The sequence below is a fragment of the Dendrobates tinctorius genome, unplaced genomic scaffold (genome assembly GCF_039654945.1).
Source record: "Dendrobates tinctorius isolate UK_male_01 unplaced genomic scaffold, ASM3965494v1 ptg000196l, whole genome shotgun sequence".
Taxonomy (NCBI): Eukaryota; Metazoa; Chordata; class Amphibia; order Anura; family Dendrobatidae; genus Dendrobates; species Dendrobates tinctorius.
This window is the reverse complement of record NW_027361863.1, coordinates 2240587-2372500: the sequence shown is the minus strand read 5'-3', so window position 1 is coordinate 2372500 and position 131914 is coordinate 2240587. Positions and strand designations below refer to the sequence as shown.

Below are 131914 nucleotides of genomic sequence, written 5' to 3'. Positions count from 1 at the left end.
ACAGGGACACGTGGTGTGCAGGACGGTACAGGGTGTACTCGGGAACACAGGGCGTTTACACGAGAGTGCACTAGATACAGGATAGTGCAAGATGGGTACACGAGAGCACATATGGCGTGCAGCGACTAGTACGTCCGGGTGTGAGTAAAGCAGGACGCGTGCAAAGGAGCACGTCAGAGTACTGAGTTAGGCAGCAGGTGTGCCAGGAGGTGTAACAGAGTACAGGAACAGAGTGTGTGCCAGGAGGCACAACTGAGCATAAGACAGAGTACAGGATCAGAGCGTGTGCAAGGAGGCACAACTGAGTATAAGACAGAGCACAGGATCAGAGTGTGTGCCAGGAGGCACAACTGAGTATAAGACAGAGCACAGGTTCAAAGCGTGTGCCAAGAGGCACAGCAGAGTACAAGGCAGAGGACCTGAATACAGCGCACAGCCAGGCAGGGACACGGCAGACCAAGCCAGGAAGTACAATAATCAGGCACCTCCCATAGGAAGAGGTAGCCTGATATAGCACATGATCACTAGGGCTTCCGGGTCAAGTCCTCCAATGCCATAGAGAGGACGGACCTGGAGACAGCTGAGAAGAGCGCGCGTGCGCACACAGAACATGGAGAAAACATGAATCTAAGTACGAGAGGTGCGCATGTGCACCCGGCGGGACCCCCCGTAGCGGCTGCAGCTCCGGAAGAGATGATGTCGGGACCGAGGCCTGCCCCCAGGAGAGCGCGGCGTGATAGACGGCGTGACAACAGGACAATCCTGGAGGAGAACCTGTTACAGGCTGAAAAAGATGAGACTGAGGCATAGGTTCAACACTTCCAGCAGGACAACGACCTTAAACATAGAACCAGAGCTACAATGGATGGATAAGATCAAAGCATAGTCCTTTGTGTGAACAGTCCAGTTACAGTCCAGACCAAAATCCCATTGAGAATCTGTGGCAAGACTTAAATGCCGCTGCTCACAGACGTCTCCATCCAATCTCACTGAGCGAGAGTGAGTGTGCAAAGAAAGGGCAAAAATGTCACCTGTAAATGTACAAAGCTGTTAAAGACAGACCCCAAAATACAGCGAAAGGTGGTCCTACAGTATTTACTCAGGGGGCGGAATACAAACTCATGTCACAATTTTCAGATTTATATTTGTAAAATATTAAGAAAACCTTGTATCATTTCCTTTGCACTTTACACATACTTGCTAATTTGTGTCGCTATATCGCATAAAATCCCAATAAAATATGTTTACGTTTGTGGGTGTAAAAAATAAGGAAAATTTCACGGGGTATGAATACATTTTCAAGGCACTGTCTGAACAGGAATGTGGTTTTAGAATAGCAATACATAGCAAGAGTCTTTCAAGCATGTTTTAAGTTTTTTGTTCAGGCTTTTTTGAGTAATATGCTCACACGGCGTCTTTTTTAGGAAGGTCCGCTCAGAAATTCGTCTGAAAATTTGCTTATACAATGGTAAAAATAATGAATATTTGCACTCTAGAGAGACTTTGGGGCATTATTTGTTTAAAGGAGCCACTTAGTGGGAATTATTACTGGGTTAGGGAGTGCGATGATTACCTTGCCCCAAGCGCTATCAGTCCACACTATACCACTGGCCTTTTGATGTGTTATTTTTTGTTTTACATAGGACTGCACTTCTTTATCATTACCATAATTTACAAAAAAAATTGTTCAATAGTAATTTTTTTTTTTTTTTAGCTTTGCAACCAATCTAGTATACATAAAGGGTACAGTTCTCTCCACTCAACCTTCACCACTGAAAGGCCAGGTCTCCTGGAGGTTGAACATGGCAAACATTTGCTTTAGATAAGAAATGGGAACAGTCAATGGAGGATTATGTAACACTCAAAAACAATTAAATTTAAACTCTGAGCCACAACCTGGTGATCATTAGAATTGATGATTGATACTGCCTTAATGAATTGTACATGCAAAAATCTACACATATATATATATACTGTGTATATATATATAGATATATATATATATATATATATATTAGCTGTGGTTTGGAAATAACCCATGCAGGTTCTGGTACACTGAGATCTAAGCTCTGTCCACAGATATAAATGATACCATTATGACTGCCTGCAGTCACCACTAGGGGGAGCTTACTGCATACCGTGTTATCATTGAGAACTTGTCTGTACACAGTATGCAGTAAGCCCATTAGCTCACCCTAGTGGTGACTTCAGGAAGGCAGAATTGCATTATTTATGGAATATGGACACTGCAGGGATTCACTCGTTCAGGTAGGCATTAGGTAGCGTTCACACAGACAATGCAGTTTGGTCCAAACAAGTGCAGATTTATTGCTTTCATAAAACTCCAAGGATTTCAAAACTTAACACAGCCTCTTCTGGGCACTGCAAATAAACAGTTCATTTAGAAGGGCTCATCTGGAGAGATTACCGACCTTTCTCTCAGAGCAAACTTCATGCACAGAAGAGACCTGATCCCGCCAGTCTCGATATCCCCTTCAGCCTAAGCTCCAGTAAAGGGGGTTTTACACATAGCGATATCGCTAGCAATATCGCTAAAACGTCACTGATTTTGTGACGTTATAGCGATATTGCTAGCGATATCGCTATGTGTGATACTTACCTCCGACCGGCTCCCCCCGCTGTCTGTCGCTCATCGCGCGAGATCGGGCGGCTCCATTTCTCGCTGTCTGCTTCCTGCTGGGCTTCCTGTTGTGAGTTCATTTTCCCCTTCACCATTGAGGTCTGATGAACTCCCTCTTCTGGTGAAGGAAGGTAGTGAGGCTGATTACCAAGCACCTGAGCAGGATGATGATGACTGGGTGACTGGAATTGCTGACTGGATATAAGGCAGCCGACGCCCTTCTGCCTTGCTGGTGATTTCTCAGAGGGATTCTAGGAGACCAGTCTGATTCCTGCTCCTCAAAAGCTAAGTTTTCTGCTCTGCTTTTTGCATTTGTGTTTTGGTTTTGTTTTGCCTTGTTTTTCTGGATTTCTGCCATCCCCTGCTGGGGTGAGCTGAATTCCTTTTTGCTCTGTCTTCAGAAAAAATACCAGAGTATTGATATAGTCTTTTTGAAGCCTAGCGTCTTCAGGGCATTTTTCCCTATCAGTCTGTTGGCTCTTGTTTTGATAGGGTTTTGGCGGATTGCAGACAGCAGCTTTTCTATCCTGTCCTATTTAGTTAGCTTGGGCCCCATCCTTTGCTCAGCCTATCTTTCTATCTGTGTGAGTGTTTTTTCATCTTGCTTCACCGTCATTATATGTTGGGGGCTGCCTATTGCTTTGGGGTCTGCTCTGGGGCAGTTTAGATTTCCCTTTCTGTCTTTAGGCTATTTAGTTCTCTGGCTGTGATCGAGGGGTCTAGGGCACCGTAGGAACCCCCCACGGCTACTGCTAGTTGTTGTTGATAGGTTCAGGGGTCTGCAATCCGATAGCTGCCAACTTCTCTGGTTTTCTGGACTTAGCTAGTATTTCTGTTTTTGCCTCCTACGGTGACTCATTCATAACAGCTTCCTGCTGTGTGAGACGAGCGACGCTGGAGGCGGGCGGGAGGATGTCTGGATCGCTGTGTGTGAAAGGTAAGTATCGTCCGCTGCATCGCTGCTGCATCGCTGCTGCATCGCTGTGAGATCTTTCCGTGTGAAAGCTCACTAGCGATCATTTAGCGATGCACCAGCGATCCTGACCGGGTCGTATCGCTGGTCGGATCGCTGGTGCATCGCTAAATGTAAAAGGGCCTTAACTTCCATCACCAAACAAAAGTGTTCAACTCTGGGCACAATTCACAATGAACAGGCTGCAGCTTCCTGCTAACGCATGCAGTCTCCATTCAGAGAACCCCCCGACACATCTCTCTTGCTGAAAGGAGCATTTATTATTGTAAGGGCTCATGCACATGACCATATTTTCGGTTTTAGGTCTATCCGGTAACAAAAAGGTGTTGCATTTGGACCAATGTTATTCCATGGGACAGTGCAGATGAACGATTTTTTTAATTAACTGAAAAAAAATTGCTGAATGCATGATTTTTCTCCATATATACGATGAGACTCACCCATTTAAGCCTATGGGTGTGAGAAAGAAATTGGATGCTATACGGAGCCACAGTATAGCATCCAATTTTTACAGAATAAATTGCAAGTCTGTAGCATAGGAAACTGTAAATGGTCCTGTAAATGATTAATTTTTAGTGATGATTGAACGTGCTTGGATAAGGTATTATCTGAACATGCTCGTGTGCTAACCAGGTGACTTCAGCGTGCTCAAAAAATATGTTCGAGTCCTCGCGGATTCATGTGTCACGGCTGTTCGACAGCCTCAACCAGGGCCACCATCAGGGCATTACTGTCCTTACTGCTGTATGGGGCCCGGTGAGCAGCAGTACAGAAGGGGACCCGCAGGTCAGGGGCCCTGCTCCTGTGCTTCTAGTCATCGGGCCCCAAGTGCTGTGTGCTGCAGCCGGGCCTGCGGCGCACACATCAGCACAGCCGCCACAGCGGCCGACACCAGAGAGCTACAGAAGTGGAAGAGCTGAAGGACCTGTGGTGACGTCATTATTATCACAGGCCTTCACTATTTATCTGCTCCGCCCCCTGATCACATGACAATGACGTCACCACAGGTCATTCAGCTCACACAGCAGCAGCTGTCCTGGTTGTGTGCATCTTGTGTTATTTAGTATACAATCTTCGCCGCAGGAGTGCGGCCAGGTAAGAAGAAAGTTTTTATTTTATTATTGAAAGCGGCAATATGTTTCCACGGCAGGATGGAGACACACGGACCATGTGTCTCCATCCTGCCGGGGCAGAATGGAGACAAGCGTCAGATTGGAGACACACAGGGGCAGATTGTAGACAAGCGTCAGATTGGAGACACACAGGGGCAGATTGAAGACAAGCGTCAGATTGGAGTCACACTGGGGCAGATTGGAGACAAGCGTCAGATTGGAGACACACAGGGGCAGAATGGAGACAAGTGGCAGATTGGAAACACGGGGGCAGAATGGAGACATGGGGCAGAATGGAGACATGGGGCAGAATGGAGACATGGGGCAGAATCTAGACACGGGGGCAGGATTGGAGACAAGGGCAGGATTGGAGACAAGGGCAGGATTGGAGACAAGGGCAGGATTGGAGACACACAGTGGCAGAATGGAGACAAGGGGCAGAATGGGAGACATGGGGGCAGGATGGGAGACACATGGTGCAGGATCATGGGGCAAGATGGAGACACATGGTGCATGATCATGGGGCAGGATCATGGGACAGATGGGACAGGATGGGGAGATCATATGAGGCGGTGCTCTAGATAACTGTGTTATTTCCTGCAGAGACGAGTCCTGGCTGGAAGAAGTGAAGGCGGTCTGTGCTGGATGAAAGATGAAAAGCGAAGATGAAGGATTTCATCTAGATATGTCACTGGTGAGTCAGTGCATTATCTGTACACTGACACTATACACTGTACACTATATACAGTGGTCATGTGTATAATGTCAATTCATGTGAACATATAATCCCTATAAAAACCTATTTTATTTAATGATATTAAAAAACACCATTTTCCCAGTGAAAAATAGCAGCAAATGCCACAAATTAGAACAAAGACCTAGGCTGAGATGCTGCACGGCAAAAAATTAGGCCTATCTGATACCTTCCTATCTGTGGAGGTTGGCACCCTAAGGCTAAGTGCACATGTACCGGAACTCTCGCGGAAATTACCGCGAGAATTCCGGAATTCCAGTCCGCGGGAAAATCGCATTTTAAATTCCCGCGATTTTCCCGCGGAAAAACTAGCATTTTGCAAGCGTATTTAGCTTGCAAAATGCTAGCGTTTTCCAAACGATCTGTAGCATCGCTTGGAGAACTGATTGACACGTTGGTCACACTCGTCATACATAGTGTTTGACGAGTGTGACCAACTTTTTACTACTGAGGCCGCCTATGTGGCATCAGTAGTAAAAGATAGAATGTAAAAAAAAAAAAAAAAAAATGGTGTTATTCTTACCTTCCGACGTCCCGCGCATCCGTTCCCAGTAATCCTTTGCGAAAATGCCCGCGATGACGTCAGTTCTCGCGGGATTGCGACGTCTCGCGGTAATTCACGATGACGTCGCGCGAATGATCGCGAGACTTCGCGATCCCGCGAGATCGGACGCCATCGCGGGCATTTTCGCAAAGGATTACTGGGACCGGAGCGTGGAGAGAAGCGAGAAGGCTGCGCGGGACGCCGGAGGGTGAGAATAACAATATTTTTTATTTTTAATTCTATTTTTTACAGGGATATGGTACCCAAAGCCCAGAGGACAGTCTCCTCTCCTCCGGACCGTGGGTACCATCCGCAAATGTTCTGCTTACTTTCCGCATGTTGTGCACAGCCACATGCGGGAAGTAAGCGGAACAATGCATTCCTATGGGTGCGGGATCGCCGCGATTCCGCAAAATAATGAGCATGCTGCGGTTTTTACCGCGAAGCGATTCCGCAGCGGTAAAAACCGCAGCATTAGCACAGCATTGCGGAATCCCATAGGAATGCATGGGATGCTTATTTTTCGCGGCAAAATCGCGCGGTTAAAACCGCCGCGGAAACGCGAAAAAAACGCCACGTGTGAACTCAGCCTAAATATAACGATTTTTGGTGCCCCCACTCAACAAGGACTGTCCCTCGCTCCCCTACCAGTCCCTAATATCACAGGTGGGAAAACAATATCCGATAGTGCAGAAATGAATCATCAGAATGCCCTGGGTATAATGCAAATAATCTCAGAAAAATAAACACCAATAAAACAGATTACCACAGCATGATAATCAAAGGTCCACCATGTATCTGCATTGAGTTAAACGTGGACCTTTGATTATCATGATGTGGTAATCTGTTTTATTGGTGTTTATTTTTCTCCACAGATAGGAAGGTATCAGATAGGCCTAATTTAGGGCCTTGCAGCATCTCAGCCTAGGTCTTTGTTCTAATTTGTGGCATTTGCCGCTATTTTTCACTGGGAAAATGGTGTTTTTTAATATCATTAAATAAAATAGGTTTTTATAGGGATTATATGTTCACTTGAATTGACTGGTGGTTCCTACATTATTGGTTTTCTTTTCTACCTGTGTATAATGTCACCAATGATCACTGTATTACCTGTACACAGACACTGCATACTAAGTACAGATCTCCTGTGTATAATGGCACTTATGGTGATATTAGTATTGCTTTTTTTTATTAATGATCAGTATTGTAGTATTCAGTCTCTATGTGGTGGTAATATTTTGTCCGGCAATGGTGTGGTGGTATTTGTCCCTTGTATGTGCTATTATTCGGTCACTGTGTGGTGGTAATATGTTGTCCGGCCATGGTACGGTGGTATTTGTCCCATGCATGTGATGATATTGGTCATTTTAAAAATTGAAAAATAAATACAAATATACCTAAATTGTATTGGATATTTTAACAAATGATTAATAGGATAGAGTAGAGTAGGGCTCGTCCAAAAGACTCCACCTTGTCGTGGTAGCAGTTTAAAAAATCTTTTGGCCAAAAAAAAAAAGCTGCTGGCTATATGTGTGATCTGGTGATGGGAACTGTTAATGTGTTATTGGTGGAAAGTGGAGTTTTTCCAAGAGAGAGCGGTGGGACTGTGGACAGTTCGAGGGGTGGAGCCTGGGCGGAGTCTCAAGGGGGCCCCGAAAATTTGGCCAGTATGGGGCCCCGAAATTCATAGTGGCAAGCCTGGCCTCAACACATGCAGGGATTGCCTGTTTGTTAGAGACATGCAGCTGCGGGGACTTGAACATATTATTCAAGCATGCCGAAGGCACTCGGTTAGCACCTGAGCATGCTGAGATAACACCTTATCCGAGCCTGTTCACTCATCACTATTAATTTTGTCTATGTATGGAGCGCGGTGCTCTGCCAGCTACATAGATATATTGAAAATTTCATTTAATAATAGATGCATTGACACATAGGGAGCCGTTTCTGGCCGTAACTGGTCCTATACGCTGCTGTATGGAGGCTTTAACATACAGTCAGGTTATCTAGCACATTCCTATAGTTTTGCCAGTCACTTGTTAAGAGGTTTTGTGACTCCACACATCTCTGCTAATTCAATATACTGGTCATTTAAAAGTGAAATAGATGTAGAAAATTCCACACATTTCCACCAAAGCTTTAGAAGACACCGTAAGTCGTGCAGCATCTTCTTGAAGATATGTGACCTGTAATTGTTGCTAGTTACTATGTCCACACTGACATGGTCATAGGCACAGACTGTAATTATGGAAAGTAAACAAGTTTTCCCATCATCCTTCCCTGTACGTTTACACAGACGGATAAGGGTGTAATTACATATGAAAACTTCAAAGGGCTCATTACTGCAACATTGTAGGAAACAATGCAAGAGCTGACATTAGAAGCAGGAAAGCACTAAAAAAGTCCTAAAATAAAGCACCCCCACCCTGCATTTCACTCTGTGTGACCACAGACTTATGAATCCCCCCAGCGTATGCATTGTGCACTGCAAGGATTCTCCAGTTTCTGAGCCGGGAACGGCGGTGATTGACGCATTATGCATATTCCCGACCAGAACCCGTCTAGTGGGCGTGGCCTCACTCAATGCAAGTGTATGGAGCGAGGACACGCCCACTAGTCGGGATTTGGCCGGGAGCATGTATAATGCATACAACACCGCCGTTCCCGGCTCAGAAACCAGAGAATGCTCACAGTGCAAACTGCATTACCTGGGGGGATTCATAAGTCTGTGGTCACACAAATTAACTGCAGACTTTTCAATTTAGAGCGGACAACCCTTTTAAGCAGAAGAATAGTTGGTCCTAGCACAACAAGATAGATGTCTTGTTAGAGGAAGCTGAGCTGCTGTAATGATGCCCAACAGGTGTTATATAGTGATGCAAAAAACTGTAGTAAAGAACCAGGCTGGAATAATAGAGGTGTTGTTGACAGTGAATTTATCTCTGCACTGGCCAGCTGTTCAACAGTGAATATATATTTATTCAGGAACAAAGATAACACAGCCAACAACTGGTATTTCTTATAGCTTAGGATCTTGCAAAGTGAAAGTGTGCTCCAGCTATACTCATACAGTGAGTGAGCAGGACGCCTGTTTTTTTTTTTATTGGCAATATAACACTTTTGCTTGAGAGAGAAGCTCATGCACTATGCTAGCAAGCAGCCTGAATGATACAACTTCCCACCTCTGCTGCCTCTATTCTCTGCTGTAATATATCCAAATGGTAATCAACTGAGCCACCCTGCATGTATTTACTCCATTCACTGCTAGCAAGCAGCCTGAATGATACAACTTCCCACCTCTGCTGCCTCTATTCTCTGCTGTAATATATCCAAATGGTACAATTCCATACTTCTGCTGCTTTACCATTTTGCTGCATATTTAAATGTGCTTGCTAAAGCTTTGGTATAATTCATTTGTTGCACTGTATGTAATACTTACTGCTTTAGATCTGTGACTGGGGCCTTTCTAGATCTTATCAGGTGGAAGGTGCTATAGCATATTGCCACATCTTGGTCTAGTGCCTTTGATCATCTAACCATCCCCTGGTGTGCTGGCCCCAGTTGCCAAATTATACCCAAGCAGCTCCCACAATCCCTCTCTCCTGACCCTGTAGTGTGGCCTATATATGTAGTAGTTGCTAAGGGGAAGCATGCAGTGTGGGGTACAGCACGCAAGCATCCCATAAGCAAAGCATCACAGAAGATAAGCATCCAGCAAAACGGCAGTTATACATGGCAGTTAGTCAGGGCAGTAGTCAGGTAACCCACACTTTGCCTTCCCCTTTAACCATGTGCTTTATTTTTATCCTCCTGTGTTCCCTTGCCATCCACATTCACCACCCTATCCCCCCTCCATCACGACTCATACACATCAGCCCCTCTATACTTCCTTCTCCCATGTACAGCTCCCACACACTCCTCACCTTCCTGAGAAACCTCAGCCCATCTTGCCCAAACACATCGCAGAAAAAAACTACTTACAATTCCAACAACTATTGGCTCTTTATCTTCCTTCTCCTACTGATTTCAGGGGACATCTCCCCCAACCCTGGTCCACCATCCCCCAACCTCAACCCTTACCCTACCTCATATCGAAACCACAATAATCTGATTAACATTACTTGCACTCCCTCATCTCAATCTTTTAATTGTGCCCTCTGGAATCCACGGTCTGCTTGTAACAAGCTTCCTTTCCTACACAACTACTTTCTGAACAACTCTCTTAATCTGTTGGCCCTCACTGAAACCTGGATTCAGGATTCTGACACTGTCTCTCCTGCTGCCATTTCCTACGGTGGCTTACAATTCTCTCACTCCCCGAGACCCACAAACAGACGTGGTGGTGGAGTTGGCATACTCCTGTCCCCACAATGCACTTTCCAGGTCATCCCCCCAGTCCCATCACTCTTATTCCCTTCTTTTGAGGTCCACACCATCAGGCTATTCCGTCCCCTCTCCCTCAGGGTAGCGGTCATATACCGGCCCCCAGGCTCACCCACCCACTTCCTTGACCACTTTTCAGCCTGGCTGCCACACTTCATGTCCTCAGAACTACCAACCCTCATCCTGGGAGACTTCAACATCCCCATTAACAGCCCTAATTCCACATCTGCATCCCAGCTTCTATCACTAACCACCTCTCTAGGCCTCTCACAGCTTTCAACCTCTGAGACACATAAGGACGGTAACACCCTTGATCTGGTCTTCTGCCGGCTCTGTTCAATCTCCCACCTAAACAACTCACCGCTTCCACTCTCTGACCACAACATTCTCTCCTTCACGCTCACAAATCCTCGCCCACCCCAGCTCATTCCTACCTACCACACAGTCAGAAATCTACAAGCTATTAACTCTCAGACACTTTCAGATTCCCTACACTCATCTCTGTCCCCAATCTCCTCTCTTTCCTGTCCTAATCTGGCTGTTCATCACTACAATGACACTCTAAGAAGCACCCTTGACCAAGTAGCTCCCCTCACCCTCAGAACCTCCAAACACAGAGTAAAACAGCCCTGGCTCACATCGCAAACTCAACTTCTCCAGCGATGCTCCAGGTGTGCTGAACGCCTATGGAGAAAAACCCGCACACCAGAAGACTTCATACACTTCAAATTTATGTTAAGAACCTATAACGCTGCCCTTCACCTTGCCAAACAGACCTACTTCACCACCCTGATCTCCTCACTAGCCAACAACCCCAAGAAACTTTTTGACACTTTTCACTCCCTCCTCAGGCCAAAAGCACAAGCCCCTATCACAGACATTTGTGCTGATGACCTGGCCTCCCACTTTACAGAAAAAATAGATAATATCCGTCAAGAAATCTGCTCCCAACCACCAAGTGCTGTGACTCCCATCCCTTCCTGCATCTCCCCTGGCTCACTCTCTACATTTGATCCCATCACAGAAGAAGAAGTCTCCAGACTCCTCTCTTCTTCTCGTCTGACTACATGCACTACCGACCCCATTCCCTCACATCTCCTCTAGTCTCTCTCTCCAGTCGTCACAACCCACCTAACTACAATCTTTAATCTCTCCCTCTCCTCGGGCATTTTCCCATCCTCCTTCAAACACGCCATCGTTACTCCATTACTAAAGAAACCTGCTCTCGACCCATCCTGCACAAACAACTACAGACCAGTCTCCAATCTCCCCTTCATCTCTAAACTTTTGGAATGCCTAGTTTACTCCCGCCTTACCCGTTACCTCTCCATTCACTCCCTTCTAGACCCTTCACAGTCCGGCTTCCGCCCCCTACATTCGACTGAAACTGCACTCATCAAAGTGACCAATGACCTTCTGACAGCAAAACGTAACGGTGACCACTCTCTGCTCATTCTTCTTGACCTATCTGCAGCTTTCGATACTGTTGACCACCATCTCCTACTCTCTAGGCTCCAGTCACTAGGCATTAAGGACACTGCACTCTCCTGGTTCTCTTCCTATCTCTCTGACCGCTCCTTCAGTGTTTTGTTCTCTGGCTCCACATCATCTCCTCTTCCTCTTGCTGTCGGGGTACCACAGGGCTCAGTCTTTGGCCCCCTTCTTTTCTCTCTCTACACAGCCCCAATTGGACAGACCATCAGCAGATTTGGCTTTCAGTACCATCTTTATGCTGATGACACACAACTATACACGTCTTCCCCCGACCTTACCCCCGCTATACTACAGAACGCCAGTGACTGTCTGTCCGCAGTCTCCAATATCATGTCCGCTCTCTATCTGAAACTCAACCTCTCCAAAACTTCTTCTGCTCCCGCCGTCTACTAACCTCCCTAAATCTGACATTTCCCTCTCCGTGGGTGGTACCACAATAACACTCCGGCAGCAGGCGCGCTGTCTGGGTGTTATGTTTGACACCAATCTCTCCTTTACATCCCATATACAATCCCTTGCCCGCTCTTGCCGCTTACACCTAAAGAACATCTCTAGAATCCGCCCTTTTCCCACTATGGAAACAACAAAAACCCTCACTGTTGCATTGATCCACTCTCGCCTGGATTACTGCAATGCTCTATTAATTGGCCTCCCCGTCACTCGACTATCCCCTCTCCAGTCCATACTTAATGCAGCGGCCAGGATCGTCCATCTGGGTAATCAGTACTCGGACGCGTCCGCTCTTCGCCAGTCCTTACATTGGCTGCCCATTCATTATAGGATCCAATTCAAAGTACTTGTTCTCACCCACAAAGCTCTCCACAGTGCGGCACCCCCTTACATCTCTTCTCTCATTTCTGTCTATCGACCTAGCCGATCGCTGCGCTCTGCAAACGACTTTCGACTAACCTCTGCACTAATCCGTTCCTCCCACTCCCGACTCCAAGACTTCTCCCGTGCTGCTCCTATCCTCTGGAATGCTCTACCCCAAGAAATCAGGACTATCCACAATTTGCATAGTTTTAGGCGCTCCCTCAAAACACTCCTGTTCAGAGCGGCCTATCACATTCACTAATCAAAGTCATTCTCTGTGTAAGTGTGCGTGTGTAGCCCATTCACTATCTCCATCCATCCTTCACTCCCGCAAGATGGCTGGACCTTCATTGTAAATACACCATTGTAAATACACACCTGTACTCTGTATCTCCCTCACCTCATTGTAGATTGTACGCTCTCACGAGCAGGGTCGTCTTATTTCGTCTTATTTTGCTTTAATTATTGTATTGTTAGCGTTGTTACTTATAACTTGTGTTTTGAAACTGTTAAACTGTAAAGCGCTGCGGAATATGTTGGCGCTATATAAATAAAGATTATTATTATTATTATTATTATTAAACAGCCGTAAATAGTAGGTGATGCAATATATGCAGTAATAAGGGCGGCACGGTGGCTCAGTGGTTAACATCTGCAAGGAGTTTGTGTGTTCCCACCGTGTTTGCGTGGGTTTCCTCCAGGTACTCCGGTTTCCTCCCAAATTCCAAAGACATACTGATAGGGCATTTAGATTGTGAGCCCCACCGGGGACAGTGCTGATAATGTCTGTAAAGTGCTGTGGAATTAATGGCATTATATAAATGAGTAAAATAAATAAATAAAATAATAAGCATTATTCAGCAGATGTTGTAGTGAAAATTCATGTAGCAGAGCTGGAATAGCGATGATTGATATAACAGAGATGGAACAGCAATGATTGAAGTAACAGAGCTGTATCAGTGATGACTAATGTAACATAGCTGGATGTGCCATCCTGGATGAGCTGCACTACCTGAGCCACTTGTGTGGGTTGTAGAGTCCATCTCATGCTACTGTAGTATGTGTGCCGACTGGGGGGTGGTCCATTTCGGCTGCGGAACAGACTGACGACAGACGCAGAAGCACGTTCAATCAGGTCCAATTTATTGGGTAACTTCTTGGACATCCACAGCAATGTGACGCTTCTGCACCTTGGCCCAGGTACCTGTCACCTCCTCCTACTCCTGTTGGTGAAGACCCCTGGGTTCTTCCACCGTGGCTGCCGTTAGGCCCACGGCCATAGCGTTTCCCCTGACCGGGTCTGCCCGCTGTGACACTTACTACCCCTTTGGTGTCCAGCCATCTGGTACCCCAGGCGTCCTTTAGTCAGCATCCTTTGGTCTGCAGGTGTCCTGTCAGGGCCACCCCCCAACTATCCGTCTCTCGCTCTCATCTCTTTCTGGGCTCTTTCTTCCTCCGTCTCCTCCTGAGCTCGTCTCTCCTCTGTCTCCTCCTGGGTGTTCTCCCTGACCCCAGGACTCTCTTTCCTTTTATCCCCTTTCTTGGGAATTCCCCTCCTCAGTCCCGTAACTGGTTCCTTTACTCACTATCCTATGTCTCCATCTAGTGGCCAAAACCCAGAACTACACCGTCTCTAACTAATTCCTGCTGTTCTCCCCACATCTTTAAACAAATTACAATAAAGCATTGTACACAGCACATCTTACATTTCTTTCATCACCAAACAGGTCCACATATCAGTCCACCCTCCTACACTACCACGAGTGTGAAAGCACAACCAACATTCAAAAGTGACCAAAACATCAGCCAGAAAGCATTGGTACAGAGATGTGGTCTGTGGTCTCCACCTGCAGAACCTCTCCTTTATTGAGGGTGTCTTGATAATTGCCAATAATTTCCATCTGTTGTCTATTCCATTTGCCCAACAGCATGTGAAATTGATTGTCAATCAGTGTTGCTTCCTAAGTGGACAGTTTGATTTCACAGAAGTTTGATTTACTTGGAGTTATATTCTGTTGTGTATATATATATCTATATATATATATATATATATATAAATTATATTCACTTACATTTGTTTTGTGTGTGTAAATATTATATTTGAACATGGTATGTAATGATATTATGGTCTTTAATGGAGAATGTAAAAGAAGAGGGGTTGGACAAGGAAATTACATCAGAATTTTTTGTTGTTGTTAAATAATATATCTTTATTTAGCTTGCAAATCCACAGACAAATCCACATCAAAAACACCCAGATTTTCAACTGCATTTTCTGCCAAGAGAGGAAGAATCCGCGCAGATTTTTACAAGAGCAAATCCGCAACGTGTGCACATACCCTTAGGCTTGTGCACAGCTGCTCACCTATGGAAACCTATTTCTTAAAAGATCCCGATGCATAGTCCTTGTACTGATGTCACTTCTAGAGACAGTCTGAAACACTCCAGTAAGGCCGGTTTCACATTTGCGTTAAAGGCCGCAGCGTCGGCCTGTGCATGGCCGCCGCTAAGCCCCGCCCCTGCCGCACCTCCGCCGGTAGCTCCGCCTCCGGGCACATGACGCTGCATGCGTCATGCGTCCCCTATCTTTATCACTGAAGACGCAGGCCGTGCGCAGTATGCGTTTGGCGGCGCCTGCGTCCTTTTGACGCCCTAGGGGTATGTTCACACTTTGTGCTTTTACAGTGTTTTTTTCTGCACTAAAAATGTAACTCTTGGCAGGAAAAACGCAGTGTAAAATATGGGCATTTTTCATGTGTTTTCTACACATTAATTTCAATGGATGAAATATGTGGCACAAACGATAAAAAATGGAACTGATGCTTTAAAAAAAATGCATTGATAGTTAAAACATGTAAGGGAAAAAAATGTCATGTGCATGAGATTTCAGAAGTCTCATTCATTTTGCTGGTACTAAAAAATACAGCGTTTTTTTTATCCGCACATAAAAAAAGAGCGCTGCAAGATCGTCCAAGAGATGTTTATCTGCCACTTCTCCACAACTACAGCAAAAGAAGAACTCTGCTATGTTTAACCCATACACAACCCATACTACTACCACTGTGGGTATATGGAGGTGACATGATTGTATTCTTGACTTTATGCACCTATGTGCGATGGATATGGCTGAATCACTTATACTCACTGGAGTCTTTCAAAATATCTACAATGTGCATGACTGAGCATCTTATGCAAGAACTCACTTAATTATAGCGATCTCAACACTGTAAAATTGTACCTTTCTATATAAAACACACTCAAAATACACACTGAAGGCAAAGGCATCATCTTCTCCACAATCCAGGACATGACTACAATGACTGTATATTTAGAGACTATGGAAAAGCGGTCTGCCGCAGATCTTTAGCTGTTGTGAAACTACAACTCTCATGCCCCAAGAGCTGAAACCTTTGCTGAGCTGAACTTAGCTCCGAAATAACATATTTAGCCCTACTGATAATATGTCCAATAATAGCAAAGATTCAATGCAAAATGGAAATGTTATGTCGAAATTAAGGGGAACCTCAAAAATAATTTCCTCTGGTGGGCCCAATAAGTCCCAAAGTAGGAAAATAAAAACAACAAAAACTGATAGTGGCTATGTAAGTTGAATCTATCCAAAATTACGTGGTGGCCATTCAAATGAATAAGTGGGGTCTTGAGCAGGAAGACCCCCTCTATGACATAAATATGCCTTTAGGCTGGTTTTACACTTGCTGTGTTTTTGTGGTCCTTTTTTGCAGTAATTTTTTGCGGGCCGTATGGCTGTAATTTCCACGTTCTTCCGCAAAAACAGGCCGCAAAAAACCTTCTTGGATCTCCGTTTTTCCCTGTTATAACAAATAGCAGGGAAAAAAACGGCGATCTGCAAATGCGGTATACCACAAAAACAAGCTAACGTTTTTGCGGTACCATTGAAATGCATTGTGGCCATGTCCTTAAACCGTGAAAACTATCGAGCAGGCTCGATATTTTTTTGCGGCCACAAAGACGGCCCTCACGGCCAAACGGAGCACAGCCCTCCTACTAATTTTTGCGGCCCGTTTTTGGGCCCCATAGAAATGTATTGGGGCTGCAAAAACGGCCAGCAAAAATACGGCAAGTGTAAAACCAGTCTAAAATAGGACATCAGAACGTTAAAAGCTTTTGATGGAGGTAATTATCCTACCCACTCCAGTGACAATTTTAAGGGACAAAGGATCTACCACTGGCACCATTAGGGAGCCTTTTAGCTTTGGATGGGGAGGCAAAAATAATATACCAATATGAGTGGTCAGGTCACTGCCTCCCACAAGAGCATCTTACTGTTCCCCTGCTGCTTCTTCTGTTGCTATTCATTCCATTAACTTAGTGTTTTATCCCGGATAGGGGAATCTAAAGCATTTCTGAAATCTTTGTTCTTCAGGAGCACACCTCTCCCCAACCTTCTGGCTGTCATGCTATGACAGTCTTCGGTAAGGACGGGGGCCTCAACTGTCCCTGGAACTGGGACCCTAAATATCCCTCTACTCTTGAAGGTAGAGAGCCCCGAGTCTCCAACCTTACTATGCTCTTGTGAATGTCCTAAGCTGTCCCCTCCCCGTCCTTCAGGAGGCCTGGGTACAGATATGTTACTGTATAAACATGGAAGGCTATGTGCACACGTAGTTTTAGGAGCTGCGGATTTTTCCGAGCGGATTTGGAAAAATCTGCAGGTAAATTCTCAGGTCAAAAGACCTGCGGTTTACTTGCGGATTAGCCTGTAGTTTACCCCTGCGGTTTCACATCTCTACGATGGAGAATATGTGAAACCGCTGAGGATTCCGCACAAAGAATTGACATGCTGCGGATTTAAACCTGCAGCAAATCCACGCGGAAAAATCCGCAGCATGTGCACAGCGTTTTCCAGTTTACCATTGAAAACAATGGTACTGTACAACGCAACTAAATCTGCTGCGGACCCGCAGAGCCTGAAACGCTGCGGATTCGCAGCAGAATACGCAACGTGTGCATACAGCCTAAGACAAACAGGGATAACAAAATGTAACTTACATACAAAAACACTCACCAAGTGTAGAGAGGAATAAAGGGAAAGATAGGAAGGTACAAACCAAATGGGAATAGGATAATGGAGAAAGCATACAACAATCTCCAGCAGCAACTACAAACTCCAACTTAAGCTCACCAACTCCAGCAAGCCAGGAAGTAAACTTTCACAGGCAGGGATGAGAAGGTCTGGCAAGGTTTTATAGAGAGAGAAAATGAGCAGGTCAGGAGAAGCTGTGAGATGGAGCTGCATGTCTCTAGCCAGCATACAAAGAGTCATTAACCTCTTCAGCGCCAAAAGAAACGAAGTACATTTAATATGAAGACCAAAACACGCAGACTTAAAGGAAGATCTGCAATTCACAATATGTAATGACTGCGTAACCTAAAGATACCCAATCTAGTCATCTGAACAGTTTTTGGGGTACGCACTTGCAAGCTCTATAGCAAAAGGCTTATAAGCGTTGCACTTTGTACAAAGAAGTCCGGCCACCACTCATAGGCTGCAGTGCTTGCAAGTGACCTAGGCGATGAGCAGTAAACTATAAAAATAAAAATCCCCTCCATTCTTGCGAATGGAAGTGATTTTTATTAAGAGGTAAGTTGCTTGTTTTTGCAAGCACGTTGCCATTCCACCCTTATAAAAAGTTGAGACAATATCTTTAAAATATGACTACGGACTAGAAATTAAATAAAAAACAATATACTTTTATTTATACACATATGGAATGATCTGCGCATGTTGCATAGCGGTTCCGGTATACAAACAAACTCAAAAAGTCATGCAAAAGGTTCATTACCCGTCTGTATCTGTGTAATGGAAGATGCAAGTGAATGTGGAAATGCAATGGATATAAATGAATGATATCCTGCAATTATTTCCAATAAATAGTATTAGGACCCAGGGGCAAAGCTAAGCTCCATCACTGGAGCAAACCCTAGCATTATAATTAAATACTGTAGCCAAAACTCTGATCCACCCCAGCACCCAACACAGGGGCGTATCTAGGGGGGGCAGCCGGGGCAGTTGCCCCGGGCGCAGCCGGCAGGGGGCGCAGTCCGGGCCGCCTAATGCAGCGGTCCGCAGTGTCCTCCCTGGCGGCTGCGTTCTGCCGCCCCCCGGCCTGAGAATCGGCGGTTCTCTGTGTCAGCTGTCAAGCTGACAGCTGGCGCAGAGAAGGTGCGCGTGCCGGCTCCCAGGGAACAATTGTACTGGCGTCTGTATAGACGCCAGTACAATTGAAGCTCTGACCGCCGGGCCAGAGCGACGTCAGCAGCGTGACATGTCATGTGATCACACTGCTGACGTCACTCCCCGGAGCCCAGAGTGAACGCTCAGCGCTGGTGGTAAGTGTGCTCCAATGTGGAAACCACCGAAGATGGGGGGGTGTTAAATGTGTGGCGATGGGGGTTAATGAGTGGTGATGGGGTTAATGCGTGGGGGGTTAATGAGTGGGGATGGGGGTTAATGAGTGGGGTGGTTAATGAGTGGGGATGGGGTTAATGTGTAGTGGGGTTAATAAGTGGGGATGGGGGTTGCTGTGTGGGGGGTTTAAAGAGTGGGGATGGGGTTAATGTGTGGGGGGGTAAAGAGGGGGGATGGGGGTTAATGTGTGGCGAGTTAATGAGTGGGGATGGGGGTTATTGAGTGGGGGGTTAATGAGTGGGGATGGGGGTTATTGAGTGGGGATGGAATTAATTTGTGGAGGGTTAATGAGTGGGGATGGATTTAATGTGTGGGGGGTTAATGAGTGGGGATGGGGGTTAATGTGTGGGGGATTTGGAGTGGGGGGGTACATAATGTGTAGGGGGATTTGGGAGTAGGGACGGGGGTTACTGAGTGGGGATGGAATTAATGAGTGGGGATGGGGGTTAATGAGTAGGGATGGGGTTAATATGTGGGGGATTTGGAGTGGGGGGTACATAATGTGTGGGGGGATTTGGGAGTGGGGATGGGGGTTATTTAATGTGTGGGGGATTTGGAGTGGGGATGGGGGTTAATGAGTGGGGATGGGGTTAATGTGTGAGGGATTTGGATTGGCGGGTACATAATGTGTGGGGGGAATTTGGGAGTGGGGATGGGGGGTTATTTAATGTGTGTGAGGGATTTGGAGTGTGGATGGGGGTTACTTAATGTGTGTGAGGGATTTGGAGTGTGGATGGGGGGATTTAATGTGTGTGGGGAGATTTGAGGACACAGAGTATGTATGAGGAAAGAGTATGGGGGTTGGGTGCAGACAGTATGGGGAGCTAACGGGTTAATGTATGGGGAGTCAGGGGTATGTGTGAGCAGACAGTATAGAGAGTGAGGGGGTAAATATATGATGAGACAGTATGGTGAACAGAGGGATGGTAGAGGAGGGAGGGGAATAGTGTGTGGCGACAGTATATTGCAGACATTTTTATTCAGGAGCATTATAATGTCACTTCTATCTTTAAGGGCATCGTGTGGAGATTTGATGCAGAAGACCGGAGAAGATGGAAGTCTGCAGAGACAGCTGTGGATGAGAAAACTCATCATGGGGTTTGGACAAGAAGAAGAAAAGGAGAACGACTCAAGAGACGTCATCTATAAGGTACTTGGATGTAAATGTTATTTGTGCTACTAATTCTCATGTTTTTATTTGTTAAGAACATTAAAGGGTTTGTTCAGGTTTGTGCTGAGTCTGCAGACATTCTATGTGACTGCAGACTTCTGAATTCTCAGTGCTCACTGAACGCTGTTAGGATTCTCTCGTGCCGGTAATTTACATACATGTGGTCACATGCTGACTAGACATGTGTGGCCTCACTCAATGAAAATGAACGGAGCGAGGCCTGGCACGTCTAGTCGGAATGTGGCCAGAAGTATATAAATCACATACTTGTGCTGACATGACTGTACATCGGCAAGGGAGAATCCTAAAAGTATGCAGTGCATTCGTTGTGAGAATTCAGAAGCTGCAATGTCAGGATTCAGCTCTGCAGGTTCCAGTACTCATCACATGGACACTTCACTCATATGCGATTTTCATACTTGACAACGAGCTTCTCTTCCTGCTTACAGTTTTTTACTGAACATTGAGAGCATTAGGGAGAGCAGCTCGTGGGTACATGGCTAAGTGTGCAAGTCGTGTATGTACTTGGTGTGGGGGGGGGGGGGGGCGCCGAACCAAATTCTTGCCCCGGGTGCCAGGAAGCCTAGATACGCCTCTGACCCAGCAAATGCCTCCTTGTAAAAACTAAATAAATATGCACCAAAAGTGTTTGCTCGTTAGAAAAATTTTTCCAAATGACCTTGAATTTTCATCTTCTGCCAAGTTTTTCGAAACTTTTATTGGGGAAACTATAATAAAAAATGACCTATTGTTTAAATATTTTTTTTTGGCAGTCTATTTTTCCATAACTGCATGAAAAATGAAAACGAGAAAACTTGTAATTTTCACACTGGCCACTGGGGCTTATTGACACGCCAACTTCCTGTTGTTTCAGGAAGTAACACATGTACATTAGCAGCAATACACTGACTCGGACCCTATCATTTGTATTGAAGCGTCTAATGAGTGAGTGCAAAAGTCAATGTGAAGGAAGAATGAGCAGTAGAGCGGAAATATCTGCCAAAGTATTAAAAAAAACAATTTTAATTTATCCAGCCCTGTCCGAAATGGAAATTTTCTGCTTGGATCACACCTTTAGTTCCAGTGGATGATCAATATGGTAAAAAAAAATGATACATCCAGCTCAGGGAAATTAAAACATCTATTTTATTAGTATATTAACTCACATTATTAAACTGCTGCTTTGGTTTTACTGATAATAGCAGGTGAATAATGTGAATTAATGACTATAAGTTGACATAACATTCTATGTCAGATCCATACTCTGGTCTCTATAAGAACCAGTACTTGCCATGCATTAGCTATATGAAAAAACAGATAATTGACAACCAACCCTGCTTTACACTGATGAGGGGCAAGTACCCGGAAACTCAGGGGTGTGACAATAGGTGCAGAGGTTGCAATCGTACCCAAATCCTGATGACTAGGGGCTCAAAAAGTTCCTTTGGCCCATATGAGAAAACCAATATTAAAGACCTGTGATAATTGCAGCATATTTTGCATTTCGGGCCCATGAGGTTGGAGTTAGATTATTTTACTTCTTCTGGAGAGAATGCACACACAGTTTGGCTACGCGTGCATGTGCTTCTAAATGAACAAAGGATTAGATTAACTTGCCTGATCCTTCTTTTGTGACACATTAGATGATTGGTGAGTCTTGCCGAAATTGGCAAGTGTATGTAACGTTTATTTTGGAAACCGTCACCCAGCTTACTTGGCAGAAGAGGAAGACTCAATGACTACCCTTACAATTCCTTGTGATACTGTAAGATGCGTGATCTGCACAGACTGGGAACAATATTTCTTCTCTATTCTCTATAATGTCGTTTTGGAATCATTAAACCTATCTTGTAACATTTCTTCTGACATAAATATATATTATAAAACACTTTAATACTGTATCATTTTAGATTTTCTGTTGTAGGTTTAATTGTTGTCTACTGGCTCCTCAAGTCCTTTTAATGCGGACCTATCACCACATTTCACAACGCAAATTGCATACAATATTAAAAAGATCTCTTAGACCTGTTGAGGCTGGTGTGCTCACATTAAATATCTATTTCAAAATGGCTGTATAATAATTTTTTCAATGAAAAGTCAGTATCCACCACCTTAGCCTGATTGACTGAAGCTTAGTATCCATCCTTCCTGCAGCTGCCCCTTTCTGCAGTGTTCCTCGTTCCTGCAGCTGCTCCTTCCTGCAGTGTCCCTCCTTCCTGCAGCGTCTCTTCTTCATGCAGCTACTCCTCCCTGCAGTGTTCCTCCTCCCTGCAGCGTCTCTCCTTCATGCAGCTGCTCCTCCCTGCAGTGTTCCTCCTGCCTGCAGCGTCTCTTCTTCATGCAGCTGCTCCTCCCTGCAGTGTTCCTCCTACCTGCAGTTGCTCCTCCCTGCAGCATCCCTCCTTCATGCAGCTGCTCCTCCCTGCAGCATCCTTCCTTCATGCAGCTGCTCCATACTGCAGCGTCTCTTCTTCATGCAGCTGCTTCTCTCTGCAGCGTACCTCCTTCCTGCATCTGTTCCACTGACCTAATTGACAAATTCTCAGTATTGTTCTTTCCTCCTGCTGCTGAGTCCTCACCCACTGTTATCTGATTGACAGCTCCTTAGTGCCCCTCCTCCCTGCTGCTGAGATATCACACACTACTCAATACAAGCTGCAATAGTCAGACAGGCTTGGCAGGCGAAGAGTGAATACATTTGGACCAAGCGCTCTCACTCTTTAGCTGGACTTACAAAATGTTCACTTTAATATCAGAACTATAGAGCCCTTCTGACATCAATTTTCAAAGTAAATACACCAGTCTTACCTGGTCTAGGAAGTCAATAATATATGCAGTTTGTATTGTGAAATCTGGTGACAAATGGAAATATGTCTTGTGACAAAATCACACTGAAGCCCCCCCCACCCCCACTCCATATCCATGAGATGCCTTCAACTTCCTTTCCTTCTATTGGCAGATCTTGGAGCGACCTTTCTTATATGGTTCTTGGAGTTTAGGTTTCTTGAAGGTAGTTTTTCCTTTGAGCTTGAGGACACTTTCTCCTTCTTTAACTGGAAATTAACCTGAGGATATAAAAGGAAGATTTAGTCAAGCATGTAGGAACAGTAAATAGATGGAACTATTTTGGGCAAATTTTTTGGATCCACCAAGATCCAACAGACTGACAGCCCCGGCAGATCTTCAACTGAGGTTGGATTCTAAAGTGGTTGTCTTTGGATATACTTTACATCTTATCAAAAACATGTGTTTGGCTGAACATTCATGTTCTTAAGGATGAAAATTATGGTCAAATGATGGTTCATTGGCAATCTAATGTCCATGTTCCCTTTACTTCCATCGTGTTGTCCATGGACATATCTCATTTGTAAAAAAATTGGTTGCAAATTACATTTTTGAGATCTTTACTAGCCTAGTCACTGTCAGCCTCCACTGTTGGCACTGTTATTAAATGTTTTAGCCCAATGCTCAACTTCACCTCCATGCCGCGGCCAATTTCTGTTTTTTTTTTTCATTTTCGTTTTTTCCTCCACTTCATCCAATAGCTTAAACTTTTTTATTTTTCCTTCCCATATAGCCATGTTTTTTGCGGGATGAATTGCATTTTTGAATGACACCATTCATTTTATCATGTGACGCACTGGAAAAAAAATGATCTTTTAAAAAAGTTTCAAGGACGTCAAAATTGTAAAGTGCGATTCCATATTTATTTTTTGTTTTTTTTTCTGTTTACCAGGTTCGCTATATGATAAAACTGAGCTGGCAGTATGATTCTCCAGGTCAGTATGAATACGCAGATATCAATCATGCATTTTTTTTTCTTTCTATTTAAATAGTGAAAAAAATTCAGAAATGAAAAAAAAAGTTTTGCTTATGTTGCCATATTCCGAGACTCGCAATGTTTTCTATTTTTGGGATATGGGGATGTGTGAGAGCTTATTTTTTTGAGCCCTGAATTGACATTTTTACTGGTACTATCTTGGGGTGGATATGATACATTGATCGCAAATTATACTAATGAAAACTACTGCTCGGCACACACAAAACAGGCCCTCCTACAGCTCTATCGACAAAAGAGTAAAATATTGGTCTTGGAAAACACTAACTAACAAACTAAAATTTGTTTTTACAAAGTCCAATATGTTTTTAAGTCACTAAATAAAATTTAAAAAATATATGTTTGGTATCTCAGTAATTGTACTGACCTGAGGAATCATGTTGCCAGGTCTTTTTTTACCAAATACTGAATGCCATAAAAACGAAACCCAAAAAAGCTAAATGGTTTGTCACCATTTCTCCCCACTTGGAATTTTATTTCACATTTTTCAGTACATTATGTGCTAAAATTAATGAATGGTGTGATTTGAGACTACAACTGATCCTGTAAAAAATAAGCTCTGATACAGAAAATTCAAATGTTATGCCTTTTGGAAGAAGGGAGGGGATGAATGCTCAAAAATGAAAAATATTGATTCATCATCATAGGGTTAAAAGGCAAAGCTCCGGAACCCCCAAGGACCTGCTAAGCTTTGGAGCCCCCAAGTAACCCCAAGGACCTGCGAAGCTCCCGAGCATCAAAGTACCCCCAAGGACCTGCGATGCTTTGGAGACCCCAAGGACCTGCGATGCTTTGGAGAGCCCCAAGGACCTACGAAGCGCCAGAGCCCCAATTAAAAAATCTGTAAAAAGGACCTCCACCGTGTGCCATTTCTGATACTAGTTTCTCCCAATGTGGCAGAAGATCTCTGAGGCCTCTTAGACTTCAGGGACCAGGTAAGACTTCTATCAATACACCTTCCATAGCTGCTCCCCTACTAAAACTTACCAGGGTGGGCTCATCTGGACCAACTACTATAGTTGCGGTCTTTGCATAGTAGCCATGTGCTGACACTGTTATTGTGTAAGTGTCCGGTAATAAAAGGCGGAAATAATCTCCTTCCTTACCTATAAAAAAAATACAATTATACATTGGTCATTTTCATTAGGAATTGTTTTTAGGGCAAAGAATTAAAAAAACAACAACGAGTCTCTACTTACTAGAAAAGATGTTATGGTTAATTCCTGCAACTGAGATCACAGCATTGGCTATACCGTTATTGTTCTCATCCGTCACCATCCCTTTAATTCCTTTGTGAACCTAGGCAAAAATACCAATAACTTCAGTCCATTGTAGCTGACGATCATTTTTAGCCAGGTGACCACGACACTGCAACTTGTAGAACGACATGTGAAACGAGCCGTGCCATAATAATTCTCTGACTTGTCAGCAACGAAGCTTCCCATTGTATTTGCTAAAATTCAATGTTCTTTTTCTTGTTTTCCAAAAAGAAAGTAGACAGTAGAAGCAAAAAGTCATGTTGTGTATGTGGCTCCCATTGCACGCAATACTAAATCTGTATGCAGTAAGCTCCCCCTAGTGGTGCCTACCGGCAGCCCGAAACTTTTCATGCCTTAGCGCAAATCTGACAACAGGAGGGATTCAGAGCGGCGGCTGGCAGCCGGCTTCCTTCTGATGTCAGATATCACCGACGTTGGTAAGAGTGAAGCCAGCACTGATTGGGCGCAGGGCTCACGTCATAATAATCTCATGCAAGCCTCGGGAGAGCAAGTGCCGACACCGTTAGAACGGCACCGACAACGGAGATGAAAATACAGTGGGTACGGAAAGTATTCAGACCCCTTTAAATTTTCCACTTTTTGTTTCATTGCAGCCATTTGGTAAATTCAAAAAAGTTCATTTTTTTTCTCATTAATGTACACTCTGCACTCCACCTTGACTGAAAAAAAACAGAAATGTAGAAATTTTTGCAAATTTTTTAAAAAAGAAAAACTGAAATATCACATGGTCATAAGTATTCAGACCCTTTGCTCAGACACTCATATTTAAGTCACATTTTGTCCATTTTCTTGTGATCCTCCTTGAGATGCTTCTACTCCTTCATTGGAGTCCATCTGTGTTTAATTAAACTGATAGGACTTGTTTTGTAAAGGCGCACACCTGTCTATATAAGACCTCACAGCTCACAGTGCATGTCAGACCAAATGAGAATCATGAGGTCAAAGGAACTGGCCAAGGAGCTCAGAGACAGAATTGTGGCAAGGCACAGATCTGGCCAAAGTTACAAAAGAATTTCTGCAGTACTCAAGGTTCCTAAGAGCACAGTGGCCTCCATAATTCTTAAATGGAAGAAGTTTGGTACCACCAGAAGTCTTCCTAGACCTGGCCGTCCAGCCAAACTGAGCAATCGTGGGAGAAGAGCCTTGGTGAGAGAGGTAAAGAAAAACCCCAAGATCACGGTGGCTGAGCTCCACAGATGCAGTAGGGAGATGGGAGAAAGTTCCACAAAGTCAACTATCACTGCAGCCCTCACCAGTCGGGCCTTTATGGCAGAGTGGACCGACGGAAGCCTCTCCTCAGTGACAGACATATGAAAGCCCGCTTAGAGTTTGCTAACAAACACATGAAGGACTCACAGACTATGAGAAATAATATTCTCTGGTCTGATGAGACGAAGATAGAATTATCACAAAAAAGGTCTAAGTGGTACGTGTGGAGAAAACCAGGCACTGCTCATCACCTGCCCAATACAATCCCCACATTGACACATGGTGGTGGCAGCATCATGCTATGAGGGGTGTTTTTCAGCTGCAGGGACAGGACGACTGGTTGCAATTGAAGGAAACATGAATGCGGCGAAGTACAGAGATATCCAGGATGAAAATCTCTTCCAGAGTATTCTGGACCTAAGACTTGGCCGAAGCTTCACCTTCCAACAAGACAGTGACCCTAAGCACACAGCTAAAATAACAAAGGAGTGTCTTCAGAACAGCTCTGTGACCATTCTTGACTGGCCCAGCCAGAGCCCTGACCTAAACCCAATTGAGCATCTCTGGAGAGACCTGATAATGGCTGTCCACCAACGTTCACCATCCAACCTGACGGAACTGGAGACGATCTGCAAGGAAGAATGGCAGAGGCTCCCCAAATCCAAGTGTGAAAAACCTGTTGCATCATTCCCAAGACGACTCATGGCTGTACTAGCTCAAAAGGTGCTTCTACTCAATACTGAGCAAAGGGTCTGATACTTATGACCATGTGATATTTCAGTTTTTCTTTTTTAATAAATTTGCAAAAATTTCTACACTTCTGTTTTTTTCAGTGAAGATGGGGTGCAGAGTGTACATTAATGAGAAAAAATGAACTTTTTTGAATTTACCAAATGGCTGCAATGAAACAAAGAGTGAAAAATGTAAAGGGGTCTGAATACTTTCCGTACCACTGTAAGTGTTGTTATTTTACTGGTGCAAACATGCTGATTGATATGGGGTTGTCCGAGTAGTGTACTGATGATGCTGCTGAAAGCTGAAATCTGCAACAATTACAATGTGGAGGCACTATTATTTCTTGGGAAGTTTTTATAGTTTGGTGCAGTATTATTGTCTGGAGCACAGTCAATGTAACCATCATTTTTGGAAGGTAATTAATTATAGTTATACTACCATTATTTCAGAAGTACAGTATTTGAGGGCAAAGGCAGTAACAAGACAGAATTGGGGATATCAGTAGGATTGGATGCTTATCTAGGTTGAGATAAGCTAGGGAGGATACTGAAAAATTAAGATGCCTGATATCTCTGAGTAACAAACTCTGCAGACGAGTTGTAGCTGGAAGAAGTAGCCATAGAGGTCTGAGCCAGAAGGAAAACAATAAGTGAATGTCTACAATCAAGGTCGTTGTCCTGGATTTATTTGTACTGTATTCCTTTACAGGGTCTGCCACCTGTATACCACTCTATGGTCACTGTATGGAGGTAATATTAATCTTTGTGTAGTGGTTTTATGGTGATATTATTCAATCACTGGTAAGGATAAAGGTTATGGTGTGGCAGTATTGTTTGGACATTGTCCAACAGTGTCATTAATAGGATAGTAATATTTAGTCCTAGTATATACTTATGTATATAAGAGAGGGAAGGGGGTGTAGGACGGTGTCACAAACCCTGTGGATCACACAGGAATCCGTAGCTATGATGTCACCGGCCATTCTTACCTCCCCATGCAAAGGTGAGCCCAGGCAAAATAACAGTTTCATACTACTGATCTCCGCACACTGATTTCTGAATTGACCCACTTTTCATTTAGATTTTAATAGAGAATATATTTTATTAAAAAATCTACAAATATGACACCATAAAAACTTGATTTAGACAACTGATCCATTGCTGGTCGCACATGGCCCTTACTGGTACAAGATGAGCATCTAAGGAGAAGGAATTTCTTCTTGTCAATGCACATACAGTCGCTTGCCGGGGGATCGGACTTGGCGGGGGGCTCGTGAAACGTTTCTTTAGAATCTTACCCTTAGAGTAAATGATTTGCTAATCAAAGTGTCACATTTAATTACGTGCTCTTAAAACGAGATGTACAAACGCATCGGCCAGCCTTTGACAAAGCGCTCTGTGTTTTTTTTAAATGCCCCAATTCCTGCTTGGCCCAAAGAACACAGAGACAATTATTCCTCTACTATATGGCTACTACAAATAAAGGCTGTCGAGTTTTGGGGGCCTGTAACACAAAATGTATCACTGAACGGTGTCTGTTCTGTGTTTGCCGGGAAACATCATATTAAGGGTGAAGCTGGACACCCAACAAAGTGCGCAGTGTGCACAGTGAACGCGGCCTCAGGCGAGTAGGAGCCATGATGTGTAGCCTTAGTGTTCGGTTCTTCCTCTCTCCATTTCCTCTCCCAGGTTACTTCAGTTTTGTATTTTAGGTATATCCTTAAGTTAGGGGTCTGCCGATGAAAGCAGCTCATTTATGGCCCGCACATGAGTGTCTGGATGTGGTGACCTGCATAACCCTAAATTACACTGGAGCTTTCACCTACATGCAGCAGAGCAGAATGTTTTTGTAATCTTCAGAAATCCTGCCCTGCGCCCCCATTCAGCATTTGTGTGCTGCTATGCAAGCTCCGCCATGTAGCCTATATATATAATAATAATCTTTATTTTTATATAGCGCTAACACATTCTGCAGCGCTTTACAGTTTGCACACATTATCATCACTGTCCCCGATGGGGCTCACAATCTAAATTCCCTATCAGTCTGTCTTTAGAATGTGGGAGGAAACCGGAGTACTCAGAGGAAACCCACACAAACACGGGGAGAACATACAAACTCCTTGCAGATGTTGTCCTTGGTGGGATTCGAACCCAGGACCCCAGTGCTGCAAGGCTAACCACTGAGCCACCGTGCTATATAGATATATATTATCTATATATCATTGTAGCAGCAGATAGAGTCTGCACGGAAAAAGAGATCAAAGGTGTTGAGCCGCAAAACTTAAAATCCTTCCATGCAAATCAATATTGATGGGGATTAGGTCGTATTATGCCAGTATCCCATTAGTGCCATACTGAAAAATGTGTGCACCCAACTTACAGCTGAGGTCCTGATAATATAGTTAATCATTAAAGGGGTCATCCATGTTTGTGATATTGGTGCCCTATTGTTAGGATAGGTCATCAATATCAGATTGGTGGGGGTCCCACAGCCGGCACTCCAATCAAAAAACGCTAGATAAAAACTTTACGTCACCGTCATACTGGTGCTGCAGATCAGCTTCCCCACTGGTATGATGGATCATTAATATCTTAGTAGTGAAAAACTCCTTTAAACCCAAGGTCAGGTCGGGACATTCAGACATGCAGGCACAAAAATGCAAATATTATACACTTATCTGAAGAGGACCTTCCTTTGTGGTAGAAGGACACTAAATGAATTTTCTGCCATAGGTGAAAAATAGCTTCCTCTGATACGCTATTGTTTAGCTTCCTGTTTAGTATTATTGCCAGGCTTGAAAAACCTGTGTTCAGATATTATTCTATTCTGGATACTATTCTGGATTCATGAAAGGGGCCTCCTAGTTTCAGACCCTCATTAATTAGCCAAAATGGAGAGTGGCTACAACGGGAGTCTTTCTGGAGGACCTGTCATATCTAAGCATTACACTCAAATCCCATTGATTTTAATGAGAATTGTGCAATGCTTATTTTCTCCTGCGGAGGCGCTGCAGGGAGGTTGAGAAAACTCTGCTAGGTTCCGTCACGGGGTACACCAGATTATTGGGGCTAATAGCACCAGGACACCTTTTTGATGCTGCGTTTTTTCACCACTGAAGTCAGCTACCGCAGCACACGTCCCAGTTTCCAGCAATTCTTACCTGTTCTATGAATGAGATCAGAGCTTCCCGGTTTCCAAACCATTCCCTTTCCAGCTCCTCCTCACGTGGAAATTTGTTGCAGCTCAACTCCAGTGTAATTTCAAAGCAATTCTTGTAAAGGTAATTGAAATCTTGCATACCTGTACAATACAAGAACAAAGCAGAAATCAGGCAAAGCAGGAATGTCACATAGAGGAGGATTCACTCTTTATATGAATGCATTGCTTTACTTACTACTACAGCATGCCTCCTAGTCCAAAGCAGCATTCACGCTTCAGAGCTGAACTCTCCCAGCATCTTATAAGTATAGAAGTGTTGCAACACTTATGCAGGTAGATGTCGGGAGGAATAGCTGTCGACCATGTAAGCATTGAGCCAACAGCTACTGAACTTGTATGGTTGCCGTCATTTTATACCCTGACTCTTCTTGCTCTGTACTTTACACCACTCCATCTGACGCTCGGCATTTGTGCTTGGTGATGTACGGCTGCATGCAGCTGCTCGGCCATGAAGCTTCCGTTGGGGGTGCAGTGTTTGTGCTGATGTTAGATGATGTCTGGACTCTGTAGCTATGGAGTCAGCAGAGCGATGGTGACTTTTCTGCCCTCTGCTCCTCCTCAGCACTAGGCCCCCTGCTCTGTAATGTTACGGGGTCTCTACTTCGTGGCTGAGTTGCTGCGGTTCATTCCACTTCTCAATAATATCAATCACAGATGATGGGGGGAATAGTTAGGGGTACTTCACACTAGGCGAGATCGCTAGCGAGATCGCTGATGAGTCAACGATTTTATGACGCATCAGCGATCTCGCTGTGTGTGGCACACATCAGCGACCGCCCCCCCGCCGGGTATCGCTGATCATGCAGCAATGTCCTGGGCCATTGTTTGATTGTAGGTCTCCCGCTGGCCAGCACGCATCGCTGCGCTTAGTTACCCGCTGTTTACCTTGGATACCAGCGTCCTCGCTTGTCCTGATCGCTGGTGAGATCTGCCCGTTTGACAGCTCACCAGCGATCATGTAGCGACACACCAGCGATCCTGACCAGGTATATGTCATGTCGGACGCTGTTCACACCACAGCATCCGGCAGGCAGAGGTAGTTCCACCTCCAGCCACTATAGCCTCTGTGGCGCCGGCCTGATCTTCAGGCTCTCGGGGGTTAATCCTGCTGGAGACCAGGTTGGATGGTTAGTCACGCCCACGGTCTTTAAATAGTCATGCTGGCCTATGGGCGTCGCCGATTATAGCTTGTGTTTCATACCAAGTGGTTCCGGTCTGGAGTGGAGGTGTTCAAGAGAGAGAGATTCATATCTGGTGTCGTATGATCCGTCGTTATCCTTTCTCCTTCCCATATTTGTGTTTAGTTGTGCCCTGTTCACATTACTGTTTATTCCTGTGTGTGTGCGGCGCAGTGCAGTTTAAGTTCTCCCTGTCTGTCATTATTTGTGTGGGAGCTTTGGTGGTGACTTCTCACTGGGTGGAGGGTGGAGGGTTAAGTGCAGGGCTGAGCAGGAGATAAGGAAAGGTCGGAGGCTCAGGCATTTGCACCTTCAGCAAAAACCCTGGGTTGAGGGTCAGACAGGGTTTCCCCTAGTAAAGGGACACCACAGGGGCCCCGGGTATTTCAGCCTTAGTTGAACTAAGCCCCCGTGACATTATAATCGGCCCACATTTTTTCAGGAGTCCATGGATCCATTAGATTCCATAACCCGCCAGTTGGCGGCGCTGTCCATACAGGTCTCCGAGTTGAATGGGGCAGTTCAGCAGCAGGGCCTGGTAGTAGCAAAGGTGCAAACGGCATCTGCAGGTATTGGTGCAGAGCCGAAGTTTCCGCTGCCAGAACGATTTTCAGGCGATCGCAGCAAATTTGTCGTATTTCGGGAGGCCTGCAAATTATACTTCCGCATGCGGCCAATATCCTCAGGTAATGAGGCCCAGCGAGTAGGGCTGGTGTTGTCATTACTGAGTGGTGACCCCCAAGCATGGGCATTTTCCTTACCACCTGACTCTGCTACATTTCATTCGCTCGATAATGTTTTTTCTGCCCTCGGGCTCATTTACGATGACCCTGACCGACTGGCTCTAGCGGAATGTAAAATCCGCGCCCTCCGCCAGGGGGAGCGCTTGGCAGAAGACTATTGTTCGGAATTTCGCCGCTGGGCTGTAGACACACAGTGGAATGACCCAGCACTGCGGAGCCAGTTTATTCGTGGGGTATCAGGGAGGGTGAAACAAGCCCTCCTGATGTATGAGACTCCGGCATCATTGGAGTCTGCCATGAGTTTGGTGATACGTATTGATCGCCGTTTTCGTCAGGGGGCACAGGAGACGCTACCTCTGGGGGAAAACAGAGGTGCAGGTGTGGTTGAAGTAGATGAGTCCCCTGAACCTATGCAGATTGCTGGCGTGGCACAGGTTCAGCCTCGCGCTCCGGGAGTCCGGAAGTCCGGAGCATGTTTCTACTGTGGTAAAGGTGGTCATTATGTTAACGTTTGCCCGGTACTACCTAAGAGGGTCACACCGGCGGAAAACTGTTAAGCTCAGAGGGTATGGAGGAGACCCAACTGAGCGTATGCATATCCTCCATGATGGTATCTCAATGTATGCTCCCTGCCAAGGTTATTGTCGCCGGCAGAGAGCTGCCTATATCAGTGTTTGTGGATAGCGGTTCCGCCACCAATCTCATAGATGAGGAGTTTGCACACACCGCCGGGTTTAAGATTGAAAAACTTCCTCACCCCATACAGGTGGTGACCATTAATGCTGTTCCCCTCCCTCAAGGGGAGATTACTGAGTTTGTGGCAGAGGTGAAACTCCACATTGGGGTCCTACATTCTGAGTCGGTTACATGTAGGGTCCTCCGTAATCTCCCAGCTCAAATGGTCCTGGGTTTTCCATGGCTGTCCAGGCACAACCCGGTTATTGATTGGAAAACTCAGGACATAGTACAATGGAGTGGTTTCTGCCAAGACAATTGCTTGGCCACATGTGTGTCCGCCGTGACGCCCAGCCTGCCGGAGGCTTTGCAGGATTTCGCGGATGTTTTCTCTGAGAAGGGTTGCTCAGAACTGCCTCCACATAGAGCCTATGACTGTGCTATTAGGTTAAAACCCGGGGCCAAATTACCTAAGGCCAGGATGTTTAATATTTCTGGTCCTGAGAGACAAGCTCTGAAAGACTACATCGCGGAGAGTCTAAGCAAAGGTCACATCCGGCCTTCGTCCTCGCCTGTAGCCGCGGGGTTTTTCTTCATTAAGAAGAAAGATGGGGGGTTACGCCCGTGTCTGGATTTCCGAGAGTTAAACCAGATTACTATCCGTGATCCCTACCCAATGCCGTTGATCCCGGATTTGTTCAACCAGGTAGCGGGGGCAAAATGGTTTTCCAAGCTGGACCTCAGGGGGGCGTATAACCTCATAAGGGTCCGTCAGGGGGATGAGTGGAAGACGGCGTTTAACACTCCTGAGGGTCATTTTGAGAGTCTGGTTATGCCGTTTGGGTTGACCACCGCGCCTGCCGTTTTCCAACATTTTATTAATGATGTCTTTGCTCATGTCCTGGGGAGATTTGTGATTGTTTACCTGGATGATATCCTCATTTATTCTAGCGATCGGGACACTCATTTGCAGCATGTTAGGCAGGTGTTACAGTTGCTCCGGGAGAACCAGCTCTATGCTAAGCTGGAAAAATGTTTATTTTTTGTCCAGGAGTTGCCCTTTTTGGGATTATTGTGTCCGCAGCTGGTTTTAAAATGGACACCGCTAAGGTGCAAGCGGTGTTGCAATGGGAGAGGCCGGAGAGTCTGAAAGCACTCCAGCGGTTCCTTGGGTTTGCGAATTATTATAGGAAATTTATAAAACACTTTTCGACTGTCGCCAAACCGCTCACGGACATGACAAAAAAGGGTGCCGATCTGGCGAACTGGCCTGAGGTGGCTATACGTGCATTTGAGCGTCTGAAGAATAGTTTTGCTTCAGCCCCCATTCTGGTGCAACCAGACGTGTCTAAACCTTTTGTGGTAGAGGTTGATGCGTCGGAGGTGGGAGTGGGGGCAGTACTGTCTCAAGGCTCGTCCTTGAGCGAGATGCATCCATGCGCCTACTTCTCCAAGAAGTTGTCGCCGGCCGAACGGAATTATGATATCGGCAACAGGGAGTTGTTGGCCATCAAACTGGCTTTTGAGGAATGGCGACACTTCTTGGAGGGGGCGGCTCATCAGGTCACAGTTATCACCGACCATAAGAATCTGCTCTACCTGGAGTCGGCCAAGCGTCTGTCTCCTAGGCAGGCTCGCTGGGCATTGTTTTTTACTCGTTTCAATTTTCTTGTGACGTACCGTCCCGGGGCTAAAAACACCAAGGCGGATGCTTTGTCTAGGTGTTTTCCGGGGGGAGAACCTCGGGAAGAGCCGGTACCCATCCTCCAGAAAGGGGTAGTGGTCTCGGCTCTCACGACTGAGGTAGAGGCGGAGATTGCCGAGGCCCAAGAGGAGGTACCACCAGGACTTCCCGCCAACAAATCATTTGTACCCCTGCATCTTCGGCCTAAGGTGTTGAAGGAACACCACGATTCGGTACTGGCTGGTCACCCAGGGGTGAAGGGCACCTTAGAGCTGGTATCGCGTCGTTTCTGGTGGCCCAAAATCCGGCAGGACGTGGTCTCGTACGTGGCAGCTTGCATCACGTGCGCTAGGGCTAAGTCACCCCGAACCCGTCCTGCTGGCACGCTACAGCCTCTGGGGGTACCCAATAGGCCATGGACAGAAATCTCCATGGATTTTATCACTGACTTGCCAGCCTCGGCAGGGAACACGGTCATCCTGGTGGTGGTTGACCGTTTTTCAAAGATGGCGCATTTTGTGGCGTTGTCCTCTTTGCCCAATGCTAAGACGTTGGCTCAGGTATTTGTGAAGGAGGTGGTCAGACTCCACGGAGTACCGTCTGACATAGTATCTGATAGGGGTACGCAATTTGTGGCGAGGTTTTGGAAAGCTTTTTGCTCAAGGTTGGGGATCAAGTTGTCACATTCATCGGCGTTTCATCCACAGTCTAATGGACAAACTGAGCGCATGAACCAAAATCTAGAACAGTATTTACGATGCTTTGTGTCCGACAACCAGGAGGAGTGGTCTACTTTCCTTCCTCTGGCCGAATTCGCATTAAATAATCACCGCCAAGAGTCATCAGGAGAGTCTCCATTCTTTTGTGTGTACGGTCAACATCCTCAGTTTTGTACCTTACGTCAGGGTGACTCCGGGGGTGTCCCGGAGGAGGATCAGCTAGGAGCCCAATTGTCATCAGTCTGGAGGCGGGTGAAACAGCGTTTGTTGAGCATGAGTGCCAGGTACAAACGGGTGGCTGACAGTAGACGCGTGCCAGGTCCGGACCTGTGTGTGGGTGAATGGGTGTGGTTAGCTACGAAGAACATAAAACTCAAAATCCCTTCTTTAAAACTGGGTCCAAGGTTTATTGGGCCTTTTAGGATTTCTGCCATCATTAACCCAGTGGCTTATCGGTTGGAACTTCCCGCAGTGTACAAGATACACAACGTGTTTCACAGGGCTTTATTGAAAAAGGTGGTAGGCTCTGTGGACACAACGCCGATGCCACCTCCAGTCATGGTGGATGGCGAGTTAGAGTTCGAGGTCGCCAAGGTAGTGGACTCTCGAGTAGTACGCCGTACTCTTCAGTATTTGGTGCAGTGGCGGGGGTATGGTCCAGAGGAGAGGTCTTGGGTTCCAGCCTCAGACATACATGCGGATCGGCTGGTCAGTTCTTTTCACCGTCGTCATCCGGACAAGCCGGGTCCTATGAGTCTTGAGGGCCCTGGGGTCCCTCGTAGAAGACGGGGTACTGTCATGTCGGACGCTGTTCACACCACAGCATCCGGCAGGCAGAGGTAGTTCCACCTCCAGCCACTATAGCCTCTGTGGCGCCGGCCTGATCTTCAGGCTCTCGGGGGTTAATCCTGCTGGAGACCAGGTTGGATGGTTAGTCACGCCCACGGTCTTTAAATAGTCATGCTGGCCTATGGGCGTCGCCGATTATAGCTTGTGTTTCATACCAAGTGGTTCCGGTCTGGAGTGGAGGTGTTCAAGAGAGAGAGATTCATATCTGGTGTCGTATGATCCGTCGTTATCCTTTCTCCTTCCCATATTTGTGTTTAGTTGTGCCCTGTTCACATTACTGTTTATTCCTGTGTGTGTGCGGCGCAGTGCAGTTTAAGTTCTCCCTGTCTGTCATTATTTGTGTGGGAGCTTTGGTGGTGACTTCTCACTGGGTGGAGGGTGGAGGGTTAAGTGCAGGGCTGAGCAGGAGATAAGGAAAGGTCAGAGGCTCAGGCATTTGCACCTTCAGCAAAAACCCTGGGTTGAGGGTCAGACAGGGTTTCCCCTAGTAAAGGGACACCACAGGGGCCCCGGGTATTTCAGCCTTAGTTGAACTAAGCCCCCGTGACAGTATAGTTGTCGGGATCTTAAGAAATGTGATAAATGGACTTGTTATCTCACTGGCGCCAGTATCAGTGAGCTCTACTCCACCGGCTGTCACATGTTAGTAAAGGCAGGCGGCACGGCGGGGGGCCGGATATTATACACCCTTGCAAGGGGACTGAAGGAGAAACCCGAATGCAATGAATATAAATTGATCTGGTTAAATGTCCACAGCCCTGGGATCTCCATCTAAGATGTATATATGGAGATCTATATACGATGGTTAACACAAAGCGATATGTAATGACACCAGCTAAATATAACCGCTATACCATAGTTGCTGAATATACACAGATGCGTTCAATGACTCCAATACAGCAGTCCCCCTAACAATACAAAGACGTACTTTATGCCATATTTAGCAGAATAATTAATAAAGGACCTGGAATGAGGTGTTGAGGAAGGTGGTATCTGCAAACCAAGCATTTAATGTGCTGCTAATAATTTACACCCCTAGAAATAATCCCATTAACTATTTTAGTAATTTGCTCCGCTCAACCGTCAATGACCAAACAGTGAAGTTTTATGACGTAAAGATTCAAGTTTTTGATCCACAGAAACAGCTGTGGTTTCTTGGGTTTTCTGACCCTTTTATGTAATTCTAGCTATAACAAGCTGACATTATTTCCTTATAAGAGTAGTATGTTGGCTGCTCTCCCCCCCCCAAAAAAAAAAAAAAATTACGCCTCATCTTTCTACAGGACACATCATTGCGGTATTGTAAGTCATTCTTTTCAATGGAGCTGAGGCGCAATACTAGACGCGACGTTCTTTATGCGTTTTTAGTTGCGTCTTCGTTTAGTTTTGAGTTGCATTTTATTTTGCATTCACTTGAATGGTTTAGAAAATGCTGCAAAAAAAATCATTGAAAGAATTGACATGATGCGGTTTTTAAAAAACGCACCACAGCTTAAAATACTCCAGGAAAAAAAAATTGCACCTTGTGTATGAGCTCATAGAAATCCCATGCATTTTCTTGGTTCTGTAAAACGTTGCGTTTTCTTCCCATATTGAAAACGGTACTGAAAAAAATGCTGCAAAAACTCTGGGAAGAAGGGGAGCAAAGAGGAACTACCCCTGGTCCTTAAGGGGTTAAAGGGGTTTTCTGGTTTTGGAAAACCCCAGTTCCAAAATTGCAGATTGTTTGTAAAAAAACAAACAACCCGCATTACTCACTCTCCCCGGGTCCAGTTCTGAGTCTCTATCACTGCGACCCGAGTCCCTTTTGGTTTGCAGGGCTGTCATTATGTCAGCAGTGCTGCAGCCAGTCAGTGAGTTCAGCAGCTCTGCGAGGCTCGTGCCTTTCAATTTGGGCAAAGCACTCGAGTTCCCTGTTTGGCTGCAGCGCTGCAGACAATGACAGACATCGGGGGCAAACGGCAGGGCCTCAGCGCTGGAACTAGGTAGGATGAGTAAAACATTTTTTTTTTAAAGAACTGTAGCCAAGGGACAGGAAAACCCCTTTATTAAAGTAATGCTGTCAATCATCAAATAGGACCGCCCACTGGACTCCTAAGCAGAGATCTAAATGAAATTAAAGTAATACAATTTACAGTGAACATTTTATTCTATATCATGCTGCTCATAGATCAGAAGTAATTTTTAACGAGACAGGTACCGTTTAAATTCACCAAGTCGGTAAGGTCTTCTGAGAACTATAGTGAGATACAATCAGAAGATAAGATGCGCTGAGCACTTGAATGTCTGTTGGGATAATTAGTTCTCACCTTTAGAAAGAGAATACCATGAAGCCCCATTCGTGATTCCATTGGGGAAGTAATCTCCACAGTTCCACCCGTGGTGCATCCAGCCGTGAGAGTACGAGTATGCCATTGCAAGCTGTAGAAAGATGAAGACAAAAAAAAACAAAAACAGTCAAAGATCAATTTATAAAACATAACATATTTCCAAACAGTAATAAACCTACAAAAAAAAGAAATGAAAAAAATTTTCCAATGTAATACTCATAAGAACTCCAGCCGCTTGATTCTAAGTAGTGACAGTAGCTACTTAGGGCCCGGTTGATCACTATGACATTGTTATCCATATGTTAATGATAGGTCATCAATGTTAGATTGGTAGGGGTCCAACACTCGGTACCACCTCTGATCATCTGTTACAATGCCTTTACGTGTCCGCTGGAAGTACACAGTCTATGGAGACAGAACATCACAGCTCCGTACACTATGTACTGGCGTTCTCGGGTAGCAGCTCAGCTATTATTGAAGTACCGGAAATTGTTGCCGTGTTGCAGTATTCAACAATGGCCACCACTACACATTGCATGGAGATGTAAAGTTATGGCTCCATATACTGTGTACTTCCAGTGGACACAAAAGGATAAGGCATCAATATCACAGTCCTGGACAATCCCTTTAAATGGATGTCCATTATTGACTATCCCAACTTATTAGAAGGGTATATACAATAAGCACTTCTCAAAGTGACCTCCAGTGATCAGCATTAGATTTTTAAAGCAATGGACTGTCTATGTAACCCAGAATGGGACAGACACTCCAGCGTTAGTGGCCCTCTTTTAATCACTACTCACCCTGAACAGAGAACCTCCAACACTAACTCAGTATTTTCTATTAGGGTGATTTAATATAGGTCATATAAATTGACACAGACTACTCAGAGAACGCATATTTGTGGAATCCTTCAAAATGTTTTGTATACCCTCAGGCAGTAATAATGGAAATCGGCATATATCAAGAAGGATAAACCATTATACAACATATGTCCAGATGAAGACTCGGACTGGCCCACAGGAGTACAGGTGAATTCCCCGGTGGGCCCCTGTGCAGGAGAAGCCACTAACCCTCTAACATGAGCAGTAGTTGGCCTAATATATTTGACTATGTACAAACAACATTTCATTATTCACTCAGTAAACTGCCTAGTTCATTATAATACAGAATCATAGGTACATTTATGAAAATTACACATATTGTGTAACATTTGCATGGAACTTTATAGTGGGCCCTTGGAGTCAATATTACTGGTGGGCTCTAGCCACCCCAGCCCGACACTGCGCATATGCATGAGCCGTAATACAACATATATTTGGAAACATATCCAGTGTTCGCCATATGTACATAGGTGTCAACCACTGAAAAAAAATGTGTCTAGAGATACAAACTGGAATACAACATATACAAAAAAAGATCAACCACAGTTAAACTCTAGAAAACCATTTCACAAGTTGCCAGATATCAACCATGTGGCCAGAAAAAAAACCAAAGGCCAATATATGTCTGGAGATGTCAACCACAACACAAGCGACCAGAGATCATCCATGTGGCCAAAAAAAGCCCCATGGACAACACATGACTGGAGCTCTTGAGCCCTATGCCAGTAACCAAAGTAAAAACAAAGCAAAGGCAATCGTATGTCTGGAGAGGTCAACAACAGTACAAGTGACCAGATATCAACCATATCCCCCCCCCAAAAAAAAAACCCCAAAGGTCAATATGACTTGAGACCATAACACAAGTGACCAAAAAGATAAACCACAGCACAGAACATGTCCAGCAAGAAAAAACCCGCAATAGATTTGATACATATGTCTAGAAAACACACGTTTGTAGACACAAAATTTGCCAGAAAAAGAACCAGTAACCACATGACCATTATGAATTACTTCCCATGGGTTTGGTAAGTTTACAGCTTAGTTAGTTTCAATATCCATAAGTGAGGGATAGGTGGAGAAAGCGCTGCACATGTGCTGCCATTGGTTATTTCTTTCTCTGCCTGATTATAGCGGCAATATCATGCTATGTGAAAAAAAGTCAGGGGACCCCCATTTTTGAAGGTACAGGTACCAGAGTTTTGACACACACATGCTGGACAACTCATGTCATCTCCACAAGATGTGTCCGTAGAAGAAATAGAGGCGTTATTTCAACCTTTAAAAATTTGCGGTCAACAATAGTAGATAGACAGTTGTCCACCGCCAGTCAGCTTTTTTTTGCATTGAAACAAGTAGAGGAACGCTGCAAGAACTTGAATGTCTGCTCGCTAAAGAAAATGCGAACCTCTGTAAACCCTGAAGAGGATGCATGGATATGTGCCACAACCTCTTTAAACAGCTAAGTGGAGGGGGTATTGATAGTCAAACCCCCACTAATCTAATTTTGTTGGCTGGATCGTCCACATACAACCCTCTATATACTGTCAGGTACCTTCACAGTATAAATAAAAAAGCAACTATTACACCACTACACAAAAGTCTAAAAACTAGCCTTAACAAGAAGACTCAACCTCCCGTAGTATATGTCGTAAAGAGTCAACTGTTAAGGTTCCTTCATGTGCCAATGTTCTCAGAACATCCAGGAGGATCCCAGAAAAAAAGAAGAGACCTCTTGGACTCATAAAAGAGTTGGTAAGGTTAGAAGGGGGAATACTCGTTCAAAGCAGCGCTCCTCCAACCCTTAATGTGATGCTGAGCTCCATCTTAAGAGGTACATTTAGGAGTCGGAAGGTGGCGTGACTATGCAAATAAATATACTACAACATCTCAGAAGACAATTTCGAAACGCCTACTTTACACATTTGCTTAACATATACGGTACGGTTTGTCAATATCTTGCACGACTATTCACTCATGAGCTTGAAAAAGACACAATGTGTGTTTACTGATGATTCCTTTTTTTATGCCGCAATTAAATCATAATCCTAATAACATGGCCAATCCATCGAGTGACTGCAGCAATTTGCGGATCTTACAAAAGTTTTAACATGAGTTGAAGATCTCTGATTTTGACAACTCAAAGTCTTTACACACAGGGTGACAATCTTCAGCAATAAACAAAATGATTAGCATTGACATTATTAAAGTATGTAAAGGAACATTTACACCTCCTGAAAAATAAGCAATATACACTATGGGGGGAATTTAAAAAGGACTGTGAGCAAGAATAGTGTTGGGGGGGAATAAAAATTCCTTATTTGCACAGCAATTTGTATACAGTCATATGTTAAAGTTTGGGCACCCCTATTAATGTTCTCCTTTTTTCTTTATAACAATTTTGTTTTTTGTAACAGCTATTTCAGTTTCATATATCTAATGACTGATGGACTCAGTTATATTTCTGGATTCAAATGAGGTTTATTGTACTAACAGAAAATGTGCAATCTGCATTTAAACAAAATTTGACCGGTGCAAAAGTATGGGCACCTCAGCATAAAAGTGACATTAATATTTCTTAGATCCTCCTTTTGCAAAAATAACAGCCTCTAGTCGCTTCCTGTAGCTATTAATGAGTTCCTGGATCCTGGATGAAGGTATTTGTGACCATTCCTGTTTACAAAACAATTCCAGTTCAGTTAAGTTTGATGGTCGCCGAGCATGGACAGCCCGCTTCAAATCATCCCACAGATGTTCAATGATATTCAGGTCTGGGGACTGGGATGGCCATTCCAGAACATTGTAATTGTTCCTCTGAATGAATGCCTGAGTAGATTTGGAGCGGTGTTTTGGATCATTGTCTTACTGAAATATCCATCCCCTGCGTAACTTCAACTTCGTCACTGATTCTTGCACATTATTGTCAAGAATCTGCTGATACTGAGTTGAATCCATGCGACCCTCAACTTTAACAAGATTCCCGATGCCGGCATTGGCCACACAGCCCCAAAGCATGATGGAACCTCCACCAAATTTTACTGTGGGTAGCAAGTGTTTTTCTTGGAATGCTGTGCTTTTTAGCCTCCATGCAGAACGCCTTTTTGTATGACCAAACAACTCAATCTTTGTTTCATCAGTCCACAGGACCTTCTTCCAAAATGTAACTGGCTTGTCCAAATGTGCTTTTGCATACCTCAGGCGACTCTGTTTGTGGCGTGCTTGCAGAAACAGCTTCTTTCGCATCACTCTCCCATACAGTTTCTCCTTGTGCAAAGTGCGCTGAATTGTTGACTGATGCACAGTGACACCATCTGCAGCAAGATGATGCTGCAGGTCTTTGGAGGTGGTCTGTGGATTGTCCTTGACTGTTCTCACCATTCTTCTTCTCTGCCTTTCTGATATTTTTCTTGGCCTGCCACTTCTGGGCTTAACAAGAACTGTACCTGTGTTCTTCCATTTCCTTACTATGTTCCTCACAGTGGAAACTGACAGGTTAAATCTCTGAGACAACTTTTTGTATCCTTCCCCTGAAAAGCTATGTTGAATAATCTTTGTTTTCAGATCATTTGAGAGTTGTTTTGAGGAGCCCATGATGCCACTCTTCATAGGAGAATCAAATAGGAGAACTACTTGCTAGTGGCCACCTTAAATACCTTTTCTCATGATTTGATACACCTGGCTATGAAGTTCAAAGCTCAATGAGGTTAAAAACCAATTTAGTGCTTCAGGAAGTCAGTAAAAAGTAGTTAGGAGTGTTCAAATCAAGAAAATGATAAGGGTGCCCATATTTTTGCACCGGTCAAATTTTGTTTAAATGTAGATTGCACATTTTCTGTTAGTACAATAAACCTCATTTGAATCCAGAAATATAACTGAGCCCATCAGTTATTAGATATATGAAACTGAAATAGCTGTTGCAAAAACCAAAATTGTAATAAAGAAAAAAGGTTAACATTAATAGGGGTGCCCAAACTTTAACATATGACTGTATTTGTTTGATTTTCCTCTGCATTTGCCATTTTAAAAAAAAAAGTTTGACAGAGCTTAACGGAAGCAGACAGAAAGTGTTGTAAATTAGAGCAAGTTTTTTGCCGTATCTATCATAGCTGGGGTAGACTTTCTGGTGCATGGAAGGTGCTAAATGCGTGTGCCACAAAGACCAGTCATGACAATTTCCTCCCTATTTGTCCCCAGACCAACTATACAATCTCAACATTTTACTGTCCCTATGTTATTCCACTTCTAAATGTATGGATAAAACGATAACTGTGTGTTATTATTTAACTTAAAGTTCAGTCAATCCTCTTTATTATTTTATACTGTTTATATTTATTAGTGTTTTATCCGATATTTTAACATTTATTCTTTTTCTCACTAATGGCATTTGCTTTAAAAAAAAACCATAAAAAATATTGAGTGTTACTTGTGTAACCTTCATTAATTAACCATAGTGGAGAGCAGTTACAAAAAGCATCTCTCTCTTTCCTCTGGAAGACCATGCACCATGCAATACTCCATTTCTCCTGTGGTGGTGCTGTAGAAGAATTGAACACTTACTGCTAGGTTGCCCTGATGATTACAGATGATCGCTGGGGTCACTTGTGATCACTTTATCTTTTATGGATCATTCCAAAAAAAATTAGACAAACATTTTTTTTCACTAATCGCTACTCATACAATACAGCTGCTTTATTCACAGTCCACTATTCAGATAGCTTTGTTTAATCTTTGAAATATAGTGTGCAGGTCAACCATAGTCCCATATGTGCCTAGAAATGTCACGTACTACACAAGAGGAGTACATAAAGGTCAATCCCCAAACCATATGTGCCCAAAACACCCAATAACCCCAAGCCAGATGTCAAGGAGGATCAACCACTATACTTAGAAAAGCAGATGGTGGCGCTCTTGTTATTGACTTCTGAGTCAGCTAACTTCTAAGTAAGTTTTGCAAAATATGAGTCTTGGAGTGACTGATTCAATGACCATAAACAAGATAATACAGTTGCAATCAAAATTATTCAAAATCCATTGCAAATTTTTCTTTTTTTAGCAAAATTTACAAACTTTCTGCTGTTTGCGATAAACCAATAAAAAACCAGAACAATGTAAATACCTGAACACAAATAATATAACAAAAGATTTCTCCAAAATCATTGCAAAATTCTACTGGCTACTGCAGTCTCAGAAATATTCAATCCCTTAATAACAAGTGTCTTAAGTACTTAGTAGAAGTCCTCCGGCTGTTATGACCTGCTGCAGACGTGATGCATAGCCAGACTCCAGCTTCCGACAGCGTTCCTGCGGAATCTTAGCTCATTTTTTTCTATTGCATTTAAAATTCCAAAAAATAAATTTAAAGGGAAAATTGCTGCTATCAGCAATAGACTGACTTATTGACTTTTAAAGAAGAGTTTTTTCAGGCATGAAGGCTAATATTTGGCTTACTGAAATGGAAATAGTGGTAAGGAAAATAAAAAAAGTCAACATTTTTTAAATATACATTTAACATAAAAAGTTGAGTTAAATAATAAGTTACATTCTAATGACACTCTCCCCTGTAAGTTGACAAGCCCTTTACAATACAATCTCATATTTAAAGCTTTTTGTTGTAAGCCTCTGAACCCTCTATCAGAGCTGACGCTGCAAGTTTGGAATTTTTAAATCTTTTTTTTTAATCTTAATATTAGTTGACAACAGCTCCTGTTGGTATTTAGATAGAATATTTATGTGCATGTGCTTTTATGACACGGCGGGATATGAGTGGGGCCTCATTTCATCCAGATGCTTCTAGAACATTTGTGAACAGCATTGAATTAATTACCGATCTGAACAGCTTGTCATCAGGGGTAGCAGTGTAGCTCGTTATACGGCGGTAACCTCTGTTCCGAATGTCCTTGGTTTTATCAAATGGATAGTTCGCCACCACGGCTCCTCCATGCAGATTTGCTGAAAGGATAAAATTAATCTCATCCATCCAATAGATTAGGGCTAGTGTCTCTGGTTCCACCTGGAAAAAATAGATATCAATTAACAAGCATAACAGGAGGACTAATATGCAAATAGGTGATAACAGCTACTTTGGTTGAAGGGCTGACTGCTAGGACCCCGAGCGATCTCCAGATTGAGTGTCTACTATTGGAATTGAATGCATTCTGCCACTCCATTCATAGTCTATTGTACTGGTGAAGATGGCCAACCACTTGGCTCTCTCCATCAGTCCCATACACTTTGAATGGACTGTCACGCTTGCGCCTTGGCGGATTGGCGCGAGCCGGGGGGTTGTGGCCCCACTGTGCCACAGACCAGACTACCCTGGAAGGGGCGTGACTAAGACAGCTGCCTTGGTCTTCTCTGGAGCCTCCAATGGTGAGGTCAGGGTTGTACAGCAGGCAGCTGCCAGGTGCCACTCCAGGGTGGTGTCTGGCTGTGACTGCTGATCCCACTCGGGGACAGGACACTTGGTCAGGTGCGAGTGACAGGCAGTCAGGTGGGCACGGCAGGCACGGCTGGTACCCAGGGCAAGCAGGCACAGCTGATACCCAGGGCAAGCAGGCACGGCTTGGAGACACATGGCAAGCAGGCATGGCTTGGAGACACAGGGCAAGCAGGCATGGCTTGAGAAACGGGGCAGGTAGGTGTGGTGTACAAAGGAACAGGTAGGGACCTGTTCACACAGCAGGAGCGGGAACTGGCCGGAAGGAATGGAATATGGAGGAACAGGTAGGATCCTGTCCAAACAGGAGGAGCAGGTATGGGTACTGATAGGAGAGAGTGGAATATGACAAAGCAGGAGTGCGGAGTAGGCGCAGGCGGTGTAGAGGTCGGTGCCCAGATGAAGTAGTGCGGGGTGTAGTGATGCAGGAATAAGTGGAGGACACCAGGGCATGTAGTTCCAAAGCTTTACTCACAGTCTGCAGTTCACACAGATGCCTGCCTCCGTGCTGTGTCCTCCGGTTCCTGGGCTCAGTCAACCTCCAGGTAAGATAGGATTCTCCCTTCCAACACTCCGCCAACATGTACCTTTCTGAACGTCTCCTCTATAGCGCCTTTAAGTGAAGCACTCCTAGTACTGAGTTACACTGGAGTGCCTCCTGACAGATGTTCCCAAGAACTTGTACGGCAGACACCTGTAGCCTGCTTCGGGGACTCCTTACTCCTGAGCCACGGCTCACTATCCAAGTTGCTGTTGTGCCCCCAAGTCTTAGATAGGAGTAGTGCATTTACAGCCCACTACTCCACCGGTGTCTGCTGCAGGACCTTCAGTATCCATACAACCTCGGGGACTGGGCCCCAGCCTTGCGCTTAGAACTTCTAGGCAGGGTTCTTCCTCTAACCCACGTCCTCTGTGTTCCCTTTTACTCCTTCGTTCTGTACTAATCCCTCTCTCTCATAGAAGGTCAGGTTTCAGTCTAATGTCTTTCTCCTTCTTTCCTTTCCTGTGCCAGCTGGCTCAGATCACTGAGGCAGCTGCAGCACTCCTTCCTCCACCCCTCTTCCAGGGATCCTCACTCCTCTCCGAGTGACTCTCTCTCGCTCAATCACTGACTGACTGACTGACTCTTCCCGCTCTTTATGTATTCTAAACTCCACCCGTTTCCCAGCACGTTTCGTGTTCCAAGCAGGGAACCACCAAAGGTGCTCTGCTACTCTCTAAGCAAGGAGACGCAATGTGGCTTTGCTGAACTACTGTGTTGTGTGTGGTGCGAGTGTTGGAGCATGGTCAGGAGTTCCTACCTTACCTGGATGGTGGGGTACCGCACCTCAGGAGGAGGTGCAGTACCTCTGTGGCGACTGAAGCCTCAGGGGCGCCACAGTTAAGTTCAACATTTAAAGTTATCACCTTTTCAAAGGACACGTGGGGGGATTCTTCGCATCAGTGTCAGTTCAACATCTGGGACGCCCATTGATCTGGAAAAAAGGGCTCTGATATGCATATGTTGTACTCGGCTATCTCTGTCCTTTGAATCGGTGGGGGTCCCAGTTTTCAAACCCCCATATATTCTCTGGTCAATGCCTTGTCAGTATTTCACTTTTTTACCATCAGAAATTCATTAGTGATTTTCTCATATGCTAATGAAAAAAATTGCAAAGCTTCTCCTACCAAAGTTAAAAATGGACAGATGGCATGTGCTTTTTTCACAGATCCATAGACTTGCATTGGCAAGTTTGATCAAAAATGCACAAGTCTCCATTCTCTTTTGAGGATCACTAGATTGGCAAAAACTGCGCAAATGTGAACAGCCCCAAAGAGTATAATGGGCACATGTTCCATCTGTGAAATACATGATAAGAATTCGTATGTGGAAAAAGATGTCTGGATGAGGTCTATATTTGATCAAATATTTTCTGTTTCATCACTCGCTTTTTCCTCGCAAGCATTGTCATTTTGCCAAATCCCTCTCACTAAACTGTAAGATAATGACCGGTACAACTAAATAAATAGACTGATTTATTAAGTGCAAAGGCAGATAAAGTCATACAGTCGGCAGACCAACTGTCTAAATCCTTACCACTGTCTTATGTTTGGTGATAAAGAGATGAAAATATTGGAACTGTGCAACTTATTCTTTGGAAAAAGAGTTGAGAGGAGAGGGAGGAGGTGAGGTTGGGGTTGTATACGTTTAGAAAAAGGAGTTGTTTTTCTGAGGGGGTTGCTATTTAGGGAAAAGAACATTCTTGAGATCTTAAAAACCTCTCTGATTCTAAAAGTTGTTGCTGACAGATTTGTTATTCTTATTATGTGACAGTAGTTATTAAGGTGAATGGGGAATTCTGAAATGCTCCATCCTTTAATAAAAATGGTATTTTCTTTATGGCAAATAAATTATTTTTATTCAACTTTGATATACTGTACGTTCTGTATCAATTCTTGTAAAAGGAAACTTTTACTGTTTACTTCAATTGAATACACAGTTGTATGCTCATTGCAAGACACAGCTGTGATAACCACGCTGTAGCTGTATGAGCCATACACCAACGTGTCCAGCATTTGACCAGAACACTGGAAGTAAACAAAGAAGGTTTCTATAGTTATGTAGCTAGAGTTAAGCAAAAAGATTCACTAGACCCTGGTACGGAATCAACATCAGTTCCCAGTGGCAGCCGCATTTCCTCGGTTGTCGCTTGCTTGAATGCTGGCATTTTGGGCACCTCTTGTGATTATGTAGGAGTGGTGAAGTTGATGGTCTGCTCCCTGACACTCTAAAGGGTTAAATGTATTTGTTGTTTATGTATGTTATAAAATGATGAAACCCACTGGGGCTGCAGTTAGCTTTGACAGGGTTAACTGTAATGGCTGGCCCAGTTTGGGAGGGGAAGCTGAGAGTTAGTGGCAAGACCTGGAACTGACAGAGTCAGTCAGTGTGTGGAGAGCAGTGTGTGAAGCAGAAGGCCTAAGTCAGAGGACAGTGTGGGCTTAATACTCAAGGGAGTGGATTGCCGAAAATACCCTTCATTGTGATTCTGTATAATGGCCTGTGGCAACCTCAAGATGGACGTCGGGGGCCTGGGGCGTACTCAGCCTGTGAAGTTACAAGGAAAGATGGACTTACACTACATGGGGCGAAAGGTATTGCAATCAAAATATACTGCTAATGGTGGAGAGGATTCCCTAGGGCTAGAGAAGCCAGTGAGAGGGACATTCTACTACATTCTACCTGTACTGAGAACCAGTGCTGAAGTTGTGTCTGGTACCTGATGGAAAGATGACAACCCGTTGGGGCTTATCCTCTACATCTGCCTGTAAATACTGAAAATACTGCCACTCACCAAGTAAAAGTTTGGTTGATTTTATGAATCTTGTGTCTCCTGGATTAATTGCTGCCCTGGTTCTAGAAGAGGGATTCCTGGAGTCAGAAGAAGATGTCTGCAGCACCTCACACACAGCAACACACCAGGACTGGGACACGAGTTGTCTGTAGGATGCCAAAGCAAGTGGGAAAAGAAGCTCGCCCACGACTATCTCGATTGGGCACCTTACAATTATGTGACTTGGACTCTGGAAAGACCAGAGGTCTAGTAATTTCAAGAGCTGCGCAGGATGCCAGCCACGGAAGTTCACACGGTCCAGCTCCCTCGGAGTATCGATATTGGCACAATATTAGGATCATTTTGCTCAACACTACACGCGATCAAAGTCTTCGGGTAGACCTAGCCTAATCCTAGAGTCCTCCTAGCAGATCAGGTCCCTTACAGGTGCGTCTGCAATATCGGCACCACCTGTAGTTACGCCCAAGCTAAGCATGTATGAAATACAAACCTACCTGTTCTTTCCAATTGTCAGGAAGTGGTAAGTGGTCACAAGGTCCTCCATGTTTTTCATTGTAAGAGAAGACCATATTAAGATCAGGAAAATTTCGGTTCAGATCTACATCATTGAAGTTATTTCTCCCAGTTAGATATCCATTAGTGTCTGGCCCCTGTGAAGAAGACAGTTGTTTAATAGATGGTATCAAATATTTTTTGATGTGTATAGAGGTTTTTAGATACACTGATTAACTTTGATATTGTAAAACCAAAATTGAAAAGCTGTGGAATCATTGAAATCACAGAATCGATACTGTGAGCAGCCTGCGGGTATAAATGTGTTACCATGACCTGCAGCATCTCTCATATCAAGCACATCCAGGATGTCATTGGTTGCCAATTGCAAAGGGAGCTGCCAGCAGCTGATGTTGATGATTTTCCCTAGTGGCAGAGCATTCCTTAAACAACCATTTATAACCTCACTTATAGCAGCCAAGGCTTGTAAGTGCGGGGAACTCTGCATGTGGTGCTTATAACCCATACTAAATAAATCAAGATATTTCTAAATTTTGTTTCCATTTTTTCATCATTTGCAGATCATTAACATGTCCATGAATTCCATAATTCCACTATTTTTCTTTCTTGGTGTTGCAATTTTAATGTTGCAGATTGAGGTTTTTGTTCAATCTTTTTCAAATTTTTTTTATTATCTTTCATATCAACATCTGTCGATTTGAACATGTCCAAGACATAAAAAGAACAGGAAGACACAAGGAAGCAGTGACATAAGGAGTTAAGCGATGCTTCTATATATAGAATTACAGAGATCCTTCTCATGAGGAGAGAAAATGCCTCTTACCCCCGTCATCAAGAAAGAATAAGAAGTCTCAGACTAGTATACTGCGGGTCTGACAATACACAGTATGCATGTAGTAAAATGACCTATTTAGGTCATAATAATAAAAATTTTAGTGTTTTCAAGCTTTTTTGTCATTTGTGATGATTTTTCTTCCAAAAACACTTCATGCTCTAACTCTACCAAAACAAAGATACGGGGGTTTATAACAAAATTAATGGTGTTCCCATAATGATGAAGCATTTAGCAAAAAAACAATTCCACTTGCACTGGTTTTCCATTCTGTATGTCAATTTTCCAAAATGTTCGAGTTGCGCTGAGAAAAAGGGGAAACTTTCAAGATTCCCAAAAGAGTTTGCAAATGCCCTGTGCACCTCCTGATACTTTAAAAAAACAATGCTTATAGAAGGTTTCTTGTGAATAACTCTGGGATCTAAATCTGTCATAACATGGAGCCATGAAATCCAATCACATATTCAGAACGTGGAAGAGGTGTACGGTTCGGGACAAGGACTTTTAGTAACACACTTTGTGCGCCACACTCAGGAACTTCCCCGAACACTAACATAAGCTGGCACGTATGGTTTGCATAAAACATAGAAGGGAATTAGATCAACCAGAGCTGGGCCCCCTATCCCTAAGGACCCCCTCATGCTCTATCCCAATAGTATGTAGTTGCTCTGGGTGATACAGTTTAGATGGGATTTTTTTAACTATACTGTAGACCCCAATGTTAACAAAAACGCAAGAATGTTGTGAAGTGGAGAAGGAATCAGATTTATCCAATAAGATACTTACTGTGTATTACATAGTTTCAGATTTGCCTTTGCTATTGAATGATGCAAAGTTTGTTGAAACAACAGTCAGCTGGGAAATTTCACAAGCCCAGAAACAGAAAGAAACAAGCAAGGGCAGCGACCGCTGCGACCAGGCTAGGCGGGTGAGGGGCCCGCTGAAGCCAGCCCGATGATGCACATTCAGCTGAAGTGTATTGCAACATACAAACCCATCAAGTCCGTGCGCCACAATAGGGGGCCATATACCTGGATAAGGGCTATATACCAGAATGGGGGTCATATACCAGGATGAGGGCCACATACCAGGATGGGAGCCATATACCAGGATGGGGGCCACATACCAGGATGGGAGCCATATACCAGGATGAGGGCCACATACCAGGATGGGAGCCATATACCAGGATGAGGGCCACATACCAGGATGGGAGCCATATACCAGGATGAAAGCCATATACCAGAATGGGGCTATATATCAGGATGAGGGCCACATACCAGGATGGGGGCCATATACCAGGATGAAGGCCATATACCAGAATGGGGGACATATACCAGGATGGAGGCCATATACCAGAATGGGGGACATATACCAGGATGGAGGCCATATACCAGAATGGGGGACATATACCAGGATGGAGGCCATATACCAGGATGGAGGCCATATACCAGGATGGGGGACATATACCAGGATGGGGGACATATACCAGGATACCAGAAAGGGAGACATATACCAGGACGGGGAACATACACCAGGATAGGGGACAGGCTTCCAGTATCTGTTGTTTCAGATGCTGCACAGGTGTGGTATATGGGGTACAAAGATACTGGGGCTATTCTTCATCAAAGGAAACCTCAATGCCACTGGATATCTGACATTGCTCCATGATGATGTGTTGCCCTCTTTATGCACTGAAGATGGCACCTTCCTTGAGTTTTTCCATCAAGATGGTGCACCACCACATTATGGGTGTCAGGTCCGAGCATTCCTACATGAACAGTTTCCTGGAAAGTGGATTGGTCGTCGTGGGCCAGTTGTATGGCCACCGATGTCTCCCGATCTGACCCCCTTAGACTTTTATCTTTGGGGTCATCTGAAGGCAATTGTCTATGCTGTGAAGATACGAGATGTGCAGCATCTGAAGCAACAGATACTGGAAGCCTGTGCTAGCATTTCTTCTGCGGTGTTGCTATCAGTGTGCCAAGAGTGGGAGAAGAGGGTTGCATTGACAATCCAACACAATGGGCAGCACTTTGAACACATTTTATAAGCGGTCATAAACTTGTAAATAACTCACGAAAGAATAAAGTTAGTTAAAACCAAGCACACCATTGCTTTTTTTGTGAAATTCTCATTGAGTTTGATGTGTCACATGACCCTCTTCACACTGGAAAAAAAAAGATGGATCCAAAATGGCCGACTTCAAAATGGCCGCTATGGTCAGCACCCATCTTGAAAAGTTTTCCCCCTCCCATATACTAATGTGCCACAAACAGGAAGTTAATATCACCAACCATTTCCATTTTATTTAGGTGTCTAGAGTCTGATGGGCCCCGATGCAAGATTTGGCATTTGGATATATATATATCGGGGGGGGCAGTTCAAATCTTGCATCGGGGCTCATCAGACTCTAGTTGCGTGGCTTGCGCCACTGTGGAAAAAAGCCATCCAACTATACAGAATTTCCAATACTCCTATCTGGACTCATTAATGCTACATCAACCCCTAAGGCTGGTTTCACATTAGCGCTTTTTAAGCGCACGCACGGCCGGGGGTAGCTCCGCCCCCGAGCTGGCTCTCTGCCCGGCGTGCCCGCCCCTTGCTTGTAGCGCCGCCTCCTAGCGCACAGCGGCGCCTGCGATCGGCGCACCCTATCTTTAGCATAGGGTGCGCAGATCGTGCGCAGGCCGTGCGCTAGTTGCGCTTTGACCTGCGCTGCGCACTTTTGACGGTGCGCCGTGCGCGCCAAAATCAAACTTTTCGGATTTTGGCGCGCACGGCGCACCGTCAAAAGTGCGCAGCGCAGGTCAAAGCGCAACTAGCGCACGGCCTGCGCACGATCTGCGCACCCTATGCTAAAGATAGGGTGCGCCGCTGTGCGCTAGGAGGCGGCGCTACAAGCAAGGGGCGGGCACGCCGGGCAGAGAGCCGGCTCGGGGGCGGAGCTACCCCGGCCGTGCGTGCGCTTAAAAAGCGCTAATGTGAAACCAGCCTAAGAAAGCAACAAATTTTCACTTTTGCTTTTCATTTTTTCCTAAAATAACCCAAACATTTCAATTTTCTGCAGACATACAGTAGCTGTATGAAGGGCTTTATTTTTTGAATGGCGAGTTCATCACCATTCACTTTACCATATAATGTACTGAAGAAAAAAAAGTGAGGTGAAAAAAAAACAAAAAACTCCACAGTAGCTTTGAGGTTTTATTTTTACATTGTTCATTATAGTGTAAAAATTACCTGGCAGCATTCTACAGGTTGGTACAAATTCACCAATGCATGTGAAGATTTTTATATTTTTTTTGAGGCTTAAAAAAAATTCAGAACTTTGCAAATCACCTTTATCTTTTTTATTTTTTGGTTCTGTGGAGTTTTATAACTGAGTTATTGATACTATTTTAGGACACATATGATGTTTTGATAGCTTTTTGTTGATTTTTTGTGGTGAAGTCCAGGGAGCAAAAAAGACAGACATGTTGGTATGTCGATTATTTATCTTTACACTGTTCGTGTTATGTGTTAAATAATTTTATATTTCCATACATGGGACTCCTACAATTGCTGTAGCACAAAATGTACAGTTTTTTTTTTTATTGAGGAAAACCGTGATTATTCACATCTTTAAGTTTATATTTGTAAAAACTATTTTTAATTTTACACTTTTCAGTCCAAATAAATCACTTGTACTGTATAGTACACTATTTTAGTATTTCAGTATATAGCACAAATCACTGTCTCCAATCAAGCCCAGCCTGTGGTTCAGCCTCACAGGAGCATCAAGGTGGCAGCGACAGTGGCCATTGCAGTCCTGGAAAGTCATGGGAGGCCAGTGGGTAACCAATCTGACAGCATTTAAGGTGTTAAACAATGACACCTGTTTGAGGTTGTGGACAGGTGTCTTTTATACTGATAACAAGTTCAAACAGCTGCCATTACTACAGGTAATGAGTGGAGGACAGAGGAGCCTCTTAAAGAAGAAGTTACAGGTCTGTGAGAGCCAGAAATCTTGCATGTTTCTTATGTTCCGCCATAGTTTGCAAAATAAATCTTGCCAAATCAGACAAGGTGATTTTCTGGATTTGTTTTCTCATTTTGACTCTCATAGTCGTGGTCGACCTATGATGTCAATTACAGGCCTCTCTCACCTTTTTAAGAGGGAGAACTTGCACAATTTTTGGCTGACTAAATACTTTTTTTTCCCCCACTGTATATGTCATGGAGTGTGAGAGGATGTACTGTATATACATTGGTATAGTATTGTACTAGTAAAAGTAAAACATTTTTGTTAACGTTTTCAGGCAATTTTCACTTTTTTTTCTAATCTTTTCAGTAGTTTTTTTTTTAACATCCATCTAATCATCCAGAATACTTTATAATTGTGCTGTGAAAGTTAGGATATACTGTCTGCATTATCAGATGCTGAAATTGATAATCCAAAAGGATTTTATTGCACTTCGTTTTACGGTAAAATGCTGCACTGGTCTCATTTTTGTCATTATCCAAGCAAGTAAAATATTCCATCCCATGGAAAACAATACGGCTGGAGTGAAGTTTCTGGTAGCAGAGAAACGCATTAGTACGTCTTCCGCCAATGGAATTTCCACATTAAATTCTAATACGTTCCTTATGCCGTGTGTATTAACACACAATTATACCATGTATGGCAGAATAAACATCTCTATTTTGAGACTTTTTATTGCTATTCATAAACATGGAGTGATTTATTCCATCGCTAAGATACGGATTTGGTTTTTGCATTCTCGTTATGGAAACATGTCCTTATTCTCTGTAAATCTGTCACATGCACCAGGGGGAAAAAAAATGGCAAGTGCCATGGAGACGGAGGAATATTAAAAGGAACACTTCAGGAAAAACAGACAGGTCCCATTTAGCAACCAATCAGAACTCAGCTTTAATTTCTGAAAATGCTCTGGGAAAATAAAACCTGAGCTCTGATTGGTTGCTATGGGCAACAAAAAGACTCTTACTGTTTTGATAAATGAGGCCTATAACAGGGCCTGAGGAGAGGAGACATGACACATAGATTCTCTCATTGGCTTCTTTATGTCATTCCACCATAACATTGGTGGGGTTGTGTGCCCTGAGACCACTACCAGTAACTAAAATGAAGAGGTTGAGGTTTTCCTCCAAACAGTACACCCCTTCATCCATCACCAGAGTCTCCCATTCATTGCAATAAATTATAATTCAATTGTAGTCTATAGGAGACTCGGAATAAGACTACTGCTGTGGCAGAGAACTAATAATGGCATCTTTTGACATATTATTAAACCTTCCCTTTAATTTCAGCTATGAAAGTAAAACATTGATTACTGAAATTTATTATTAAATGCTAAACCCACCATGTAAATTCATAGATATGATATAAAAAATATGTGGAGCGCCCGCCAGGGCAGTGGGGATACTCTGTATCGGGCCGCTTCTTAAAGGGGCAGTGTCACAGTGGCGGTGACCCGGTCCGAGGCCCTGGGCTTCTAATAAAAGGGGATATTTACAGGGGATGAAAACTAAAGAGCTTTTGTAAAGTGTTTGTGACGCCACCTGTGGTTTCTGGTCAGAGGTGACCAGCACTGGAGTGCAGATCCTCTGGGACTGACGGTGCGATGCAGCAGAGTTGGAAGAGCTCTCATCAAGCAGAGCTGTTGTCCCAGAGCAGTAGGTAGTATAAAGATGTGGAAAGAGATATTGATGTTAGATGTAGCAGTGCTGAGTGAGTATTGCAGGAAGAATTCAGAGGACACAACTGGGTGTAGTTCCAAAGCTTTACTCACAGTTTTGGTGCACACAGATGCCCACTTGGGACTGTGTCCTTCAGGTGAGGGGTCCAGCCAACTCCCAGGCAGATGAAGAACACCTTTCCTGCACAAGTATATGCCTTTCCTGGCCGTCTTACTGTGTTGGTTTGTCGCCTCTCCTGCCCTCACAGTCAGTGTCCCAGGCAAGCAGCCGCGGACCTTGTCGGATAACGTACTCTCTCCGTTTCCTTGCTCCCTTATGGCTGCCTTTCCGGTGAAGATAACTGTGGCTTGTGGCTGAGGTACCTAAAGGTGCCACTGCCTTCGGCTTTCTAGCTGAGTCTGTTATTCACACCACTAGGCTAGGGGCCGATAGACTTCTATGACCTGATCCCTCCACCTGACGTCTGTCAGCGTGGAACAAGCCCCACGGACAGTTTTGTCACTGCTCCATGCCTCTAGGATCCCTTCCTTCAGTTTCTTTCCCCCAGCCAGGGAGTTGCTTCACACACTTCTGTTCCCTTCTTCCCCTATGGGAAGACCGTCTACACACGTCCTTCACCTTCTTCCCCTACGGGAAGACTGACTAAACTTCCCTTCTATTCTCCCGCTCTGAACCCTCTAGCTCCACCCACCTCCCAACACCCCTTCCTAACCAGCAGGGATATAGGAGCACCTGCTGATATAGTGTGTGCTGGGTGCAGGTGTAAGAGTGCTGTTAGATGCCTCCATCTTACCTGGGAAGTGGGATACCACATCTCTGGTTGAGGTGCAGTACCTCTGTGGCGACTGTACCCTCAGGGGCGCCACATATGCATACAGATGTAGCATTTCTTAAAGGGGCACTCTTGGGTATGGAAGTTATCATGCATCCATGGTGATCTTCAGAATCAGATTGGGGGGGTCCAATAGAGATAGTCGAATGCTGCATTCGGCTGCTGGTCGGCATTCTCATAAGAATAAATGGAGCAGCAGTGTGCATGATCGACCACCGCTCAATTCAACCAGGTGTCTTCACAGCCCCGGTTCTCGGGTTTTGTGGTGATAGCAGCAGTGGGACCACAGCAATTTGGGAAATTATTCCCTATTTAATGGTTAGAGTATAACTTCCAAACTTGTGAATACCCCTTTAAACTAGAATCATAGAACCATAGAATGTTAGAGTTAGAAGGGACCTCAAGGGTCACCGTGTCCAACCCCCTTCTCAATGCAGGAGTCACTAGACCATCTCAGACAGATGTCTGTCCAGCCTCTGTTTGAAGACTTCCATGAACGAGAACTCGCCACCTCTCGTGGCAGCCTGTTCCATTCATTGATCACCCTCACTGTGAAAAAGTTTTTTTCTAATATCTAACCAGTATCTTCTCCCTTTCAGTTTCCTTCCATTGCTTCTCATGTTTCCATGTGCAAATGAAAATAAGGATGATCCCTCTGCACTGTGACATCCCTTCAGATATTTGTAGACCGCTATTAAGTCTTCTCTTAGCCTTCTTTTTTTGCAAGCTAATCATTCCCAGATCTTTTAAAGGGAATCTGTCACCCTATTTTTCGACTATGAGCTGCCGGCACCGACATAAGGGGCTTATCTACAGCATTCTTTAATGCTGTGGATAAACCCCCGATGTAACCTGAAAGAGAAGAAAAAAAAGTTATATTATACTCACTCAGGGGTGGTCCAGGTCCGGTTTTGGTCTGATGGGTGTCGCGGTCCGGGTCCGGCGCCTCCCATCTTCTAACGATGACGTCCTTTTCTTTGCTGCCTGTCATGTCTCCGGTGCAGGCGCACTGCTCTGCCCTACTGAGGGCAGAGCAGAGTCCTGCAGTGCGCAGGCGCTGGGAGAGGTCCGGCGCCTGCGCACTGCAGTATTCTGCTCTGCTCTCAACAGGGCAGAGCAGTGCGCCTGCGCTGGAGCACGACAGGCAGCAAAGAAAAGGACGTCACCGTTAGAAGATGGGAGGTGCCGGACCACAACACCCATCGGACCAAGACCGTACCGCCCCCCGTTGAGTATAATACAACTCCCTTTTCTTCTCTTTCAGGTTACATTGGGGGCTTATCTACAGCATTACAGAATGCTGTAGATAAGCCCCTGATGTCAGTGCCGGCAGCTCATAGTCAAAAAATGGGGTGACAGATTCCCTTTAATCATTCTTTGTAGGACATACTCTGCAGTCCGCTCACCATACTGGTAGCTCTCCTCTGAACTTGCTCCAGTTTTTCAATGTCTTTTTTACAATGTGGCGCCCAGAACTGGACACAGTATTCCAGATGAGGTCTGACCAAGGAGGAGTAGAGGGGGATAATGACTTCACGTGATCTAGACTCTATGCTTCTCTTAATACAGCCTAGAGCTAAAGAACTAATACACAAGGTATCACTATGGGGAAAAGTAACACAGTTTACTTTAGTTTTTCAGTAAAGTTTTGTCCTCCTGGTGCAGTTCACCCACATTTGCAGATGTAGACGAAAATCGCTGAATTCAGTGATCGGCTGTAGTGCTGTCGACATTGTGCCTGCGCTGCATACAAACAGCATGAGTGAGGCATCATTGGAGACTCAATGCTGGACTCAGGGAACATGTGTAAAACGGTTTGTTCTTTTTATTCTGAACTGCTCCTGGGGACAATAGCTTACTGACCCCCCCCCCCCAAAAAAAAAAACCCCTTTAACACTGTACACAACAAAAGCCAATGAATTTAGATAGTTATTGAGATACACTTCTGCATTGGGAAATCTTTATCTTCTATGGATGGCTACACCTGTAATATCGAGCAATGTTGCAAATGCTTTACGTATCTTTATTTGATCTTGAATCATATCTTGGCTTATTTTCCATTCACATCTAAAGCTGCATTACAAATTCTGCTGACTTGCCCTACAGTTGGCACTCCTTACTTCTGGAGGAGAACATGCTGCCTGCTTTCTTCCACTATAAAGACCCACGATCAACTAGACCTCCGCACATGTACATCAGGATACTCTACTGATTCAGAATTAGTATGACCTAATATCCTAGGGGGGGGTTAATGCACACTACAGCCAATATGTGCATGGATTTTGGGGGTTAATGCACACTACAGCCAATAAGTGCACAGATTTTGGGGGTTAATGCACACTACAGCCAATATGTGCATGGATTTTGTATGTCCTTCCAAGGCTTTGATGGGTCTTTGTCTAGTTTCCTCTCACGTTCCAACCCTATGGTGTTGTCCCTGATATTAGATATTGAAACAGGACTGTGGAATAGACAAAAAGTCCTGGGGGGCAGCACAGTTTTTCATTTGCACTGGCGGTATAGGAACAAAGAAGGACATATTGCTTGACAGCCTGCTCAACACCTGGAGAACACTTTGACTTGATTGATGACAACCTGTGCTGACACATTTTACACCAAGTGATAGACATTACTTCCGCTGCTCCTTTGAAGTGTTTTGCAACCAAATTTTTTTCATTTTCCACGATACCCAGCAGGGCAGAAGAAAAAGGAAACATTCTGTCACGGATGAGAGATAGAGATCTGTAATCATACCTGGTTGGCTGCTACTTCATATCCATCTGGATTCATAGAAGGCATGATATGTATCCTTGTGTTTTGGATTAGGTCAATGATCCTCTGATTGCCATTTCGATATTCCTCGCATAGAAATTCGGAAAGTTGAATGAGCAGCTCCCTACCCAGGATCTCATTTCCATGCATGTTTGCAATATACTTAAATTCCGGCTCCACTATAAAGAAAATGGAAGATATTTTTAATATTTCAGAACCTGATAAGAGGAGCTAAATCATGGGTTATATCTAGACAAATGCAATGGGGAAGGAGCTGCTATATTAGCCTGGATCAAGAAAAAGTAATTGGCACTATCGCTTTTATAAAAATATGTAATATACACTAAGTTGAGTCACTTTTTTTCAAATATTACAATTCATAAAATATACATCCTATATTGTACTGCAGAGCTAAACTCAATATTCTCCTGGTGTAGTCATTGTGTAGAAAAATTAAATTACTTGTCTTGTACTTATCCTGAGTTACGTCTTCTATAATACTCCAGAGCTGCACTCACTATTCTGCTGGTTCAGTCACTATGTACATACATTACATTACTGATCTTGTACTGATCCTGAGTTACATCCTGTATTATACTCCAGAGCTGCACTCACTATTCTGCTGGTGCAGTCACTGTGTATATACATTACATTACTGATCCTGAGTTACATCCTGTATTATATCCTGGAGCTGCACTCACTATTCTGCTGGTGCAGTTACTGTGTACATACATTACATTACTGATCCTGAGTTACATCCTGTATTATACTCCAGAGCTGCACTCACTATTCTGCTAGTGCAGTCACTGTGTACATACATTACATTACTGATCCTGAGTTACATCCTGTATTATACTCCAGAGCTGCAATCACTATTCTGCTGGTGCAGTTACAGTGTACATACATTACAATACTGATCCTGAGTTACATCCTGTATTATACTCCAGAGCTACACTCACTATTCTGCTGGTGCAGTCACTGAGTACATACATTACATTACTGATCCTGAGTTACATCCTGTATTATACTCCAGAGCTGCACTCACTATTCTGCTAGTGCAGTCACTGTGTACATACATTACATTACTGATCCTGAGTTACATCCTGTATTATTCCCCAGAGCTGCACTCACTATTCTGCTGGTGCAGTCACTGTGTATATACATTACATTACTGACCCTGTACTGATCCTGAGTTACATCCTCTATAATACTCCAGAGCTGCACTCACTATTCTGCTGGTGCAGTCACTGTGTACATACATTACATTACTGATCCTGAGTTACATCCTGTATTATACTCCAGAGCTGCACTCACTATTCTGCTGGTGCAGTCACTGTGTACATACATTACATTACTGATCCTGAGTTACATCCTGTATCATACCCCAGAGCTGCACTCACTATTCTGCTGGTGCAGCCACTGTGTACATACATTACATTACTGATCCTGAGTTACATCCTGTATTATACTCCATAGCTGCTCTCATTATTCTGCTGGTGCAGCCACTGTGTACATACATTACATTACTGATCCTGAGTTACATCCTGTATTATACTCCATAGCTGCTCTCATTATTCTGCTGGTGCACTCACTGTGTACAGTGGGGAAAAAAAGTATTTAGTCAGTCAGCAATAGTGCAAGTTCCACCACTTAAAAAGATGAGAGGCGTCTGTAATTTACATCATAGGTAGACCTCAACTATGGGAGACAAACTGAGAAAAAAAAATCCAGAAAATCACATTGTCTGTTTTTTTTTTCATTTTATTTGCATATTATGGTGGAAAATAAGTATTTGGTCAGAAACAAGCAATCAAGATTTCTGGCTCTCACAGACCTGTAACTTCTTCTTTAAGAGTCTCCTCTTTCCTCCACTCATTACCTGTAGTAATGGCACCTGTTTAAACTTGTTATCAGTATAAAAAGACACCTGTGCACACCCTCAAACAGTCTGACTCCAAACTCCACTATGGTGAAGACCAAAGAGCTGTCAAAGGACACCAGAAACAAAATTGTAGCCCTGCACCAGGCTGGGAAGACTGAATCTGCAATAGCCAACCAGCTTGGAGTGAAGAAATCAACTGTGGGAGCAATAATTAGAAAATGGAAGACATACAAGACCACTGATAATCTCCCTCGATCAGGTGCTCCACGCAAAATCCCACCCCGTGGGGTCAGAATGATCACAAAAACGGTGAGCAAAAATCCCAGAACCATGCGGGGGGACCTAGTGAATGAACTGCAGAGAGCTGGGACCAATGTAACAAGGCCTACCATAAGTAACACACTACGCCACCATGGACTCAGATCCTGCAGTGCCAGACGTGACCCACTGCTTAAGCCTGTACATGTCCGGGCCCGTCTGAAGTTTGCTAGAGAGCATTTGGATGATCCAGAGGAGTTTTGGGAGAATGTCCTATGGTCTGATGAAACCAAACTGGAACTGTTTGGTAGAAACACAACTTGTCGTGTTTGGAGGAAAAAGAATACTGAGTTGCATCCATCAAACACCATACCTACTGTAAAGCATGGTGGTGGAAACATCATGCTTTGGGGCTGATTCTCTGCAAAGGGGCCAGGACGACTGATCCGGGTACATGAAAGAATGAATGGGGCCATGTATCGTGAGATTTTGAGTGCAAACCTCCTTCCATCAGCAAGGGCATTGAAGATGAAACGTGGCTGGGTCTTTCAACATGACAATGATCCAAAGCACACCGCCAGGGCAACGAAGGAGTGGCTTCGTAAGAAGCATTTCAAGGTCCTGGAGTGGCCTAGCCAGTCTCCAGATCTCAACCCTATAGAAAACCTTTGGAGGGAGTTGAAAGTCCGTGTTGCCAAGCGAAAAGCCAAAAACATCACTGCTCTAGAGGAGATCTGCATGGAGGAATGACAATGTGATTTTCTGGATTTTTTTTTCTCAGTTTGTCTCCCATAGTTGAGGTCTACCTATGATGTAAATTACAGACGCCTCTCAACTTTTTAAGTGGTGGAACTTGCACTATTGCTGACTGACTAAATACTTTTTTTCCCCACTGTACATAAATTACATTACTGATCCTGTACTGATCCTGAGTTACATCCTGTATTATACTCCAGAGCTGCACTCACTATTCTGCTGGTGCAGTCACTGTGTACATACATTACATTACTGATCCTGAGTTACATCCTGTATTATACTCCAGAGCTGCACTCACTATTCTGCTGGTGCACTCACTGTGTACATACATTACATTACTGACCCTGTACTGATCCTGAGTTACATCCTCTATAATACCCCAGAGCTGTGCTCACTATTCTGCTGGTGCACTCACTGTGTACATACATTACATTACTGACCCTGTACTGATCCTGAGTTACATCCTCTATAATACCCCAGAGCTGTGCTCACTATTCTGCTGGTGCAGTCACTGTGCACATACATTACATTACTGGTCCTGTACTGATCCTGAGTTACATTCTGTATTATACCCCAGAGCTTTATTCACAATGCTGGAAACAGTTGACAAGCTAGTTACTATTAACATTTCTAACAACGTAGCAGAGCTCCTATTGTGTGGAGGGGAAGGTAAATCTTCATGCACTATACTGTATTTTTATGCAATGTTTGGTTTAACAATTGCTTCGTAGATTTCAATTCACCATCAAACTCAAGGAAAGCAGGAAGAGTTCACCTCTGAAGTATAATGCAGCTGTATTAAAGGTTGAAACCCACCTCGATAAGTAAGGCCCCCAAACACTTTGGACTAAAATTGGCCAAACCTGCCTACATCATTGTGATTGGTCAACATTCTAATGTGTGCCGGATGATGTTAGGGAAGAGAAGGATCCAGCACGATGGATTTCTATTGGCCGAACAATTTGTTCTTTGTGAGATAAACCATCGCGAGAGCAATCTATTGTGGCAGTCACATAAAGAACATTGGAGCGTCCAACCAAGCCGAGTATTCTTGTGTATCGGAGAGTCGGGGAGACAGCTGTTGGCGGACAGCTATCTAATCTGTGGGGCGGGCTTTAGTCAAGTAAACAGATCAGCAGCACAAATCCCTGTACTGTCTAGACAGTTTGCTGCAATGTATAAGTCAAGATAAAATGTAATAGTCTTGAATCCAAAGTTAAGCAGATGATTGCCTAGACTTTAAGCAATTGTGTCAACTTCTCCATGTTTTCTTGTAACTCCCAGTGAATGGAGAAATAAGCACACATGTGCAGCCACATCTCTGTGGCCCAGGATGTGGAGGCTACCATCTTCTTTATCAAGCCAGCAAATGATAGTATAAGTGCTTCTCAATAAATTAGAATATCATCAAAAAGTTAATTTAGTTCAGTTCTTCAATACAAAAAGTTAAATCATATATTATATAGAGTCATTACAGAGTGATCTATTTCATAGTAACATAGTAACATAGTAATTAAGGTTGAAGGGAGACTTTAAGTCCATCTAGTTCAACCCATATCCTATCCTAACTTGCCCTAACATGTTGATCCAGAGGAAGGCAAAAAAAACCCATGTGGCAACAGTAAGCTTCACATTGGGGAAAAAAATTCCTTCCCGACTCCACATACGGCAATCAGACTAGCTCCCTGGATCAACGCAATATTAAGGAGACTAGTGTATATACCCTGTAATATTATACTTTTCAAGAAAGGCATCCAGTCCCTTCTTAAATTTTAGTAGTGAATCACTCATTACAACATCATATGGCAGAGAGTTCCATAGTCTCACTGCTCTTACAGTAAAGAATCCGCGTCTGTGAGTATGCTTAAACCTTCTTTCCTCCAGATGTAGAGGATGCCCCCTTGTCCCCGTCACAGGTCTAAGAGTAAAAAGATCATTAGAAAGGTCTTTGTATTGTCCCCACATATATTTATACATTGTAATAAGATCACCCCTAAGCCTTCGATTCTCCAAACTAAATAACCCCAAGTGTAATAACCTGTCTTGGTATTGCAGACCCCCTAGTTCCCTAATAACCTTGGTCGCTCTTCTCTGCACCCGCTCCAGTTCAGCTATGTCTTTCTTATACACCGGAGACCAGAACTGTACACAGTATTCTAAGTGTGGTCGCACTAGTGACTTATATAGAGGTAAAATTATGTTCTCCTCATGAGCATCTATGCCTCTTTTAATGCATCCCATTATTTTATTTGCCTTTGCAGCAGCTGCTTGACTCTGGCCACTAAATGTGAGTTTGTCGTCCACCCATACACCCAGGTCTTTTTCAGTGACTGTTTTGCCCAGTGTTTTACAATTAAGCACATAATTATACAACTTGTTCGTTCTACCCAAGTGCATGACCTTACATTTATCCCCATTAAAGCTCATTTGCCATTTATCAGCCCAAGCTTCTAGTTTACATAAATCCTCCTGTAATATAAAATTGTCCTCCTCTGTATTAATTACCCTGCAGAGTTTAGTATCATCTGCAAATATTGAAATTCTACTCTCTATGCCCCCTACAAGGTCATTAATAAATATGTTAAAAAGAAGCGGGCCCAAAACTGACCCCTGTGGTACCCCACTGCTAACCGTGACCCAGTCCGAGTGTGCTCCATTAATAACCACCCTTTGTTTCCTATCCCTGAGCCAGCTCTTAACCCACCTACACATATTTTCCCCTATCCCCATTGTTCTCATTTTATGTATCAACCTTTTGTGTGGCACCGTATCAAAAGCTTTTGAAAAGTCCATGTACACCACGTCCACTGCATTCCCTTGGTCCAGTCCGGAACTTACCTCTTCACAAAAGCTTATCAGATTAGTCTGACATCAACGGTCTCTTGTAAACCCATGTTGATATTGGGTCATAAGGTTATTCTTCTCCAGATACTCCAGTATAGTATCTCTTAGAAAACCCTCCAGGATTTTACCCACAGTTGAGGTTAAACTTACAGGCCTATAATTTCCAAGTTCAGTTTTTGTCCCCTTTTTGAATATTGGCACCACATTTGCTATACGCCAGTCCTGTGGTAGAGACCCTGTTATTATGGAATCTTTAAAGATTAAAAATAATGGTCTATCTATGACTGTGCTTAATTCCTGCAGTACTCAGGGGTGTATCCCATCCGGGCCCGGGGATTTGTCAATTTTAGTGATTTGTAGACGCCGCCGTACTTCCTGCTGAGTTAAGCAGGTGACATTTAATGGAGAATTTTTATCCCTGATCATGTTATCCATCATGGGATTTTCTTGTGTAAATACTGTTGAAAAAAAGTCATTTAGCATATTGGCTTTTTCCTCATCCTCATCCACCATTTCACCCAGACTATTTTTAAGGGGGCCAACACTATCATTTTTTAGCTTCTTACTATTTATGTAGTTAAAGAATATTTTGGGATTATTTTTACTTTCTCTGGCAATGAGTCTCTCTGTCTCAATCTTTGCGGTCTTGATTTGCTTTTTACAGAATTTATTTAATTTTCTGTATTTAGTTAATGCCTCATCACTACCTACTTGCTTTAATTCTCTAAATGCTTTATTTTTATCTCTTATTGTGCCCCTTACAGCTCTATTTAGCCATAGTGGTTTCCTCCTATTTCTCGCATGTTTATTCCCATACGGTATATATTGTGCACAGATCCTATTCAGGATGCTAATAAACGTCTCCCATTTTCTTTGTGTATTTTTATGTCTCAGGATATCGTCCCAGTTAATTGCACCAAGATCATCTCTCATCCGTTGGAAATTTGCCTTCCTGAAGTTTAGTGTCCTTGTAACCCCTCTACTACACATCTTATTAAAGGATACATGAAAACTTATTAATTTGTGATCACTATTACCCAAGTGACCCCCAACCCTTACATTTGATATGCGGTCTGGCCTGTTGGATAATATTAGGTCTAGCAGTGCCCCCCCTCTTGTTGGGTCCTGAACCAGTTGTGAAAGGTAATGGTCTCTCATAGTAGTCAAAAACCTATTACCTTTGCTGGAACTGCAGGTTTCGGTTCCCCAATGTATTTCAGGGTAGTTGAAGTCCCCCATAATAATGACTTCTCCTTGAGTCGCTGCTTCATCTATTTGCTTTATGAGGATATTCTCTGTAGCTTCCATTATTTTTGGAGATTTATAACAAACCCCTATCAGTAATTTATTATTTTTCCCCCCTCCCCTTATCTCTACCCACAGGGACTCTACATTTTCATTAGATTCATATATATTATCACGAAGGATGGGTTTTAAGGATGATTTTACATATAAACACACGCCTCCCCCTCGCTTATTTGTACGGTCATTTCTGAACAGACTATAGCCCTGTAAATTAACTGCCCAGTCATGGCTCTCATCCAGCCATGTCTCAGATATCCCCACCATGTCATAATTATGTTCCAACAACATTAACTCCAATTCCTCCATTTTGTTGGCGAGGCTTCTGGCATTAGTATACATGCACTTTATGTATCTCTCTGTACCTCTATTCTTTCTTAAATTATTAACTGTTCTAACCCCACCCCCCATGCCACCCCCACCCCCAATGTCATTATTTGTGCCCAGGTCTCTATCTGCACTGTCTTCCCCTCCTATAAAAGGAATACCCTCCCCCCCGTCCCTAGTTTAAACACTCCTCCAACCTTCTAGCCATTTTCTCCCCCAGCACAGCTGCACCCTCCCCATTGAGGTGCAGCCCGTCCCTAGCGTAGAACCTGTAGCCAACTGAGAAGTCGGCCCAGTTCTGCAGGAACCCAAACCCCTCCTTCCTACACCAATTCCTGAGCCACTTATTAACCTCCCTAATCTCCCGTTGCCTCTCTGGCGTGGCACGTGGTACAGGAAGTATTTCCAAAAATACCACCTTGGAGGTCCTTGCTTTAAGCTTACAGCCTAATTCCCTGAAATCATCTTTAAGGACCTTCCACCTACCTCTAACTTTGTCATTTGTGCCAATGTGCACCATGACCGCTGGATCCTCACCAGCCCCTCCCAGTAATCTGTCAACCCGATCAGCGATGTGTCGGACTCGAGCGCCAGGTAGGCAGCACACCGTTCGACGATCCCTGTCTTTGTGACAGATTGCCCTATCTGTTCCCCTAATAATTGAGTCTCCCACTACCAGAACCTGTCTGGCCTGCCCTGCTCTCCTATTTCCCCCCTTACTGGAGAAGACACTCCTCCGGCTTTCAGAGGACATGCCTTGCTGCAGCAGTGCTACTCCTGCACTAACACTCCCCTCATCTGCCAACTTTGCAAACTTATTGGGGTGTGCCAGATCAGGACTAGCCTCCCTGGTGCTCTTCCCTCTACCCCGCCTTCTAACTGTCACCCAGCTAGCTGCTTCATTGTCCTGCAGCTCCAACCTAGCATCCCCCCCCTCATCTATCCCAGTGAGCGTCTGCTCAGTGAGCAGAAGACTCCTTTCCATATTGTCTATGGATCTCAGTGTTGCCAGCTGCACATTTAGATCCAGTATCTGGGCTTCCAAATGCACAACGTGCTCACATCTTGCACAGCAGTATGCACCCTCGACCGGCTGTTCAAGGACTGCATACATGCGGCAAGACGTGCACTGGATGGCATTGGCAATAGTGGAGCACATCCTAATGGGGATTGCACCAGACAATAAGATAAGCAAAAATAAATTAAAAAAAAAAAAAAAAAAAGTATTACTATAACAGCAATTCAGTAAGACCTCCCTTGGAAACTCTCTGAATCTAAAGTCACTGAATTTCAAGTCACACACTTACCACAGTTCGCACTTACGCTCAGGTCACACTCAGCTCGTTCACACTCGCTCAGGAACACATGTTTATTTGTTAATGTTGATGATTATGGCTTACAGCCAATGAAATCCCAAAAGTCATTAACTCAGTAAATAAGAATAAATAGCAAAAAACACCTACAAAGGCTTCTTAAGTGTTTAAAAAGGTCCCTTAGTCTGTTTCAGTAGCTCCACAATCATGGGGAAGACTGCTGACCTGACAGATGTCCAGAAGGCAGTCACTGACACACTCCACAAGGAGGGTAAGCCACAAAAGGTCATTGCTAAAGAAGCCGGCTGTTCACAGAGTGATGTATCCAAGCATATTAATGGAAGGTTGAGTGGAAGGAAAAAGTGTGGTAGAAAAAGGTGCACAAGCAACCGGGATAACCGCAGCCTTGAAATAAATGTTAAGAAAAGGCCATACAGAAATTTGGGAGAGATTCACAAGGAGTGGACTGCTGCTGGAGTCATTGCTTCAAGAGCCACCACACACAGACGTATCCAGGACAAGGGCTACAAGTGTCGCATTCCTTGTGTCAGCCACTCATGACCAATAGACAATGAAGAAGCATCTTACCTGGACCAAGGAGAAAAATAACTGGACTGTGGCACAGTGGTTCAAGGTGTTGTTTTCAGATTAAAGTAAATTTTGCATTTCATTTGGAAATCAAGGTCCCAGAGTCTGGAGGAAGAGTGGAGAGGCCACAATCCAAGCTGCTGGAGGTCTAGTGTGAAGTTTCCACAATCAGTGATGGTTTGGGGAGCCATGTCATCTGCTGGTGTAGCTCCAGTGTGTTTTATCAAGACCAGTCAGCGCAGCCATCTACCAGGAAATTTTAGAGCACTTCATGCTTCCCTCTGCCGACAAGCTTTTTGGAGATGGAAATGTCATTCTCCAGCAGGATTGGCCCCTGTCCACACTGCCAAAAGCATCAATACCTGGTTTACACACAACAGTATCACTGTGCTTGATTGGCAGCAAACTCACCTGACCTTAACCCTATAGAGAATCTATGGAGTATTGTCAAGAGGAAGATGAGAGACACCAGACCGAACAATGCAGACGAGCTGAAGGCTGCTATCAAAGCAACCTGGGCTTCCATAACCCCTCAGCAGTGCCACAGGCTGATCACCTCCATGCCACGCCACATTAATGCAGTAATTGATGCAAAAGGAGCCCCGGCCAAGTATTGAGTGCATTTACTGAACATACATTTCAGTAGGACAACATTTCGGATTTTAAAATCATTTTTCAAGCTGGTGTTATAAAGTATTCTAATTTACTGAGATAATGACTTTTGGGTTTTCATTGGCTGTAAGCCATAATCATCAACATTACCAGAAATAAACATGTGAAATAGATCACTCTGTGTGTAATGACTCTATAGAATATATGAGGTTCACTTTTTGTATTGAAGAACTGAAATAAATTAACTTGTTGATGATATATAATTTGGTGAGAAGCACCTGTATATACATTACTATATACAGTACATTACTGTATAGAATGTTTAGACAGGTGTGGAAAAAATTCTGCAACGTAAGAATGCTTTCAAAACAGTATGAAAGCTTCACTTATAGTTAAACTTGCACACAGTTTTTGAAGGAACTCGGCAGGAGGTTGTTCCAAACATCTTGGCGAACTAACGACAGATCTTCTGTATCTGTCACTTGTGCAAATCCTTCTGTCTCTTCATGTAGTCCCACACAGACTAGATGATGTGAGATCAGGGCTCTGTGGTGCCGGATCATCACTTCCAGGACTCCTTGTTCTTCTTTCTACTGAAGATAGTGTTAATGACATTGGCTGTATGTTTGGGGTCATTCTCCTGCTGCAGAATTATTTTGACACCAAACTCATCCCTGCTGTTATTGCACAATGGATAAGTACAGTATCTGACAGCATTTCTTAGCATTGAAATTACCATTAACCCTAACCAATCCTCCTCTCCATTTGCTGAAATGTAGCCTCAGACTTGCAAGGAACCTCCAGCGTGCTTTACTGTCCCTGCAGACCATCATTATTGTGTCGCTCTCCAGTCATTCGGCAAACAAACTGCCTTCTGTTACATCCAAATTGTCATGATCCAGGTTGGATGATGACAGTTAAAAGCACATGTAACCTTTTTTTTCCTTAAGCTTGTGCTTAAGTTTGGTTTTGCCCCCGGTGGCCATTAGGATTATTACACAGTGGTGTCTTTTGTTCTAGTTTGCCCCGGTAGTGGTTAGCGTTATTACACGGGAATCTAACAGGTGTGATTCCTCTGGCTTAACTATAAAGGTGTGTCATGTGCTCTCACTGGGGTTGGTGATAGTATTCATTTCCAACCATCCTTGGTGGAGAAAGGAGCTGGAGAGAGTTCCTTGCAGCACAGTCAGAGCCCTGGTGTGGAAGGAGTCAGAGGGGATTTCCTTGCAGCTCTGACAGAGCTTGGTGGCAGCTATTCAGGAGGAAAGCTGCATTCTGGTGGTGGACTCTGTTGCTGGGAGCAAGAGCAACGGAGCAAAGCTAAGTGGTGTTTCCCTGTTTGTGCCTTTCCTTTATGTATGTTTCAGTGCAGTGGTGGGATTAGTCTCTGCACCGGCCATTTCACTAGAAAGGGGTAGGTGCAGGGCGAGCTAGGTTTTAAAGGTATCCTGAGCGGCGCCCGGTGCGGAACCGGCCTAGGGATCGGTAGGAGTGTAGAGATACTGACTCAGGGGAGTGCAGGAGGTGTATTTCTGAAATTCGCCTGCTGGAGGTGGGGTATCCGGCTGCACGTTTTATTATTTAAGTTCGCCATACTGGAGGTGGTCTATCCAGGGTCGTGTGTGTCATAAATTCGCCCTGCTGGAGGCGGTGTGTCCAGTCACACGTTGATCTTCACACAAATCTTTCACATTTTGACACATCAGTCCAGAGCACCTGCTGACATTTTACTGCACACCAGTTCCTATATTTTCATACATACTATAGCAACTTGGCTATGTTTCTATGTCGAAGATATGGCTCTCTGGATCAATAGATGAAGACCACTCTTGGCCAGACTTCTCTGAACAGTAGATGGGTGTAATTGGGTCCCTGCTGCAGCACTGCTGAACATCTTCCGATCTCAAAGGGAAGTAAGCATGATGTGTGTCTCATCTGTTGCACTATTTTGCCTTGGCTGACCACTGTGTCTACAATTCTCAACATTGTCCATTTCTTGGTGCTTCTTCAAAAGAACTTGAATATCACATCTTGAAACCCCAGCCTGCTTTGAAATCTGCCTGAGGAAGACCTTGCTGATGCAGTTGTAAGGGATATAATGACCTTTGCACTTCCCTCCTTCTAATTGTCTTTCATTTGTTGATAATGTCTATGATAAATGCCTGCGGCACTGCTACATAGAAATATGTATTATCGCTCATATTTTATGGTACAGCCACATGTGTGTATGTGTTACCATTCTGTAGAAAACTGTATTATATTGTTTTGTGTTCCTTTAGTATAGTATTGTATAATATAATGTGACTGATGTTCATGTACAGTTTAGGGTAAATATAGTGCATCCTTTTGGGGGACATTAGAGAAGGGCACTTTAGTAGATAGTTCTTATATATAGGGTAAGTGTAGTTCTGTTGTGGGCCACTAGATGGGGGGCATACTAGTGGGCCTTATAGGATGTTTATAGAGGGTTAATGGTAGGAGGGACTGTCGGGTAGTAACAGGGGAGCTTGTAGGAAGTTAAGTCAGACGGGGCCAGGGTGCCCTAGTGTCCACATGGGCTATAGGCCCGGTCAGCTTGGCAGCCACGCAACATTAAAGCGCTGCAGCCCTCGTTACCCACGGCCACTGTGTGTCATAGCAGTCGACCAGTACAAGAAAGGAAAGATGTGGCGACTTATCGCCTGGGCAGACGCTTTTAGGGCAGGAGTCGGTTGGGCAGATGAGCTGAAAGAAGTTAGAGCTTCAACGAGATCAGCACAGATGGGCCAAATGCTTTACCAGAGGCAACCAAACTTGATGACTGATGATTTCGAGTCTGGGGCGAAACAGGCAGAAGGAATTGTAGTCATGGCGAGGTCAGGCCAGCAAGGAACTGGGGAGCAATCTAGGACTGTCCGGTCCGGGTGTGGTACTGCACAGAAGTGAGAGCCAGAAAGGGAAAGATGAGGAAACCAGTAAATGTCAAGATGTACCAACTGTGGATGTAACGTTTGAACTGTGAAGTACTCAGTAAAGAAAATGTTAAAGTTAACTTAGACTGTGTCTCCACTGCTGGGGGTCGCCTGAAAGAGGGATCGTCGTCACCTGGGAAGTGCCCAGAGGGGGCAGAATCTGGAGATGCAGGTATGCTGAAGAGGAGTACAATTTTCTGTAAGGGAAAGACTGGACATAGATATTGCGGTTATTCAGGTCACGACTAAAGTCCTGTTCCACCCTTACACAGTATAACTACCTTGTGTCACCACCTTGTGTCTGGTTGCTTTACTCAGGTTTCATTAGCATAACCTGTGACATGAAATTGTTTTACACCATCTGACCTTTGCAGCAGAGTTTGTCTGTTACTCATCCAGTTTTAAGCCTCCTACAAGGCTGTCTCTGTATCAGTTAATGACTGTGTTTTAACCTACTTATGAAAATCATGATCATTACCACCTGTTTCATATAATTATTACTCATACCAGACTATAATCCAACAAAATCCATATCTTGGTGCAAGTGAACCTAGAATAATTGATGCTGTTTGGAAGGCAAAGGTTGCTCACACCAAATATTGATTTGGCTTGGTTTATTTTATATGATTTGGTCTTACTTTACAGTATTTCTTCCACACCTGCCTAAAATATCTTTGTTGGACTGTAGAGGACTGGGGAAAAGTTATTTTCTCTGATGAAGACTATTTGGAACATATGGAAGAATGATTATCTGGAGAAGAAAAGATGAGCGCTGCCCTGTGTCCTACCAATAATAAAGCATCCTGAGATCATTGATATCTGGGGGCTTTTCATTGAGGGGGCTTACTCACAATTTTATTTAATAGCACTGCCATAGATAAAAGAATGAAATGCAAACATCATACAAGAGCAAGTTCTCCCAACCTTCCAGGAGCAACTTGGTGATGCACAATGCTTTTTCCAGCATGAAGGAGACCATGTCACAAGTCATAAATGATAACTAAGTGGCTCGGTGAACAAACCATTAAAAGTTTGGTTCTATGGCTGTAATATCCATATCTCAATCCCATTGACAACCTATGATCAATATGCAAAAAGTCAGTGGACAATAAAAACAGAAATTGTGATAAATTCCAAGTAATAATTAGGTAATAATGGGTCGCCATCACTTAGGATTTGGCCCTGATGTTGATATCCAGCTGCCATAGCGAAGGGCAGAAGTCTTGAAAATAAGAGTCAACACTTCAAATATTGAGTCTTTGCATAAACTATCAATGAAAGTTTAAAAAAAGTATGACATGCTGATAATTGTCCTTCAATAACCATAGAAACATCAGACAACATGATCTAAAAACACTGAACGAACAAACTTTGTGAAAACTAAACTTTGCGTCAGTCTCAAAACTTTTGTCCACAACTGTATACAGACATAATAGCATATATACAGTGCCTTACGAAAGTATTCGGCCCCCTGGAACATTTCAATCTTTTCCCACATATCATGCTTCAAACATAGAGATACCAAATGTAAATTTTTGGTGAAGAATCAACAACAAGTGGGACACAATTCTGAAGGTGAACGAAATGTATTGGTTATTTTACATTTTTGTGGAAATTCACAAACTGAAAAGTGAGGCGTGCAATATTATTCGACCCCTTTAACTTAATACTTTGTTGCACCACCTTTTGCTGCGATTACAGCTGCAAGTCGCTTGGGGTATGTCTCTATCAGTTTTGTACATCGAGAGACTGAAATTCTTGGGTTGTGCTCACAGCCCAACACTGTGCGGCCCTCCAAAGAAATGCCACCCCACACCATTACTGACCCACTGTCAAACTAGTCATGCTGAAGGATGTTAAAGGCAGCAGATCGCTCTCCATGGTGTCTCTAGACTCTGTCACATCTCTCACATGTGCTCAGTGTGAACCTGCTTTCATCTGTGAAGAGCACAGGGCGCCAGTGGTGAATTTGCCAATTCTGGTGTTCTGTGGCAAACGCCAAGCATCCTGCACAGTGTTGGGCTGTGAGCACAACGCCCATCTGTGGACGTTGGACCCTCAGACCATCCTCATGGAGTCGGTTTCTAACCGTTTGTGCAGACACATGCACATTTGTGGCCTGCTGGAGGTCATTTTGCAGGGCTCTGGCAGTGCTCCTCCTGTTCCTCCTTGCACAAAGGCGGAGGTAGCATTCCTGCTGCTGGGTTGTTGCCCTCCTACGGCCCCCTCCACATCTCCTGGTGTACTGGCCTGTCTCCTGGTAGCACCTCCAGCCTCTGGACACTACGCTGACAGACACGGCAAACCTTCTTGCCACAGCACGCACTGATGTGCCATCCTGGATGAGCTGCACTACCTGAGCCACTTGTGTGGGTTCTAGAGTCTGTCTCATGCTACCACGAGTGTGAAAGCACAACCAACATTCAAAAGTGACCAAAACATCAGCCAGAAAGCATTGGTACTGAGATGTGGTCTGTGGTCCCCACCTGTAGAACCACTCCTTTATTGAGGGTGTCTTGATAATTGCCAATAATTTCCATCTGTTGTCTATTCCATTTGCACAACAGCATGTGAAATTTATTGTCAATCAGTGTCGCTTCCTATGTGGACAGTTTGATTTCACATAAGTTTAATTTACTTGGAGTTATACTCTGTTGTTTAAGTGTTCCCTTTATTTTTTTGAGCAGTGTATATATATATATATATATATATATATATATATATATATATATATATATATATACACACAATGGAACTTATACATATGTGTTTAGCATATCATATAATCATATAATCTCTGATTCTCTGTATTCTTGGCAATTGCTAGTTGCTGCTATGAAACGTTTTACAATGTGGAACCTGTGCAGTCCCTGCTGATACACGTGACAGGTAATAAAACAGTTGAAGTGATAAGCCTCTGGGCAATCCAGAGCCATTATATGGGACAATTGTCCATGTAAGAATGCAAACAATCCACACTGCGATCAATGTAGATCGACAGCGTGTAACACTTCTGTGTACCCCATCCTGACCATATACAGTGTCGTTACATAAACCCTACATGTTAGGTAACAGGTGACATCTCATTTGGAGGCTTCTGCTGTCACCCAGGGTTTATATGGGGCAGGCATTTCCCCTCTGCTGCTTTTTTGTCAATGACATAATTCTTTCCTTCTTAGTCTATGTTCACACATTGCATTTTTGCATTTGCTGAGTGTTTGACGCATTTTTGGTGCATTTTTTACAGCCTTTTTGTCAGGGTACATTTGTCTCTTGTTCTCGTTTAGTGCATAAAAAAAATCTGATTCAACTCCATCAGGTGTTGACACCAAAAATGCAGCAAAATCTGATACCTGTGTTTTTTTCCCCCCCAGAGTTTTTGCAGCATTTTTAGCACTACCCATTGTTTTCAATAGGGGGAAAAAGGCTGCAAAATTGCTGAAAGAAGTGACTGCTGCATTTTGCAAAAACGCAGCTCTTTGTCAAAACAGTCAGGAAAAAAAAGCAAGGTGAGTGCATGAGATTTCTGAACTCTCATAAACTTTGCTGGTACTGTGAAACGCAGCTAAAAACTAGCATTAAAAAAATTCATTAAAAAAAAATGCTGCAAAAACGCAATGTGTGAACAAAGCCTTATATAGGAATAGTTCCATTAGAATAGAAGGTGGATAGATGCTCATTCACCAAGCACAAGTGTAAAACTGCTTAAAATGCTGCAAATATTTCATTTTTTGTTCATTCGTAGTGCCTGCATGCCTATGACTGACGCACATTTATTTAGGTGGCACATGGCAGCTGAAAAATATGGCAAATTCCTTATAAGGTCCAGGACGCTTAATCATTAAAGTGTATCTTCTTCCAGGGGGCTGTTCATCCAGACCCACCATATACCAATCACCAGTCTTGATGAATTGGGGGCCTAAACATTTGCAGTAAGTAAAGTTTGTGAAGTGTCTGAAAAGGTGAAACTTTACCTGAAAATGTATTTAATATAGCAGCAGATGGGTGGAGGGTAAGAAAGTGGCAAAGGGTCACAGGCTGCACCAATAAATAACTAACATCAGATAGACGGTCAGATAGATATGGAGATTCACCAACAGCCTCCATATATATTAGATGAAAGGCAGCAAAACCCCCCAAACTCTTCAGGATCTGATGAACAAATGAACACCCAGCCATCCCGGGCATTCATGTATGTGGGAGTGGGGAAAGATAGCCGTCTGTCCAATGGATCCTCAAGTTATCTCATGTGAATGGCCCACTAAAGGCAGAGATAGACAGACAGACAGACAGACAGACAGACAGACAGATAGACAGATAATAGATAGATAGAGTTACAAGAAAAAATGGAACAGCATAATCCAAATTCTTTGGGTGCACAGGCCTCCCAAGCAATTATCCAAAAAGCCAAAATTCACATATGGAAAAACTGAAGGCAGCACTCCTTTTCAAAAGGTAAAAAATGTGGTTTTATTTCAGACCCACATGGTTGGCGACGTTTCGGCGCATGCAGAGCCTTTATCAATCAGGGCTTGATAAAGGCACTGCATGAGCCGAAACGTCGTCAACCATGTGGGTCTGAAATAAAACCACATTTTTTACCTTTTGAAAAGGAGTGCTGCCTTCAGATTTTCATAGATAGATAGATAATAGACAAATAGATAGATAATAGATAGATAAATAGATAGATAGATAATAGATAGACAGATGATAGATAAATGAATAGATAGATAACAGATAGATAGTTAAATAGACAGATAATAGATAGATAAATACAAAAAGAGAAGTAGAGCAGCACGAATACAAATTTATATAGATTGATCAATAGATAATAGATAGACAGATAAATAGATAATAGATAGATAAATAGATGATAGATAGATAGATAGATAGATAGATAGACATATTGTTGGTGTAACCTGTGCAGCCGCAGAGGGGACCAAGAGGTAGGGGAGCCCATTTATACCTCCAAAGCAGGTGTAATTTTGCATTTTTTTATTAGGTCTTTGGCTGCAAAGGGCAAATATATTGTTCGTGCACAGAGGCTCTCTTCTGTCTGTGTCTGGCAGTGGATAATAGATAGATAGATAATAGATAGATGATAGACAGCTAGATACCGTAGGAATAGATAGATAATAGATGATGGATACACAGAATTGATTTCTGCTCCTATCATATGATTAGCTATAGCACACATGAATAATAATAATAGGATATGATATGGTACATTATCATTATGTATTACATGGTATATTCTTCTTATTGATTATTATTATCATTATCCTTATATCATAGTACATTACGATGACATATAATTACTTACATTTTCTTGAATCCGATCTAAAAAATGAAAGTTATATCACACAATCTAAGTTGTGACAAGACCCCCCCCCATGCCCGGATACTCACGCAGTTCATGGGTGCCCGGGTTGTCGCTGAATTCGATGACATATAGGTGCCTCCCTTGGTGGCTTCTGCCAATACTGTAGATCTTGGTGATATAAGGGCAGGCATGGTGAACATCATACAGAGCCTGGATCAGTTCCTGGTAGCGGTGGTAATGAAAGCTGACTGGTACTGCCACCTTACACAGGAGGACGAGGAGAAGGACAGCGCACAACTTCACACTCATTCTTTCAGCTTTCTCCCTGAAGTTTCCATAGGATAGGTAACAGAGAACTCCTGTCCTGCCCCTCTACCAGTGTGAACTGCCACCAGCCTGCTCCAATTTCATAGAATAGTGCCAGCCCACTGCTGACTGCAGCCCAGTGGATGGAAGTATGTGAGGTGGACTAAGGGGGGAAAAAAAGTTACTTTTGCAGAACTCCTCCCTAGACAGCATCCTACAGAGTGACTTACAGCAGTTGATTGAGGAAACCCCCTCCTTCCCCTCTGCTCTCCTCCTCCTCCTCTCTGTGGCCCCCACCAGGTAGACCAAGCACCACTGACCTCTGCTCATTTATTAACCAGTGTGCAAACAGTTAATTAACTAGCGAAGCTGAACGATTAAACCGTCACATATTCACTGTCGTTACAGTTTACCACACTGTATCTGATTGTTTGCTACTATGTAATCGTGCTTAACACGTTTTACATCCACATCTTCAGATTTGCTTGAACCAAATGTTCACATGGATGTATCATTAATTCTTTTTTGCCATCTGTATTTCAGCAACATTACAAAAATACAGCAAAAAGACAGCACACAAAAAATGTATGCAAAATGTTGTAGAGAAACATTGTAAAACCCATAAAAACATCTCTGGAAAATTGATGTATCACACTCACATGCATCGAGCATGGGATTATTACTGGGGAAGTAAGAGCTGACAATTCCACCTCCATGGATGTAGGACCTACTGCCATGAACAGGTAATTACAACAAGTCCAGCCAACAAGTCTATGATTTGTTTACTTATACAGTGGGGAAAAAAAGTGTTTAGTCAGTCAGCAATAGTGCAAGTTCCACCACTTAAAAAGATGAGAGGCGTCTGTAATTTACATCATAGGTAGACCTCAACTATGGGAGACAAACTGAGAAAAAAAAATCCAGAAAATCACATTGTCTGTTTTTTTTTCATTTTATTTGCATATTATGGTGGAAAATAAGTATTTGGTCAGAAACAAAATTTAATCTCAATACTTTGTGATATATCCTTTGTTGGCAATGACAGAGGTCAAACATTTTCTGTAAGTCTTCACAAGGTTGCCACACACTGTTGTTGGTATGTTGGCCCATTCCTCCATGCAGATCTCCTCTAGAGCAGTGATGTTTTTGGCTTTTAGCTTGGCAACACGGACTTTCAACTCCCTCCAAAGGTTTTCTATAGGGTTGAGATCTGGAGACTGGCTAGGCCACTCCAGGACCTTGAAATGCTTCTTACGAAGCCACTCCTTCGTTGCCCTGGCGGTGTGCTTTGGATCATTGTCATGTTGAAAGACCCAGCCACGTTTCATCTTCAATGCCCTTGCTGATGGAAGGAGGTTTGCACTCAAAATCTCACGATACATGGCCCCATTCATTCTTTCATGTACCCAGATCAGTCGTCCTGGCCCCTTTGCAGAGAAACAGCCCCAAAGCATGATGTTTCCACCACCATGCTTTACAGTAGGTATGGTGTTTGATGGATGCAACTCAGTATTCTTTTTCCTCCAAACACGACAAGTTGTGTTTCTACCAAACAGTTCCAGTTTGGTTTCATCAGACCATAGGACATTCTCCCAAAACTCCTCTGGATCATCCAAATGCTCTCTAGCAAACTTCAGATGGGCCCGGACATGTACAGGCTTAAGCAGTGGGACACGTCTGGCACTGCAGGATCTGAGTCCATGGTGGCGTAGTGTGTTACTTATGGTAGGCCTTGTTACATTGGTCCCAGCTCTCTGCAGTTCATTCACTAGGTCCCCCCGCGTGGTTCTGGGATTTTTGCTCACCATTCTTGTGATCATTCTGACCCCACGGGGTGGGATTTTGCGTGGAGCACCAGATCGAGGGAGATTATCAGTGGTCTTGTATGTCTTCCATTTTCTAATTATTGCTCCCACAGTTGATTTCTTCACTCCAAGCTGGTTGGCTATTGCAGATTCAGTCTTCCCAGCTTGGTGCAGGGCTACAATTTTGTTTCTGGTGTCCTTTGACAGCTCTTTGGTCTTCACCATAGTGGAGTTTGGAGTCAGACTGTTTGAGGGTGTGCACAGGTGTCTTTTTATACTGATAACAAGTTTAAACAGGTGCCATTACTACAGGTAATGAGTGTAGGAAAGAGGAGACTCTTAAAGAAGAAGTTACAGGTCTGTGAGAGCCAGAAATCTTGATTGCTTGTTTCTGACCAAATACTTATTTTCCACCATAATATGCAAATAAAATGAAAAAAAAACAGACAATGTGATTTTCTGGATTTTTTTTTCTCAGTTTGTCTCCCATAGTTGAGGTCTACCTATGATGTAAATTACAGACGCCTCTCATCTTTTTAAGTGGTGGAACTTGCACTATTGCTGACTGACTAAATACTTTTTTTCCCCACTGTATGTGGAGAATGGAGATATACAGGGGCTTCCTCGCTTCAAAGGAATCATCTCAGACACTCTAGAGCCAGTGGTCAGTGATGAATATTGGGGTTTGCATTGATACGCTATTTATGGGAGATATATTTTCGGCATTGTTGCAAAGGTATAAACATAAGGCATTCACTCACATCACCATAAGTCCAGCCGAATACCTCCAGCTTAATATCAGGCAGATGGATGATGCTATCCAAGCCATGTTTCATCTCTATAGAAAGGTAAAATCGTGATAGGAATCATGACAAAAATATCTCCTGCCTAGGACCTCCAGGGGCGAAGATATCCTGAAAGCTGTACCCTGGACAGCGAAACGCACGTCAGCCCTCTTTTGTTGGGGGTCACCACCTCACCCCCTTCTGTTGGCACTTTTATTGGTAAGCCTGATCAATCTAACAATACATTGTTGTGATTTGGTTATTAGTGGATTCTTCTGTGATTAGGCAGCGCCTACAGATTGACTACTTGCATTATGTCTTTTCTTAATGCTTTTATTATGGAAGGGTGACCCCTTTTCCCATAGCGCTACTGTCTTGCACATCTGTCATGTCTCATTTTGTAATTGTCTTGTTCCATCTATTAATAAAATTTTGATATATTTTACTATAAAGCACTAGTAACTTAGTTGTTTTCTCTTGTTGCTTATACTTATTCATAAGTGAGTGTAGTTACTGGGGGTATTTTTCATTTTTGCCACATGGCAAATTATCCCCCTGTGGTATTACAATGAGTCTGGATTTGTATATATTATGATAGGTATCTCATAAACTTTTAAAAGACCTTGCACATCCTACGACCATCCCCCCAGAAGAGCTTATCAAGGGGAGGTATGTGGGCATGCACAACGTACAGAAGGATTTTTCCAGCGTCTCCAGGAGATAAAATAATAATTGCTTTATTGAGAATATAAAATCTTCATACCATCAGGTAAAAACGACATAAAGAGGCGTACGGAGGGGAGCAATTTCCTACGCATTTCACCCTAAGAGGGCTTAATCATGGAATGCCATGTGGGCATAACCTCGATCTAATAAAAAAAACAGAGTTTGGATTTTTGTCATTTGTCAGTCCTGGAATATACAGCTTGCTGTGGTTCTGTCCATTTTCCTAAAAAGTAGTATTTCCCTCCGCTAAGCTCTGAGCCATTTCTGTGGCACATGTTTAATACTTTTCATTTGTTATTCATTATATTTTATGTGATTGTTTATACTGTATTGTTTTGTTCCCACTTTGTATCATCTTTGTTTATTTTTTAGAAACACTGTCTACCATTTCAGATTAATTATATAAAATTTAAAAGCTTTATTCCTCTTGCTCTGTAAACCACACTCCAGGAGCCATATGTTAACTATAACGGGTGTCCAATCAGGCTATATAAACGATTGGTAGTGGCAGCTAGTAGTAGTTCGTTTGATTACTGTGGAGCTGGCAGTGATCCCATCTAAATATATATATATATATATATATATATATATATATATATATATTCAATTTGTTGGATTTGGAGGTGTATATACCATATGCTCACTGTGAGTTCCCCAATAACTTGCCTAGTAGTGGAAAGAGTCGCTGCCATCACTCGTCAGTCAATTACGTAATTGTCCTGATGATTGGAGGCAGCCGAGTTGCGTCTCCTGGCACAAAAGAAAAAAAACAATAAGTAAAAGTAAAATAAATATTGTGCGTCCATATTTACGCATCAGCATGCACAAGGTATAGAAGCAACAAAACTAGTGTCACATGAGCAGTGCTGCCAAATGTCCCAGCACAAACAATTCCCCAAGACACGTGGTAACATTAGTAGAAGCAACAAAAATGCCTTGGATCCCAATAGATTAAATCTGCTTCTCGCATGACGGAGATGATGTCACAAGGGGTATTTCATTGCACACTGAAAAGTTCTGTAACTTTCTAAAAAAACTTTATGATTTAATTCAATTCTTCAGATGTTTGCTTGTTGTAAAGTGATCAAAACTAGTCTTTTTACATCCTGGGATAAAGAAAACTGGAACACACCTGATAGGAGAGTAGATTTTGTTCTCTCCTCCTCTGGAGCAGCAATCTATGTGTCCTGATGATTTGTAACAATGTATCAGTGGTGGGTAAAATAGGAATCGGGCTCTTTAACTCACAGAGAATTGTCTAGACTGGAAAAAATGTAATGAATAAATATTAGGTTTGTGCCAATTTCTAACTTTAGAGTGTAAATATTTTCATTCTCTGACGGAAAATAGAGATCTTGAAAAATGGAGAGAAATTTTAACATATAGGGGCGAAGTCATGAAACAATTTTCGCAAGTCACAAACTTTTGCCTAATGTTTGGCTTCAGTTTGGAGCTAAGTCCAATTCAAGGAAATACTGTGATACCAGATCTAGACCAAGGGTAGGGCTGTTTTTGGAAGAAAGAAGGAAAAAAAAAATCAGCCATGACGTGCAGTTTTTGTGGGTGTTTTAATTTTTCCAGCTAAAATCAGCCGCAGATCAAAAGAAGGGGTATGCATAAAGGGCATTTTGTGTCTACTCCTGAGTTCAAGCCTTAATGGATTTTTTCTGCTAAGCCATATTTGCCAACTCTCCTCAAACATCCCCCCAAAAAAGGAGTGATCTCCTGGAAGAGTCAGCAAATCACTGGGGTGCTGATGAAACCTCCCAGATCTCAGAAAGAGAATTAACGTGGTGGGGGGCATTGGATTGACTGCTGCGCCCTCCCCTCTCTCACCCCTCTTTCCCCCAAGCTTGTCTGAGGCACACTTTGGTTCAGCTGCCCATGGTGGGAGGAGTAGGGATGGGGTGAGAGATCGTAAGCCAATCAGGGGCAGGGGTTTCAATTCACCCCTCCCTCCTCCTTACAGCTCCTATATATGCTATGGTATGATGCCTATTACTTCCTCTTCCTCCCGGCTTGAAACAGGTCCTGGAGGCGCTTGTGTATAGCGCTGTCTGTCACGTGGACCCGTCCTGTGTGACGCGACCAGCAGGCCGGTAACTAGAACAACAGGACGCGGCACGTGATACTGTCCTGTGTGACACGGCTCGCAGGCCGGTAACTAAAACAACAAGACAAAGGGAAGGGAAACAGTTACAACGGTGGGCCCTGCGATAGGGAAAGGGGACGTGGAGACCTCCTGCACTCCCCTGAGTCAGTGTACCTAACGCTCTTAATGTTCCCTATGCCGGTTCCGCACCGGGCGACGATCAGGAACCTGTCGCCCTAGCACACCCTACACCTATCCCTTGCTAGGGAGCTGGGTGGCGCAGGCACTGGCCCCACTGCTGTACTACTACACACTAAAGAAAAACACAAACAGGGAAACACCACTTAGCTTTACTCTGTTGCACTTGCTCCTGGCAACAGAGTCCACCACCAGCATGCAGCTCTCCTCCTGAGTCGCTGCCACCAAGCTCTGTTAGAGCTACAAGGAAATCCCCTATGACTCCTTTCACACCAGGCTAAGACAGTGCTGCAAGGAATGCTCTCCAGCTCCTTCCTCCACCAAGGATGGTTGAAATGAACACTATCACCAACAGTAATTGCAACACCTGTGACTCTTTTATAGCAGAGCCAGGAATCACACCTGCATTATAATCATGTGCACTTAACTAAAGAAACTAGAGTGCAATGATGCTCACCACCACCGGGGGTAAGCTTAGAAGCAACGACACCACAGTGCAATAATCCTAATGGCCACCGGGGGCAAAAACCAACCTTAAGCACAGCTTAGGGAAAAAAAAGTTTACCTGTGCTTTTTATATGTCCTGATCCAGCATGGATCATGACACTGTCTGGTTGGAAAAGGTATGGCAGACCCTCTGCTGGAGGCTCTGCGTTCTAGGAGTGAGAGGGAAGGTGAGCAATGGCTGTCTGCCCTCGTCGCAGGGCTCAGCGCTCACCCCCCGGCGCGTTGCATGAGCCTCCTCTGAATCCCCTGTCGGTCACTTACCTCCGCAGCCCACCCGCGGTCATGCCCCCGGCCCGACGGTAAATGCCTGGGGGTCAGCAGCGTCGGATACCGGGCAGGGAGGCGAGCGGTCCGTGCAGCGTTCCTGCCCTCCTAAGCGCCTCAGAGAGAGCTCTCCTGTTCTGACAGGAGGCTCACGCCGGGGCCATGACAGTAGAAAAGTCCCGCCCGTGAAGCTACCGCCTTGTAGTCAGGCGACAGGAGCAGTTACACTAGTCAGCGGCGGGAACCCTGCATCTGCGGCATCATTACCTCATCCTGCCCTCCCCTGTCAGCCCTCGCAGGGGCTTAGAGGCCCGGTTATCAGAGCGGTGACGCAGTTGCGCAAGCGAGGGGCCTGGACTGCAGTTTGGTGCCGGTGGTCACTGCTAAGGGAGGGAGGACTAGTACCCACTCCTCAGGCTCCACTGAAGAGCCAATTTCACCATTAAGTAATAATAAAAAAAAGATTACTTCGTCGGGTGTTTCACAACATAATATAACCCCTTGGTAACCTCTTTCCTAGACAAGCAGCTGCAAGGGCAGTTTGCCCCATATCTGGCCTGTCTGAGGGGGACCCTGTGATGAATGTAGATTTGCTCAAGGGGTCATCGCCTCTGAGGAGCAGCCCCATAAGGGCACACAGGGTAGACATAAGCGCAGGCGTTTCTATTCCTCATTTTCTTCATCCTTGCGCTCCCGTCATGGTCGCATTTAGCGGGCAGATGCGACAGGAGGTCCTCGCACTCAAGCTGTAGGTCCAGAAGCAGCCATCGCCATAGATCTCGCTCCTCTAGGCACCGCCCTCCTTCTTCGTTGTCAGAGAGGTCGAGCGCGTCTGCGAGCTCCGACCGCAGACATTGCCCTCCTCGTGACAACGTGAGTTGAGGGCTCATTTAAGAGCTTACAGCCTGGTCGAGCCAAGTGCACCACCGGGGCTACAAACTAAGGCATCCTATGTTACCGCATAATTGGAGCCGGAGTTCCTCCGCCAGTGGGAGTCTCTCCTCCAGCCGTGGATCATGGTGAGTGATCGTTTTTTGGTGTCTCGGATGGTAGCAATGGTTAATGCTAACAGCCTTCAAGGCTTTGGTGGAACAATTATCGTTTCGGATGGTAAAAATGTGTTACGGATGGTAACAGTGTGTTAATGGTAACAGCCTTTAAGGCCGTGGTGGAACAATTATAGTTGTTCCGGATGGTAACAGTAAAAAAAAAAATATAGAGGTGTGTGTATATGTGGGTATGTATGTTTATGTATGTGTATATGTATACGTATGTGTGTGTATATACATATATTATATATATATATATATATAAATTAATTTTAAAAAAATATAATAAATAAATAAATAGATGTGTGTGTGTCTATGTATGTATGTATGTATATGTTTATATGTATGTGTATATATACAGTCATATGTTAAAGTTTGGGCACCCCTATTAATGTTAACCTTTTTTCTTTATAACAATTTTGGTTTTTGCAACAGCTATTTCAGTTTCATATATCTAATAACTGATGGACTCAGTTATATTTCTGGATTCAAATGAGGTTTATTGTACTAACAGAAAATGTGCAATCTGCATTTAAACAAAATTTGACGGTGCAAAAGTATGGGCACCCTTATCATTTTCTTGATTTGAACACTCCTAACTACTTTTTACTGACTTCCTGAAGCACTAAATTGGTTTTGTAACCTCATTGAGCTTTGAACTTCATAGCCAGGTGTATCAAATCATGAGAAAAGGTATTTAAGGTGGCCACTTGCAAGTAGTTCTTCTATTTGATTCTCCTATATAGAGTGGCATCATGGGCGCCTCAAAACAACTCTCAAATGATCTGAAAACAAAGATTATTCAACATAGCTTTTCAGGGGAAGGATACAAAAAGTTGTCTCAGAGATTTAACCTGTCAGTTTCCACTGTGAGGAACATAGTAAGGGAATGGAAGAACACGGGTACAGTTCTTGTTAAGCCCAGAAGTGGCAGGCCAAGAAAAATATCAGAAAGGCAGAGAAGAAGAATGGTGAGAACAGTCAAGGACAATCCACAGACCACCTCCAAAGACCTGCAGCATCATCTTCCTGCAGATGGTGTCACTGTGCATCGGTCCACAATCCAGCGCACTTTGCACAAGGAGAAGCTGTATGGGAGAGTGATGCGAAGAAGCCGGTTCTGCAAGCACGCCACAAACCGAGTCGCCTGAGGTATGCAAAAGCACATTTGGACAAGCCAGTTACATTTTGGAAGAAGGTCCTGTGGACTGATGAAACAAAGATTGCGTTGTTTGGGCATACAAAAAGGCGTTATGCATGGAGGCTAAACAACACAGCATTACAAGAAAAACACTTGCTACTCACAGTAAAATTTGGTGGAGGTTCCATCATGCTTTGGGGCTGTGTGGCCAATGCCGGCACCGGGAATCTTGTTAAAGTTGAGGGTCGCATGGATTCAACTCAGTATCAGCAGATTCTTGACAATAATGTGCAAGAATCAGTGACGAAGTTGAAGTTACGCAGGGGATGGATATTTCAGCAAGAGAATGATCCAAAACACTGCTCCAAATCTACTCAGGCATTCATGCAGAGGAACAATTACAATGTTCTGGAATGGCCATCCCAGTCCCCAGACCTGAATATAATTGAACATCTATGGGATGATTTGAAGCGGGCTGTCCATGCTCGGCGACCATCAAACTTAACTGAACTGGAATTGTTTTGTAAACAGGAATGGTCACAAATACCTTCATCCAGGATCCTGGAACTCATTAATAGCTACAGGAAGCGACTAGAGGCTGTTATTTTTGCAAAAGGAGGATCTGCGAAATATTAATGTCACTTTTATGTTGAGGTGCCCATACTTTTGCACCGGTCAAATTTTGTTTAAATGCAGATTGCACATTTTCTGTTAGTACAATAAACCTCATTTGAATCCAGAAATATAACTGAGTCCATCAGTTATTAGATATATGAAACTGAAATAGCTGTTGCAAAAACCAAAATTGTTATAAAGAAAAAAGGTTAACATTAATAGGGGTGCCCAAACTTTAACATATGACTGTATAGAAATTAATGAAAAAGAAAAAAGGGTTCACACGCCAGCTGGTGTGCATAATTTTTAAAGAACAAATAATTGGTTGCAAGTTTTGCAGTTTTAACATGCGTTATGGGACAGCCCCGAAAGGGGCTCGGTATTATTCATATATCAGGATATGTTATATAACGCTTATATGGTTTGCGCAGGTCCCAGCAGACGGAGTGCAAGGACCCCGATGAACGTGGTTGCGATAGGGCCTGTGGTTAGACCGTTACCCCACACAGGATGAAGCAGAAGTCTGCGTTTTTTGGTTCATGTGGTTTTTCATTCCGTTAAAGCTGTTCACTAATTGTGCAAAGAATTTGAAATCTGCTTGGAATACTCGGGTTATCGGTCACAAGGTCAATAAGAGACTTGCGCCCGAGCAAGAATCCAGAGCTTTCTGCTTTATTCAATATCTATTACATCCAAAAGGGCTTTTGGTAAATGACTGGTTCCGCTGTGGGTTGCATTGGTGATGCATGCGTTTTTTATAGTGCGTTCGCTCTAGTTAGGGCTGTGGTCACAGAGCATGGTTAGTAAAGGCCGTTATTGGCCCTGCTTTTCGTTTATGGTCAGTGCATTCCGAGTGTTTTTTCATATAGTGGAATGCCGAATGGACTTCGAGTGCTTTACGTTCCCATGTGTTGCTCTTTTCATTTTACTATTTCAAGCGTTTTTAGTACTTGGGTGGTGAGATATGAGTCGGAGTGAAGATCAGTTACCCACTACATAGATGATTTTAATTTTATCGGCCCTGGGAACTCAGAGTTGTGCTCTGTCGCGATGAGTACGCTCATGGTCGTAATGCGTCGTTTCGTGTTCATTTGTCTTCCAAAAAAAACCAAAAAACATTTGTACGGTGTGGGTTTCACATTTCTCGGAATAAAAAATTAACACCATTGCAGTGGTATATTGGCTTCTCTACGAAAATTTCAAAAAGCAATTTTTTTCTGATCGCCGAGCTTGTTTATGTCTGTAGGGTCACCGCCTTTTGCAAATGCAATCTTTTCTGGGGTTTTGGTCTTCGCTAGTAGAATTATGCCGGTAGACAGGGTCTTTTTTGCTGCTGTGGTTATTGGCGACTTAAGGCTTTTTATGCCCATCCACAGATTGAGAGTTACGTTTACGATGAAGGCTGATTTGGAGGTGTGTAAGGTATTTTGGCTTCTTTTAATGGTTATACTAGGTTCATGTTACTTGAAACGTCAAAATCAGGAATTACGGTTATTCAATTTGGGCACAGTGCGCAGTGGTCAAAGTGCATGATTTCATTGGCCTTTTATTATAGGAGCCCTGGATTGTGTCAGGACATTTATTTTATGCGAAGTTTTTTCTATTGCATTGATCGTAGAATTTTGGGGTGCTTAGTTGTTCAATAAGAAAGTTTGTTTTGCCTTGGTGTATTGCGTTGTATAAACCTCAGGTCGTCCGTGTCACCCACGGTGTTGGGTCTTCTTCGTCGTTTAGTGTTATGTCTGATTTAATGTTTTACCACAGGTGTGGCATATGCCGAAAACAGACGACACTCTTACTAATATTATGATTGTTTCATTTGTCAAGCCATCAAAGAAGACTTTCCCGATATTTTCTGAGGAGTTTTTTTCCTTGCCCTTCTTCTCTAAGGGAAGTGGTGGTGATCTACTAATGCCTTTGGTGCGTTCTTCTGTGACTCCATAGATTTGGCAAGCATTCGGTTAGGCATGGGTAGAGTGGTGTTTACTGGTAAATAACAATCTGTTTACGTCTTGTGACCAAGCACGCTTGCAGGTTTCCATGTAGTTTCTCTTGCAGATTCATCGATGGGGTTTATCGGTCACGTATGCACAGCAGCGCTTATCTAGGTTGGCCTGTTGTTTTTTCAGTTGTTGGATTGGGCGGATGTTACGAAAATGTTATTATTCGTCAAGCTAGGAGGGTTTGCAGGAGGTTGCAACCTAGCACTGAGTGCAGGCATTCCGTCTCTTTAACTTTGCTTAGTAGTATTATAGCCTGTACTGAGTTTCCATGCAGCTCTACTTTTAAGTCCAAGCTCTTTTTTGGCTGCTTTTGGGATCGCCTTTTTGGTGCGTTTTGTTCTTGGGGTCGAAGTTTAGCTCAGTAGGGGGGTTGTTATTTGCCAATGTCGTGGTTGTACGGAATACTATTCGTCTTCGTTTCTGCAAGTCGAAGAAAGACCTGTTGGGTAAAGGAGCTTGTGAAGGCCTTACTTGTCCCATTACTTTAATTAACGATAATTTGTTGCGCAGTGCGAGGTCTAGTTTTGTCTTGTCACATGTTGTGGTTCTCTTTTCACGAGGTATCAATTCCAGTCCATATTTACGATAATTTTTGTCGGCGCTGGGCGTTGAGCCACGGGAATATGGCACCCACGCATTTGGTTCGGGGATGCGACAAAGGCAGCTAGGTGGATTTACTGGATTTCAAGGTGCAGAGATTGGGTTGGTGGCGTTTGACGTGCTTTGTTAGGTGCCTTAGGCCTGATTTCTTGTATGGTTGCCGTCTATTTTACTCGCAGGTGCCATGAGGCATAGGGTTTGGCCTTTGGGCCACTCATTTATATTCTGGGTTACCCAACGGGCTGAATGCTGTCCTGGAGGTAGAAATTTGGGCTTTGGGAGGTGAATTTTATGTGTCAGGGTATAAGGGGTTTACATTGGCCGCAATTGCTTATTGATGTCGTGTACATCCCCAGAACAAGCACTGGTACGATAATCCTTGTGCTGCATGGGGGGGGGATGACTTATGCCCCTGCAAATTGGCGGAGTTTCTGTTCATGATGCGCTCAGATGTGGACCGCTTTCGCAGTTTTTCCAAAGTTAGTCTTCGTTTGTTCTAAAATAATTTGAGAGCATTGCGGCAAGGGCAAGAGATGGAATGGCTGTTGAGTGGACAAGAAGGCTTAATGCTCGTATTTCCATATTCATTCAGGAGAGATTTGGGTTTGTCATTCGTCACAGGCAACTAGAAGAGGATAATGTGGCATTATTGAGGTTGGACGGCGTTCACCCGGCTGATATCAGGCTATAAATCTTTCCATCAGGGCTTTAAGATGGTGTTGAGCTGGCTCTGTTATTGATGGGTGGGGGTCGGAGTCCTGTATAATTTACAGGATCCTCCGTGGCGGTAAAAGAAAGAAAGGACACAAGACTGTGGCTCGTTGGCTGACTTGCCTGTGAATTGGGAACAGGGCATTGGGCGACGAGCACATCTTAATAAAATATAAGTGCCTTTTTAATGGTTGTTATTAAAAGATAATAAAGCTGTGACCGACCTTCACCCATCACTTTGTGTTATGTGCATTATTTGGTTGGAGTTTGTGTTTTGGAAAGTGTGCCAAAAGAGGGGGGTCCGGGTCCTGGCTCTGGGGTCGCTGCAGTCTGAAAACTTTTAATGCTCAGCTGGACGTCTCCATGATACCAACCACTTAAAGCTGACAAATATGCCCTAAATATATGTATCACTTATTCATGGGATGGGTAATAAATATATGATCTCTGACAGTCTGACTATAGGGTCCCCCACCATTCCTGAAAAGAGAGGTCCTAAAGTCCCCTGTGTGAATAAAGCAGTGATCTGCATTGCTCTATTCATTTCTATGGGATTGACACCCAGGCTAACTCTTTAAAGGGGATCCGTCACCCCATTTTCATCCTATAAGCTGCGGCCACCGCCATCAGGGGCTTATCTACAGCATTCTGTAATGCTATAGATGAGCCTCCGATGTAACCTGAAAGATAAGAAAAACAAGTTATATTATAGTCACCCAGGGGTTCGGTCCGGTCCGGTCCGATGGGTGTCGCGGTGCGGTCCGGCGCCTCCCATCTTCTAGAGATGACGTTCTCCTTATTTCTGTTGCGGCTCCTGTGCAGGCGTACTATATCTGCCCTTTGGGGGCAGAGTAAACTACTGCATTGTGCAGGCGCTGGGCCTCTCTGACCTTTCCAGGCGCCTGCGCACTGCAGTACATTACTCTGCCCTCAACAGGGCAGATATAGTACGCCTTTGCCGGAGCCGTGGCAGAAGTAAGGAAAAGGACGTCATTTGTAGAAGATGGGAGGCGCCGGACCGGACCGCGACTCCCACCGCACCAGACCGCGCCCCCCGGTGAGTATAATCTAACTTGTTTTTCTTCTCTTTCAGGTTACATCGGGGGCTTATCTACAGCATTACAGAATTCTGTAGATAAGCCCCTGATGGCGGTGGCCGCAGCATATAGGATGAAAATGGGATGACAGATTCCCTTTAACTCCTATAGAAGTGAATGGAGCTGTAGTCACCGAAATGTCTACAATAAATCTGCTGTATGTGAACATATCTTAACCACCTGAGGTCAGAAGATCTTTATTGATGTATGTGGCCACTAAAAGGTATTTCTAGCTTTACATAAAAGGGGTGTTATCAGAAAAACAAATTTTATCTCTTACATTTAAGGTGTTTGTTGCATTTGGGTACATGCATGATAACTTTTTTTTATGTGGTATAACATCTGTGATGGGTTTTGTTTTGTTGTGATTTTGTGACATCGATCATAATGAGCCTAATTTGTGATCTGTGTTTTTTTTTTTTCCTAAACTACACACATATGTTCTATAAGGGAAAGTGATACACATCATGTTCTCTTACCTTGACCTGCATGTCCTGTGTCCCAGTGATGTTCTGGTGTAACTCAGCATTACGTTCCTGTGGCTGGACAGAATGTTACAGATCATGGTATTTCAAAATAATATCTTTGTTTTGTTCCCACGTATAGGTACCAGGCATAAGCAGTTGTGCAAAAGGGCAAAAATTGGCCACACAGTACAGTGCAAACCTTGAAAATCTGCATTTTTTTATTTTCCATTTTTCCTCGGAAATTACATATCTAATATATAAAGCTCAATGTGTGTATGTATGTATGTATGTGTGTGTGTATGTATGTGTGTGTGTATGTATGTGTGTGTGTATGTATGTGTGTATGTGTGTGTGTATGTCCGGGATTGGCATCTGCACCGTCGCAGCTACATCCACAAAATTTGGCACAGTCACACGTCTGGACCCCGAGAGTGTCCTAAGCTATGTTATGAGGCAAAATTTTAACCCTGAGCGTTCCAATTCACCAAACAATTTTGCCCCTATCTACATAATGGGGAAAAAGTGTGCGTGTATCAAGCCCCGCCCCTCATTATGATGTCATAATGGTTGCCATGGCGACGCTGATGTAATCATATGTTGCAAGCCCCCCCGCTCATTATGATGTCATAATGGTTGACTATGGGATGGAGGATGTGTGATGGGTATATGGGCACTTGACTATGGGATGGAGGATATGTATGACGGGTATATGGGCACAGGACTATGGGATGGAGGATCTGTGATTGGTATATGGGCACTGGACTATGGGATGGAGGATATGCATGATGAGTATATGGGCACGGGACTATGGGATGGAGGATGTGTGATGGGTATATGGGCACTGGACTATGGGATGGAGGATATGTATGACGGGTATATGGGCACGGGACTATGAGATGGAGGATGTGTGATGGGCATATGGGCACTCGACTATGGGATGACGAATATGTATGATGGGTATATGGGCATGGGATTATGGGATGGAGGATGTGTGATGGGTATATGGGCATGGGACTATGGGATGGAGGATGTGTGATGGGTATATGGGCTCTCGACTATGGGATGGAGGATATGTATGATGGGTATATGGGCACGGGCCTATGGGATGGTGGATATGTATGATGGGTATATGGGCACGGGACTATGGGATGGAGAATAATTATAATTTGCTATAACTAACCACAGTTAATTACTATGCCCGGGCAGCGCCGGGCTCTTCAGCTAGGAGAAATAGTATGGTTTCTCCAGCGATCAGTCCAATGGTGGGGTAAAATATAACTTTTATTTTTCCATTGAAAAGGTTCCATGTTTCTTCAGTAACAATTTTGCATGTAGTCAATCCCTTTTGGACAACATGTTTCGACACTACATGTGTCTTCCTCCAGGTCCAAGTGAGGAATGAATCAAAACCGCATATATAGTATGAAGCCAGGGAAAAACACCACTGAATTTCGGGGTGTTACCCTTTCTAGAAACTAGCTGGTGTGTATAGGAGATTCCAAGTGGATTTAGTTCAGCCAAATTAACCCTATAACCAGCAGTAACCCTTTGCGGTGTTGTTCCATCCCCAAGGACTTCACCAACATGGGTATATGGGCACTGGACTATGGGATGGAGGATATGTATGACGGGTATATGGGCACGGGACTATGGGATGGGGGATGTGTGATGGGTATATGGGCACTGGACTATGGGATGGAGGATATGTATGATGGGTATATGGGCATGGGACTATGGGATGGCGGATATGTATGATGGGTATATGGGCATGAGACTATGAGATGAAGGATGTGTGTTGGGTATATGGGCACTCGACTATGGGATGGCAAATATGTATGATGGGTATAAGGGCATGGGACTATGGGATGGAGAATGTTGTTATATGGGCATGGGACTATGGGATGGTGGATATGTATGATGGGTATATGGGCACGGGACTATGGGATGGTGGATATGTATGATGGGTATATGGGCACGGGACTATGGGATGGAGGATATGTATGATGGGTATATGGGCATGGGACTATGAGATGAAGGATGTGTGATGGGTATATGGGCACTCGACTATGGGATGGCAAATATGTATGATGGGTATATGGGCACTCGACTATGGGATGGCGAATATGTATGATGGGTATAAGGGCATGGGACTATGGGATGGAGAATGTGTGATGGTTATATGGGCATGGGACTATAGGATGGAGGATGTGTGATGGGTATATGTGCACTCGACTATGGGATGGAGGATATGTATGATGGGTATATGGGCATGGGCCTATGGGATGGTGGATATGTATGATGGGTATATGGGCACGGGACTATGGGATGGAGGATAATTATAATTTGCTATAACTAACCACAGTTAGTTACTATGCCCGGGCAGTGCCGGGCTCTTCAGCTAGTTTTATATAGAACAGAATCCCTTTCATGTAGGGAAATCCACTTCTCTTAAGCCTAGTATTTCAGTCCTGGGTGCGTGGTCTACGACCTTTAATTTGGTTTCTCTCAAAGATGACACAATGATTTCAATATTCACCTGGAATAGATATGTACAAAGCATCAGGCAACTAGTGTAGCAGTCATAGTCTCTAAATGAGGGCACAATCTTGGAAATTACATAGAGTAGCAAGGCACAGAGCACGTGGCTTGCTGGTTACACAACAGCATAATGGCACAGAACTTGGTGGTTATACATCAGAATTGAGGTACAGAGCTTGGTGGTTAAGAAAACAGAATAAAGGCACAGAGCTTGGTTGTTACACATCAGTGGTGAGGCATAGAGATTTTGTAGTTGCACAGCAAAGTAGAGACGCTGAGATTAACCCCTTCCCGACCAATGACGCCACATAGGCGTTATGAAAACCTGTGCTAATCTGACCAGTGACGCCTATGAGGCGTCATGATTTTATAGCCCCCCTGCGGGTCGGGTGACCGGGGTCACTAAAAGGTCACCCGACCCGCAGATACAGGGGGCTTTGCTCTTCACCACAGGGGGCGTGGCTTCACCCCCACGTGGCTACGATCGCTCTGATTGGCTGTTAAAAGTGCGATAGTAATATTTCATCAATGAAAATTGATGAAATATTACAATCCAGCCATGGCCGATGCTGCAGTAGCATCGGACATGGCTGGAGACCGTGATCCGACCCGCCCCCACGACTCACAGGGCCAATCGGCCCCCAATACCAACTGACGGTGGCAATGTGCCGCCGCCGTCATCATCTGCTCCCATCCCCCTTCTCTAGGCTCCCCCCACCTTCCGACCCCCCCTTACCCCCCGGCACCTCTGATGTCCCTCTCCGGCTCCCGGTGTCCCGCGGTCCTGCTTCATGGGCGCCGTCATGTTGGAAAATGGCGGGCGCATGCGCAGTGCGCCCGCCGGCTGCAGATTCATTCATTCATTTTGATCACTGAGATAAACTCTCACAGTGATCAAAATAGAATGAAAAGTAAATAAACCCCCCGTTTATCACCCCCATAGGCAGGAACAACTAATAAAATAAACAAATTATTTTTATTTTTATTTTTCCATTAGGGTTAGGGTTAGGGTTGGAAATAGGGTTAGGGCTAGGGTTGGAAATAGGGTTAGGGTTGGAATTAGGGTTAGGGTTGGAATTAGGGTTAGTGTTAGGGTTGGAATTAGGGTTAGGGTGGAATTAGGGTTAGAGTGGAATTAGGGTTAGAGTGGAATTAGGGTTAGAGTGGAATTAGGGTTAGGGTTGGAATTAGGGTTAGGGTTAGAACTAGGTTTAGGGTTGGAATTAGGGTTAGGGTTGGAATTAGGGTTAGGGTTGGATTTAGGGTTAGGGGTGTGTTGGGGTTAGGGTTATGGTTAGGGTTGGGATTAGGGTTAGATATGTGTTGGAGTTAGGGCTGTGGTTAGGGGTGTGATGGGGTTAGGGTTGGAGTTAGAATTGAGGGGTTTCCACTGTTTAGGCACATCAGGGGCTCTCCAAACTCGACATGGTGCAACCATTGATTCCAGCCAATTTTGCGTTCAAAAAGTCAAACGGTGCTCCCTCCCTTCCAAGCCCCGACGTGTGATGGGGTATCAGTGTACTCAGGAAAAATTGCACAACAACTTTGGTGGTCTAATTTCTCCTGTTACCCATGGGAAAATAAAAAATTGGGGGCTAAAAAATTATTTTTGTGGAAAAAAATGATTTTTTATTTTCATGGCTCTGCGTTATAAACTTCTGTGAAGCACTTGGGGGTTCAAGGTGCTCACCATACATCTAAATAAGTTCCTTGGGGGGGTCTAGTTTCCAAAATGGGGTCACTTGTGGGGGGTTTCCACAGTTTAGGTACATCAGGGGCTCTGAAAATGTAACATGATGCCCGCAGACTATTCCATCAAAGTCAGCATTTCAAAATGTCACTACTTCTCTTCTGAGCCCCGACGTGTGCCCAAACAGTGCCCCCCCCACATATGGGGTACCAGCGTACTCAGGACAAACTGGACAACAACTTTTGGGGACCAGTTTCTCCTGGTACCCTTGTGAAAATAAAAAATTGCGCACTAAAAAATAATTTTTTGAGGAAAAAAAATATTTTTTATTTTCACGGCACTGCTTTATAAACGTTTGTGTAGTACTTGGGGGTTCAAAGTGCTCACTATGCATCTAGATAAGTTCCTTAGGGGGTCTAGTTTCCAAAATGGGGTCATTTGTGGGGGTGCACCAATGTTTAGAGACACAGGGGGTCTCCAAACCTGACATGGTGTCCGCTAACGATTAGAGGTAATTTTTATTTCAAAAATTCAAATGGTTCTCCTTCCCTTCTGAGCCCTGCCGTGCGCCCAAACAGTGGTTCCCCCCACATATGGGGTATCAGTGTACTCAGGACAAACTGGACAACAACTTTTGTGTCTAATTTCTCCTGTTACCCTTGTGAAAATAAAAAATAGCGTGCTAAAAAATCATTTTTGAGGAAAAAAATGATTTTTTATTTTCACTGCTCTGCGTTATAAAATTCTGTGAAGCACTTGGGGGTTCAAAGTGCTCACTACACATCTAGATAAGTTCCATAAGGGGTCTAGTTTCCAAAATGGTGTCACTTGTGGGGGGTTTTCACTGTTTAAGCACACAGGGGCTCTCCAAACGCGACATGGTGTCCGATAACGATTGGAGCTAATTTTCCATTCAAAAAGTCAAATAGCGCTCCTTCCCTTCCGGACCCTGCCGTGCGCCCAAACAGTGGTTTATGACCACATATGAGGTATCTGTGCACTCAGGAGAAATTGCCCAACAAATTTTAGCATCCATTTTATCCTGTTGCCCATGTGAAAATGAAAAAACTGAGGCTAAAAAAAAATTTTTGTGAAAAAAAGTACTTTTTTTTCCGATCAATTTCTGAAGCACCTGGGGGTTCAAATTGATCACTATGCATGTAGATAAGTTCTTTGGGAGGTTTAGTTTCCAAAATGGGGTCACTTGTGGGGGACTTCCAATGTTTAGGCGCACAGGGGCTCTCCAAACGCGACATGGCAACCGCTAAATATTCCAGCATGTTTTCCATTCAAAAAGTCAAATGGCGCTCCTTCCCTTCTGAGCCCTGCCATGTACCCAAACAGTGGTTTATGACCACATATGAGGTATCGGTGTACTCACGAGAAATTGCCCAACAAATTTTAGGATCCATTTCATCCTGTTGCCCATGTGAAAATGAAAAAACTGATGCTAAAAGAAAATTTTTGTTGGAAAAATTAAAATGTCCATTTTTTCTTTCCACGTTGCTTTAGTTCCTGTGAAACACCTGAAGGGTTAATAATCTTCTTGAATGTAGTTTTGAGTAGCTTGATGGGTGCAGTTTTTAGAATGGTGTCACTTTTGGGTATTTTTGGTCAACTTTTAACCCTTACAACTTCCTAGCAAAAAAAAATTGCTTCCAAAATTGTGCTGATGTAAAGTAGACATGTGGGAAATGTTATTTAGTAGCCACTTTGGGTCACATAACTATCTGGTTTAACAGAATAAAAATTCAAATTTTGAAAATTGCTAAATTTTCTAAATTTTTGCCAAATTTCTGATTTTTTCACAAATAAACGCAAAAATTATCAACCTAAATTTACCACTAACATGAAGCCCAATATGTCATAAAAAAACATTCTCAGAATCGCTAGGATCCGTTGACGCGTTCCTGAGTTATTACCTCATAAAGGGACACTGGTCAGAATTGCAAAAAATGGCCTGGTCATTATGGTCAAAATAGGCTTGGTCATGAAGGGGTTAATGGTCCCACATCAGTTTAGAGGCAAGGAGGTTGGCAATTACATATATTAGTTGAGAACTTGGTGGCTGCACATCAGAGTTGCAGAAAAGAGCTTGGGGGTTACAGATCAGAGCTGAAGCACAGAGGTTGATGGTTACACATCAGAGTTGAGGCACAGAGCTTGGTGGTTACACATCAGTGTTGATGCACAGAGCTTGGTGCTTACACATCAGAGTTGAGGCACAAAGCTTAGTGATTACACATCAGAGTTGAGGCACAGAGCTTGGTGATTACACATCAGAATTGAGGTATATAGCTTGGTGGTTACACATCAGAGTTGAGGCACAAAGCTTGGTGGTTACACATCAGAGTTGATGCACAGAGCTTGGTGCTTACACATCAGAGTTGAGGCACAAACTTGGTGGTTACACATCAGAGTTGAGGAACAAAGCTTGGTGGTTGCATATCATAGAATCATAGAATCGTAGAGTTGGAAGGGACCTCCTGGGCCATCTGGTCCAACCCCCTGCTCAAAGCAGGATTCGCTAAATCATCCCAGTCAGATGTCTGTCCAGCCTCTGTTTGAAGACTTCCATTGAAGGAGAACTCACCACTTCTCGTGGCAGCTTGTTCCACTCATTGATCACTCTAACTGTCAAAAAGTTTTTTCTAATATCTAATCTGTATCTCCTCCTATTCAGTTTCATCCCATTGCTTCTAGTCTTTCCTTGTGCAAATGAGAATAAAGTTGATCCTTCTACAATGTGACAGCCCTTGAGATATTTGTAGACAGCTATTAAGTCTCCTCTCAGTCTTCTCTTTTGCAAACTAAACATTCCCAAATCCTGCAACCTTTCCTCATAAGACAGGGTTTGCAGACCGGTCACCATTCTGGTCGCTCTTTTCTGAACTTGCTCCAGTTTGTTGATGTCTTTTTTTTTTTAAATGTGGTGCCCAAAACTGGACACAATATTCCAGATGAGGTCTGACCAAAGAGGAGTAGAGGGCAATAATGACTTCACGTGATCTAGACTGTATGCTTCTGTTAATACATCCTAGAATTGCATTTGCCTTTTTTGCTGCTGCATCACATTGTTGACTCATATTGAGTCTGTGATCTATTAGTATACCCAAGTCTTTTTCACATGTGCTGTTGCTTAGCCCTATTCCTCCCATACTGTATATGCTTTTTTAATTTTTATTGCCCAGATGTAGTACTTTGCATTTTTCCCTGTTAAAAACCATTCTGTTAGTTGGTGCCCACTTCTCCAGTTTATTTATATCTTTTTGAATCCTCTCTCTTCTCTTCTCAGAGTTGAGGCACAGAGCTTGGTGGTTACACATCAGAGTTGAGGCATATAGCTTGGTGGTTACACATGAGAGTTGAGGCACGAAGCCTGGTGGTATCACTTCAGAGTTGAGGCACAAAGCTTAGTGGTTACACATCAGAGGTGAGTCACAAAGCTTGGTGGTTACACATCAGAATTGAGGCACAAAGCTTGGTGGTTACACTTCAGAGTTGAGGCATGGAACTTGGAACGTACACATTTTAGCTGAAGTTCAGAGCTTGGTGGTTACACATCAGATATAAGTCACAGAGATTGATGGCTTCACATTATTTGATGCACAATGCTTGGCAGCTACAAATCAAAACTGAGGTATAGAGCTTGGTGGTTACACACAAGTGTTTACACATAAAGCTTGGCAACTGCATTTGTTATTATAACCACAAAGCTTGGAGGTTATACATCAGAGTTGAAACACAGAGCTCTGTAGCTACAAATCAGAATTGAAGGTCAGAGATTGGAGATTACACAATTGAGTTGAGGCACATAAGTTGGCAGTTACACATCACAATGGAGGCACAGAATTTGTTAGTTACCCATCAGATTTAGGGCACAGAGTTTGACCGTTACACATCTTAGTTGAGGCACAGAGCTTGAGTCATGAAGCTTGGCAGCTGAACAACAGAACTGAAGCACAGACCTTGTCAGTTACACTTAGGATTTCGGGCACATAGCTTGGTAGTTAAACAAAAGATTACAGACAGTATTGACAGAGCTTAGCCGTTACACAGCTACTCATAAAGTTCACCTAGTTATAACAGAATTATCGACAGGTTCAATGATTAGGTGAAAATTAGAATCCACCCTTACGGATTCAGGGGCATATTACAGAAGTCAGGAAAAGTACAATTTGCCATTTTTACTTAATGGCATTTAGTTTTCAGATAATTCAGAGCAGCAACTCAGCTCAGCACTATTCATGGGTTTGTTTGATCAGTTAATAACTGGAACGGCGCTGACGGCATTTACTACTACACACCACAGCGTTTATTTCTAGGGTTCCCAACCCATGGTATGTGTAACATCAGGAGATACACACTATGTCGTTAGGGATTACTCACACGGTTTTCAATATTTAGGTCTTCTCCTTGAAACCTAAAGCCATATTCATGCTAAGCAGCCTGTTTCATGAATCTCAATCCTGCCAAAAGTATTAGGACACATACAACAGCAGAGCAATTACAAATATTAGAAAAATGTACCTGGGCAGATATATTGACAGTGGTCCACCCGTGGGGGTCTGTAATCAACAGGCACTCTTTTTTAAGGCACGTAACCAATATTTATTAGATTTGATTTGCATAATTCAAAATATAACATTGTCTCTGGACCAAGGTCCTTTCTCTTCCAGGTGCCATCACCCTGGGTCCTAACACCAAAAAGGACATGAGTGAAATGAGTGGTGAGTAAATGCCATGTTCTGTATTTATGTTTGGGTTTAGGGGCAGGAACTAAGGGGGTCTGTTCTGAGGCCCAAATTAATTTTGGGGTTTGATGTCTGAATTATGAGTATTGCTGGCTGTGTCCCAGATTTTTCTCTCTTGGCCTCCACAAGTTATTGTGAGTTGGAATGGGATAGACCATTACGTTCGAGTCAGGATACCCCTTGACCTTCATCGAAAAGTAAAATTCCCAGGTGCACCCTTGGGTCAAAATCTATGGATTCAAAAATTAATAAACTTTTTGAGTAAAATGTGAGTCTATGTACCATGATTGAGGTTAAGCCTAACATCTATCATTCTGAACTCCTGAAAGGGTGGTGGGACACTTTGGAAAAACTAATAATCCTGCCATGGGTAGCAAGAGAACTTGTTCCACCACTGTGGCTGTGTCATTTCTGATAATGGTCTCAGTAATTACATGGCTGGCAACATCTGAAGGATACAGTGAACATTGCTGCTGATACAGTCCTCCTTTCCAGGAAACCTTGATGAGTTTAACTTTCTGACATAACCCTCTTCTTGGCTTTTGAACAATGATGCTACAGAGAAAATATTGCACTATAACCACACTGGCAGAGCCTCGATACCTCAGTTGAACTTGTCCACTCAGCATACACAACGTAATAAAATGCCCACTTTACCACCTGGACAATGAACCCTGGCCAGAACTCACTACAGCACTGCTGTAAATAAGGCATTGCAGAAACAGATCTGTTAACAGGTGAATATATCATGTGGGCATCTGCCAGAAAGTGGGATGTAGGGTTCGCCACCTCTGTCCTATATTTAGGACACTAGTAGACTAGTAGACTGAAAAAAATCACTGACCTCGTTGAGCAGATGCACAGATGCCAGATGTCCATGGTCCATTTTTTCTCTGTTGCGATATAGCTCAGTAGACTGGCACTGTGTGCATTTCTGGAGATCTGATCCACCATGGCTTCATTGGTTGTATGTTAGTATAAGATAAAGGAAATTTTGCACTTCTCGCTCACACAAAATGCAAAGTGTTCACAAAGGTTCAAAAACATTTTTTGACCTGTTCCATACATAATACCGAAGGGCGTAAATGCCATAGAAACTTTCAAGATGACTGCTAGGGTGTCCATGAAAGAAGAAGGCTCGTAGTCTGAAACTGTACTCTACTTATCCACTAAAGGGACCTCTACAATACCCAAAACAGAAGGAGAAAGAAACCCAGGGGCCAGAAAACTGCAATAGATAAGAAGGACCAACAAGCAGCACGTTAATGGTACCAAGATGGAGCAGCGACATGAGTAACCATCAGGAGGGAATCTAATTATGCTCTTGCCTTGGAACTTACTTTCTTTCCTATTTTCCTATGGTTAGGAATTTGACATAAGTAGTCTGACATGTAGACTGGACGATTTCAGTAGGTTTTATCAGTTGACCCGTGTTGGGAATCGGTCTTCTAAGCACCAGTTTCTCCTAACACATGAGCGCAGGGTCTGACACAGTAATAAACCCAAAGGTCCAGCAGAAGACAACCTCATGTGAGGCCGGTCACTTGCCACTAGAGTCTGTTTCTTATGGGATGCTTCACAAATAACCTATTCGGTTATATTAATGATATAAACAAGGTTTATGATGAAATAAAAAATGGACAAGCCCACATATAGATGGAAGGTGGGCCACGGAACCATGACTTCTGGAGGAAAGATGAAACCTCACCCAACATTGTCTACATTAGTTTCTTTTGTGCCCCTCACTAAAGGTCTGGAGATCGCAGTGATAGAATACAAGCCTACTTATTTAGACCCACTACAGAAATGGTCCTACACCAATTGCTTTCTACCTGCTGCAAAACTACAACTCCCAGCATGCTTCGGATTGTAGTCTCACAATAGCTGGCGGGCTACAGATTGGAAGCCACTGTTGTATAGGGTAAATATTGTAACAATTATAATTAGTATTTCCCAAAACACAAAAACAAGAACAATCTAACCAGAAATGTAACAAAATGAGTATCATCATAAGCAGCTTTGTACGAAGGGTCTTATTAACATGGAAGAGTGGAGCCTCCTGTGGCAAATGATGATATTACAGCTATGAATTGAAGACTAGAAAATGCAAGTAAAACTGCCAGTTTGCTTAGGAAGTTGTTGGGTATTCAGTGATCTCTGTACTTTCAGAAAACTTGATCCCATTTGATAGATCGTAGACAATCTGCAAATCGCTATATTTAAAGAGGTCTTGTCACCAAGTCAGAAGTCGCCCACTCCTATTTTATTTCTGCTGCCATATGGTTCCAGAGACATGGGCCTTTTTACTTAATGCATATTATGGCAGGTGCAATGTAAGATGGAAAATGAGAGAAACAAGTTCCAGCATCTATAGTACTGGGAGAATGCAATAATCAGGAAGAATGGATAGCAAGTTACAGAACATGAGAATCGGGACAGATCCTGGACGTAATAGGGTATGTTTCCACGGTCAGGATTTGCTGCGGATTGGACACTGCGTACAGCCGCAGTGTTCAATCCGCAGCGTCCAGATGTTACAGCATAGTGGAGGGGATTTTATGCAATCCCATCTCCAATATGCGTTCAAAGACGCAGGTGGCAGACCTGTGTAACCTGACATGCGGCGCGTCTTTCTAGACCGCAGCATGTCTAATTATCTTGCGGAGTTGCTCATTCTCCGCAAGATAAATATCACAGTCTAATGCATAGGTGTCATGATCCAGACTGGGTTTTGAGTCCTGTTTTTCCATCTTCCCGGTCTGGTCATTTCAGGGGTTATCTTTTCTCAGCCTCAGTCTGGTTTCAGATTTGATCTTTAGCTCCGCTACATCCTGCAGGTGGTGTCAGCTATAGTTCTGCCTTCAGCGTGTGTATCTGACCCTGGCATATCCTGATTTGTCCTGCTTTGATCCCTGACTTGCCCCATGTCTGTTTATTCCCTCTGTCTGTCCTGACTCAGTGTTTCCCTGTAAGTTTGTTGACTCCTTGGTTTTGACTTGGCTTGCATTCGGACCTACTTCTGTCTTTTGTCTTTGTCTTATCCGCTTCAGTCCGTTACTGATCCCCTGGCTTGTTTCTGACCACGTGTACTGCTGTGACCTCTGTTACTTCTGCTCCTGACTGTTTCAGACTCGGCTTGTCTAACCACTCTTTCGCCACCTGGTGGCACTTGTGCTGCTGCTCAGTGTTGCTACGCTGTGTGTGTGTGTGCAACCTCTCTTCCCTCACCAGCACCCCCTTGTGGAGGGTGCGCTCTACTGCACTGCAGTAGCATGACAATAGGATGCTGTGATTCCACATGTGTTCAATGAACATATGCGGAATCACTGCGCATACAAAAGCTGGCAGCGCTTTGGGTGGAGCGGGCAGGTGCTGCGTCCAAAGTGCTGCCATTTCCTGAACGTGGAAACATACCCTTAGAATGGACTGTGCACAAAAAAAAACAGTTTAAACTTTGAATCCCTATGGTATGGTCAACTTAACAAAATAATTTTCTTTCTGGTCACCATCCAGAAAATGCAATACTTATTCAGCTTGGATCACTATAACTCTGCAGTAACTGATTTTATGACATATTGGACAAAGGCCTACCAAGCAGTCTAATGGAGGTTCTCTCACATCATTATTATCACCACACTTTAGTCACTTTGAAGCTTTTCTTATCACGAACAAGACATTTCTGATGCTTTTCACTTACTGTTTCCTGAAAATTCTTCCATATCAAACATTCTCTACTATTTTTATTTGGATCGGCCATTTCACAGGAGATACTGCGACATAATTCACAACCTTTGACTGTCTACTTGTCTATTTTGATAACATACAATTATTGCTGTATGTATAGATTGTCCAGGTTTCTGTATAGTTTAATGCTTTCTGTATCTTTGGCTCCATCTACTGGCCAAAGTCATAACTGCAGTGATATTCTATTTACTTTCATTTTCGCTTCTATATTTTCCCTCCAATCCACGATGTATTCTGGGTAAGTTTGCAAAGCATCATGGCCTATTCCAGCCCCATTTTTCTCTCCAGTCCTCCATTTTCTATCAAGCCTGCATTTTGGGAACATCTCATTCCTCTACTCCTCTTGTGTCAGCATCGGTGGTATGTAAACATGCTCCCTGTGTATGATTTTTGTCTCATATTAGCCAGCTTAGTTACCTCCCCCCGCTCAGCTAGTAGTGCAGATTGTGTATGCTATGTATATTGTGCAGTACTGATTCTATGTATCTGTTTCTGTTTGTAGTTTCACCGGCCCAATATACCCTACGTTTAATAAAATACAGATTCAACTACAGTCTCCCTTATTGGACCCTGGTATAGCGGTTTAGCTGCTTGTTAAGCTACATGAACCCAGGTTCATTTAGTGAGGATGTTACTTGTTACAGAACCACTCAGCACGCAGAATATGTTGTGCAGTTATATGTATGTATAATAGGTTCTATGTGAGATGCATGTCCCTAATGCATCAGTTCACAGGCTGCACCCCTGGGCACAGGGGACACGATATTCTCCTTTTGTCCGCCCTCCCCCCACCTTTGTAATTCCCACAGTAAACATCAGTAGGCTCCAGCCACCTGCGGCTTTTGTAATGCATGTCTGGCCTGCCGCTTTTCTATTGGCCGGCCCTCTGTATCTGTGTGATATATTCTGTGTCCTGTGAGTAAAGTGTTGTCAGACTGGAAATACGTGGAGAAGCAGTGATCTTTTATATGCGCCCATGTAACCAAGGAATTGCAGCCAGCGTCATTCATTCAGACTCTAGCCAACGCAGAGCGGACCTCCGAAAACACAGGGTGGTACTGAAAGAGGTACCCCAGCTTGGGTAGACCCCGTTACACTGGTGGCAGACAGCGGGATTTGATACCCCTTCTACAGGAGGAAAGGAATGTGTTACGTGTTACAGAACCTCTCAGCACCCAGAATATGTTGTGCAGTTATATGTATGTATAATAGGTTCTATGTGAGATGCATGTCCCTAATGCATCAGTTCACAGGCTGCGCCCCTGGGCAGAGGGGACACGATATTCTCCTTTTGTCCGCCCTCCCCCCACTTTGTAATTCCCACAGTAAACATTGGCAGGCTCCGGCCACCTGCGCCTTTTGTAATGCATGTCTGGCCTGCCGCTTTTCTATTGGCCGGCCCTCTGTATCTATGTGATATATTCTGTGTCCTGTGAGTAAAGTGTTGTCAGACTGGAAATACGTGGAGAAGCAGTGATCTTTTATATGCGCCCATGTAACCAAGGAATTCCAGCCAGCGTCATTCATTCAGACTCCAGCCAACGCAGAGCGGACCTCCGAAAACACGGGGTGGTACTGAAAGTGGTACCCCAGCTTGGGTAGACCCCGTTACAGAGGACATGGCACTAATATCAGTCCTCACAAGAGACATTTTGGACCCAACTTAGCTCCAGCGAGTGACTGCAAAACCTGCATCGGCCAACTGTATTTATGCCTCAACTTCCGAGAACCAATATATCTACTCTATAACAATAATTCTTCCAAAATTTGGTATCTATTATACAAGTATCCCTGATGGTGATAAGGAATCCTCATCTTCTATTAGTCTGTAAGAGGTGAAATGATCACATAGTCCTGAGCGGCCCTGGATGCAGTCTATACATGGACTGATATGTGATGGTGCACATGTTCTATGATTTCACATATTCAAGGGCTGCAGATAAAAACTTGCATCCGGGCACTGATGCTTCAGGGATCTCCTATGCCAAGACGATTAGTGATGAGCGAGTATACTTGTTGCTCGGGTTTTCCCGAGCATGCTCGGGTACCCAAGCAACAAGTATACTCGCTCATTACTAAAGACGATGCCATAATTGCCACAAATAGAAGCTATAAATGGGTGCAAATTTTTTTACCATCATGAATGGGAGTTTATTCCCCTGACTTATGTATTTATTTTATAACTTGCTGTAAATGCATTTGTTCTTCTGATTCTGGTGTGATTTTTCTTTTTTTTCTACACCTCTCTGTTTTCGAGATATGGCATTCTGTTTCTGGACCTCAACTCTTCTTTAGTGGGTGTCTTCTTGATGGCCACACCCACTTGGCTAAATAGACTAGCTCTATATACAGTGAAGAGGGGGCCATATCTCAGGAATGGAGAGGAGTATGAACAAAAGAAAAACAACGCCGGTTTCGGAAGAACAGCGACATTCCAGGTAGAAAAAAATTGTATTAAGTGACAAGTCCCCCTTTAAGGCTTAGGTCAGAACAGAAATAGGTTCTCTCTGGAGGTCTCAGCACAATGCATTACGTGGACCGCGCATTAAGAATTGGAATGGTAATTGTGTAATCCTTCATTTTTCCAGAGGCACTTCAGAGGAATTGAACACTTTCTACTTGGTTTTCCCCCTATTAGTTACTGGGGATCCCTATAGCGGCATTTTCTGTTTTCAGTTTATCGTTTTGGAACTTTTTTTTAAAAAAAAGGAATGTCTAATGTGAAGAACCTCTTCACTTTGGAAATATATTCAAGGCATGACTGGCATGCAACATAAATCTTCAGATATTTTCATGGATTACTCTCCTTGGAGATTCCATAGCAGGAGGTTGGATGGGGACATTGCTGGAGAAACCTTTTCGACCTAATATTAGCTCACGTGCACAAGGAAAAGAGAAAACAGAGAAAACATAGAAGCGAATCATACTACGGAAGGACTACATACACACGCTAGGCTCGGGACTGAAGGACATAAAAGCTCCGGCCTCCTGCTCTCCTTGGTGTGCAGCTGATGGGCTCTTTGAACCTCATTTCCCAGAAGTTTTGGGCTTTGATCTCTGTCCAGCAGTTTTGAGTCTTTGTTCTGCGTGTCAATTAAATACTAAAACCAGCAATACCCATACAGCTAAAAGTATACAACAACAATCATCCTCAATGAACTGATGGACATCACCGGCGTTTTACTCAACAGAAAGAACAAAAAAAGAAGAAAACAAACTCAATATGATAAATAAATGAGCCAACAGGTTAATGAGCCGATCCAAGAGACCATTTCCTAACAAAGGGCGTGTGGCTCCAAAAAGGATGGCAGGCCCCAATTAGATGGTCAACTTTATGGCTAATTATCGTCATCAGGCTGAGCCAGCAATTTACTCTCGAGGGTTATTTTGGCATGGTTAAATAATTTGTCCACTTTTGGATTCTGGTCACTTTGAAAATGTTAAAATATTAAAGTGGTTGGTGTAAGATTAGAAAAAAAAAATCTAATGTTTTTTTTCCCCCTTATGTAGCGCCACCTCTTTCCACAGGCTGTGTCTGGTATTGCAGTCTTCAAGTCATCTGCAATTCCAGGCAGAGCCAGGGTGGCGCTGTTCATGGGGCGGCACGGTGGCTCAGTGGTTAGCACTGCAGTGCTGGGGTCCTGGGTTCGAAACCCACCAAGGACAGCATCTGCAAGGAGTTTGTATGTTCTCCCCGTGTTTGTGTGGGTTTCCTCCGGGTACTCCGGTTTCCTCCCACATTCTGAAGACATACTGATAGGGAATTTAGATTGTGAGCCCCATCAGGTACAGTGATGATAATGTGTGCAAACTGTAAAGCGTTGCGGAATATGTTAGCGCTATATAAAGATTATTATTATTCCTGGAAAAATACTGAAACTGCGTTATGCTATGTTTAAAACGACTTTTACCTTAGAGTTGTTAAAGTGAAGGCTCCTATTTGGGGGGATAGGCGTGAATATTATTTACAATAATGATATAATTTAGCCTTAAAAAGGGGTTGTTTATTCACAGACAATTCCTTTAATTTAAGGCTCTTGGGAAAGCAGCAGATTTCAAGTGAATAGCTGTCAATGTAATAATTAGACATACTGGGTCTGATGAAGCGAGAAACGCTTCTTGAAAGTGGGCTCTCAACCAATTGGAAATGCCCATCTGAAGTCAAAATGCCCTGGAAAGAGCACACTTAAAAGGGTTCCATATCCATTTTTTATCGATGTTGTAAATGTACTTACGACAAAATATCAAGTTCTGCCGATAAATGGAAGAAATGTGTTTGTTAAAGGGAACCTGTCAGCAGGATTGTGCACAGTAACCTACAGGCAGTGTCAGATCGGCACCGTTATACTGATTACAATGATACCTGGTGATGACATTTTTTTTTTTTTACAATAGAAAATATTCACTATGTAAACTAGGGGGCAGGTCAGTGAAGGATCAGTGACCTGTGAGAAGCCATACAGATGAATACCTAATCAGAGCACCACATGAAAACCCCCCACAGGCCGCCACGGAGCACGAGCATATCATTAACTCAAAACTGAAAATAAAGATTAAATAACCACAAGGCGGATTTCATCACCAGGTATCATTGTAATCAGTATAACGGCGCACAATCCTGCTGACAGGTTCACTTTAAAGTCCATTTTACAAAAATGACATGGTATTCCCTACTGTAGGACAGTTGGCACCCCCAGTGATTAGAATAACAGTCAGGAATCCAAGAACAAGGCTCTGCAAAGAACCTAAATTTAATGGAGTGGAAGTGTCATGTGTAACCTCTGCCATATTTATTTTCTATGGAACTGCTGAAGAAATATTTCTGGCAGTCCCATAGTCAATGAATCGACCTGTGGTTGAGCATGGCACCTCCTCATCCTTAAAGATTGGACTCCTTCTCGGATTCTGGATCACCGTTCTTGGGATCACTGAGGTCCCATCTGTCCTACGGATGTAGGATAACTTGTGATTTTTTGAAAATTCCCTTTAACAAACACATTTCTTCTATTTATTGGCAGAACTTGATATACGGTTGTGTGTACAGTTGCCACACAAGTGAGGTCTGTGCTATTGTTTTTGAAAACATCAGACACATGGTGGGATTCCTGGGTTCTGGAGCCCCACTCTTGGAACTTCTGAAGATCTCTTCTGCCCTATGAATAGGGGATAGCTTGTAATTTTGGGAAAACCCCTTTAATAATTGCTTCATGTCTGCAGCTTTATCAACGCTTGTCCGTAGCAGTCATCTGTAACATGCCAAGAGTTCATTATTGACCTCACTCTGTCTATTGCCCAGTAGTGCCACAGTTATGGAAACTGTGGGGGGGGCTCAAAACTACCCTCTGCCACAATGGAAAACATCAGTGTTATAAATGGCATATGGAAAGTTGAGAGACCAGAAGCTTCAGGTCACACCTCTGGACTATTATCTATCTCTTGCTGCATGGTATCTGATGAAGGAGTTGGATCAACTCCAGAAATTACATCTACTGAATGGGAGGAATAGAACTAAGCAACAGCACTTGTGAAAAAGACTTGTGTATACTAATAGATCACAGACTGCACATGATTCAACAGTGTGATGCAGCAGCAAAAAAGCAAACACAGTTCTAGGATGTAGTTGTCATGATCCAGGATGGGCTTTGTCTTTGGCCCATCCTGGTCAGACAGGGGTTAATTGTTTCTGCCTCTCTCTGGCAGAGGGCGGCTATTTAATGCTCACTTGACCTAGGTCCGGTGTCAGTTATACTCCTGCCCTCGACTGAGTTAGTTGACCTCGTGTGTACATGTGCCTTGTGCCTGATATCTTGCTTGCTTGTTTGGTTTTGATCCGGTTCTGTCCCTGTTACGAGTTCTGCCTGTCCCTCTTGTACTGCGCTACCTCTCTGTGTATGACCCTCTGCCTGTGACTTGACTATTCTCTGCTCGTCCCTCTGGTACCGCACAGCCCTCTCCGTGTACGAACCTTCGCTTGTCTGACCTGCGTTTTCCTCTCCTACAGTTTCCCTGCAGTAGGTACATTATATCATCTGCAGCAGTAGGACGCTAAACCCCACCCCCTGCAGTCACATGATCTAGGTCCTGGGACTCTTTACTATTTTCAGTGCCGCAGGTCCTGTCTGCTTGAACCGTCACTACTGTATTGGACCCCGCGCTCTCCCACAGTGGGGGTAAGTCGCCCTGCTCGGCGTGGCAGTTTGCCGACGCTGACATGGTCCTGACATTTGAGTCCTGACAGTAGTAAGAGAAGCATAGAGTCTAGATTACGTGAAGTCATTATCCCCCTCTACTCCTCCTTGGTCAGGCCTCATCTGGAATACTGTGTCCAGTTAGATAATAGAAAAAAACTTTTTAACAGTGAGGATGATCAATGAGTGGAACAGGCTGCCATGAGAGATGCTGAGTCCTCCTTCAATGGAAGTCTTCAAACAGAGGCTGAACAGACATCTGTCTGAGATGGTTTAGTGAATCTTGAACTACACTGAGTAGGGGGTTGGACAAGATGACTGTCATGCTCGCCATGTCTGTCATGTCCGCCATGTCTGTTTTGCCTCAAGAACCCCTGGAGCGGTGTGCACGCGCATCTCGTGTCTGCTATCCTGCATGTTCCCTAGAGCAGTGTACACACTCACCTCATGTCTATTGAGCTGCAGGATGCCTGCATTTCTGCTCTAGAATCCCTGATCATGTGTTCTTCCTATGTTCCAGCATAGGCTGGTTCTGCATTCATCTCTGCATGTCTGAAACCCTGATCATATGACCTTTCCTAGGATCCTGCACTGTCTGGTTCTGCAATTGTCTCTGCATGTCTAGAAACCCTGATCAGGTGACCTTTCCTAGGATCCTGCACTGTCCGTTTCTGCAATCATTTCTGCATGTCTGAAACCCTGATCATGTGACTTTTCCTAGGATCCTGTACTGTCCGGTTCTGCAATCGTTTCTGCATGTCTGAAACCCTGATCATGTGACCTTTCCTAGGATCCTGCACTGTCCGGTTCTGCAATCATCTCTGCATGTCTGAAACCCTGATCATGTGACATTTCCTAGGATCCTGCACTGTCTGGTTCTGCAATCGTCCCTGCAGGTCTGAAGCCCTGATCATGTGACCGTGCTCTGTGATCCTAGAGGACTGAACTGGAAGCTCTTCCCTGGTCCTGACCCGGAAGTGGAGGTGCTATGCCCTATATCAGACCGCCCCTTCCTATGCTCAGGGCCTGAGTATTGTGTTGCTTCTCTGCATGGCCGCTTGGTCTGTGGGGTTGCTCCCTCTATTCCGTGCCCTTGCACTCTGCTCTGTAGTGCGTCTCTGCACACGCTCCGTGCTCGTATTCCGTCTCTTGTCTCTTGCCTTGTCTAGTGTTTGTCCTTCGTGTTATGCTTTGTCTTTGCCCTGCTTTGCCTTGTAGTCCTTGTTTGCTCTGATTCTGTTCCGTGTTTCTTTCCATGTTTCCTGTCTCGCTTTGCTTTGTGGCTTCAGGTACCCCTCTCTGTACCCTGTCCCTGACGTGTCTCCCTACACGTGCAGGCCTCGTCTCTGTACCCTGTCCCAGGCGTGCCTCTCTGCACATGCAGGCCTCCGCTATGTACCCTGTCTAGTCCCAAGGTTCTCCCTTGGCCCGGCTCTGGGCTTCGGCCTACGCTCCGCTGCTAGACTCTGTCCCTGTCCCTGACGTGTCTGTGTACACGAGCAGGCCTCCGTTCTGTGCCCTGTCCCTGGCGTGCCCCTCGGTACGCGCAGGCCTCGCCTTGTACTTTGCCCCTGGCATGTCCTTTGTATGCGCAGGGTCCTGTCTACTACTCTATGCCTTGCGTCTGATACGTCGTGCGCTCTTGCACTTTTCGTACTAGGCTTTGCCGTGCTCTCTGCACGCGTCTCTGTCCTGCATCTTTGCCTAGCCCTGCCTTGTGGCTCCGTGCCTCCGTGCACGTGCCTGGTCGCCTGTGCCTGTCTGTTGTGCCTCAACCGTGCCGCCTCTAGCCGTGCTCGCCTGTGTGCCTCAGCCGTGCCCCCGTCCAGTGCTATAGTGGTTACCGGCTGCGTGGCCGCAGCTGTGCCGCCTCTAGTCGTGCCCGCTTGCTTATGTCATCGTCGGTACCACCTGCCGGTGCCCCCAGCTGTGGTCTCCATGCTCTTTTGCACGCACGCTGATTCTCGCACTGTGCCTTTTCGTGCTTCTCTTGCACAAAGTCTTTTGCTCTCTTTGCTCTGCTCTGAACCCAAGTTTGATTTAAAAATAATGGCAGGTTCACTCTGGCCATGGGGAATTCCGTATTCTGCCGACCGCTGCCAGAGGTCCGGACCTAGATGACTGCGGCCTGATGTCCGGAGCTGATGTCCGTAGCCTGATTCCTGGACCCTGTCGGTCGATGCCAGCACCCCGGATTCCGATGCCATTGAACCCTTCCCTGGCGTGCCCTCGCACGCGCAGGTCTCCGTCCTTGTACCCGTCCCTGGCATGCCCCTTGGCATGCGCAGGCCTCCGTCCTGTGAACCCGAACCTGGCGTGTCCGTTGACAAGCATCATGTCGTTAACCCTGTCTTGTTTCCTTGCATGGAACCCTGGCTGACTTTCGGATGTCCGGATCCTGATGATTGCCTACAGAGCTTCAGAACCTGATGTCCCGGTTGATCTTCGCTTGCTGTCCGGAGTCTGATGTCATCGTGCCTCCGCCTACCACCTGCACGTACCATGCTTGGACTTTGGCGTGCCCTTGCACGCACTTTGCTATGTTGTCCCTGTTCTGGTTATGTTTGTACCTAATGTTATCCCTGAAGCCTTCCTTAAATGAAGTTTCTTTGACCTAACGTCTCGTTTTGCACCTGACACTCCCTGTATAGGGGGTGGTTCTCACTAGGTTAGCTCGCCCTAGGTGGGTGGGTGCCACGGCCCAGAGGGTCCACTCATTCAAAGAAGAAACGACTCAGCGTAAGCTGACGCTCGTCACAATGACCCTTGAGGTCCCTTCCAACTCTAATATATTATAATTGTATGAAACGCATTGGAAGACTAAAATTTTTTCTTATCCATACGGTCAGTGACAATCCTTTGCAGCTCCCGAGAGCCCTCAAGTGTTTATCCTTGACAGTTTTGCTGGATGGTGACATCTCAGCTGCCGTATGATCTTGACCTTGGCCTCTTCTGAAACCTTCAACCTTGGTCTACACATAACCTCACCTCCTTCTGGTGGTTTCTATAGTGCAATTCTCCACCAATAAAATACTATTTCATAGACAGGCAATATCCCACAGAAAAGACCATATCTTCAAGAAGAGAAAAAGGAGTATATAAAATAAAGACATAACCCCAAGTGAGGATCGCTGGATGTCCCAAGGGCCAGATCACCACCATCGATCAAAATATCCTATGGCATATCGTAGCGATGGTAAACTCCTTTAAGGAATATAATTAACCACTTCCTGCTCTCGTAACACTTTATTTTGGGGGTAACTTAATAAATTAATTTAGCGGCAATTGACTTTTAAAAAAAAAACCATCTTGTTCACAATAAAGCAAGATTGCAATAGTAAAAAGAGAATGAAAAGTGACAACCGCTTCCGAGAACCAGACAAATGTTCTGAGCAGTAGTCACCTCCCTTCCTCCACACCCCAAGCCAGCAAAGTTGACTTCTCAGCAGGGGGCGACCATGAGCAAAGGGGGAAAACCCTCCCGACCTAAAAAGAGCATGAAGTTTATGCAACAACCTACTAACATGTGATGTGACTTGCTCTTTAAGATACATCATACCTTACTTCTGAGCCTAATAACCAAAGATTTCACGAGCTCAGGCTGGATTATTCCGTACACATCAGCATTTAGAGAATTTGTTAGAATTTTGTAACCTGTAGAGAAAATGACTATTATAAATGAGCTGACAGAATGGATGGGGGAGGGATGCAGCTCCGCAAGGAGAGGGGGTGCGTTGGTGACTCACAGCACTTGGCTTTCGCGCTCAGCTTTGTTTTGTATGCAGTAATGTAATATGGGCACGTTCCGTCGGCTTTCTGTGAAAGTTTATATTTAAACTCTGGTTAGCATCTGCTAAGTCGAAAAATGCTACCTACAACAAAAAGATCTGTTGGACAGAAGACTGCCATATCGATGGGGAATAGCTAGGCACCTGCTAATTGGTGGATCACTGCCCATTAATGATGAGCGAGTGTGCTCGGATAAGGCGTTATCTGTGCATGCTCGTGCTTAATCGATTACCTTTGAAGTGCTCGAAAAATATGCTCGAGTTGCTGCAGCTGCGTATAACACAGCTGTTTGACAGCTACAACACATGCAGGGATGGTCTAACAAACAAGGCAATCCCTGCGTGTGTTGCAGCTGTCGAAAAGCCGCACGACATGCAGCCGAGATGACTCGAGCATATTTTTCGAGCACGCAGAAATGCTCAATTAGCACTCGAGCATGCTCAGATAATACCTTATCCGAGCACGCTCGCTGATCACTACTGCCCATCATGTATGACCCTAGCCACCAGTTATCACTGAAAAACCAACAAGACCAGATTCTAATACCATCACCTCCAACCACTATCATTTCTCCGCAACACTTCGAGAGCTGGACAATAAGTAACATAGTCAACCAAGAAGGCTCAGGATCAAAGTTCTGATCCAGGGCTGTTCTCCATGGCCAGAGTGAACCTACCATTATTTTTAAATCAATAATTTTTTATTAAGTTTTCCGAAAATTTTGAACACACAAAGGGTCAAACAAAACCCATAAACACATACAATAACAGAATACATTAATGAAAAAGAAAAAAGATGATCAAAAGGCCAAAATTTCAATAATCAATATAATTTTTTTTATTTAATTATAACAATTGTAAAAAATCCATAACACCAACATTAGGAGAGACAAAATGGAAAACACTTGCTAGTGCAGTTCCACATGCACACACAAAGGAACGCTCTCATCTAGGCATAGATATGTTAAATCTCACATGAGTGCCTCAGCCTATCTTTATATAAATAAAGTAGTTTTGAACAACATTTAAATATAGGCTTACATATGTATCCTCAGATCTATTAATAGGGCATAATGCCCAAAATTCCCATAGTTATTCCTTTACAAAAGCATATTAGCATATACATGGAAAGAGGATCCCACCACTAAACTACCGATCTCCCATAGCCTTATCACTACCCACAATGGGAAGGGACAGTGCCCGATCAAAATATATAATTACCCATGGATGTCAGCAGGTAGTGGTTATATCAATGCCCAGATGGAGTGTCTGCCCCGACGCGCGTTTTGGACCTTCCTTTCTCAAGGCCACTTCAAAGTGCCCTGGATAAAATTTCACCTCCTATATATAGAACAACACAACACAGATGGTGACAACCCTGGCACACCCTGCAAACACGTTTCCTGCAGCGGTGCTCCAGGTGCGCCGAACGTCTGCGGAGAAAATCCAATCTACCAGAAGATTTCATGCATTATAAGTTTATGCTTAGAACATACATCACTTCACTGTCCAATAACCCTAAACGTCTCTTTGACACTTTTCATTCTCTACTCAACCCAAGAGTGCAGGCCCCAACAACGGAGCTTTGAGCTGATGATCTGGCCAATTACTTCAAAGAAAAAATTGACCAGATCTGACAGGAAATTATCTCCCAATTCCCTCATACCATGCATTTTCCTTCCTCCCCCACTACATCTAGCTCACTCACTGATTTTGAACCAGTCACAGAAGAAGAGGTAAGCAGGCTCCTTGCATCTTCTCACCCAACCACTTGCACCAGTGACCCATTTCCGTCACATCTCCTCCAGTCCCTTTCCCCTGCTGTCACCACACACCTAACTAAAATATGTAACCTCTCTCTTCCGGTATCTTTCCTTCCTCATTTAAGCATGCCATCATACAGCCATTACTTTAAAAAAATCCCTTGACCAAAACTGTGCCACTAACTATAGACCTGTCTCTAATCTTCCCTTTATCTCTAAACTCCTGGAGTGCCTGGTCCACTCCCGTCTTATCCGCTCTCTCTCAGATAACTCTCTTCTCGACCCTCTCCAATCCAGTTTCCGCTCTTTACACTCTACTGAAACTGCCCTCACTAAAGTCTCTAATGATCTACTAACAGCTAAATCTAATGGTCATTACTCCATGCTAATTCCCTTGGATCTCTCTGCAGCATTCAACACTGTGGATCACCAGCTCCTCCTCACTATGCTCCGCTCCATCGGCATCAAGGACACCGTTCTCTCCTGGTTTTCCTCCTACCTCTCTGACCGCTCCTTTACTGTATCTTTTGCTGGCTCCTCTTCCTCTCATCTTCCCCTTATTGTTGGGGTTCCTCAAGGATCGGTTCTAGGCCCCCTCCTCTTCTCTTTGTATACTGCCTCTATTGGTCAAGCATTCAGTAGATTTGGGTTCCAGTACCATCTCTATGCTGATATAAAAACTAAGGAAAAAGAAAAGCGCAATAGGGTCTTATCTGGGTGGAAAACGGAATAAAAACTGATGAAATCTACTCACCCTTTCCGGGAAGGATATAGGCATATAAACCAATGTCAGCTTGCTGCACGCCCGAAGGTCCACTCCGTGACCACCAATATAAATCCTTATGGATAAAGTATCTATCTCAGGCTTACTGTGCGCTGCTTGACCCGGATAAAAATACTACCACATGAGAAGTTTAACCATTTAATTCCCGACGCGTTTCAAAGTGTAAACCACTTCTTCCTCAGGGGATGACATGTAGTCGCCCTACATGTCATCCCCTGAGGAAGAAGTGGTTTACACTTTGAAACGCGTCGGGAATTAAATGGTTAAACTTCTCATATGGTAGTATTTTTATCCTGGTCAAGCAGCGCACAGTAAGCCTAAGATAGATACTTTATCCATAAGGATTTATATCTCTATGCTGATGACACCCAATTATACACTTCTTCTCCTGACATCACGTCTGCCTTTTTAGAAAACACCAGCGATTGTCTAAACGCTGTGTCTAACATCATGTCCTCACTATATTTGAAACTGAACCTGTCAAAGACTGAACTCCTTGTGTTTCCTCCCTCCACTAATGCACCTATGTCCGACATTGCCATTTCCGTGTGCGGTTCCACTATTACTCCCCAGCAACATGCCCGCTGTCTTGGGGTCATACTTGACTCCGAACTTTCATTCACCCCCCCACATCTGGTCACTGGCTTGCTCTTGTTATCTGCACCTCAAAAACATTTCTAGAATTTGACCTTTTCTTACTTTCGACTCTGCAAAAACTCTTACTGTTTCTCTTATTCATTCTCATCTGGACTAATGTAACTCTGTTCTAATTGGTCTCCCTCTTACCAAACTCTCCCCCCTCCAATCTGCCTTGAATGCTGCAGCCAGGATTATATTCCTCGCCAATTGTTACACCGATGCCTCTACCTTGTGCCAGTCCTTACACTGGCTACCCATCCACTCCAGAATCCAGTACAAACTTATTAGCCTCATCCACAAATCACTCCACAGCTCAGCACCACCCTACATCTCCTCCCTCGTTTCAGTCTACCACCCTACCTGTGCCCTCCGTTCTGTTGATGACCTGAGGTTAGCATCCTCAATAATCAGAACCTCCCACTCCCGTCTCCAAGACTATACACGTGCTGTGCCAATTCTTTGGAATGCACTTCCCAGGTCAATACGATTAGTCCCCAATCCCTACAATTTTAAGCGTGCCCTAGAAACGCATTTATTCAGACTGGCCTACTGCTTCAACACATTAACCTAACTATCCCTATGTGGCACAGCCAAAACTTTTACCATAACCAGGTTCCCCGCATCATGTTCTGACACGCCCCCAGAGGCCGTGGGATAGTCGGTGCCGGGCCCGTTGACTTCAATGGGAGATGTCACAGTGGCAGTGACCCGGTCCGTGGCCTCAGGCTGTCAATGTAAAAAGGGTAGAGTGATGGGGATAAAGTTGTTGAGATGATTCGTGACGCCACCTGTGGTTTCTGGTCAGTTTGACCAGCGCTGCAGGGTTGCTTCTCTGGGACAGATGGTGTGGTGCAGCAATGATGTTGAAGCTCCCCACAGGTGGAGCTGTAGTCTCACGGCAGAGTAAATGAGGTTGGTAAATGGGGAGATGGTGTAAAGAAGTAGATGTCGCAGAGCCGGGTGCAAGGAGCAGGAATAAGTGGAGGACACAAGGGCATGTTGTTCCAAGGCTTTACTCACAGTCTGGTGCACACAGATGCCCGCTTCGGTGCCGTGTCCTCCAGGTCAGGGGCTCAGCCAACTCCCAGGCAAGGTAAAGTACACCTTTCCAGCACTCCTCCAACATGTGCCTTCCCTGAAGGTCTCCACACTAGCGCCTAATCTGAAGTACTTGTAGTTGCGTATTAAACTCAAGTTCCTCCTTCTTGATGTTACTTAGAACTCTACTTGTACGGCAGACAGCTGTTGCCTGCTTCGGAGACTCCTTGCTATCATGTCCCGGCTCACCCATGTTGCTGTTGTGCCCCCAAGTCTTAAGGCCCCGTCACACATAGCAATCTCGCTAGCGAGATCGCTGCTGAGTCACAACTTTTGTGACACAACAGCGATCTCACCAGCGAGATCGCTGTGTGTGACAGCGATCAGCGATCGGCCCCCCTGCCGGTATCGCTGATCGCTGCAAGAAACCTCTGGACATTTTTTTCGTCACTGGTCTCCCGCTGGCCAGCACGCATCGCTGCGTGTGACAGGCGGGAGACCAGCAATCAGCTGTAAAATAATAAAAAAAATAAAAAATATTGTTATTCTCACCTTCCGGTGTCCCGCACAGTCTTCCCGCCTCGCTCCACGCTCCCGGTCCCAGTAATCCTTTGCAAGAATGACCACGAGACTTCGCGATCCCGCGAGAACGGACGTCATCGCGGTAATTCTCGCAAAGGATTACTGGGACCGGAGCGTGGAGAGAGGCGGGAAGGCTGCGCGGGACGTCGGAAGGTGAGAATAACAATATTTTTTATTTTAATTCTATTTTTGACATGAATATGGCATCAGCGCTAACGAACACAGCGATGCCGCGCGCTCGGCGTCGCTGGTGCTGATCGCTGGTGAAGCTGTCTGTTTGACAGCTCACCAGCGATCACATAGCTACTTACCAGCGATCCTGACACGTTGATATCGTTGTCGGGATCGCTGGTAAGTTGCTATTTGTGACTCAGCTTTAGGCTAGTTTCAGACTAGCGCATTTTACATGCAGCGCACGGCGCCGCTAAGCCCCGCCCCCTGCCCACCCCGTCCGGTCATTTCCTCCTACTATCGCACACGGCTGCATGCGATCTGCACACCCTATCTTTAGCATAGGGTGCGCAGACCATGCGCTAGTAGGATTTTTGCGTGCGCTGCGCACTTTTGAAGGTGCGCTGAGCGCACCCAAATGCAACATGGTGCGTTCGGCGCACACCAGCGCACGCAAAAATCCTACTAGTGCACAGCCAGCGCACGGTCTGCGTACCCTATGCTAAAGATAGGGTGCGCAGATCGCATGCAGCCGTGTGCGATAGTAGGAGGAAATGACCGTAGTAGGAGGAAGTAGGAGGACCGTAGTAGGAGGAAATTCCTGCTACTACATGTGGGGACAAATGACACCGCAAGAAACGACCTGGAAACCATCTGCAGAGACTTTGAAGACTTAGGCAAGAAAGTGAAAGAACTGGGAGCGCAGGTGGTCTTCTCTTCCATCCTCCCAGTGGATGGCCATGGAACAAGGAGGTGGAATAAGATTCTGCAGGTGAACAACTGGCTACGTCGATGGTGCCATCAGCAACGATTTGGATTTCTGGATCACGGAGTGAACTACTTATACGATGGACTACTTGCTAGAGATGGGGTGCACCTTACGAAGACTGGAAAGCAGGTATTTGGAAGTCGCCTTGCTACACTTGTAAGGAGAGCTTTAAACTAGAACAACATGGGAAGGGAAGCAAAAGGCCAGAAAAAGCCATACACCTGACAAATGCTATTGAGAACTCTGCTATTAGAAGTGGAAAGGAAGAACAAAGACGAAAGAATCTAATTAATAAAAATATTGGAGAAAGAGAAACCAATCACAAACTAAAATGTTTCTATACTAATGCACAAAGCATGGGCAACAAACAAGGAGAATTGGAACTACTAACACAGGAAAAGAAATATGATGTCATTGGAATCACTGAAACTTGGTGGGACAATACACATGATTGGAATACAAGACTAGAAGGATACAACTTATTTGCAAGAAACAGACTTGATAAACGAGGAGGGGGTGTCGCATTGTATGTTAGAAATGCGTATATCTGCACAGAGATTGAAGCTTCAGAGACTGGGAGTTCTGTGGAAACTGTTTGGGTAAGAATACAAGGACAGAACAATGGAAAGGACACCATTGTAGGCATTTACTACAGGCCGCCTGTGCAAGCTGAAGATATGGATGAACTCTTTATGCATCAAATGGCCAAGTTCTCCAAAAAATATGACATAGTTGTCATGGGAGATTTCAACTATCCAGACATTTGTTGGGAATCTCTCTCAGGCAAAACTAACAGGTCAAGGAAATTCTTATCCTCTCTTGCTGACAACTTTATCTTCCAAAAGGTAAAGGAGAAAACAAGGGGAACTGCTACCTTGGATCTAATCCTTATAAACAGGGAGGAAATGGTTGAGGAGGTAAAAGTGGCTGGGACCCTAGGAGGTAGCGACCATGCTATTTTAGAATTTTGGATAACTAGAGGCGGAAGACCTGTGAAGACTCAGACGTCAAGGTTAGATTTCAGAAAGGCAGATTTTAAGGGATTCAGAAAGAGAATTGGAGGGATCCAATGGCTGGATATCCTTAAAGACAAAAATGTCCAGGAAGGATGGGAAATCTTGAAAAATGAAATTCTCAAAGCACAGTTGTTAACAATTCCGAAAAGAGGGAAGAATAGGAAGCATTTAAGGAAACCAGGATGGATGAACACAGAACTTAAGCACATGCTAAAAAGGAAGAAAAAAATGTTTATAAAATGGAAAGAGGGAGGCATATCTAAAGAAGAATATAATGCTGTCTGCAGAACCTGCAGGGCACAAATCAGATTAGCTAAAGCTGAAAATGAATTGAGGCTTGCAAGAGATGTCAAAAGCAATAATAAAGGATTTTGGGGATATGTCAAAAGTAAAAGAAAAGTCAAAGATGCTATAGGATTTTTACAGGATGAAAATGATGAAATGGTAAGACAGGATGTTGAGAAGGCTGAACTTTTAAATTCCTATTTTGCATCTGTTTTCTCTCAGAAAGGAAATGTAACATCAACTGTTATTCACTGTCCTATTAAGGGAATAGAAGAATCCAGGATATCTATAAACAGAAAGATAGTGAGGAAACACTTAGCTAACCTAAATGAATTCAAGTCTCCAGGTCCAGATGAATTACACCCCAGAGTACTGAAGGAGATAGCAGAAGAAATTTTTGAACCCCTCTCCATAATCTTTGAAAATTCTTGGAGAACAGGAGAAGTGCCAGAAGACTGGAGAAGAGCAAATGTTGTTCCTATCTTCAAAAAGGGGAAGAAGGTGGACCCAGGCAACTATAGGCCGGTGAGTCTGACTTCTATACCAGGAAAGATCTTTGAACAAATTATTAAACAACATGTATGTCAATACCTGGATAAGAATGAAGTGATTAAACAGAGTCAGCATGGGTTTGTAACTAATAAGTCATGTCAGACTAATTTAATTTCCTTCTATGACGGTATTACTGATTGGGTGGATCAAGGAAATGCTGTAGATATAGTATATCTTGACTTCAGCAAAGCATTTGACAAAGTCTCTCATACAATCCTTATTGAAAAAATGACTAAGTATGGAATGGACAAGGCAACTGTTAGGTGGATTCATAACTGGCTTAGTGATCGGACCCAAAGAGTGGTCGTAAATGGCTGCACATCCAGTTGGAAGAATGTCTCAAGTGGGGTACCACAGGGCTCTGTCCTGGGCCCTGTATTGTTCAACATCTTTATCAACGATTTAGATGAAGGAATTGAGGGTAAACTGATTAAATTTGCTGATGACACAAAGCTAGGAGGGATAGCTAATACTAGAGAAGAGAGAGAGAGGATTCATAAAGATTTAAATAAACTGGAGAAGTGGGCAGCAACTAACAGAATGGTTTTTAACAGGGAGAAATGCAAAGTACTACATCTGGGCAATAAAAATGAAAAAAGCATATATAGAATGGGAGGAATAGGGCTAAGTGACAGCACATGTGAAAAAGACTTGGGTATACTAATAGATCACAGACTGAATATGAGTCAACAGTGTGATGCAGCAGCAAAAAAGGCAAATGCAATTCTAGGATGTATTAACAGAAGCATACAGTCTAGATCACGTGAAGTAATTATTTCCCTCTACTCCTCTTTGGTCAGACCTCATCTGGAATATTGTGTCCAATTTTGGGCACCACATTTTAAAAAAGACATCAACAAACTGGAGCAAGTTCAGAAAAGAGCGACCAGAATGGTGACCGGTCTGCAAACCCTGTCTTATGAGGAAAGGTTGCAGGATTTGGGAATGTTTAGTTTGCAAAAGAGAAGACTGAGAGGAGACTTAATAGCTGTCTACAAATATCTAAAGGGCTGTCACATTGTAGAAGGATCAACTTTATTCTCATTTGCACAAGGAAAGACTAGAAGCAATGGGATGAAGCTGAATGGGAGGAGACACAGATTAGATATTAGAAAAAACTTTTTGACAGTTAGAGTGATCAATGAGTGGAACAGGCTGCCACGAGAAGTGGTGAGTTCTCCTTCAATGGAAGTCTTCAAACAGAGGCTGGACAGACATCTAACTGGGATGATTTAGCGAATCCTGCTTTGAGCAGGGGGTTGGACCAGATGGCCCAGGAGGTCCCTTCCAACTCTACCATTCTATGATTCTATTCTATGATTCTATGATTCTATGACCGGACGGGGTGGGCAGGGGGCGGGGCTTAGCGGCGCTGTGCGCTGCATGTAAAATACGCTAGTCTGAAACCATCCTTAGATGGGAATAAAGTGGTGACGACTTCTATTCCTCCGGTTTCTAATACAGGAACATCAGTATCCATACAACCTCGGGGACCGGACCGCGGCCATGCGCTTCAAACTTGAGGAAGGGCTCTACTCTGACCCTAGTCCTTAATTCTCTTCTTCTCCTTACGTTCTGTACTAAACTATCTTCCATCTGAAGAATCAGGCTTTCTATGGCTCTTTCCTGTGCCAGCAGCTCCAGGTCACAGGAGTCTGCTGCAGCACCTCCTCTTCACTCCATCCCTCTCTGGTGATCTTCTCTCACAGACTGCCCTTTTCCTAATATTTTCCCCTCTCATGTGCAGTCTAAGCTCCACCCACCTCCCAGCACTCTTCGTGTTCCAAGCAGGGAGCCACTAAGGTTGCTCTGCTACACTACTGGTGTGCGTGTGGGATGTGAGTGTTGGAGTGTGATCAGGTGTCTCCACCTTACCTGGATAGTGGGGTACCACACCTCAGGAGGAGGTGTAGTACCTCTGTGGTGACCGAACCCTCAGGGTTGCCACAGTTCCCACATGCTTTATGCATCTATTAGCCCTCTGTGTCTGTACTGTTACACACTTAACATTATGGCTGGTCCGAACAATGAAGGCAACTGTTACCTCCCACCTTTTCGTGTCTACCTTCTATCCTCATAGATTGTAAGCTTGCGAGCAAGGCCCTCATTCCTCTTGGTATCTGTTATGATCTACAGTATGTGGTTATTGTTATGCTGTAATGTCTATTGTCTGTACATGTCCCCTCTGAAATGTAAAGTGCTGCAGAATATGTCGGGGCTACATTATACTATATAAGGGGTTGCATTATATTCTATGGGGGGCTGCATTATACTCTGTGAGGGGGCTGCCATATATTCTATGGAGGGGCTGCATTATATTCTATGGGGGGTTATATTATATTCTGTCGGGTGGCTGCATTATGCTCTAAGGGGTGGCTGTATTATACTATAAGAGGGGGGCTGCATTATATTCTATGGGGGGTTACATTATATTGTATGGTTGGGCTGCATTATAGTCTGTGGGGTGGCTCCATTATGCTCTATGGGGTGGCTGCATTATACTATATGTGGGCTGCATTATACTATATCAAGGACTATGGGGAATACATTGTACTATGTGAAGAACAATGGGGTGCATTATACTATGGGAAATGAATTGTACTACATGGATGACTGGTGGTGCATTATACAATATGGAGCACTATGAGGAGTGTATTATACTATATGGAGGACTGAGCAGTGTATTTTAATATATGGAGGACTATGAGGAGTGTATTATATTATATGGAGGATTGAGTGTATTTTAATATATTGAGGGCTATGAGGAGTGTATTATACTATATGGAGGACTATGAGGAGTGTATTATACTCTATGGAGGACTATGGGGAGTGTATTATATTATATGGAGGACTATGGGGCACATTATATTATATGGAGGACTATGGAGTGTAAACTGTAGATGTAGATGTGCTGCTGGCATGATACCGTATGGGGACAGATTGATCCATTTGTGATCGTTCTATCCCCATCATTGTTTCTCAGATGGTGGAAAGAGGCCGGGAAACAAGTGTTGAACGACTTCAATATTTTCGATCACACTCGTTTAGCGGCCTGAACTCAGCGCATGTAAATACAATCTAAATGCTTCTGTGTGATGTACAATATGTTAGCATTTGGGGCCCCATTTTAAACTTGGCCTAGGGCCCCACTTTGCCTAAAACCGGCCCTGTATGTGATGCTATACCATATGCAAATAAACCAGGTAGGATCAAATACACATAAAGGATGAAATATTACCAAATAATATAGGAATGAAACTAAGTACAAATAAGCAGGTCGTGATGCGTTATCCGCTTATCCTCTTTCATTGGAAGTGCGAGTCCCGGGCATTCAGGCTGAATAATAGATAGTAGTAAGACACTGACATTACTGCCAAGAAGCAGTAGGTGGCAGCTGAACACACCAGATTGCCACTAGCAAACATCATCGCTCGTCCAACTAAAAGGGAACAAATATTTCTCAATAGTCATTGTTCAAGACAAGAGCATTATTTATTCCTGACGTCACCTACTGAACTCAACGGTCTGACACTTACTGTCACTATATGAGATAGTGAGCAGAGGCTGAGGGTAGTACGATAGTCACATGTTGGGTTGGCGGGAGGAGGGGTTGAATATTTTTTCATTTTAATTCATTATTTTTCAAATTCATGTTTTTTAACTTTTGTTTAGTACTCCAGAGTAGAGATCTCCTGCTCCACAGGCAAAGCGGGCAAGTCTTCCACAAATGGCTGTTTTTATCTACTTCTCAAAGTGGCCCAACTTTTGTTTTAACAACGGTCAAACAATATGATGGCTTTTTGATTTCCGCTAGGAGTTTCAGTTATAATAATTCTGTTATTGTTTTTAAAGCTCTCAATTCGCTTTGTCTGAAGGCGGGGAGTGTGAAGCCAGCGCTGATTGGTCTCAGGGTTCACATGACACCTCAAAGTCACACAATGCCCAGGACGGCCAGTGCCGATACCACTGGAGGAGAGTATAGTTATTATTATTTTACAACTAGCTGAAGAGCCCGGTGTTGCCCGGGCATAGTAACTAACTGTGGTTAGTTATAACAAATTATAATGACTATATTGCACATATAAACATTTCACATCATATATTCAACACTACAGATTTGCAACACAAATTAACTAAACGATTACCTAAGTATTGATAGTATTTTATTTTCAACTCATTCAAGAGCCTATAAATAAACAACATTTTTGGTTTTTCCTTTCGGTGCAAAGATGAACAGATTTTTGGCAGTTCCAACTCTTGAACAGGCCAAGTAAAGTTGACCATGAGAAAAGCATGGAGATTGCAAATCGATCCATACTACTTTCAAGGACTGTCCCTGAGCCATGTTAATGGACATTGCAAATGCCAGTCGAAGTGGAAACTGGAGGCGTTTAAAATCAAAAGGCAAATCAAATGGAATGACTGGAATTCTTGGAATGAAAATGTTCTCTCCTTTGGCACATCCTGTTGCTGAGCTGTGTACCTAATCCTATGTGATACTGTTTACTGAGCTGTGTATCTAACCCTATTCTGTGGCATACAGTCTACTGAGCAGTGTACCTAATCCTATCATGTATGATACTGTTTGCTGAGCTGTGTGTCTAACCCTATCCTGTGGCATACTGTCTCCTGAGCTGTGTACCTAGTCCTATCCTGTGTGATACAGTCTGCTGAGCATCTAATCCTATCCTGTGTGATACAGTCTGCTGAGCCATATATCTAATCCTATCCTGTGTGATACTGTCTGCTGAACCGGGTATCTAATCCTATCCTGTGTGATACTGTCTGCTGAGCCGTTTATCTAATCCTATGTGAGACTGTCTGCTGAGCCATGTACCTAATCCTATGTGATACAGTCTGCTGAGCCGTATATCTAATCCTATCCTGTGTGTGTTAGGCGTCGAGTTTCCCCTACTGCACAGGGGGAATCTCAAGCCATGTCCTCTGCGGTCTCCCATTCCTCTGCAGCCGCAGAGATTCCTGCTCAGCAGAGGCGTCACTCCAGGCGTCTTGCCCATTCCAATGCTAGGCATCTGATTGCTCCTTCAGGCTCTGCTGTAATACCATGCTTGAATCAGCAGCAAGAGCAGATGCTCCAGGGACCAAGTCCTGTATTTTGCCTACTGAGCATGCCAGAGGGATGACGTCTCATTGGAGGTCGGAGGTCACACGCGCAGGTCCCGTTCCTGCTCTGAATGGTCCACTACTGGGAAGGTCCAAGAAGAACGCCGCTATAAAAGATTCGCATGGCCGCTCGGCCATGCACTAGTATAGTCTCTTATGCTTAAAGTGTGTACGATGATGGATGCATGTATCTAGTGACTGACTTATTTGAAACCCCTACCCTTGGTTGTGCTTGTTGTTAGGGTTTTGTGGTTAGAGTCAGCGCCCGTCAGTGGCTGTGCTCCCCCACTGTGCTCCTGAGACTCAGCACACACTAGCGTCCGACTGTGCCTCCCCGCTCAGGGCACTATCGTACCACGCCAGGTAACAGTAGCCACCAGTGCGGCGCCGTGAGCAACTCTAGCGCTTTCCTCCCCACTCTGGGTGGTTAGTGGCATCCGCCAGAGTGGTGCACTGCACACTGGTGTGTTACCTCTCATTTGGTTTCTTGCTGGCTCCGCTGCAGCAGCACCGAGCGCTAGTGGACTAGAGGGACTCTAACCTCGTGTCCTTGGGGTAGAGTCCTGTGTCTGTATACTAGCGCTCACCCGGCCGAGCTCTGAATTTAACAGGCTTCGGCATCTACATGGTGCGGCACCGCGGTTCTGTGAGTTAACAGAACTCGCTCCTGTACACACTGGGTGACGCTGGCTGCTGGCTGAGTGATTCCCCTCTGAGTGGGCTAAGGTGGGATTCATCATTTCCCTTTTGGCTGGTAGGGCTCTGGAGTGGGCCACCCCACTGAGGGAGCGTGGTGACCCCGTAGTACAGAGAGCCTCTCAGTTCCTAGTCTCTCTGAAGCAGGTTTTTCTGGGGCGACGGGTCACACACGATACCATGCTCCAGTTGATGGCTCTGACACAGGGTTCATCCCCGGTCAGCCAGTACGCCATCCATTTTCGGACGCTGGCTTCCGAGTTTGAATGGTAAGACAAGGCACTTATACCAGTTTTTTGGAGGGGTTTGGCTGACCACCTTAAGGACGCCCTGGCCACTCGGGAGGTTCCCGTCACTCTGGAGGACCTTATTACCATCTCCACCAGCATTAATCTTCTCTTCTTAGAGCAAGGGTTGGAGCGCTCCCAGTCCAGACAGATGTTTAGGTTGGCACCAACTTTCTCTAAACCTCTGGAACTAGAGTTGAGCGAAACGGGTCGGTCAAATTCATAAGTCGCCGACTTTCGCTAAAGTCGGGTTTCATGAAACGAAACCAGACCATAGCGTGAGGTCGGCCATGAGGTCGGCGACCAGAGCGCCAAAGTCGCATTTCAAATTATGCTTCCAGCTCCCTTTTTCAGCCAATGATGGAGGACGCACACTGTGGGCAACGCGATGACATGGGCAGCGGTCACCACCATCTTTGAGAACGGCATGCAAGTGATTGGCTTGCTTTGTGTGGTGTCACAGGGGCTATAAAAGGGCGTGCACGCCGACCGCCATCTTACTTCTGCCGATCTTAGCATAGGGAGAGGTTGCTGCTGCTGATTCTGAATAAGGGAGAGCATTAGGCAGGGAAGAAGAACAAAAAAACTGCTTCTGCTGTTAGCGATTTTCACTGTACAACACAACACTTTGTGTGCAGTGACAGGGGAGGCTCTATTTTTGTGCCTCAGCTCTGTTAGTTATTAGGCTGCCTTATAAGGCTCCCTGATAGCTGCATTGCTGTTTGCACACTGCTGTGCAAACTGCTTTTTTAAAAGCAAAAATACTTTTCTTCCTCTTTTCTGCACAGTTACCAAGCGTTCATTTTTCCACACTTTTGTGTGCAGCAGTCCTGCTTATTAGGCTGCCTGCTGCCATACTTGGACTGAGAGCATCATTGTCAGCCTCCTAAAATCTCTAGGGAGATTCAAATTCTCCCCAATACTATATACACCTTGTACCTTGTCATACACCAGTCTATTTCAGCCTGTTAAATTGAGGTGTAATCTATAGTGGGCCTGAGATAATTGTTCAGCCTCCTAAAATCTCTAGGGAGATTCAAATTCTCCCCAATACTATATACACCTTGTACCTTGTTTTACAGTATCATATAGCTGGTGGTATTTTGGGTACATTTTCCCAAAAATGAGGAAGTATGGTGGAAGAGGCCGTGGAAGTGGCCGGGGCTTGCCAGCTGGTACTGATGGTGGTGGTGGTGGTGCATCTGCTGGTAGTGGCAAAAGCACAATAGCACCTAAGGCAGGAGGTGTTGAGCCTGCGTCATCATCTGGCTCCACAAGGCCTCGAAGGCTCCCTTTTCTGGGAGTAGGTAACCGGCTTTTAAAGCCAGAGCTTCAGGAACAAGTTTTGGCTTACATTGCTGACACAGCCTCCAGCTCTATCGCCTCCTCTTCTGAAGTTTCAAAAAATAAAAGCACTGAGTCGTCAGTGGAGGCTCCTGGTCAGGAACAACACCTTTCCTTGTGTCCTTCACCCCTACCAAAAGTGAAGGATGCGGCAGGCCACACTACAGATTACTCCATGGAGCTCTTTTCACATACCATGCCTGGGTTATCAAGTCAAATCGTGAATTCCTCAGTCCAAGATGAATCTGACATGGAGTGTGGGTCGCCAGCCAGGGCAGTGTGGTTAATCGGTACCGGGCCGGTGTCTCAGAAAGATGTGTCACGGTGGTGGTGACCCGGTCCGTGGCCCTGGGCATCCATGCAAAGTGGTGAATAACGTTTATAGGTGAATGATACGTGACGCCACCTGTGGTTTCTGATCAGATTGACCAGCGCTGCAGTGTCGCTTCTCTGGGACAGATGTTGTGGTGCAGCTAAGATGTAGAAGCCCTGCAGGGTCGCAGGGCAGATGAAAGAGTTGGTAGATGGTGTGCAGTGCAGGATGTAGCAGAGCCATGCGCCAGGCGCAGGAGAAAGATGACAGACACAGTCGTGCAGTTCCTTTACCTGTACTTGGTAAGTGCCGTCCAGGACCCAGAGTACAGATGGAGGAGTTGGTCAGCCTGGAAGCAAATTAGGAATTCTCTCTCTGCAGATAGGTAGTATGGCCTTTGTTCTAGCGTTTATCTGAGGTACTCGCAGTACTGAGTTCACTGAAGTTCCCCCTGTTGACTCTCTTTTGGAGCTTTCTCGTATGGCAGGCAGCCGTAGCCTTTTCCTTCTGGCTCACACACGTCGCTGCTGGGGCCTCCGAGCCTTAGTTGGGAACAGAGCATTTACAGCTGCTACTTCCTCCGGTTTCTGCTGCAGGACCGTCAGTGTCCCTACAAACTCGGAGACCGGAATCCAGACCATGCGCTCCAGCTAGGAGTGAGCCTTAACTCTGCTCATCCTCCAGCTCCCCTTCTCTCGTCTACACACTTACCCTTCCCTTCACAGACTGTCTTAACTTCCATCCTCCCGACCACAGAGAGCAGCTCCTCAGCAGTCAGGTTCAAAGCTCTCCCTGCTGGCCTGGAGTGGGAACTGTGTTGTGTGTTGGTTTAACTGCTAGAGAGATCCATCGTTGCTCCCAAGCATGACATCACACTCCCTAGGAGGAAGGTAATGCCACTGTGGCGACCGTACTCCTGGGGGCGCCACAAGTGCACTGATGCCCAGCCACTGCTAGATGATTCTGCTGGTACATTGACCCAGATCACTACATTCCCCTCGCACTCTACACAGCCAGAATCTGACCCTGATGAAACTCAGGTTCCCCTTCCCACATACTATACCACCTAACACGGTGACAAAGAGGAAGGTGCAGATGAAAGTGCAGGTTCCTTGAGCAGGTGGGGGGCATACTCATGGGCGACGGCACTGGCACAGGGCCCCTCATAGTACGCAAAAGTGTCTCTGCCGGTGGGAGGGAGGGGAGGGAGGGGAGGGCCCACCCGCCGTCAGAC

The 131914-nt window shown here is 44.2% G+C and overlaps 1 protein-coding gene across 1 annotated transcript; it reads right to left on the bottom strand.

The window, feature by feature from the left end:
* Positions 1-18426: 18426 nt before the first annotated feature.
* On the bottom strand, positions 18427-78772 carry CPN1 (carboxypeptidase N subunit 1). Its single transcript, XM_073552787.1, has 9 exons — positions 78336-78772; positions 60076-60272; positions 49942-50097; positions 45501-45686; positions 38775-38886; positions 30559-30698; positions 25374-25473; positions 25162-25280; positions 18427-23401 (listed from the first exon to the last, which is right to left on the bottom strand). The coding sequence occupies exons 1-9, from the start codon at positions 78556-78558 to the stop codon at positions 23270-23272; spliced, it is 1365 nt and encodes a 454-aa protein (XP_073408888.1). The 5' UTR covers positions 78559-78772; the 3' UTR covers positions 18427-23269.
* Between the last annotated feature and the right edge of the window lie 53142 nt (positions 78773-131914).

Bases quoted from the DNA above. Each gene is read 5' to 3' on its own strand.
- CPN1 (XM_073552787.1), bottom strand. From the start codon at position 78,558: ATGAGTGTGAAGTTGTGCGCTGTCCTTCTCCTCGTCCTCCTGTGTAAG. The intron at 30,699-38,774 runs GTGAGAACTAAT...TGTATTGTACAG, and splicing joins ATGGTATTCTCTTTCTAAAG to GTATGCAAGATTTCAATTAC. The intron at 23,402-25,161 runs GTAAGTTTTAGT...TTATATCCTCAG, and splicing joins GTCCAGATGAGCCCACCCTG to GTTAATTTCCAGTTAAAGAA.